Source organism: Canis lupus, chromosome 20 (assembly GCF_003254725.2).
Source record: "Canis lupus dingo isolate Sandy chromosome 20, ASM325472v2, whole genome shotgun sequence".
Lineage (NCBI taxonomy): Eukaryota > Metazoa > Chordata > Mammalia > Carnivora > Canidae > Canis > Canis lupus.
The window spans coordinates 58241939-58356038 of NC_064262.1; the positions used below are offsets into that span (position 1 = coordinate 58241939).

The 114100-nt window shown below is 68.7% G+C and overlaps 10 protein-coding genes and 3 long non-coding RNA genes across 19 annotated transcripts; 6 read left to right on the top strand and 7 right to left on the bottom strand.

Moving 5' to 3' along the window:
* The first annotated feature begins 2305 nt into the window (after positions 1-2305).
* PRSS57 (serine protease 57) lies at positions 2306-6306 on the top strand. Its single transcript, XM_035703288.2, has 6 exons — positions 2306-2698; positions 2990-3263; positions 3517-3670; positions 3960-4104; positions 5276-5539; positions 5960-6306. The coding sequence occupies exons 1-6, from the start codon at positions 2306-2308 to the stop codon at positions 6182-6184; spliced, it is 1455 nt and encodes a 484-aa protein (XP_035559181.2). The 3' UTR covers positions 6185-6306.
* Positions 6307-7038: 732 nt separating this feature from the next.
* On the bottom strand, positions 7039-12593 carry FSTL3 (follistatin like 3). 2 transcript variants are annotated; one of them, XM_025456635.3, is made up of 5 exons: positions 12461-12593; positions 10998-11183; positions 9073-9288; positions 8287-8514; positions 7039-8199 (listed from the first exon to the last, which is right to left on the bottom strand). In XM_025456635.3, exons 1-5 carry the CDS (start codon positions 12561-12563, stop codon positions 8138-8140), a joined length of 795 nt encoding a protein of 264 aa, XP_025312420.1. In that variant the 5' UTR covers positions 12564-12593; the 3' UTR covers positions 7039-8137. The 2 variants fall into 2 exon arrangements, with proteins under 2 accessions (XP_025312420.1, XP_025312421.1); XM_025456636.3 differs by lacking the exon at positions 12461-12593 and adding an exon at positions 11454-11589.
* A 245-nt stretch (positions 12594-12838) lies between these two features.
* Positions 12839-14855, top strand: LOC112666154 (uncharacterized). Its single transcript, XR_003140762.3, has 3 exons — positions 12839-13109; positions 13183-14178; positions 14691-14855. It is a non-coding gene; the product is annotated as an uncharacterized LOC112666154 (long non-coding RNA).
* Positions 14856-20330: 5475 nt separating this feature from the next.
* On the top strand, positions 20331-28056 carry RNF126 (ring finger protein 126). 2 transcript variants are annotated; one of them, XM_035703291.2, is made up of 9 exons: positions 20331-20497; positions 25008-25066; positions 25203-25266; positions 25569-25732; positions 26274-26342; positions 26417-26486; positions 26904-26997; positions 27138-27253; positions 27331-28056. In XM_035703291.2, the coding sequence occupies exons 1-9, from the start codon at positions 20423-20425 to the stop codon at positions 27478-27480; spliced, it is 861 nt and encodes a 286-aa protein (XP_035559184.1). In that variant the 5' UTR covers positions 20331-20422; the 3' UTR covers positions 27481-28056. The 2 variants fall into 2 exon arrangements, with proteins under 2 accessions (XP_035559184.1, XP_025312415.1); XM_025456630.3 differs by having other exon boundaries at positions 20332-20497; positions 25569-25813.
* Positions 28050-31754, bottom strand: FGF22 (fibroblast growth factor 22). 2 transcript variants are annotated; one of them, XM_025456632.3, is made up of 3 exons: positions 31540-31754; positions 29396-29499; positions 28050-29279 (listed from the first exon to the last, which is right to left on the bottom strand). In XM_025456632.3, the coding sequence occupies exons 1-3, from the start codon at positions 31751-31753 to the stop codon at positions 29079-29081; spliced, it is 519 nt and encodes a 172-aa protein (XP_025312417.1). In that variant the 5' UTR covers position 31754; the 3' UTR covers positions 28050-29078. The 2 variants fall into 2 exon arrangements, with proteins under 2 accessions (XP_025312417.1, XP_025312418.1); XM_025456633.3 differs by having other exon boundaries at positions 28050-29302.
* Positions 31755-37047: 5293 nt separating this feature from the next.
* Positions 37048-48756, top strand: POLRMT (RNA polymerase mitochondrial). 2 transcript variants are annotated; one of them, XM_025456628.3, is made up of 21 exons: positions 37048-37194; positions 37534-37632; positions 39427-40016; positions 42246-42376; positions 42487-42679; positions 43352-43501; positions 43645-43809; positions 43880-44050; positions 44223-44447; positions 44635-45423; positions 45728-45850; positions 46125-46247; positions 46504-46683; positions 46806-46892; positions 46973-47086; positions 47176-47228; positions 47341-47439; positions 48091-48163; positions 48288-48379; positions 48467-48537; positions 48619-48756. In XM_025456628.3, exons 1-21 carry the CDS (start codon positions 37107-37109, stop codon positions 48666-48668), a joined length of 3666 nt encoding a protein of 1221 aa, XP_025312413.3. In that variant the 5' UTR covers positions 37048-37106; the 3' UTR covers positions 48669-48756. The 2 variants fall into 2 exon arrangements, with proteins under 2 accessions (XP_025312413.3, XP_048953630.1); XM_049097673.1 differs by lacking the exon at positions 37534-37632 and having other exon boundaries at positions 37055-37194.
* Positions 48757-48826: 70 nt separating this feature from the next.
* On the bottom strand, positions 48827-67414 carry HCN2 (hyperpolarization activated cyclic nucleotide gated potassium and sodium channel 2). The gene is made up of 8 exons (XM_025456629.3): positions 66768-67414; positions 58489-58912; positions 57420-57581; positions 56422-56640; positions 55207-55353; positions 52149-52389; positions 51825-51989; positions 48827-50163 (listed from the first exon to the last, which is right to left on the bottom strand). Exons 1-8 carry the CDS (start codon positions 67412-67414, stop codon positions 49478-49480), a joined length of 2691 nt encoding a protein of 896 aa, XP_025312414.3. The 3' UTR covers positions 48827-49477.
* On the top strand, positions 58907-60285 carry LOC125753099 (uncharacterized). Its single transcript, XR_007404119.1, has 2 exons — positions 58907-59043; positions 59905-60285. It is a non-coding gene; the product is annotated as an uncharacterized LOC125753099 (long non-coding RNA).
* A 4242-nt stretch (positions 67415-71656) lies between the features above and the next one.
* Positions 71657-80108, bottom strand: BSG (basigin (Ok blood group)). 3 transcript variants are annotated; one of them, XM_049097674.1, is made up of 8 exons: positions 79949-80108; positions 74456-74612; positions 73709-73791; positions 73473-73609; positions 73124-73400; positions 72724-72815; positions 72522-72583; positions 71657-72444 (listed from the first exon to the last, which is right to left on the bottom strand). In XM_049097674.1, exons 1-8 carry the CDS (start codon positions 80013-80015, stop codon positions 72300-72302), a joined length of 1020 nt encoding a protein of 339 aa, XP_048953631.1. In that variant the 5' UTR covers positions 80016-80108; the 3' UTR covers positions 71657-72299. The 3 variants fall into 3 exon arrangements, with proteins under 3 accessions (XP_048953631.1, XP_048953632.1, XP_025312411.1); XM_025456626.3 differs by having other exon boundaries at positions 72274-72444; positions 72724-72748; XM_049097675.1 differs by lacking the exon at positions 72724-72815 and having other exon boundaries at positions 73098-73400.
* A 9262-nt stretch (positions 80109-89370) lies between these two features.
* CDC34 (cell division cycle 34, ubiqiutin conjugating enzyme) lies at positions 89371-96259 on the bottom strand. Its single transcript, XM_025456624.3, has 5 exons — positions 96050-96259; positions 93777-93863; positions 93574-93671; positions 92663-92797; positions 89371-89946 (listed from the first exon to the last, which is right to left on the bottom strand). Exons 1-5 carry the CDS (start codon positions 96224-96226, stop codon positions 89733-89735), a joined length of 711 nt encoding a protein of 236 aa, XP_025312409.1. The 5' UTR covers positions 96227-96259; the 3' UTR covers positions 89371-89732.
* A 4096-nt stretch (positions 96260-100355) lies between these two features.
* On the bottom strand, positions 100356-106532 carry TPGS1 (tubulin polyglutamylase complex subunit 1). Its single transcript, XM_025456622.3, has 2 exons — positions 106057-106532; positions 100356-101132 (listed from the first exon to the last, which is right to left on the bottom strand). The coding sequence occupies exons 1-2, from the start codon at positions 106392-106394 to the stop codon at positions 100595-100597; spliced, it is 876 nt and encodes a 291-aa protein (XP_025312407.3). The 5' UTR covers positions 106395-106532; the 3' UTR covers positions 100356-100594.
* On the top strand, positions 103574-105803 carry LOC125753091 (uncharacterized). Its single transcript, XR_007404096.1, has 3 exons — positions 103574-103753; positions 104246-104563; positions 104817-105803. It is a non-coding gene; the product is annotated as an uncharacterized LOC125753091 (long non-coding RNA).
* Positions 106533-107101: 569 nt separating the features above from the next.
* Positions 107102-110946, bottom strand: MADCAM1 (mucosal vascular addressin cell adhesion molecule 1). The gene is made up of 5 exons (XM_025456621.3): positions 110797-110946; positions 110181-110453; positions 109523-109840; positions 107826-108200; positions 107102-107367 (listed from the first exon to the last, which is right to left on the bottom strand). The coding sequence occupies exons 1-5, from the start codon at positions 110855-110857 to the stop codon at positions 107258-107260; spliced, it is 1137 nt and encodes a 378-aa protein (XP_025312406.1). The 5' UTR covers positions 110858-110946; the 3' UTR covers positions 107102-107257.
* Between the last annotated feature and the right edge of the window lie 3154 nt (positions 110947-114100).

Here is a 114100-nt window from a genome sequence, read left to right on the forward strand (position 1 = left end):
GCAGAGGCCTCAGTTTACCTCCCTCAGTGTTGCCCACGTGCGAGGCACCCACCCCCCACATCCCTTCCTCGCTCTCTGCCTGGCCTTCGGGTGTGGGGCCAGGAGCACGTCCGGGAGAGGCAGCGAGCGCTTGGCAGCCCCACACTCCCCACGGGCCGCGCAGAGGGGCGCTCGAGGGCTGCAGGGGACCCAGGGGCCTGCGTCTCCTGCTTGGGTCGCCCATGGTGGCCTCAGGAAACGGGCCGAGCTCCTGGACTGCTCATCAAATTCAGCGAGAGAACCGGAGCGTGTGGGTTAAAGGAAGTGGCGGGCGATGCCAGCGGCGGGAGCACCTCCCCACCCCGGCCCCCCTCCCTCCTCCCTCCTCTCTTCTCCCGCGGGGCGAGGGGTGAGGGGGGTGAGGCTCTGAGCGCAGGCGTGGGCAGGGGCAGCGGGGTGCAGGGCTCCAGGCCTGTCTGCATCCCGTGGGACGCTCAGGGGCTTTCCGCACACGTGCAGCTGCCCTCGCTGCTTGACCCTCTCCTGCCCCTCCGCTGTGCACCTACTGAGCTCCGACTGCATACCCCTCGGGGTGAGTGATGGACGTGCACCGCCCCAGGGAGGTCACCGCACTCCGCTGTGCCTCAGTGTCTCCACTTGTCGGGACGGACCCCGCGGTGAAGCGTGTCAGGGTCAGGGAGCGAATGAGAGCCGACGGTGATGATGGGGTGGCTGCTGCTGAGCCGCGCCTGGAGCCCCCGCCCACCGCTGGCCTCTGCACCCACCGGGCAGCCCCTCAGGAACTCTTGGTGCCACGAGCTCCCTAAAGGAGCCGGGAAGGGGTGAGCCAGATGCCGCGGGCTCCAGAGCACCCCAAACCGACAGGCCCGGCTGGGGGGGGGTGCTGCACGGGGCAGGAGGCGGAGCCACGACCCCCGGGAGCCCCAGCCTCCACAGGTTAGGGACCCGGGACCAGCCGGCTGGGTCCTGTCTGCACGGCGTCGTCAGCATCCAAACGCACTTCCGTGGAGGCCATGGCCTCTGCCCCTGACGGTTGCTCAGGAAAAGAAACTCAGCTGACCCTGAGTTCATCTCCTCAATGTATAAAGAGCTCCGACAAATCAATAACAAGAGCAAGCGTCCCGTCCAAGGAGCCATTGCCATCGTTGTTGCCATCACGGCCGCCGCCACTGCGGCCGCGGCTGCTGGAGTGGGAGAGCCACCCGGATCCTCCGCAGGGGACCCTGCACGGACTGAAGCCCACAGTCCGGGGGCTCACACCCTCTGCTGTGCAGCCACACAAGTCAGGGGCCTCAGTTCGGGGAATGAAGGGCTGGTCCCCGGCCCGCTCCTCGGGGCCTCGCGAGCCGGGCGGTTGGAGCCGAGGCAGGACAGTTATTGATTTCACAATCTCCCGCCCCGACGGGGAGGAAATGGGCGGCTGTGGGGACCGGCCTGCGGCCACGGCCACCTCAGGGCCCCATCAGTCCCTCGCTGCGGGACCCTGCCTGAGCCCAGAGCCGGCCCCCGCCGCCACCGTGCATCAGTTTCTCCGGGGGTCTCGGGGAAGAAAGTGCCGACCAGGAGGGGGCCCCAGCAGCCCCACAGGGGGTAGGCGAGGCCTGGGGGTGGACGGAGCCCCACACGGCCCCAGGAAACATCCGCCGCTACCTGCGGCTGGGCCCGGGTGGCCACAGTGTCGGCTGTCGCGCAGATAACGGCCACACCCACCCCGTGGTCCCTTCCCGAGGGTCCCCAGCCTCTGGCCCGCCCACTGCTCTGACGTGTCCCTGCAGCCGCAGCAGCTTGGAAGGACATTCGCTGCTCGGTGGGCCTCACGGGGCCAAAGTCGGGAGCGGGCATGCCTGCCGGGCCACTCCCCCCGGGGCCAGCCGGTTACACCCCCTGCTGCTGCTTTGGAGGCTCTAGGCCTCGGCTGTAAAATGGGGTGATGACACGCAGCCGTCTAGTCAGCGTGCGGGACCGTCGTGGGTTCCACTCGGCCCCAGAGGCGTCCCTGTCCTGGTCCCCGGAGCTGGGACGCGTGCCCTCCCGCAGCAGAGGGGACCTGGTCGAGGCCCGGTGGGGGGGGTGACCCTGCGTCCTCTCCAGGTCCCCTCGCCCAGGCTCGCCACATCCGGTGACTGCCGTTGTATGTGCGTGACACCAGAGGCCGTGAGGACCCCCAGCACCCCCGGGGGGCCCACACTCATCCAGTCTCCAGGCCCGGCCGCCCGCTGCGCCCCTGGCGAGGTGTCGTGGCGAGGGACGTGCTGGGCCCCTCCACGGGCACCAGGGCAGCCCCGGGCTCCAGGTGGGAACAACCATGGCCGGCGCCAGGCCCCACTTCCCCACCCAACCCCCAGACGCCCTCTCCTGCTGCGTCCTCCACGCTGCGCAGGGAGCCTGTCCACCTGGCGTGCACGCGGCGAGGACTCCGGGCTCAGCAGAGCCTCTGCAAGGGGACCCCTGTGTCCCAGAGGCGCCCCCAGGCCCTGCCGCTCGTGCCCCGCCCCCGTGCCCATGGAAGCCTCTGCCCGGCGGCCCCGAATCCATGCGCTCCGGTCACCAGGACTGTGGTTACTGTGACCCCGAATCGCCAGATCTAACCCCGCACCCCCCGGCCCATCGGAACATGAGCACCACGGCGTGGGGGCCTTTGTCCCCGTCACGCTCTCCCCTCCGGCTCCTGCCAGAAGCTGTATACAGCAGGCACTCGGTAAATGCAGCAAAGGCAGCAGCAAGCAGAGGGCTTCCGGGGCACAGGCCCACCCTGGGTCCTGACAGCCCCGAGGTCCGTGCCAGGGCGGCTTGACGTGGGACAGACCCGGTTCGGGTGGAGAGCCAGCGCCTGCCCCCCCAGGGCCGCCTGGGCACTGCGGGAAGCTCCCCGCACCTGCGCCGTGGGCAGAGGGTGGGTAAACCGAGGCACAGGGCCGGCAGGTGGCCCCAGGCGGGCCCCTTGAGCCGCTCCTCCCCTCACCTCCCTGCTTCCTGGCCCCGGGTGCAGGGAGGACCACGGACAGCCCCGCGGCAGCAGTCACCCCACTTCCCCGACTTCCCCGAAGCCGCGGTGCAGAACTGGGCGTTGCCGTGGGGCCTGGCCGACCTCCGGCCACAGGCCACAGCCAGTTTCCCCCTTCCTGGCCGTTGGGGGGGGCCTGTCCTGCTGAGCTGTGGAGGGAGCCGCCCGCCTGCCACCGCCATGGGGCCCGGGGCAGGGGCCCTGGGCCGCCTGCTGCTCACCGTGCCTCTGGCCCTCGCGCTGTCCACGGGGCCCCCGGGTGAGACCCCCGACCTGTGCGGCCGCTCGGCCCTCTGGGTCACTCTCTGCCCCTCTCGTCGTGGGGACTGGGGACGGGGCCAGGCTCCAGGGGTCCAGACCCTTCTCCCGCACTCGGGGACCCCCTCTGGGCCCCTGGCTCCAGCCGCTCTCTGCCCGCGCCCCCCGCCCCCGCCCCCACCCCAAGGGCTCCAGCCGACCCCTCCCAGTGCCTTTTTCCTGCCCGATCCTGATGCGCTCCTGCCCGCCTGCAGGCTCCTGGGGCGCCCGGATCATCGGGGGCCACGAGGTGACGCCCCACTCCCGGCCCTACATGGTGTCTGTGAAGTTTGGCGGCCAGCACCAGTGTGGGGGCTTCCTGCTGCGGGCCCGCTGGGTGGTCTCGGCCGCCCACTGCTTCAGCGACAGGTGGGTGCACCCGGGGCCGCGCCGCCGCTGCCTCCTCTGCCGGGGCGGTTGGGGGGGCAAGACAAGCGCGCGGGCAGCGACGAGGGCCCACGTCCACCCTGAGGATGCCGCAGAGTAGCTGCGGGCGAGAGCAGGGGACGCGTTGGCGGCCACCTTGTCCCTGAGGCGTGAGGCAGGACCAACCTACGCATCACGTCGTGCCCAGAACCTCCGTTAACGTGAACATCGGGCCATAGGCCGCAGGCGGAGATGGAGGCCCGGGCTCGCTCTCAAGCCCCTCCCCTTGCAGGGACCCCCGCATGGGCCTGGTGGTGCTGGGGGCTCACGTCCTGCGCACCTGGGAGCCGACGCAGCAGGTGTTCGGCATCTCGGCCGTCATCAGGCACCCGGACTACCAGCCGGCCACCCACGCCAATGACATCTGTCTGCTGCAGGTGAGCCGGGGGCGGGCGTGTGTTTTAGGAACAGCTGCAGGGACCCTGCGAGCTCCCAAGTCAGGTCAGCTCTGACCTCTGCCCTCCGTGCCCCCCACGCTCTCCCCGCAGCCCCGCAGGCTCGCACCCCCGCCCCCCTCCAGGGCAGCTCCCCGCAGACACCGCCCGTCCCTCCGTCCACCTGTCCAATGTCCAGCACCACTGACGACTGCGTGCTGCCTCCTCCGGGAGGACAGGGACTGCCACCCCCGCGCACATGCAGACCCAGGGTTCAGAACACGGGAGCTCCGGGCCCCGCAGAGGCCTCTGCGGGGCCCCCGGGCAGGAAGCAGCTCCCCCCGTAAGCCGGGCGTCCTCCTGCCCACACAGGGTGCATCCCTCCTGGTGGAGGCCGCCTCCACACTCCCGCTCAGGCCCGGGCCCCCTGGGACCTCCGTTTTGAGGAGAAAACACCTCAGACCTGCTCTCCAAATGCGGAGAAAACAGGGAATGGAACCCCAACGTGGTGGGAACAGGCCCCTGCGCACGGGGCGGCGAGGGTGTCGCGTTCTCTCTGCGAAATGAAAAGGGGGCAGCAAGTGCCCAGGCCGGCCTGCAGATTCTGCTGGAAAACCGGGAAGCTCTGGCCCTCCCATCCGCTGATGCAGCCGGGGAAACCGAGGCCGGGGGGAGCCTGAGAACCAACACCAGGGCCCGAGTTGCACATCCCATGAGCACTGATGGAGCGCCCGCTGTGTGCTGGGCACTGGGGGCACAGACACGAACAAACAGCCCTGGAGGGTGCCCTTAGAGCCGCCCGTCCCTGCTGGGTCGACGGGCCCTGACGGGGGCACACTAGAGCCCAGAGGAGGCTCCTGTTGCGCCGCGGGAGGAGTCTAGGAGGGCTCCCCGGGGGAGGTGACATCTAAGCCGAGACCTCAGGGCTGGATGGGAAAGGGGTTCCAGCGGGAGGGCGGGGGCACCGGGGAATGACGGTAAATTCACTCTGGCCGTGAGCCCGGATGCATTGACCCAGGACAGTGGGGAGCCCCGGAGGGCTCACAGGCAAGGGCGAGGCTGAGCGGGCAGGGAACACAAGGCCAAGAGAGGCCCGGGTGTCGTGATGGGTAAACCGAGGCAGGAAGCCCGGGGGCGGCTGGGGGCAAGCCCTGAACCGGCGCTCTCCCTGCAGCTGAACGGCTCTGCCACCCTGGGTCCGGCCGTGGGGCTGCTGCCGCTGCCTCGCAGGGACGCCAGGCCCCTCAAGGTGGGGGCGCGGTGCCGGGTGGCCGGCTGGGGCTCCGTATCCGACTTCGAGGACCTGCCGCCAGGGCTGATGGAGGCTGAGGTCCGCGTGCTGGGCCTGGACGCCTGCAACGGCTCCTGGAGGGGCCAGCTCAGCCCGGCCATGCTCTGCACGCGCAGCGGGGACCGCCGGCGCCGCGGCTTCTGCTCGGTAAGACGCCGCCTCGGCCCGGCCTGCGGGGCTACGAGGAGACCGCGGCCAGGGAGGGCCGGGGCCGGGCCGGGGCCTGGGAACGCAGCCCAGCTCCCCCGTGACCAGGTGAGGCCCCCTCGGCGCACACAGCCCCGCAGACGTGTGCATGCACACTGGAAGCGCTGAGTGGGGGCCGTAACAGGTCCCAGGACGTGGAAAAGCCCGAGACCAGAGCCGTCTCGGTTCAACTTCCAGAACAACCCGGAAGGCCCTGGGCTCACAAGCAAGGGCAAGGAGGGCAGACCGGAGGGTGGGAGCCACAGGCTCGCGGCCCCTGAAGGGTTTTGCGGCGGGGAGGGTCCTGGCCATACGGGCACCTTCCGGGAACGAGGCCCAGACGTGCGGCCGTGACCTTGCCTTCCCCCCCCCGACCCCCAGGCAGACTCCGGGGGGCCCCTGGTGTGCAGGAACCGGGCCCACGGCCTCGTGTCCTTCTCCGGACTCTGGTGCGGCGACCCCAGGACCCCCGATGTGTACACGCAGGTGTCTGCCTTCGTGAGCTGGATATGGGATGTGGTTCGAGGGCCCAGCGGCCCCCCTCCCCAGGCCCCGGGGTCCCTGCGGGAGCTCCCTGACCCACAGCGGGCCTGGCTACAGAAGTGAGATGGCCAAGGAGCCCCGGGGAGGCCCGGCGTGTACGGGGCGGGGGCTGCGGTAGGAGAGGGCTCGGCTTCCAAACACAAAGGGTCAAAACGACTAAATAAAACATTAACTGAATAACCAGACACGACGGTTCACCTCCGGGGTCCGTCCACGGCCCTTTGAGCTGCTCTTTCCACTCAGCGTGGCCGAGGGTCTGCTTGGCCGCTGCCTCCCTGCATGACCAGGAGCCACTTGCTCAGGTTCGTCATCTGGCCCGTTGGCTTCAGGCCCCAGGCCCCCTCACCTCCGTCCCGACACTGACCCTTCTGGGCCTACCCACCCCGACCCCCAGCCTGCGGTCAGGGCCCCCTGGGCACGCCACTCCTCCAGCCTCCAGCTCATCACAACCACGTACAGATGGGGAGGCCAAGGCGGGACGGGGTCTCAGGGTGGCCTGGCTCCACGCGAAGTCCCTTCTCGACCCCAAAAAGTGCTTGGAACAAACTGCCCGGCAAGCAGCAAGTGGGGGGGGGGTGAGTGCCAGCTGCTGATCGTTGCCTTATTATTACTAATTGTATCATTTCTGTTATCACACCCTCAACCCTCCGGGCCAGTCCTCCGTGTCTGCAGCCTAAACTGGGGGAAGCCCTGGAGGGGCCCTAAGCTATCCCAACTCCCTCTTCCATCTCCTGCCCTAGAAAGGCTTCCTCTCCCAACCCCCACCCCGCTCCACACATCACCTTCCTCAGCCGTCTCCCCGGCTGCTGCCCGCTGCCCAGAGGTGGACACCGAGGCCCAGAGCCGGAGGGGGTCTCCCTCCGCTCACCGCAGCCCCCCAGGAGGGGAGCAGAGTCCCAGAGAGAGAGAGGCAAACCCAGGCTCGGACACTCCAGAGTGGAGTCTTTATTTCTTTGGTGAGGCAGGACCCCAGGGTGGGGAGGGGGCCTTGTCGGGGGCTCCGGGGAGCCCATTAATTACTCAAGGGCACTTTTCGGGGAGTCACAGGTAAGGCACTTCTGAGGGGCGAGGATAAGATGAGCACCACTGGCCCCTGCGCGGCTCACCCGGACTCGGGCAGCCGGGCTCCTGCCCGTGGGGCCCCCACGCGTGGCCTGGGCCTTCGGTGTGCGTGCAGACATGGGGAGGTGACACCTGCCAACACCCCACACGAGGCCCAGGGCCATCACCCGCCTGGCGTCAAGCCTCCTGAGCTGGCAGGTGGGTGAGGAGGGTCCAGGCGGGGGCTGAGCTTAGGGGCTCGGCCATGGCGAGTCTTGTGGGACTGAGGGTTCTGGTCTGGACCTCACCTGTGGACGGGCAGCAAGCAGGAGGGCTGGCGCCTGGACACGCGGCTCCAGGAGGCAGGGGGGCGGTGGGCGCATACACCCTGCACGAGCCAGGGGGTGGGCAGGGGCTGGTGGCCCCGCAGGGTCCCGCCCTAACTGCTTGGGGCACCACTGGACATAATGCCCTGCTCCGGGCTGATGCTGGCTGGACGCCGTGTCAGGGGACACGGAGAGTGTCCCTCCCCTCAACCGGCCCCAAGAACACGCTGGGCGCACCTGGGACACTGAGGCCACGGGGAAGTCCTTGTCGACCGGGGCCTGGGTGGGTTCTGAGGCTCATACACGGGGCTGCGGACCCCTCCTCGCCCCATCTGTGGCCTAGAGGGCTGCAGGGCTGCTTCAGCCACTGCTGGCCGGGGGACCCCCACCCTCTCTGCGGTGATGATAACTAAGTTACCCCCCAGGGCAGATGCAGGGGGTCCTCCTGGGCAGCACCCCACCCCCAGCCACACCCGCAGGCCTCCTTCCCCCAATCCTTCCAGGATATTGTCTGGGGGCTCCCGGACCCCCCCTGGCTGGTCCCGGTCCAGGCTCTGGGGAGCGTCTGTGGGACATAAATTAGACTCGGCTGCGGCAATAAATAAAACGGGGAGGCCTTGAACGCCAGGCCCAAGCCGGCCCCACAGGCTCACACGAAGTTCTCCTCCTCCTCCGACTCTGCATCCTCTGCATCCGACGGCTCAGGGGCGCCTGCAGAGTGGAAGGGAGCAGAGGAGAAATGGGGGCGCGCGGAGGGGCGGGACGCCGGACCCCGCTGCTCCCCGCTCCGCGCCGCACCTGCACAGCTGCCCGGGTGGCGCACTCCGATGGAGCGGCCCAGGAAGCAGGTGGCCTGGCGGAGGTGGCACGAGGACATGTAGGTGACGTTGTTGTTGCCGCAGAGCTCCTGGCCGGGGCTGGAGGGCGCGGGACAGGGCGCCGCGCGACACACCACGCAGTGGGCGCTGCCGGTCTGGTCCACCACGCACGACTGCGGCCGCGGGCACAGGACGTGGGTGCACGACTCTGCGAGCGGGGCGCGGGAGCCGGTCAGGGGCCGGCGCAGGCCCCGCCCTCGCAGGCCCCGCCCCCGCAGGCCCCGCCCCTTAGGTTCGCCCCGCGGGTTTTCCCTTAGGCCCCGCCCCCGGCCCTCAGGCCCCGCCCCTCAGGCCCCGCCCCGCGGTCCCCCCCCGCAGGCCCCGACTCCCGCCCCCCGCCCCTCAGGTCCCCCCCCGCGGGTTCTCCCTTAGGCCCCGCCCCCGGCCCTCAGGCCCCGCCCCCAGGCCCCGCCCCGCGGTCCCCCCCGCAGGCCCCGCCTCCCGCCCCTCAGGTCCCCCCCGCGGGTTCTCCCTTAGGCCCCGCCCCCAGCCCTCAGGCCCCGCCCCCGTAGGCTCCACCCCGCGGGGGTCCCCCCCGCAGGCCCCGCCCCGCAGGTAGCCACGCCCCTTCCGCGCCGCGCCCGCCCCGGGTCACGCACCCCTGCCTCCCGCCCCACGTGAGCCCCGGCCCTGCCTCCCCGCAGCCCCACCCCGCTCTTCCTCGCCCCGACCCCGCCGCGCGGTCTCCGCCCCCCGCCCCACGTACTGCGGCAGCGGCCCGGGTACATGACGCGCAGGTCCGGGTGGCCGCGGCAGCGCGCGGCGCGCAGCTCGCACTCGTCGCGGTAGGTGGCGCCGTCCGAGCCGCAGACCTGCAGGCGCGCCGGGAGCCCCGCGCAGTCGGGCGCGCACTCGCAGCGCGGGCGGCCCCCCTGCATGCGGCACGCCTTGCCGGGGCCGCACTCCACGCCCTCGCACGAATCTGCGGACACAGGGCGCGCGTCGGGGCGGGTCCGCGGAGCCCGCGGCGCCCCCGGGTCGGGCGCACGGTTCCCGCGGGGGCGGGGGCGGGGGCGGGGTCTCCGCCTGGAATCCGGGGGCGCGGGGACGAGCTCCAGCGTCCGGTCCCGCTCGCCGGCGTCTGTTCCCGGATTGACGCCCGGTTATGGGGAGGCGGCGGGGAGGGGAGGGGGCTGCACCAGCGGTCCCTGCGCGGGCCCGGGGTCGGGGTCACCAACCCGCCCAACCCCAGGACGCGCTTGGCGCTCACTTCCTGGGGAGGGGGCTCCCCCCTGCCTACTTTCTCGGGCAGGTTAACAGGTCTGGGCAGGGCAAGCCTCCCCGTGGGGTCTCCGCCGCCCCCCCCACCCCGGGCCCCCGGACCCACTAATGGGCCGCCCATCTCACAGCCCCCCCCAGGTGATGCCACGGTCAGCATTTTACCAAAAGGAGAAACCGAGGCCCCGTCACAGCTGTGAGCGGAGGATGAAAACTCCAGGCCCCAGATGGACGCCCCCCTCCCTTCTGTTGCTGTGGACCTGGAGGCCCGACCCAGCTCTTGAGTTCAGCCTCAGTTTCCCTGTGTGTAAAGTGAGGCTGACTGGGGGAGCACGAGCGTAATGCGCCTGTGCGGATGCCCCCAGGTCACCCCTGCCAGGGCATGTGGGCTGCACCTGGGCACCTCCCACGCTGCTGCCCACACACATCTGGAAACGCTCCCCCTGGGTGGCTTCACAGGCGGAGCGGAAGTGGGAGAACTGAGTTGCCTTTCCCAAGGCCAGATGGGGGGTGACCTGGACCTCGTCTTGCCCGGCCCAGGCATTCTGTGAAGTCTGTCCTCCCAGAACCCCGGGGGTGGGGGGGCGGGTGGGGGGTGGAGGGAGCCAGGGCACACAGCAGTGAGTCCAAGACCACCCAGCCAGGCCGATCAGGGATTAATCACATCCCAGTGGCCAGCTGGGCCCTCAGCTGCAGCCTCCTCCCTGCCCCGGCCCCACCCACCAGGGCCGGATCCCATACTTTCTCCAGCTGGCACCCAGCACCCTAATGCCCACCTCCTTCAAGCCATGCCCTCACACCACCTCTGGGCCCCTGCAGCTTCGGCCGTGACCTGAGGGGCCTGGGAGGGTCCCTGTCCCCTTCTCCAGGGCAGAGAATACGTCTTGGCTTATTACTTCGTTCACTCTGCCCTCAAAGAGCTCCTAATCTGAAGGAGGCAGCTGAGAGCAGGGTCCAGAGGCACATGCTCGCTAAACATGCGTGTGTGGTCCCCCCACGGGTCCCTGAAATCTGTGGAGTTGTGGGCACAGTAAGTGTTCGGGAACGCTGACTGTGGGGTCACAAGCCCAAGCGGCCAGTTGGGAACCCCCCCCTCCAGGAGGTAGGTGTGAGTCGCGTGTCCTCCTCCCAGGTGGGGCGCAGGTGGGAAGTCACCCAGGCAGAGCCCTCGGCGTGAGCAGGGGCCTGGAGGCTGGAAACCAGGCCGGGGGGTCCTCAGCATCTTCCTGACTCCTCAGCTGAGGGAGGCTGAGGCCCGGGCTCCTGCAGTCCCCAGCCCCTCTCTGACCCCGGATGCGCTGCACAGACGCTCCTCCCGGCAGCCTCGACCTCCTCTGCCTACCCCCGAGGGGGGAGAGCCTTCTCACTTGTCCCACGGGGCCCCCGGCCTGCTGCTGACGCCCACGGGCTCACCTTTGCAGGGGAGGCAGTGGACGAGGCCCAGGAAGCCCAGAAGGCTGATCTTGTTCCCCGGGTGAGTGAAGTTGGACCAGGCGGTGTCGATGTTGCTGGAGGCGCAACACTCCGCTTGGCTCACGTCAGTCTTGAGCACCAGGCTGCAGGTGGCCTCTCGGCCCTGCTGGAGCCAGCACACGCCACCTGTGGACGCGGAGGACAGTTACTAGGCACTAGAGGTGCCCCCGTGTGGCACTCCCGGCTCCCAGGCCCTGACCTTCCACCCCACTCCCCGCCCTTGGGGTGTATACAGTTGGTGCTCCGTCATGACAGCAGGGATGATGTGCTCCCGAGATCTGCGCGGGTGACCTGCGCGGGTGCTCGCGTCCCAGGTCAGCCCAGGTCCTGGCGACCCTTCTGGGATTCCGCCTCTCTGAGCCACAACCCCCACTCGTGGTGGGAAGCGCTCCCCACCTTCCTGCTTCCAGGCCCCCAGGCCCAGGCCTGGCATCCTGCCCGACCAGTCAAACACCCAGAGCTGGACGTGTCAGGGTCAGCGGGCCCCGGGGCGCCTCTCCGCCTCTGCCCTCTGTCTAGACAGCGCCCGAGGGCACGCAGAGCCCCCCTCGCCTGGCAGCCCCCCCTTGCCTGGCCCGCCTCTTACTCACTCCAACTTGGGAACATTCCCCTTGCATGAGCTCACCATCTCCCTGGGGACACGGCCTTCGGGGAGGGGGCTCGGCTCTCCCCCTCGAGCGGGGCTGGGGTGGGGCTGCGGGTGGGGCGGGGAGGCAGATGGCCCTCGGTTCCTTCACCCTTACACGGGGGCCGGAGTGGCCGTGGCCCCCCTGCCAGAGGGCTCCCTGGTTCCCGGCACCAGCTCGGAACTCAGCACCTTGGCACTCCTCTTACACACCGAGAAACTGAGGCGGGAGGGAGTGGGGGACAGATGCGTCGCCTGGCGTCTCCCGACAAGTGGGAGGCGTGGGATTCCCACAGCCCCGGTGCCTCAGCAAACCGGGGGAGGATCTGAGACCTCGGGTGGGGGTCCCGGGTCCAGCCACTCCGCCCTGCCTGTCTGCGGCTTGAGGGCTTCAGGGCTCACGTGCTGCAAGCCCGAATCCTGACTTTGCCACTCACAAGCTGTGTGACCCTGTGCCTCGGTTTCCCCATCTGTTAAATGGGCGTGATGAGAGCGCACACCCGTCGCTGGGCTGGGCCGTTCCGCGCTTTCAAGGGGGAGGAGGTAGACAGTCAGCGCTCAATGCATGCAGCGGCGTTGTGCCTCCTACTCCGGACAGTTGTGAAAGAGCCACATCTGCCTGCTGACCCGCGGGTGACCCTCCTCGGGCTGGGGGAGGGGAGCCCCGGCCGCCCGCCGCGCCCCCGCGCCCCCGCGCCCCCGACAGCGCCGCGCGCGCATTCCGGGCAGCCCACGTGGGTGGCCCACCCCGCCCGCCCCTTCCGGCCGCCCCACTCACCGGGCGCGGGGTCCCCCGAGCCCACGGAGCCCACGAAGCCCACGGCCCAAGCCAGGGCCCCCCAGGGCAGCGGCCACAGCGGGCCCGGCGCCCCGGGACGCATGGCGGACGCAGAGACGGCGGCGGCCCCGGCGGGACGCGCGGGCGGCGGGCAGGGCGCGGCGGCACCGACTTCCCAGCGCGGCGGCGGGCGCTCCCTATAAAGTCCCGCTGGCCGCGGGCGGGGCGGGGCCGGGCCGGGGCGGGGCGCGGGGCGGGTGGCGCCCGGTGTGTGCAGGCGCGGCCCGGGCGCCCCGAGGGCAGCTGCGGCGGGGCCTGGGCCGCGGGGAGGCTCCCCGGGACCCGGACGCCCACACCCCCGGGGGCGGGGACCGCGGTGACCCCCCCCACCCGCCCCGGACGCCCGGGCTTTGCGCCTGCAGGACGGTGACGTCGGGCACCCGCGCCCCCGGGAGACCCGCGTCCCGGAGGCCACAGCGGGGCCCTGTGCACGTGCTGCCCTCGGGGGTCCAGGGAGCCACCAGGGGCTGGCGCAGGCTGGCAGTACCCGGCAGCCGCAGAAACCACACACACAGGTGGACAAAGGAACGTGTCACTTCAAGGAACGGCTGATGCTTTCCGGAAAATAAAAAATATTGGGAGCAACGAGGTATGGCGGGGCGACGATGGTCCCAGGTCACCCCCCTCCGTATTCCCCGTATTCCTCCCCCTGCCCCCCACAGGTGTGGAAGCCAGAGCTCCTCGCGGCCACAGACCCCACAGACCTAATGCAGGAGAGCCGCCCCCAGAAGATGCCAAGCGCCCTCCTCCGTCTCAGCCGCTCGGCCTGACCCCCACGTCCCCGTGGCCAGGGGCCAGGTTCCTGCCTGGTGGCCCCGGGGGAGGACGCCCAGCTGTCTTGGCCTGTCCTTGGTCTCTGACCGTGGAGGGGATCCTCACTGCCTGGGGACTGAGGCAGGGATGGGACCCAAGTTCTCAGCGAGGGTGTGCAAGAGCTGGACGTTGTGACCTTGGCCGAGACCTGACCCTGCCGCGGCCCCGCCGCCCCAGCCTGGGCTCTGCAAACCAAAGGGTTATTGTCAGCCGGGCGTGGGTTCGAAACTGAGGATGGTTGCCAGCAGCCTCTGCCCCCAGCCTGGCACGTCACACCCCCCCTCCCCCCAGAGGCCATGTGCTGGGCGACCTAGAGCAAGGCACTGGCCCTCTCTGGGGAGCCCTCTTTCCATGCCCCCCTCTCCACCCTGGACTGGCCTCAGCCTCACCCCCTGCAGCCTACTTCCCACCTTGCTCCTCCCCAGCTCAGACATTCACCATGACTCCCCAGGGCCCCAGGCTTCACTCCTCCAGACCCCCCAGAAAGCAGTCCCTCATGGGGACCAATCAGCGTCCTGATGGAGGATGCCATACCCAGGGCAGAGGGGGGAGGTCGAGGCCGACTTCTCAGGGAAGGAGCTCGGACATTCACCGTGACATTTAAATGTCACATTGGACCGAGCAATGGTGGGGCAGGGGGTGTGGGAACAGAAGCAGTAGGATGTTTGGGCCGCAGGTAAGAGAGAGCCCACCTGGAAGGTTTGGATGGGCAGGTGGCCCCGGACGACGCAGGTGGAATCAGAGGAGCGCCGCGCAGAGAGCGTTTCCCTCCGCGACCCGGGAGATGTCCGTGACCCGCCGTCGCCGGGTGTGAAGGTAGAGGAAGGGGCCTCGAGCCAGAGAATGTGAGTAACCTCCAGAGGCTGGAAAAGCTTAAGTCAGAGAAAGACAAATGCCATAGGGCGTCACTCGTCTGTGGAATTTAAGAAACAAAACAGACGGACATAGGGGAAGGGAAAAAAGAGAGAGGGATGCAAACCATAAAAGACTTTTTTTAAGAAGGCTCCGTGCCCAACGTGGGGCTTGAACTCCAACCCGAGACCAGGAGTCGCGTGCTCTTCTGACTGAGCCCGCCGGCGCCCCAACGGACTCTTAACTCGGGGAGTAGTTGGTGGAGGGAGGTGGTGGGTGACGGGCATGACGGAGGGCACTTGCTGGGGCGCCGGGGGGGGGTCAGCGGGTGAAGCAGCTGACTTGGGCTCAGGTCATGAACCCAAGGACCTGGGATCCAGTCCCGGGTTGGGCTCCGCAGGGAGGGGGCTTGGGATCCTCTCTCTGCTTTTCCCCCCAACGCGTACACTTATTTTCTCTCTCTCAAATAAAGAAATAAAATCTTCCAAAAAATTTTTTTAAATAGAAGCTGGAAAAGCAAGGAATAGACCCCCCTCCCCGACCCCCGAGACACCAAAAGGAAGGCAACTGCACCGATACATTTAGTTCAGAGACCCATGTTGGACTTCTGATCTCTAGGACTAGAGAAGAACAATCTGTTGTTTTTTTGTATTAAAGATTTTATTGAAAAAAAAAAGATGTTATTTATTTATTCACGAGAGAGGCAGAGACACAGGGAGAAGCAGGCTCCTCGCAGGGAGCCCGATGTGGGACTCGATCCCGGGACTCCGGGATCACGCCCTGGGCTGAAGGTGGCGCTAAGCCGCTGAGCCCCCCCCCCCCCCCCCCCGGGCATCCCCAATTTGTGTTGTTTTAAGCCACTGAGTTTGGGGCAATCTGTCACAAGAGTGCTAGGCAGACCCTGCAAGTTGGGTTTGGTGCCACAGTGACGCGGGCCCCGTGGGCTGGACGCAAACAAGGGAGTGAACACAAGCGTGAAGGTGGGCGGCAGTACGAGGCCCTGGGAGCAGGAAGCTTGGGGGGCCTCCAAGGAGGTGACCCTGAGGCCTGGAGAGAGAGGGAGCCCGCCGGTGGAAGCCCGCTGCAGGATGTGCCACCTGGGCGAGGCCACGCGCGACCTCTCCCTGCCCCGTTTTCTCATCCACAAAATGGGCAGAGGTCCCAGTACTGCAGATCCCAGCCAGGATGCCAGGGCCGGCGCCCGATGCGCGGCAGGGCACGCGTACAGCGAGTCTTACTCACCAGCAGATAGGCGTCTGGCCCGGGGAGGTGCATCACGAGTCTTCCTTGCCCCTCGCCACGATGCCGTGAGACGGGCACCCATTTTACGGAGGGTGAGGAAGGAAGTGACTTTCCGGCAGCCACAAAGCCCCACAGTGTTGGGACTGGCATCAGCACCAGAGAGGCAGGATTCCAGCCCCCGTGGGCTGAGCGGCGGGGTGGGCCCTCCCGTTCTGGGTTGGACAGTGAGGGCCAGCCCCCGGATTGTGGCTGGCATCCCCCTCCTTCCGGTCGCCGCACCAGATTTTCCTTTGGGAAATCACCTCCCGTGCTCCCAGCCCAAATGATCCCAGGAGCGGGCACCAGCCCAGGCTCAACCAATTAGGATCATCTGGCGAACAGCAGACCCTGAGGGTTTTTTTCTGGGAAAGAGACTCCCTTCCTGCCAGAGCTGGAGGGATGTGAGCCTAGAGCTGCCGGTGGCTCGTACCCATGGCCGGGGAGAAGCCAGTCCAGCAGGCCTTGGAGCCGAGAGCGGCGGCAGAAACTCCCTGTACGGTGATTGGAAGTCCTGGATCCTGCTGTGCCTGAACTCCTCCACCCCATAAGATGAAGTCCATTTAAGCTGAGTTTGTTGCTTGCACTGTACAAAGCCAGCTTTCAGTAAGCCTGTGGCCATTTTACTCAAGTGGAGCCTTTAGGACCTGCAGGGGCTCTGGGAGTGACACGGCCTGAGGTGCCAACCTGTGCCTCCAGGATACAACCCCAGGGCGCTCAGGATCACCCCCCCCCCCCCGCCACGCTCCTCCAGCGGGAAGCCTCCACACCAGCCCACTGCCTGCAGCGCTTGCACTGGGTCCCGAAGCCTTCGGGGCTCTGGGTCCTCGAACCGGGCACGTGACGCCGAACCCAGGGCCGCCACCGAAGACTCCAGATCACAGCTGGGCGTTGCCCTCCCCTCTCACACCAGCCCCGGCTCCCAGCGGCCCCAGACACAGTCCAGGCCCTGAAGCCTGGCTTCTAGGCCCTTCCTGCTCAATCCGAGCCCCTTCCCGCCGCCGCCACTGCTCCACCCCCAGGGGTCCCCGCCCACCCCCTTCCCTGCAAAGGGAGCTGATTTCGTGCAGAAAGCAGGTAGCATTACTTGCACCCCCAGCCCAGAGGCGAATGCTGATAGGCCAAGCCGGATGACGGAATGTCGGCCCCGCCTCTTGCTAGCCATTGGCTTAGTCACAGCCATGTGACCCAGCTCTGGCCAATGGTGGGGGGGGAGAGCCTGCCGGGGCGGGGCCGGGGCGGGGCCTGGGCGGGGCTGGCCGAGTGTGCGCGTGACCCGGGAGCCGGAGGTATGCGGCAGTGGTTTGCTGCTGTAACAACCAAATGCAAAAAAAAAAAAAAAAAAAAAAAAAAAAACAAGTGCAAGTGCACCGCTCGGGGTGCGGAGACGCCAAGCCCGGGGTGTCGGGTCCACGCAGCAAGGTCCGCAGGCTCCGGGCTCCGGGCTCCGCGCACCACGCCCGCCCCCCACCCACCGCCGGGCCGCGCTCGCCCGGACTCCGCGTGCGCTCCGGGGACCCGACTGTGATGGGGCGAGGAGGTCGCGCCCTCCCCGAGCCGGTGCGGCCAGGTCCCCGCCAGCGGTGTCCCGGGAGTGTCCCGGGTGCGGGAGCCGAGCCGCGCCGCGGCGCCGAGCACGTGGTAGAGGCCCACGGGGTGGAGGGCCGTGGTTTGGGTAAACCAGTAGCCCGCCTCTGCGGAGGCCCCTGGGTGCGGAGGCATGGAATGAAGACGCACAAATAAAAAACATCAACAAATGTTAATAAAAAGGGAAAAAAAGACATAACTCAAAATATACAAATAAAAGGTTAAAAAAATGAAAGAAGGGATCCCAAGGTGGCGCAGCGGTTTGGCACCTGCCTTTGGCCCAGGGCGCGATCCCGGAGACCCGGGATCGAATCCCACGTCGGGCTCCCGGTGCATGGAGCCTGCTTCTCCCTCTGCCTGTGTCTCTGCCTCTCTCTCTCACTGTGTGCCTATCATAAATAAATAAAAAAATTAAAACAAATTAAAAAAAATTTTTTTTTTTAATTTTAAAAAATGAAAGAAAAAGTGCACAAGTGCACAAGCAGACAGTTGCTCCATAGGAATGTTGCCCGGTGAAGACCTGGGCCCCGACGGGCCACCTAAGGCTACGGGCTCGCTGACATAAGTGCAGTTCCCGCCATAATTTCTATGTGACTGTCCTACCTGCCACATGGGCCACTCACCTGGAAAAGCAAGTGAGCTTTGAATGTGGTCACACGCCCCAAATTGAGATCGAAGCACATGGCAAAGCCACAGAAAAAGGCTGAACCCAGCGGAGGCTGAGGAGAGGAAGGACCCCTGCCCCTCTAGGCGCTTGACCTCCTGAGACCCCCCACGTCAAGGATGAAGCCACCGCGGTGTCCCTGGATGACAGGAGGGGAAACCTAGCAAGAGCAAGAGTCACCTGCCCCGGGGGAACTCAGACGGGTGCAGACTGTCAGGACAACTTCCCCTCTGCCCACGAGGCTCCTGACTCAGCGCGGTGGCAGCGGAAGGAAAGGATGCTCTCGGCTGGGGACACGGAGGCCTGGTGACCAGAGAGAGTTGGGAAACCAGGGTCGCGGCCGCCGGAGGCGGGGGGAGCCCCGTGCTGCAGATGGGAGCTGGCTGGCCTTGTCCTGTAGGGTCAAGAGGCAAGGACACGCGTTGTGGGAAGTCTGGGGGGGAGGCATGGCCCTGCGGGGGGCGGGGCGGGGGATCTCTAGGGCTCAGGCGCCCCCCTGCCTCCATAATCCACTGCCAAAGCCTTTCCAGGGAGATACCGGGAGTCCTGGCCCTGCTGCACCACCTTGTTTGCACCCTCCGTCTCCCCGGCTCTAAAACGGGGTCCCGGTCGTGGCGCTTGCAGGAAGATTAAACTTCAGGCCTGGCACACACTGAGCTCGTGGTCTTATGACACGCAAAACCCTGGCTCCGTGTTCCCCTGCGTTCCCGGGTCCCGGCCTGGAGCCGTCACCCAGCAGGGACCCGCTGATTATTCATGTGCCCGGGAACCCGCGGGCACCGGCTCTGTGCTGAGCACTGCCCTCTGCGATGCTGCCGACAGCCCGGAGCCGGGGGCGGCTGCAGAAGGAAAGAGGGTGCTGGGCCGTGGGGTGCTGTATGGGCTGGGACTCCCTCACAAAGGGTTAGACAAGCAGGGAGAGAGAAGGGACGGTGGGGAGGGCCCGAGCGGACCAGGGCCCCGGGGTGGGAGGCGGCTTGGCCCACCCAAGGGAGCCAGTGATGATGAGCTCGGGGCGGCAGCAGGGCCCGCTGAGGACGGAGGAGGTGCCGTGGGTGCCCGTGCGTGCGCCAAGCTTCATCCAGTCCCGGAACCCCGGGCGGAGGTTCTGCAATGTGTACGGAGAACTTATTTTTATTTTATTTCATTTTTAGATTTTATTTTTTTTATTTATTCATGAGAGACACAGAGACAGAGGCGGAGATACAGGCAGAGGGAGAAGCAGGCTCCCTGCGGGGACCCTGTGTCCAGAGAAGCGAAGTGACCTACCCAGGGTCTCACAGGCAGCGGGGCCGGCTGCTTCTGGGGCCGCTGGGGCGACACCTCATGAACTTGTGCAGGCTGGATGGGTGGAAGCGTTTGTGGTGTCAACGAGCTAGGGGCTGGGCGTGGAAGGCACAGGTTTCCTGGATTCCCAGAGGCGGGACCAGGGTGCTCTCCAGGGGTCAGAGCAGGAATGGCTTGGAGTCACCTGTGAACCTCGACGGGGACAAGACTGGCTGGCACCCGAGTCCCTGGCCCCCCGACATCCAACAGCCTTTGCACACAGGCTCCAGGGTTAATTCCTTGACACTCCGCTTGCACTGCCCGCTTCTGCGGGCAGCCCAGCGCCAGCCTACTCCCGTCCAGTCCTCAAGGCCCTGGCTCAGATGCCCCCTCCCCCAGGAAGCCCGTCTGCCCCCCCAGGCAGGGCCAGCCCCAGGGACCCATTCTTGGCTCAGTGTCACGGGGCTGGCGTCTGCATCCAGCCCTATGGCCCCGTTTTCACGGCCTGCTGAGTGCTTCTCCACGCGTGTCCCTGCGTGCAGCAGGTGCTCAATGAGCGTGTGATAGAGGCGTAAATAGATGCACGGTCAGGCTGGAATTGGCCTTAGGAACCATCCCGGCCTGTGCCTGGTGCTCATCAAAGTTCTGCGGGTTAGTTTGTGGGGTGGGGGGAGGAGGTCAGGTTTCCTTCGCTCTCGAAAACCAGGCCACACGCGGCAGCCTCAGGCCGTGCTCCACGGGTCACGCTGTGCGCAGCCGGCCTGGGTCTCCCCTCCGCAGGCAGCGGGCCCGGGCCTGCGGGACACCTGGGGACCTCAATGGGGCCCGGGCGCGCAGGCTCCCGCCGGGACGAGCTCCCGGCAGCCCGCCGTCCGCAGCGAGCGCGGCCGAGGAGCATCTCAGACCTCAGGAAAGGGAGGGGGAAAGGCACGCAGGTGTCGTGCAAAGGCCCGGGGGCCAGGGCGCGCCGGGGGCACCAACGCGGGGGCAGATCGGTGGCACGCGGGGTGGGGGGGCGGAGGAGGGAGGTCGGGGAAGAGGGGGGCTCCCAGCCCCAGCAGGCCGCGCCCCTCCAGCCTCCCAGCGGGGCTCGCCCCCAGCCACACCCCCCGCTCCCCGCCCGGGTCGCCGGGGAGACTCGGCTCCGCCCCCTGCCCGGAGCCCCGCCCCCGCCAGAAGCCCCGCCCCCCGCCCGCAGCTCCGCGCGAGAGGCGCCCGGCCGAGTTTGTCCCTCGGCGACCACCGTCGCCCGGACGGCGCCCGCCGCGCGCGCCGCCCGCCTGGCTCCCGCGCGCTCCTCCGCCCCACGCCGTGCGTGCCGTGCGTGCCGTGCGTGAGCGTGCGTGAGCGTGCGCGGGCGCGTCGGCCGGCAAGGGAGCAGCAAACGGCCGGCGGCGGGCGCCGCGCGGGGGGCGGGCGGCGCGGAGGAGGCGGCAGTGGCCATGGCCGAGGCGTCGCCGCAGCCCGGACGGTACTTCTGCCACTGCTGCTCCGTCGAGATCGTGCCGCGCCTGCCGGTGAGGCCCGGGCCGGCGGCGGCGGGAGCGCTCCCTCGGCCTGAGGCGGGCCGGCCCCGCCGGGGAAACTGAGGCCGCAGCGGCCGCGTGACCGGCGGCGGCGGCGGCGGCGGGGGCGGGGGCGGGGGCGGGGGAGGGGCGGGGCGGGGGCCTGGCTGCCGCGGCCTGGGGGCCCCGGGGCGGGCGCGGCGGCGACCTGTGGAGCGGCGCGCCCGGGCTCGGCCTGCGTCCCCGCGTCCCCGCGGGCTGGCGGCGGCGGCGGGCGCTGCTCGTGCCGGGCCGGGGTCCAGGGGCCGGGGTCCAGGTGCGCCGCACCTGCCGGGCCGCCCGACGTGCCCCGCGGCTCCCGGAAGCCCTGCGCCGCCGCTTCCGGCTGCTGCGCCCCGAGCCCGGCCCCGGCCCCCGGCGCCCCGACCCCCGGGCGCTGCGCGGCCACTTCCGGGTCGGCGGCCTGAGCCGCGGCCCCGACCTTTGTCCTCGGAGCCCCAGCCTCGGGGACCGCGACGGGACCGCGACGGAGCAGCGGCGGGGAGCGCCGTCGGCCAGGAGCGCGCGCGGTTCGCGGGGAGGCGGCCGACCCCGTGCCTGCCGTCGCGGCTTCCCCGCCGTGGCGCGCCGCTGCCGCCCGCGGGATGGGCCTGGGGAGCCCGCCCGGGGCCAGGCTGGCGGCCTCGCGGGAGCCGGGCGTGTGGGAGCAGGAGCCAGGCAGGCGGCCGGTCGGAGCCCGCGGGCAGCCGCACACGCCCAGACTCATCCTCCCCGGGACGCAGCGGGGGCGCCTCCCCGCCCGCCGTCGCTGCCCCTAGAGGCGCCGCGAGACGCCCTCAGCCCTCCCCGCGGGGCACCCCGGGGCGCCCCCTGCGCCCTGCCCCACGCTGAGCCGTCCGTTTGCAGCTGGAGAGGTGAAGCGCGCGGCGGCCCCCCCCCCCCGGGTCCCTGGAAGCGCAGAGCGCCGAGCTGAGCCGGGGCTCCGCGGATGCCCCCACCCCGCGCCTCCCCCGGGTGCTCGGGGAGGGCCGCTGCGTGCTCAGGGTCTGACGTCAGCGGGGATGGAAGCGGCTGAGCCCAAAGAGGTGGCTGGGTGCCGGGCAGACCACGCGCTGGGGCGCCCACCTGAGCCACGTGGAACCGCTGGAGGCTGCCGTGAGCGGAGCCCCCAGCACGGGGGACACGCGTGCTGTCAGGGGGTCCGGTCCCCAGCAGCGGCGTCAGAAGCACCCTGGGAAGACCAAGGAAGGTGGGCCCGGGGGGCCCTGGGCGGGAAGGCCGCACACCCTGCCGGGTCCTGCCGTGGCCCCGCACCCGGCATCCAGCAGCGGGCGTGATGCTCACGGGCGCTCGGGGGACAGATGGGGTGTGAACGTGGGAAGTGGTGGCAGCTGCGGAGGCCACAGGAAGAACGTGCGAGCGGGTGGGGAGTGGCGAGGGCGGGGCCGGCGTTCCCGTGGGCGCCGGCGGGTCCCTCTGCGCAGTGGCAGCTGAGGCGGGCTGTGGGCAGCAGGTGCGCTCCTGGGGTCCGGGGCTGGTGGGGCCGGGGAGTCCCACCACGTCTGTGTGGCCCTGAGCCCGAGTCCCTCTGCACCTGCACCTGCCCTGGGTCCTCCCTGGGTCTGCGCTGCTCTTGGAGTTCTGGCCCCTTGGGGGGCCCCTAGGGCCAACCTCACCCAGGGCAGACGATCTCGGGGGGCCAGCCGCCGCTGTGACTCCGCCAGGGGGTCCCCCGTTTACCCGTACCTGCCTGACCTGGGCGGGTCGCTCCCTTGTCTGCACCCCGTGTGCTCCCTGTCACTCAGGACGGGTTATTGCACCTCATAGGCGCGTCACGGGGTGGGGTCATCCCCTCGCCTCCCCCTGTCCTCCTCTTAGGGGAGAGGTAAGCGGTTCACAGTGAGGAGCCGTTGGTTAGACACAGGTGCTCACGAGTTAGGGCGGGTGAGCACGGGCTGCCCCCACCTGGACGCAGGCTCGGGACCCGCTCCATCGAGGGTCTCCTCACTTGGCTGCTTGGGTTAACCAAAGCCTTTGGGGCATGCAGAGCGCGGGGACACCCCCGGATCTGGTCCCTTCCCCGCTGCCTGCGAGCAGAGGCTGGAGCCTGCCTGAAATCCTGCGCCGGGTGGTCCACGGCTCAGACGGGCACACCTGGGTTCAGCGCGTGGGGCTTGCTCGGGGTAGAGAGCACGGAGGCCGGGCCCTGCCCACGGCCAGCAGACGAGCCACAGCCCTCTGGTCCTCGGTGGCCGCGGACTCCAGGGCCCTAGGCTTGAGGCCGTCCTCCGTTTACAGGTGGGGAGACCGAGGCTCGCAGCCAGGAGGTGACGTTTGAGCAGAGACCCAGCTTTGGAGAGGGGGCGAGCCAGGTAGCTATCTGGGGGAGAACGCTCCGCAGAAGGCCTGGTGCGCAGGCCCTGAGAAGAGGGCAGGGGAGCGGGAGCAGCCGGCTGGGGTGCCCACAGGGCAGAGCAGAGAGCGGGACCAGGGGCTCGTGCGCCGGGGGATGCTCAGGAGCCGCCGCGAGCCCCGGCAGCTCCGCTCCGGCCACGCAGCCTTGCCCAGGTGGCATGGGGCTGGGGACAGGCGGCGTGCTCGGGGGACAGAGGGGCCGCTGCTCACGGAGGCCCCCGGCTGACAGGCAGGTGTGGGCAGGTGGGCTCCGGGAGGAAACGGGGAGAGCCCGCGCCTTCCCACCAGCCCTGGACCTGAGGTCCCCAAGTGTCCCGCAGCAGAGCTGCCCCCACGGCCCCACTTAGAGGGGCGCAGGTCACTGTCCTCGCTGCTCCTCACAGCCTTGTTGAGACACCGCCCACCTGTGCACAGGGTGCGCTTCCGTGCTTTCTGTACACGCAGGAGTCGTGCACCCAACGGCCTATCCAGTTCCAGAATATTCCATCACCCCAAGGGCACCCCATCCCCATCAGTCATCCCTTGGCCCCCCCAGCCCCCTCCCCGTGTGTGGACGAGCCCATCCTGGACGTGTCACACACATGGACTCGCACCCCGTGGGGCCTCCTGTGTCTGGTTCCCTCCCGGAGCGTCGGGGGCTCGGGGTCCGTCCCCGGGGCGGCGTCTGGGGGGGGCCTCGCTCCCGCTGGCGACCGAGTGACGCTCCCGCACGTGGCTGGGTCACATCCCCCGTGGACGTGCGATGGGTTTTGTGTGACGTGCGTCTTCGTTGCCCCCCGGGCGCGTGCGCAGCCGCGGAACTGCAGGGTCAGCCGATGACTGCGTGCAGCTCTTCCAGGGACTGCGGGGCCGTGTCCGAAGCGGCTGCCCTGGGTCACGGCCCCCGGCCTGGTGGGGTTCTGATGGCTCCGCGTCCTCGCGTCCTCGCCGCCACTTGTCATCATGTGTTGCGGGCAGGCCGCGTGTCCCGGGTATCTGGGGTGCGGTGCCTGGGCCCAGGGCGCTGGGCGGCCTCCATCGTGTCTTTGGAGACCTGCCTGTTGGTTCTTGAGCCGTTTTTAGTTGGCTTGTTTGTACCTCGGTCGACGAATTACCAGGGTTGTGTGTGTATCTGGGATTCAGTTCCCACGACCTATGCAGCTCTTGCTACCCTCCCCCCCGGGCTTGGGCCCCTTTGGGGGCCCCTTTGCCTTTGGCAGCTCGGGGAGCGCAGGGGTCGCGGCCTGTGCTGCGGTGGCGCCCGCTGCCCCGATGGAGGTGCCTGGTGCTCCTGGATGTCAGCAGGGAAGGGCCAGGCCAAGCCGCGGTGTTGCTACCCCCGGGGGACGGTCACAGCCCCCTGTGCCCGTGGCCCCCCTGGGACGGTCAGCGCCCCCTTCTCTCCCACCGGGGGCAGCGCCTCTGAAAGTCCCTGAAGGTAGAGCTGAGCTGTCTTCCCCACCCTGCGGCTCCAGGACCCTCATGGGTGTGGGCTTGGGCTTGGGCTTATTTCTGGGAACCGGAGGCGGGGTCTGGTGTTTCCCACGCTGCCCCTGGGCCGGCCCCCCAGCCTCCAGTTAGGACATCTCGGTCTCCCCCATCTGACCCGTGGGGGGTGGGGAGCCAGGAAGGGGCGTGGCCAGTGGGGATGGGGTCACAGGCTCTGTGCTGGGGCTGCCGGAATGTTCCAGAAGTGCTGCCATGGGACGCCCACAGGCCGGTCCCTTTGCCTGGGTGGCACTTCCAGCCTCCGTGGTCATCTTCCTGGGACATGAACTCCTGGGGCCCCAAGGTCAGTCGTGCGACCCTCCCAGGAGCTTGGGGCGGGTGCTTCTGTGTGCACGTGGGGGCTGCTCCGTGGACCCCGTTTGGTACAGGCCTTGTCAGAGCCTTTGGCAGCTGGTGCGGTGGACTGTGGCGGGGTCCCCTGCAGCAGGGGCGGGTCCGGGGGCTCCAGGCCTGGAGATGCAGCGGCCGTTGCCCCGGGTGATGGGCGCCTGTGTCCCGCCCAGGCCGCCCCGTGAGTCTGACCCTGGCCTTGAGTGGTTTCCCAGGTGCTTGTGGAGCGTGTCCTGTGCTGAGTCCGCGGCCCCCCTGGCCCGGCGCTCACCCGCCCTCTCCTCTGCAGGATTACATCTGCCCCAGATGCGAGTCTGGTTTTATTGAGGAGCTTCCAGAAGAGACCAGGTAACGCGGCCCAGGTGCACGCGGCCCGACCCAGGCCCCTGGGGTGGTTCAGGTCTGTGGGCAGAGCCCGGATGGGCCACGTGGGGGGGCAGCCCGAGGCCGGGGGACCCCCTGCTGACTTGCACCGTCCTCCCAGGAGCACAGAGAACGGGTCTGCACCCTCCACGGCCCCCACGGACCAGAGCAGGCCGCCGTTCGAGGTGAGTCGGCCCCAGACCGCAGACCGCAGGCTTCCCTTCAGGCAGCTGCCCTCCCCTGTGCCCCCTGCCCTCCTCTACCCCCTTCCCCCATCAGGCTGTCCCTTGGGCCTGACCCTTGACCATTGACCCTTGACCCCCGGGGCCTCTCCTCCCTCTGTCCCGCACATACCGAGGCTCCCCTGGTGCGTCCCCCTCCCTCCGAGCCCCGAGCCTGGGACCGCGCCCCGTGGCGCCCGGAGGAGACGTGGGGTCCGGGCGAGGGCCTGCTGCTCTGCCCGTGATCACGGCCCTCCTCCCCACAGAACGTGGATCAGCACCTGTTCACGCTGCCGCAGGGCTACGGGCAGTTTGCTTTCGGCATCTTTGACGACAGCTTCGAGATCCCCACGTTCCCCCCTGGGGTGCAGGCCGAAGAGGGCAGGGACCCCGAAAGCCGGCGGGAGAGAGAGCAACACTCCCGACACCGGTATGGCGCCCGGCAGCCCCGCGCTCGCCTCACCGCACGGCGGGCCACCGGCCGGCACGAAGGCGTCCCCACGCTGGAAGGGTGAGGGCACGAGGGGGCCGCCCGCGGGGGCGCTCCTGGGAGTCTGGCGGCCTGCCCCATCCCGACTCGGCGGACTGGCCGTGTGCCCTTCCGAGGGTCCTGGGGGCCCCGGGGCGGGCCCTGAGCGAGGGCCCTCGTCCTGCCGTGCCCCGTCCTTCTGGGCTGGCCCTGCCCGTCCCCGTCCCGCTCCCCCTCTCCCATGCTATGGCTGAGACTTGGCCGCTCACATCTGGGTCCTGGTGTCCCAGCAGCGGGCGAGCAGGGTGGTGCTGGCGTTTGCTCCGCGGCCCGAGCTCCCTCCGTGTTGCGGGCTTGTTCCGTGTAGGCCCCACCCCCAGCGGGGACGGCCCGGCCGCCAGCGTCCTCACAGGTGCAGCCTGGCCTGTCACCGTGGGCTCAGACGCACGGGGCCCTGCCCGGGAGAGCGCTGACCACAGGCCCGGCCCCCGCTCTGTTCCAGGATCATCCAGCAGCTGGTCAACGGCATCATCACTCCCGCCAGCATCCCCAGCCTGGGCCTGGGCCCCTGGTGAGTAGGGGGGCGGGTCCCCTGGCGCCCTCCCCGGCCTCTCCGCCACTTGAACCCCAGACCTCTCTGCCCAGGGGTGTCCTGCACTCAAACCCGATGGACTATGCCTGGGGGGCCAACGGCCTGGATGCCATCATCACACAGGTACAGGGTGGCCGCCCCGTGGTGCGCACCGGGGAGTCGCCATCTCCCTCTGCTGAGGACGAGATGCGGGACGGGCCATGCTCCAGGGGACGAGGGTCCCCAGGGTGGGTGCCCTGCCCCAGCCGCCCTGGGGTGCCCGTGAACCTCCACATCCTGAGCCGTCCCGGGGAGCGGGGGGCGGCTGGCTCTCGGTGCCGGGAGGGCTCGTGCTGTCCCCAGGGCCGCTGCCCCCTGGGTGCGAGGTGGCCCTGACGGGACAAGCAGAAGCGCGGGTAGGAGCGCGGGGCTCGGCCTCGGGGGTCTGAGGACCAGCCTTGGTGCTTTTGCAGGTAACCCGGCCTTGATTTCAGAGCCCTGCGGGGCGAGGGGCCGCACCTGCCTGCCGAGCTCCCGGCACTCTGGCCTCTTGTCTTTCAGCTCCTCAATCAGTTTGAAAACACAGGCCCCCCGCCTGCAGACAAAGAGAAAATCCAGGCCCTCCCCACCGTCCCCGTCACCGAGGAACACGTAGGTGTGTGGCTCTCGGCCGCGGGGCCGCAGTCCCTGTCCCGATACCGTCCCCTCCCCAGGACACAGGGCTCGGGAGTCCACCCTGCGTGCCCCAGGGCTGCCCCGCGGGTCTCGGGCTGTCACAGGCTCCCCGCCCCGCAGGCTCCGGGCTGGAGTGCCCCGTGTGCAAGGACGACTACGGGCTGGGGGAGCGTGTACGGCAGCTGCCCTGCAGCCACCTCTTCCATGACGGCTGCATCGTGCCCTGGCTGCAGCAGGTGAGCCCCTGGGCCGCGGCCTCTGGGCCCCCACCCCGCGCTCAGCCTCTGAACCGCCTCCCTCTGTCCTCACAAAGCACGACAGCTGCCCCGTGTGCCGGAAAAGCCTCACGGGACAGAACACAGCCACCAACCCCCCGGGCCTGACCGGCGTGAGCTTCTCGTCCTCCTCATCGTCGTCCTCCTCCAGCTCGCCGAGCAACGAAAACCCAGCCGGCAACTCCTGAGCCCCTCGCCCCGCCCCCCTCCGGCCGCCCCCGGTGAGCACAGGACCTCGCGCCCCAGGCCCTGCGGGGCGGTGGGGGGCACCGCGGAGCTGGAGCCTGGAGGTGCCCCCACCCGCCTCGGCGCCCACACCACCCCCGCTGCAGGCAGAGACTCGGAGGACCGCCGCCTCCAGGCTGGAGAGAGCTCAGGCCTCCCTGAGGGGCGTCAGGCGCAGGGGCCTGGGCACACGGCGCCCCCGGGCGCCCCCGGCTCCCCCACCCGTTTGTCTCTAACCTCACCCTCCACACAGTCAACGGCGGAAAGGTTTTTATAATTTTAAATTATTACTGCTTTGAAATAAATGGACGTTTTAGCTCACGTGCGGCCCTGCATGATCTGTGGAAAGACTGGGTGGAGCCGCTAGGCCGGGGTCTCCGCGATGCCCGGACAGGCCACCAGGCCCCAAGCCAAGCGCAGGGGGCTCGGGACCACAGTACGACCAGCAACACAACAAAACTGCTCCGACAGACATTTTTTAAAGGAAAAAAATATGTGTATCTTGAAAGCTATTTAAAAATACACCTACTTAGAAACAAGCGGGTGCTCGGTGTTTTCCTTCTGTGCAGCACTGGGGGGGCTGAGCTGTGCGGCCCCGAGGTCGCGCCTTCACCAGCTCTGTGGCTGCGGACCCGCCCGGGAGCCGCCCCGCGACAGCCGCCGAAGTCGCAGAGCTTCACTGAGGGCCACGGCCCCACCCAGCGCCCCTCCAGCACGTGCTCCCCGACCTCATCCTCCAGGTGCAGGGCGGCTGCTGGGGGTGGGAGCCCCCAGGACCGTCGCCCTCCCCGTGCGGCGTCCCCCCGGCCCACGATGGCAGGGCTCGGGGTGCTGGGAGGGAGCAGCCCCGGAGCCCCTTGGCCTGCACGGGTCCCCCTGCCCCCACCCACCCTGCCCACCCCATGGTCACCACCGGAGCTGCTAGAGACCTGCGTGCACGTGTGTGTGCACGTGTGTGCTCCGGTGGGATGCCACCGCTCACGCGGGTGCTCTGATGGCCTCAGAAGTCCTAAAACCCAGGGGTACGCAGGACTGGTCACCCCCAGGGAGACCCCCCTGCCCCCCACCTTCCAGGGGTGCCCCCTCCCCGGCCCGTGGCCCCTCCTCACCGCCAGCAGTGCGGGGTCTGCCCGTGTCTGGGGCTCCCCCCCTGCCTCTTGGGGGGACCCCCAGGACCCCAGGTCACCCTCACCTCCCGGAGCCAGGGTGGAGACCTGTCACCCCGTGGCACGTCCGTGCTGCCCCTCCCCCAGCCTCCAACACCCCAACGGGTTCCCACCTCCCAGCCACCTCGGCCGCGTCCCAGCCCTCCTGGGGACCGACCCCTGGCCACATCCTTCAGGCTCTGGCCCGGGTGGAGCGTTTCTGGGGCGTCCGTGCCCCCCACTTGTGACTGGACACCTGTGGCCTCTGCTCAGCTCGGCGTCCGCCTGTTCCCAGACTCAGGAGCTCCCGGGGCTCAGGCAGGCAGGTGCCCGGCCCCGCACGCGGCGGATGCCCCGGGAGTGCTTGGAAACGGGGAGTGACCCGACGTGCTGGGCCGCGCCCCGGGCCACACGGCTCAGACCCCTCGTGGAAGCCCTGGCGGCCTCAGGAGACCAGGACGGGCAGGAAGTGGGTGGACAGGTGGTGCCGCTGTGTCCGGCCACCACGCCGCGGGGCCCCCTGCCCGTCCAGCGCCAGGAACATGGGCCGACCGCGGTGGCGCCAGCGGAGCGAGGCGTACGTGTTGTAGCCGTTCTCCTCGATGCGCTCCTGGAACCTGCAGTGGGCAGTGTAGACCCGCTTCGGGGGGTCGGGCGTGTGAGGCGGGCCACGGGCACCCCGCCCCCCGGCAGACACCCGGCCGCCCGCCAGCCCCGCGCGCGCGGCACTCACCGACCCGTACGGGTGCCCCCCGCGGTTCATGGCCACGTAGAAGCCGGTGTGCACAGCCTTGAGGGCCACGACGCCCACGCGGATGGAGCGGATCTCGATGATGCCTGGGGGGAGGCTGGGGGTCAGCCAGGGCCTGTCCACCCCCCCCCCCCGGCCCTGGCGCTCCTGTTGGCTCATGGGTCATCCAGGCGTCTGGGGGCTGGGCCCCGAGCACGGACACGGGGGAGCCACAGGCCCTGCCAGGAGGGGCCGGGAGCACCCGGGGGCGCGGGGGCAGGAAGGTGGGAGGACGTCAGCGGGGAGGGGTCCGAGGGCCCGGGAGCCACAGCCCCGTGTGGGGCAGGGAGGGCTTTGGGGTGGGGGGCGCCTGGAGCTCCGCTGTCACAACAGGTGACAAGCAGGACGGGCAGGATGGGTGTAGGCCACCCGGTACCGGCCACACTGGCAGTTCGCAGCCTCCTGCCCTGGCCATCCCGGCTGGGGACACGGAGCTCCAGATGGTGGGGGACACGGGGTGCTCAGGGAGCCCCAAGCGCACCCCATAACCCCGGTGGGGGGTGCTGACCGTGCCCACTCCCCAGAGAGGGAAACTGAGGCCTGGGACGTGTCAGAGCCAGTGTGGGGCCCCATCTGCAGGCGGGGGAGCCCCTGAGGAGCCTTCCCCGTGGCTCCCCCCGTCCCTGCTGCCCAGCGTGCGGACCTGAGGAGTGAGGAGTCTCCCACACCTGGGCCCCGCCGTGTACCAGGGGTTAATAATCTGGAGTCGAGGCTTTGCCCTCCGGTCTGCAGCCTGGACTTGGATGCCTCAGGCCATGGGGAGCTCACCCCACACAGCATGGGGCTTCTGTACCTGCGACCTCCCCCGTCAGGCACCCGGCTCCTCTCGCACAGTCAGCTTCTGTCTGCAGGGCCTGTCCCACCCAGTCCCACCTCCTCGGGGGGCCCCAGGCCTCTCAGATTAAGCTGCACCGGGACCTCACCCTATTTTCATTTGACTCTCACCCTATGTGGCCTCCTTGAAATGACCCTATTAGCTGATCGTGTGTGTAACCGCTTTGCCCTCTGCCGGGGGAGCCTCATGAGGGCGGGCTGGTCACGGCGACCTCCCTGCGCCCACTGCAGCACACAGGAGCCACCCAGTCAATGACCGCAGAAGTAGGGAAGGAGAGGAGGGCTCCACACACCCACCCCACAGAGCCGTCCCGTGAGTCACCAGCACTGCTGCCCAGATGGGGAACCCGAGGCTCCGAGAGACGCAGTGCCCATCCCGAGTCACCCGGAGGCCCGGGCCCCACAGCCGGCCTGGAGCCACCTGCCGGCCAGTGCCCACCAGCGATGCACCGGCCCAGCCAGTCCCCTCGTCATCGCCCCTGTCCGGTGCGCCTAATGAGAGCCCTGGGAGCCCGATGAAAGCAGCTGCAAGGGCAGGGGGTGATTATCTGCCCTAATGGTGGTGATTCAGGCAGTGGCCATGATTACACCCCCCGCCCCGCTGCCCAGCCCGGCCCCGGAGCTCCCCGCAGACGGGCCACAGGGGCACTGCCCGCCGCAGGTGCCCGGGCTCCTCCGCCCCCTCTGCTCGTGCCTCCTCGCCTGCATACATTCCACAAACACTTATTGAGTGCCTCCTGTTTGCTGGGCAGGGCGTCAGCGCGGTGACTCCAACGCGACAAGGTTCTGGGCGTTAAGGAGCGCCAGCAACACCCCGACGCCCACGCCAGCCGGGTGACCCTGGGGCCGCGGTCTGCCCTCTCTGGGCCTCGGCCACCTAGAGGGTGTGTGGGAACAAACAGAGGGGCCCGCACCCGGGCGGGTTCTGAGCTTGGGCGCGGCGCGGACCCCAGCTCTGCTCCCACCTCCCCTGTCACCGGGACCTGGGGGCGGCTTCGCTCGGCCCACGCGCCCAGGGGCCCTGCCTCACCTATTCCGCAAACCCCTTTCTCCGCTGCTGGAGCCAGGCCCGGAGCTGGGAGCGTTCCCTCCACTGTCCAACCCTCCAGCGCCTGCGCCGGGCCCATTTCACAGCTGGGGAAACCGAGGCCCCAGCGGGAGCGGCTTGGCCGACAGCGACACACCCCGCGGGACGACGACCGGCGGGTCCCCACCGCGGCTGCCGCCCCGCCCGCCCGCCGCCCCGAACTCACTGTCCGCGCCGTGGCGCCAGCGGGTGCCCTGCACGCGGCCGCCGGGGTCCACGCGCAGGAAGAAGCGGGTGGACGAGAAGAGGCGCCGCCAGCGCACGTCGCCCTCCAGGTGCGGGTAGCTGCGCGGCCTCCGCGGGCCGCCCGGGGTCCCCGCGGCGCCCGGCGCCCGAGCCAGCAGCAGCCACGCCAGCCCCAGCCACAGGCGGCCGCGCATCGCCCCGCGCCCCGCGCCCCGCTCGCCGCCCGCTCTCGCCGCCCCCCGCGCGTCCGCGGCTCGGCCATCGCCGGGGGGGCGGGGCCACGCGGGGCCGGCCGGCGCGGGCCAATAGGGAGGCAGGAGCGGGGCCGGAGCCAGGGGGCGGGGCGGGGCCACGGTCGGGAGCTGGGGGTGGGCGGGGCCTGCGCCAGGGGCGGGGCGGCCCCGCGGTCGGGAGCTGGGGGTGGGCGGGGCCTGCGCCCAGGGGGCGGGGCGGGGCCACGGTCGGGAGCTGGGGGGTGGGCGGGGCCTGAGCCAGGGGGCGGGGCGGGGCCACGGTCGGGAGCCGGCGGTGGGCGGGGCCTGCGCCCAGGGGGGCGGGGCGGCCCCGCGGTCGGGAGCTGGGGGTGGGCGGGGCCTGAGCCAGGGGGCGGGGCGGGGCCACGGTCGGGAGCCGGCGGTGGGCGGGGCCTGCGACAGGGGGGCGGGGCGGCCCCGCGATCGGGAGCTGGGTGTGGGCGGGGCCTGCGCCAGGGGGGCGGGGCGGCCCCGCGGTCTGGAGCTGGGGGTGGGCGGGGCCACGGTCCGGATCCGGCCGTGGGCGTGGCCTGCGCCCAGGGGGCGGGGCGAGGGGCGGGGCCACTCGGGGACTGTCTTGCCTCCCCGCGTGTTTGTCTTGCGGGGCGGGGAGGCCAGTGCGTGTCCGTGAGTCACCGGCTTAGCCTGCAGGGGCTGCGGGGGCGTGGGTGTGAGACAGGCGGGCCCGCAGGGACACGGAGGGACACAGGGACACAGCGCCGGGGGAGCCCGAGACCCGGGAGGGGCGGAGCTGCCAGGGGTCGTGCCCGGTGGACTCGCCTGGCCCCAGGCTGGAGCCCCCTAGAGCCAGGCCCAGGGACCGCCGGGCGCACCGGGGTTGGGCGGGGGCCGGGAGCGGTGCCGCGCTCGCGAGTCTGTGGCCGGCTGACCCGGGCGCGGATGATGGCTGGGGCGGCCCCGTCCCCAGCGTCCAGAGCTGCATGGCCCGGGAGGGATCGACAGCCATCCCCGCTCATGACTAGACACACCCAGGCCCGCTGGGAGCCACCCTGCGGCCCGGATCCTGCGAGGGGCGCACTGAGCCTCCCCAGACAGAGCCCCGCGATGTCGTTGACAGGTGGGGACACGGGGGTGGGTGGGTCAGCAGCTGCCCCAGGCCGCACACAGGACACACCCCAGGGCTCCGCTGCTCCTCTGCTCCACAGGCCCAGGTGGCACCGCAAGCAGCACCCGGGTGAAGCCGAGGGGACAGGCCTGGCCCGGTGCAGTGCTGGAGGGCGGAGCCGGCCGCCTGGCAGCCGGGAAGCCTTGGCCCGCTCTGGGGACTCCCTGACCCTCCTTCCTGGGCGCAGGCGGGCCTCCTACCGGCTGTGCCCAAGCCCCGGGGCCTGGGCACGGAGATGGGAGCGCATGTCCCCCCCACCCCACCCCGAGCCTCGTGCTGCCTCTGGAAGGTGGGCCGGAGGATGGAGGGCGGCGACGCACCAGCTCGCTGGGCACAGACTCGTAACATCCTGATTCCCAGCAGCCAGAAACTCCCCTTCCTGGAGTGTCCCCACCCTGCCCCCAGGACGACAGTGCTGGGGGCTCTGTGAGGTGGGGGTGGACCCACGCCCAGGAAGCTGTCCTGCCCCGGGTGCTGTTGGAGCTTAATAACAGCTTCATTGAAATATAATTCACGTACCTCACAGTGCGCCCAGGTAAGCCTGCAACTCCGTGTTTTCAAGGGAGCGTCGTCAGCCATCACCTCTATCCAGTTCCAGAACATTCCATCGCCCCAAAAGGAAGTCCTGTCGCCATCCGCCCTCATCCCCATCCGCACCTCCAGCCCCTCCCCCCGGCCCCAACTCCCACCCCTACCTCCATGAGCCCCCTCCCCGTCCTGCACGTGTCACACACGTGGACTCCCAGCCCGTGGGGCCTCCTGTGTCTGGTTCCCTCCCTGAGCGTGTGGGCTCGGGTCCGTCCCCGGGGCACGTGGGGGCCTCGCTCCTGCTCGGGGTCCAGGGACTGTATCATTTATCCATTGACACTTGGTCATTTCTATCTTCTGGCTGCTGTGGATTGTGTTGCCGTGGACGTGGGCGTACGGGTTTCTACGTGGACGCGGTTTTGTTTGTCCTGCGTGTAGGTAGAGTAGACCTGCTGGGTCAGGTGGACCTCTGAGCCGCCAGCCCGCCTCCCGACCACCCGCCGCGCCGCAGCCCACGTGGGCACATCCTGCAGCCCGTCTTCACGGGGCAGAGCGGAGAGATGGTGCGCGTCCTCGGGAGACGCGACACCTATGGAGTGGGTGCGAGGACAGTGCTGTGAGCATCGCTGCCACGCGGCCCCTGACGCGCCACTGTCTCTCGGCTCCGCAGCAGGTTCCCCGGGGAATAAACACGACACTGCGCGAACCACTGTGTGGTGGGAGGCGCCAGGGCGGGGGTGTTGGCCGTGGGCGGCGGTGCCAGGGGCTCGGGGGACACGGACACCCGAGCTGAATTCTTGACATGCGCCCTCGTGACATCTCACCTCAGGAAACACGCACTGGGACCTTTCTACGTAGCGGATGCGTGAGAGTAGGCCCGCAGGGATGGTTCCGCCCCACCTCGGGGCACAGGCCGCGTCTGCTGCAGGCAAGGTCGTCTGGGGTTTTTTAAAGATTTTATTTATTCATGAGAGACCCAGGCAGAGGGAGAAGCAGGCTCCCCGCAGGGGGCCCAACGTGGGACTGGATCCTGGGACCCCGGGGTCACGGCCTGAGCCAAGGCAGGCGCCCCCCCCCCCCCCCAGCCTACCACAGCCTTGCTTCTTGGTCGCAAACCCAGTGTCATCTCTGATGAGCTGAACGACAGCCCCTTTCAAAGATGCGACCATATTCTCATCCCAGGAAACTGGGAGTTTTACCTTATTTGGAAAGAGCCTTGGCAGATAAAGATACTAATAAATTAAGATGCTCAGGACGCCTGGTGGCTCTGGTGGAGCATCTGCCTTGGGCCCAGGGCGTGATCCTGGGGTCCTGGGATCAAGTCCCACATCGGGCTCCCTGCATGGAGCCTGCTTCTCCCTCTGCCTGGTTCTCTGCTGCTCTCTGTGTCTCTCAGGAATAAAGTCTTAAAAAAAAAAAAAAATTAGGGATCCCTGGGTGGCACAGCGGTTTAGCGCCTGCCTTTGGCCCAGGGCGCGATCCTGGAGACCCAGGATCAAATCCCACGTCGGGCTCCCGGTGCATGGAGCCTGCTTCTCCCTCTGCCTGTGTCTCTGCCTCTCTCTCTGTGACTATCATAAGTAAATAAATAAAAATTAAAAAAAAAAAATTAAGATGAGCAGATGAGGAAAGCACCCTAAGCAGACCCCAAGTGTCCTTATGAGAGAAACGTGGGAAGATCTGACACAGACACAGAGGAGGCCACGCGACCACGGAGGTGGAGAGCTGAGGGGTGCAGCCACAGGCCGCGGGACCTGGCGCCCCCAGAAGCTGCCCGAGGCAGCAAGGACCCCCGCCTGGAGCTCCCAGTGTGAGCGCGGCCCCGCCAGCCCTTGGTTCCAGCCCACGGGTGCTGATGCTGCGCGTCGGGTGGGTCTCCAGGAATGTGAGAATGCGCTTCTGTCGTCCAGGGCACTGGGTGTGTGGTAATTCATTTACTTTTTTAACGATCTATTTATTTTGAGAGAGAGACAGAGACAGAGAGAGCGCAGAGGGAGAGGGAGAAGCAGACACCCCGCTAAACAGAGCCTGCCATGGGGCTCGATCCCATGACCCTGGGCTCATGGGACCCCGAGACCACGATCGGAGCCCAAACCAAGAGTCAGACGCTCAAGCCACTGAGCCCGCAGGCGCCCCCGCTCGTGGCAACTCCCTACAGGCAGCGCCGGGATCCGGCCTCCTCTCCATCTGCAGACCCTTGCCTTTCTCTGCCTTATTTTTTTTTAAGTGTTTTTTCTATTTTTTTTTAATTTAAAGATTCTATTTATTAATTCACGAAAGACACAGGCAGACAGAGAGAGGCAGAGACCCAGGGCGAGGGAGAAGCAGGCTCCGTGCAGGGAGCCCGACGCGGGACTCGAACCCGGGACCCCGGGGCCACTTCAATTATCGTTCACCTTTTTCCTAAGTTTTACAAGGAAACTCGGTGTCACCGTCAGGAGCGGGGAGCCCCGCGGGGACTCGCCGGCGATGAGCCGTGTTAGGAGGGGACCGTGCGGCCGGGCCTGGGGCGCGGGGCGGCGGGCGGGCAGCGTCCCGGGCTCCAGGGGAGCAGGGGTCCCGGGCGTCTAGGCCTCGGGGGGCCCAGGGCCGAGGGCGCTCCCAGCAGTGAGTCAGACCCGAGGTCAAGGCCCCGGGCGCCTGCAGAGGCCGCGGCTGGCACATTCCCCGCCGCTGGGATCATGAGGCCCAGCCCCGCGTGGGCAGCCGCGTCTGGAATGTGCTGTGGAGGGACCGCGCGGCCCAGGGACTGGCCCTTCCACCCCGGGCGACCGGGGCCCACGCCTGCGGACGCGGGTCGCCGCCCCGGGCTCCGCCCCCGCCGCCCCGGGGTCCTCCACCACCTCCCGGGCCCCGCCGCCCCGGCTCCGCCCCTGGGCTCTGCCCCCACCTCCCGGGCCCCGCCCATTGCCGCCTCCCGGGCCCCGCCCCCCACCTCCAGGCCCCGCCCATTGCCGCCTCCCGGGCCCCGCCCCCGCCCCAGGCTCCGCCCCCCGCCGCCTCAGCCAGGCACCCCGGGCGCGCCTCGGGGCCTCTGCACCCGCCTCGGAGCTGCCGGCGCGGCCACTGCACACGCGCCTCCGCCGCCCGCCCGCGCCGGAGCGGGGTCACGCCGGGGGCCGCGCTGGGAGCCTCCGGGCGCCGGGTCGTCCGGTCCGTCCGTCCTCGCGTCCGTCCAGGCGGCCGGTGTGCGGGCGGGGCGCGCGACGGAGACGCCCAGCCGGCCCGGCTCGGGTCCGCAGCTGCCCACGCCGGCCTCCCCCGCGGTACGTGGCTCGCGGCTCGCGCCCCAGAGTCGACGGCGGAGCCTGGAAATCGCGGACCGGAATCGCTCAACCGCACGGGCCCAAACAAACGTGGCTTCCGGGTCCTCCCGGAGCGGGCTTCCCGTCACGCGGTTACCCAAGCAACAGCTCTGTCCCGCCCCTCCGAGACAGACGGAAGAGCCAATCAGAGAGCTCCGCCGGCGCATGCCTCCGAGGCTCCGCGGCCCCGCTGCTCCCTGGGAATTGTGGTTCCGGCAGCCTCCTCCCGCTGCGTGGTCCCGTCACAGCCGCCGTAGGCCGCGGAACTACAACTCCCGGCAGGCGCGGGCGGCGCAGGCGCAGTGCGGGCGGCGCGGGCGGTGCGGCGGGCGGCATGTCGGCGCTGCGCTGGGGCCACGGTGCGTCCGGCCTCCGGAGGGCCCTGTGGCCCGCGGGCCGCCCCGGCCTCGCCGCCGAGGAAGGTAACGCGGGGAGCCCCGGGCGCGACGCCGCGGCCTTCGCCCCAGGCCCCGGGAGCCAGCGCCCACGCCTGCCCGGGGGCCCGGGGCCCTGTTCTGGGGAGCGCCCCCCCCCCCGACCGCGCCACGCCCCCGGGCCCCCGACGGGGCCGTTTGACGCCTGGAGCCGCCGACCCCGCCCTCGGGGCCCGGGGCGCTTGACCCCTGCGCCGCGCCTGCAGCCCGGGGGGCGCGAGCTCGGGGCCCCCGTGACCCTTGGCCTCCGGGCTTCTTCCCCGCGTGGGGCCGCGGACCCCTGACCTGCGAGGACCCGCCCCCGCAGCCTCCGCGTGTCGCCCGCAGGGACCCTCCGTGGCGTCGGGGGCCGCGGGGCGAGCTCGACCGCCAGCCCCCGCGAGCAGGACCGCCGGAAGGACTGGGGCCTCGCGGAGCTGCTGGAGGGTGAGCGCGACCCCCGGGGCCTCCTCGAGGGAGGCTGGGCCGCCAGGACCCGAACCCCGGACCGACCGTGCGCCCCGGCTGGCTCCTGGGCCGGGGCTCCTGCAGGGGCGGGGCGGGGGGGGTGGGGGGGTCCTCCCGTCTTCCTGACCTGGAAGCCCCGGGCAGCCCTGGCGCCTCCAGAGGAGGCGGGGGCCTGTGTCTCCCAGACCCGGCCCAGCCCGGCCCAGCCAGGCCTGGGGTGGAGGCGCCTCTAAAACGAGAACCGCGGCTTCAGGAGAGTCCAGACGTGCAGAAGCAGAGTGACACCCTCCCCGGTCAGCGGCCTTTCCTCCCTCACCTGCTCCCTGATGTCCTTAAAGCAAAGACTAGGCCATGTGTCGTTCACCCGTAGGAAGGTTCTGGAAGTCTGAATCTGGGAGTCCTGTTAGTTTGCAGCACCCCCCCCACCGCCAACCCCCCAGGACCGAGGTCCCTGTGGCCTGTGCCACGGCCCTGCTCCAGCCTGTGGCCTCAGCACACGTGTCCCGGGTGCTGGCACGCGTGCGGAGGGCCAAGGTCACCCTGACTTCCCACTCCGCTTCGGCAAATCTTTGCTGAGCCCCTGCTCGGTGAGCGAGACCGGCTCCCCGGTCGGCTGCAGTCCCGTGGGAGAGGCACGGTGGGTCCTTGAGAGCGGTCGCAGAGTTCACACACGGCCCTGAAATCAGTATCGGGTGCCTTCGTGGTTCCTTGGGAGGCACGTGGTGTGACACGCCTTCCCCCTGCCGAGGGAGGCCCAGGTCGCACGCTGTCCTCTTGTTACCTCTCGTTTCACACGTACCGCAGACGGGCGCTCTCTCCAAGGTACGTTTAGTGCTGCCAGGTCGTTTTAACTTAAACGGTCTGTTCCTTGGAGGGAGAGCACAGGAGCGGTGGGGAGGGGCAGAGGGAGAGGGAGTCTCAAGCAGACTCCTCGCCGAGCGCGGAGCTGACATGGGGTCCGATCTCACAACCCTCAGGTTACCACCTGAGCCGAAATCAAGGGTCGGACTCTCAGCAGGCTAAGCTACCCAGGCGCCCTGTTTTTGCATTTTTGCACTTTTGTTGGTGATTTTGGTGTTCGGAGCGGCCCCTAAGCACAGCGGTGCTTTGTGGTGTTCTGCGCTCAGGAAGGCAGTGAGGTGCCTCCGGGAGAAAATAGGTGTTTGTGCGGGAGTGAGCTGCAGTGCTGTTGGCTGTGGCTTCAGCGGTCGCGAATTAACAGTATGTGTGAAGTGAGGCGTCTCCGACAGAAAGACCTAGAACGAGGCCCGGTGTTGATGCGCTTGGGACTCCCACCAGCTATACAGTGGCTGTGCCAAGGGCCAGCACCGGAACCTTTGCCCAACCACGTGTAGCCATCAGGCACAGCACGTGCAAAGGCCCTGAGGCCACTGGGGCTGCAGCAGAGTGCACCACGAGGGTTCCAGGCACCTGGATGGATTTGAAAGCAGAGGTGCACCCCCGAGGGCGTGCTGACAGGCTGGATGTGGACGGAGAGAGGCCGGGACGACCCTGGGTTTCTGGCTGAGCACCTGCGGGGACGGCCCTGCCGGGGAGGGAGAGGTGGAGGAGTGGGCTTTGGGGGGACACCAGCAGCTTGTTGGGGAGTTGGGCTGGAGAGGCTCAGGCGGACAGGGGCTGAGTGGGTGCGTGTGCCTGAACATCGGGACGCCCGAGGCAGTTGTCACCAGAGTCGTGGAGCCAAAGCCTCAGGAGCAGGGGCCGCGCCCCTCGGGCAGACGCCCCTGACGCCCCTGCCCTTTGCTCCCACAGTGCTCGAGGCGCGGGTGCGGCAGCTGCAGGCCGAGTGCGTGTCCGAGGTGACGGTGAAGAGGGTCGGCGTGGCCCGGCTGCGGGCCCCCGGGAAGACCCAGCGCAGGGCCGAGGGCGCGGCCGGGCGGACAAGCGGCCGCTGGGCCCAGAAACTGGACGAGGAGAAGTGGACGCTGCAGAAGCGCAAGCAGCGGCTGGATGTGAAGCTGCAGGGGCACGCGCAGCCGGAGGCGTGTGAGCGCGCCCTGCGGGTGCTGCCCCGCCTGCTGGACGCCAGGCTGGCCTGCCACCTGGAGCTCGGGGAGCCCCGGGAGCCCCACAGCCGCTGGGAGGAGAAGCTGGCGCGCCTGCTGCACAAGACCCCGCGCGAGCCGAGCCGCAAGGCCGAGCAGGCCCCCCAGGCCGGGGCCGCCTTGGCGCGCCTGGAGGTCCAGCAGCACCGGCTCCTGGCCTTCCTGGACTGCTGCCTTCGCACTGGCCACCTGCCGCTCGCCCACCACGTGCTGGTCACGCACCACAGCCGGGCCCGGCAGCAGCAGCAGCTCACGCTGGCCATGTACAACGTCGTCCTGCTGGGCTGGGCCCGCAAGGTGAGCAGGGCCCGGGGGGTGTCGGCGGGGCTTCCATCCCCTCTACTGTGGCGGCGCCACTGGGTCCCCGCAGCCCGCGTCCGAGCGCTGCTCTGGCCGCCGTGGCCGCCTTGATGGTTCTCGGGCGCAGCGGGCGTGGCCCTTGGGGGAAGTGCCAACGGCCAAGGGAAGGAAGAAATCTCCGGTTCTGGCATTTTCCTCCTGGCGCCAGGGCTGCCGGACCCTGGAGGCCTCCCCCCTCCCTCCGCACGGCGACTCCGGAGGGCAGGGCGGGTCTTTCCGTCAGGACGCTTCCTTTCCTCTTGCACATGGGCACGTGGGCGCTGGTGGCTGCGCGCTTCCCTCCGGGCTCTGCTCCCACGCGCCGTGTCCCTGCGAGCACCCCTGACCTCTCCTGTGTGCTCGGGACAGTGTTGCGTCCAGGGGGCCCCTCCTCCGTGCTGTGCGCCGGCAGCCCTGCTCTCAGGCCCGTGAAGGAGGCAGTGGTGAGGACGTGGGTGCGGGCACAGGAGGGTGGGCTCCCTGGACACCGCGCTGCACCCTCATGGCCCGGGCGGCAGGCCCAGGAGCTACCGAGACTCCCACGTCTGCATCAGACTCCGATGGGCCGCGATGGGCCGCGGAGATGCCCAGTGTCCACGACTGCCTGTCACAGGCGGTTTCTGGCCCACACTTGTCTCTGGGGGTGCACAGAGGGGTCGTGCCCTCCGTGCAAGGTCACAGCCGTCCAGGTCCCCCAGGAAGGAGCCCTGTTTTAGTGGGACGTTCCTGCCAAGAGCCCCTGCGAGAGCTTCCTGCGGCCCCTGCCACAAGTGACCATGGTCTGGGTGGTTGCAGGCACTGGAGATTCCTTGTTTTTTCTTTCTCACGTATATGTTCTACGTATTTATTCCTGAGAGACAAAGACAGGGACAGAGGCACAGGCAGAGGGAGAACCAGGCTCCTTGTGGGGAGCCAGATGCAGGACTCGATCCCAGGACCCCAGGGTCACGCCCTCAGCTGAAGGCAGACGCCCCACCGCTGAGCCACCCTCCACGGAGGGTCCTTCCTGCTCCTCCCACTCCTGGAGGTGTGGCCACGTCCCTCCAGGTCTGTGTCTGAGGTCATGTGGCCACCTCGCCACGTGCACGCGGCCTCTTCCTCACTGGTTATGGCAACAAAGACCCTGTTTCCAGCAGAGCCTCTGTCCTGAACTTGGGGGTGTCACTAGTCCACCTGCTCCAGCCCCCCCCAATAGGCACGGACTTCACAGCCATCGTTGGCTCTGTGACTCCTTGTTTCTGGGCGGCCCAAGTGTGTGATGGGCTTGGCTGTCCCCAGACCCCGGTGTGAGTCCTGTCTGTGCCGCGTGTCCCCTGTTGGCCTGCAGCACTCTCGCCTCCCGAGTTTCCCATCTGTAAAGTATGGAACCTACTGGATTCTCGGGGAGACTGACGGAGCTGATTTAGGGCTCTGACCACACGTGTTGAGGACCCGGGCGAGAGGGCACGCGAACTTCAGAAGGGTGTGTCCTCGTGTCGGTGGCCTTATTTCATGAACGTGGGATTGACAGCGGCGCCCGGTAGAACCCCGACCCTTGTAAACGCTCCTCATGCACACCAGCCGCGCATGGCCCCTGGGCCCCGGCAGAGCTGGAGACCCCGGAGTGGCCGTGCGTGCTGGTGACTGCAGCCCATCCAGGGTGGCCGGGACAAGCCCCTCAGAACCCGGTTGCTGGCGCCGTGGTCTCTGGTGGTGGCACCTCTGAGATGTGGGCGGCGGGACCGGGGGTGGGATGCGGCACTTCATGGTCTCCAGAGGCCCTGGGGCGGCACTGCTAGGCCCCATGTGTGCGGGGGTGTTGGCCGCTCCCCGGACACGGCTGCCGACGTGCACGCCGCTCACACGAGGCAGGGGTCTTGGGGGAATGGATGGCCCAGGTGCTGGCGTGACGGGACCGCGGATCAGAGACCGACATGCACGGGGTTCTCTGCGGAGCGCTGGGGAGCCTCTCGCAGCGGGGCTGACGTCGTGCGTGTTCTCGTCCACGAGAGCAAGGTGTTAACATGGTCCCCTCGGAAGCCAGCCCCCCGCCCCTGCCGCCGTGTCCCTGCGGGCAGCACCGCCCTCGGAGGGCGCTCGGGGCGCTGTCTGGCTAGCTCGTGTTCCTGCCTGATTTGTTGGCCGTGGAGAGAGGTCCCGAGGGGGCAGGCCGGCCCCCCAGGCCCTCACCCAGCCTGGTCTCCCCAGGGTTCCTACAAAGAGCTGCTGTACGTGTTCTTCATGGTGAAAGACGCGGGCCTCACCCCAGACCTGTTGTCCTACGCGGCTGCCCTGCAGTGCATGGGACGCCTGGACCAGAGCACCGCCACCATCCAGAGGTGGGTGGGCACCAGGGCCGACCCGCAGCGACGGGGGAAGCGTCCAGCCTGGACCTGCCGGGGGCCCGCCCCCCACCCCCCACGGCCACCTGGCATTGGGTCCCCCGCAGGTGCCTGAACCAGATGGGCCAGGACGGGCTGAAGCTGCAGGAGCTGTTCACCTCCGTGCCGCTGTGCCAGGAGGAGCGGGCCCTGGTTCTGAGGGCGGTGCGCAAGGTGCAGCCCACCTTCAGGCCCCCGCCGCCACCCCAGTGCCCGCCCCAGGTCAACACCTCGCCGCTGCTCCGGGAGATCTACGCCACGGTGAGCAGGCCCAGTGGGGTCTTTGGGGGCCTGGGCCCATCCCTGTCCTCCTCTCAGAGCCCCTGCCTCTCGGGGGCGCCCTCCCTGCTCCTTAGAGGCCGGCCCAGCCAGACTGGGCGCATCCGGGTGCCCAGCGGGGCCCTGACCCTCTGGACGCCGGGAGGGGCACAGCTGTGCTGCTCCAGGCAGAGCCGGTGGCCAGGGCCCGAGCCTGCGTGGCCTGGAGCCCCAGGTGGGCACACGCCGCCCCGCAGGCCCTCTTCAGGGTTCTCGTGTCGGTCGTGCTGTTTTTTTTTTTTTAATTTTTATTTACTTATGATAGAGAGAGAGGCAGAAACACAGGCAGAGGGAGAAGCAGGCTCCATGCAGGGAGCCCGATGTGGGACTCGATCCCGGGTCTCCAGGATCACGCCCTGGGCCCAAGGCAGGCGCCAAACCGCTGCGCCACCCAGGGATCCCCAGATCGTGCTGTTTTTAATCGATCTGTTGTTGGGTGGGTCACGTGTTCACACGGTCCCGAGTTTGAAAAGAAAATACCAGCATCCAGGGACTTGAACTGTCTCCGGGCTGCCCGGGGAGGCCAGGCCAGTGCTGGGGCAGGCGGGTGGGGGGCACGGAAGGTGGGACGAGCAGCAGCTCTCAGCCTCACCGCCTGCCTGTCGGCGCCCGCAGAGCGAACCCGTGTCGTACCCGAAGCTGCACCTGCCCCTGGAGAAGCTGCAGAGCCTCTTCCAAGAGCAGCTGCGCGTGGAGATGGCCACCACCGTGCCTGTGGAGTCCGTGGAGAAGGCCCGGGTGCTGACCAAGGAGGTCCTGCAGGCGGTGAGGCCCTGGCTGGGGTAGGCTGCGTGCCCACCTGGCCCCGCGGCTCAGGGTGCCCCTTCCAGGGTGCCTGTAAGCTCGGGTCCCTGCCCCTGGGGGCCTAGAGCGCGTGTGGTGGTGACTCCTGCATCCGTCCCCCGCAGCGGGAGACCCTGAAGCAGCTGCGCACCGAGTGGGCACAGGCGCTGTGCCTGGGGCTGCAGGACATGAAGGCCAGTGAGGCCCGCGCCGCCCGCACGGGCCGCCCCTCGCTCTTCCCGTTCCTGTGCGTGCTGACCGAGGAGGAGATGGCCGAGCTGCTGCTGCAGGTGGGGCCCCGGGGCTGTTGGGGTTGTGGGGGGCGGGGGGCGGGGCTGGGGCTCACGGTGCCGCCCCCAGACCTTGCAGGTGCTGCCCCCGCAGGGAGAGTCGCTCCTCTCCCTGGCACAGCAGCTGGGCATGCGCGTCTTCAACCGGCACATGGTGCAGAGGAAGCAGCTCAGCAGCCAGGTGCAGGCTCTGCAGCAGCGCTACTACCGCTACCTGCACCTGCTGGCCTCAGACACCCAGGTGAGGCCCGGCACCCGGGCGTCCCTGCTCCCCTCCCTCCCTGGGGCAGCTGGGTCTGCCCCCGGGCCCTGCCCTCTTGCGCCGGGATGGCTGTCGCCCTGCCCTCGGGGGTGGCCAGGGGCAGTAAGCTCTGGGCCCAGCCCCCCAGGGCTTGACCCACTGTCCCCCCCAGGTGGCGGCACCCCACCTGCCCCGGCAGTACTGGGAGGCGCTGGGGCCACCTGAGGCCCCCCACGAGCAGCCCTGGCCCTTGCCGGTGCTGGTGGAGCTGGGCAAGAGGCTGGCCGAGCTGCTGGTGGAGACCGTGCGGATACCGGGCAGCCTGGCCGCCCCACAGGGCGCCTGCACGCTCATCCCCGTGCTGTACCACGTGTACTCCTTCCGCAGCTTCCGCCAGGTAGGCTGCTTCAGGGTGCGTCGGGGACCGGAGAGGAGGCTGGGGACCCCTGGGCCACGGCGGGGCCTGTTGAAATCACGGCCTCGGGGCTGGGGTGCCCGACGGGACGCTGGGCGGTGTCCACTCGCTGTGCATCCTTGGGCACGACCGGGCCCTGGAGCCACGTTTGCCTCTGCCTCGCCCCCAGATCGGGATCCTGAAGCCACACCCCGCCTTCACAGAGCTGCTGGCCGCCGCCGCAGAGCACACGCTGATCTTCGAGGCGGCCGAGGTGCCCATGCTGTGCCCGCCGCTGCCCTGGACGTCGCCGCACACGGGCGCCTTCCTGCTCAGCCCCACCAAGCTCATGCGCTCGTTGGAGGGCACCATGCAGCACCAGCGCCTGCTGGACAGCTGCCCGCCCGCCGAGCTGCACGGCGCGCTGGACGCCCTCACGCAGCTGGGCAACTGCGCCTGGCGCGTTAACGGCCGCGTGCTGGACCTGGTCCTGGAGCTCTTCGCCGCCAAGGGCTGCCCCCGCCTGGGCGTGCCGGCCCCGCCCTCTGAGGCGCCCCGGCCGCCAGAGGGCCGCCTGCCCCCCGACGCTTCGCCCGCGCAGAAGGCCGAGGTGCGGCGGGAGCTGGCCCGCTGCCTGAAGGTGGCCCGGGAGATGCACAGCCTGCGCTCCGACGCGCTCTACCGCCTGTCGCTGGCCCAGCACCTGCGGCACCGCGTCTTCTGGCTGCCGCACAACATGGACTTCCGCGGCCGCACCTACCCCTGCCCGCCGCACTTCAACCACCTGGGCAGTGACCTGGCACGCGCCCTGCTGGAGTTTGCCCAGGGCCGCCCGCTCGGCCCCCACGGCCTCGACTGGCTCAAGATCCACCTGGTGAACCTCACGGGGCTCAAGAAGCACGAGCCGCTGCAGGCACGCCTGGTCTTCGCCGACGAGGTGATGGACGACATCCTGGACTCTGCCGACCGGCCCATGACGGTAGGGGCGGGGAGGGGGCGGCCGGGGCCCTGTGCCCTCCTGACACCCCGAGCCATGCCTGGAGCAGGCAGCCCTCCCCTCCCCCCCCCCCCCCCCCCGCAGCCCCCCGTCGGCTGGCCCTGGGCTCCTGGCCTTGTCCTTCCTTTCGGTCATCCTGGGTCCCCTTCCCAGGCCCTTCCCCATCCCCTGGCCACTCTCTGGGGACTGCTCCCATCTCCCTGTCGCCCCCCGCCGCCCCGGGGGCTCTGTCCTAGGCCCCCGGCCCCAGCTGGGCCGGCCCGAGCCCCACTGTGCCCTCCCTCAGGGCCGGAAGTGGTGGATGGAGGTGGACGAGCCCTGGCAAGCCCTGGCTTGCTGCATGGAGATCGCTCGGGCCGTGCGCTCCCCCGACCCCACGGCCTTCGTGTCTCATTTCCCGGTTCACCAGGTGAGCGGCTGGGTACCCTGGTGTGGCGGGCTCGGCTAGAGGAGCTGTGCGTGTGTGGCTCCTGCAGACCCCACCTTGTGTCTCCTGGTGTCCCCGTGAGGGGCCCGGCCAGCCTTGCCGCGTGGCCTCATTCAGGCGCACTGTCCTGCCTCTCGGCTTTCGGGTCCGGCGTCGGGTGGCGCGTGCTGCGCCCTGGGGAGCCCTGGAGCTGTGGCTCGTTCCCGGGGTCCCTGTCACCAGCCCTGCCCGGGCCCCTCCCTCTCCCGTCGGCCAGGACGGCTCCTGTAACGGCCTGCAGCACTACGCCGCCCTGGGCCGCGACAGCATCGGCGCAGCCTCGGTCAACCTGCTGCCCTCGGACTTTCCGCAGGACGTGTACAGCGGGGTGGCTGCACAGGTGGGCGCCACGTCCCCCACCTCCGTCCGCAGAGCCCACTGGCGTCTCCGTCCTCCGACCGCCTGCGTTGGCGGAGCCCGTGGTCTCTTTCCCCCCGTCATGGGGCCGGGTGGTCAGGGTGGGCTTCCCTGAGCGAGGTGTCATAGGAGGGAACCTGGAGCCCTTGGGAAGAAGAGGGGCCTCGCAGGGGAGCTGCTGGGCGGGAGGGAGACGCCGGGTCTGCACACCTGCCTGCTGACCCCAGACGCCCGCCCAGGTCGAGGTGTTCCGCAGGCAGGACGCCCAGCGGGGCGTGCGGGTCGCCCAGGTGCTCGAGGGCTTCATCAGCCGCAAGGTGGTCAAGCAGACGGTGATGACCGTGGTGTACGGGGTCACCCGCTACGGGGGCCGCCTGCAGATCGAGAGGCGCCTGCGGGAGCTCAGCAACTTCCCCCAGGTGCGCCCGCTGCCCCTTGCCCCCGGCCCCTGGCGGCGGGGCAGCAGGTGGCCCGAGGTGGGGTGGGGAGGCCGTCCTGGCTCTGCCCCCCAGTGCCCGGCTGACCACCCTGCTCCCTCCAGGAGTTCGTGTGGGAGGCTTCCCACTACCTGGTGCGCCAGGTGTTCAACAGCCTCCAGGAGATGTTCTCGGGTACCCGGGCCATCCAGGTGTGTCCTCCTGTCCCCTCCCTGGGCCCACCAGGCCGCCCGACTGGGCCCTGCCCTGAGCCCCTGCCCTGCGTCCACAGCACTGGCTGACCGAGAGCGCCCGGCTCATCGCGCAGACGGGCTCGGCCGTGGAGTGGGTGACACCCCTGGGCATCCCCATCATCCAGCCCTATCACCGGGACTCCAAAGTGATGGTACGTCCACCCTCGCCGCCCCACCCCTGTGCTTGTCGGGTGGGACTCACGACCCTCCCCTCCCTGACCCTCCCCTCCCGACCCTGCAGATCGGTGGTGGCATCCAGAGCCTCACGTTCAGCAATAGTGGGGACACGACCCAGTGAGTGCTGGGGGGTGCCGGGGGGGGGGGTTGCCAGCCAGGGGGCGGCGAGCCTGGCCAAGGGACTGCCCCAGGTCGGCCCCCCAGACCCCTGAGTGTCCTGTGTCCCCAGGAAGCCTAACACGCTGAAGCAGAAGAACGGCTTCCCCCCGAACTTCATCCACTCGCTGGACTCCTCGCACATGATGCTCACAGCCTTGCACTGCTACAGGTGGGCCTTGATTCTGGCGGGCCTCGCAGGCCGTGTGCCCCCCGCACCTGTTTGTCAGCTGCTGCGTGCGGGCCCTGGTCTGGGTGTTGGGGACACAGTGGGGGCCCGTGGAGTGACGGGAGGTTGTGAGGCCAGGTCGGACAGGGTTAGGACCCTAACTGTGTGAGGTGTTGGACCTGGTGCCCAGAAAGGGGATTGTGTGAGCCAGTGCAAAGGCCCTGCGGCGGTGAGGTGTGAAGGGGGGGGAGTGGGCTGGGCCTGGAGGGAGGGTGCAGGTGCTCTCAGTGACCCTTGCCTAGGTCCCACCCAGGTGAGTGCTGGCTGTGGACAGCTCTGACAACTGGGGGGCGCCCTTGTAAGGGGAGGCATAGGCATCCGGGTTTGTCCTGAGCCCCTCGGGGGCAGCCAGCAGGGCAGTAGAGAGGCCTGGGGTTTGGGGTCGCGTCCGTCTGTCAGTTCCCTGTGGGTGCCCAGGGCCCGGGGGGGGTGCCCATGGCAGCAGGGGTGGGGGCAACGCATGGCCCCAGTGTTCTTCCTAAGGGAACTTTGCACCTACACCTACGTGCTGAGCCCAAGAGCAGTGAGGACACGGGGGGTGGGGGGAGCGGGGGTGCGGCCCTCCCCTCACAGGAGACCCTGACGCTGCTGTAGGAAGGGCCTGACTTTCGTGTCCGTGCACGACTGCTTCTGGACCCACGCGGCTGATGTGGCGGTCATGAACCAGGTGAGCCCCGGTGGCCGCAGGCACCTGTCGGCCTCCAACCTGCCACCACGGCAGGGCTGGGCAGGGGGCGTGACCCCACCTGACCTCGGAGGCCCAGGCCCAGTCCCACCGTCCCCTCCCCCAGGTGTGCCGCGAGCAGTTTGTCCACCTGCACAGCCAGCCCATCCTGCACAACCTGTCCAGGTTCCTGGTGGAGCGATTCTGTTGCAGCTCCAGGTGAAGTACCCCCCACCCTGACCCTGCCCCGGCCCCCACCCGCCCCACCCGCCCCCTGGGCCTCACGCCCACCTGGCCTTGCTCCAGGTCCCTGAAGCACCCTAAGGACTCGTGGATTAGCAAGCTGCAGGACACGCTGAAGGCGGTGCCGGAGACAGGTGAGTGTGGCCCGGGAGTGCACGCCGGGGTGCCCCTGCCCACGGCCTCCCGCGACACCCGGTGTGCGCTCTGCTCCGCAGGGGCCTTCGACCTGGAGCAGGTGAAGCACTCCACTTACTTCTTCAGCTGACGCAGCCCACGGCGGTCCCCAGGCAGGCGCCGCGCGGGAGCCCGCCCTGTACCATAGTGTAAATAAAGCTCTGTTGCCACCCGTGGGACCGAGTGTCTTCTGTCGCTCTTGGGGCACCTGCGCGCCCGGACGGCGCCGAGAATCAGAGGCCGGCAGGCTGGACGCCAATGCTGTCGTTTATTGCGTGGAATGGGGGCGTGGGGTTAGGGGCGTGGGGCGCGGCGGGCGCTGCTGCCTCGGCTCGTCAGTACATTCATCTCGACGGTGGCCCGGCCTCGCCCCGCGCCCCGGCGCCACGGGGCCTGCCGGGCCCTGGACGCCGGGCTCGGAGGGGCTGGGTGTGCCCGCCCCGGGGAGGTCAGCACGGACGCGCGCGGACGGGCCGGGCCGGTTATTGCGTGAGCGATGGGGGCAGCAGGAAGCCGGCGGCCGAGTATTGCACTTAAAAAACAGAATCCTCCGGGGGCGGGCGGGCCACCTACGGGGCGGGCGGCGGGGTCCACAGCCTCCTCCTCCGGCCGCGGCCGCCCCGTCCCCTTTCACAGTTGGGGGAACTGAGGCACCGCGGTGAAGGCAGCCCCCGCGCTCGCACACGCAGGCGAGGCCGCCGGGAGGGGGGCGAGGACGAGGTGGGGGGCGCAGGGCTGGGGCTCGCGGGGGTGGGGGTGCCCCGCCCGCCCGCCGACTACTACTGCCTGGGCTCCTCTATGGCTTCTGGGGCGGGCGGCCGGGCAGCGCGATGCCATGGCTTTGGTGTGGGTGACGGCCCGCCCCCGGCCCGCCCGGGCCCGCGGGGCGGCGCGCGAAGGTCACAAGTTGGACGAGAGGCGCGAGCGCGCGGAGTCCAGCGGGTCGAGGCCGCCTGGGGCGGGGGGCGCGGCGGGCGAGGCCGAGTCCCTGCGGTCCGGGCTGCGCGGGGCGGCCCTGGCGGCGGGCGCGGGCCCCAGGCGCGGCGTGGAGCTGCTGGCGGGGCGCGCGGAGGCCGCGGGGCCGGGCGCGGGCGCGCCGTGGGGCAGCGAGGGCTGCGAGGCCGACAGCGGGCGCGAGGCGCGGCTCAGGCGGCGGGCGGGCAGCGCGGGCCCGGCGCGGGGGGCGGCGGGGGAGCCGGGCGCGCCGCCGTAGGGCGAGGGCGAGGTCCGCGGCGCCCGGGGGCTGGCGGGCGCGCCCGGGGGGCTGGCGGCGGCGGCGGGCGCGGGCCCCGGGGGCGGGCGGCGCACGAGGCGCGGAGAGCCGAGCGCCAGCGGCCCCACGAGCGGCCGCGCCACCTGCGGGCAGAAGCTCATGGCCACGGCCTGCTGCAGCGTGGCGATGGCCGAGGTGACCTGCGGCGGCGGCGGCGGCGGGAAGAGGCCTGCGCGCTGGCCCAGCTCCGCCTGCTGCACCATCTCGCGGTCGTACTTGACGATCTCCTGGATGATCGCGTTCTCCTGGTTGTTGAACACGCCCGAGTTCAGGTCGTGCTGCACCTTGTGCAGCAGAATCGAGTTCTTCTTGCCTGGGGGCGGGGCGGGGCGGGGTGTCAGCGTGGGCGGGCGCGGGCGGGGGAGGGCTCCCCCGGCAGCTGCATGCATGCGGCGCCTCCTGCACGCACCCAGCGGGCGCGGCATCCGGGCGCCTAGGGCTGCGCGCCGGGCCCAGCGCGCCCGGCACACCCGCGAGGCACGGCCGCACGCACAGTGCCCCCTGCACCGAGGCAGCACCAGGCACCTGCTGGCGCCACACGCACACCTGCTGTCGACAAGCACTCATGGAGCACCTGCTGTGTACAGCAAGCTCGTGGACAGCACACGCGTGCACAGCAAGCAGGTGTCGGGCGCTCCGTCTGGGCCGCGGCGCACACAGCACTCCCCATGCACGGAGCCCCTGCCCACAGCAGATACCACCTGTCTGCCACGGATAGCAAGCAGAACTGAGCACCTACTGTATGCCGTAAGTACGCACAACCTGCCGCCCCATATAGCAAGCAGGTATCAAGTACCTGCTGTATACAAGCATTAACCGAGGACTTGTGAGTAGGAAGCACATTGAGCACCTACTGCGTAGGCAAAGCTGGCGTGAGACACCTACTGTATACCGCCAGCGTGCTTGGGACACAAGCACGGCTTTTTGTATACAGTAAACATGTATTGCGCTCCCACAGTATACAGCAAGCACATGAGGTGCCTGCTGTGTACACGAAGCGGGTATCATGCTAAAGCAAGCGTGCATTGTACCTCCTGTGTACAGTAATCCATGTATTGAGCACCTGCAGTGTACAGCAACACACGGAGAACACTTGCCTGTACACAGCCGGAGCGCTCCATGCCCGCCACATGCATAGCAAGCATATGTGGACAGCCTTCTGTATACAGCAAACATATCTAAGCACCTCCCAAATATGTTGAGCACCTACTGTAAGAGCAAATGGTTGAGTGCCTGTTGTATATAAATGTGAATTGAATGCCTTTTGTGTACCGGGAAGTCTTTGCTCTAACACCTCTGCACTCCGCCCAGGCCTTTCCAGTTGTCTTTTTTCCCCCAAATAGCAGCGAGGGCCACGGTCGGCCTGACTCCCGTAGCTAGTCGTCAGCCAGTCCTGAGGGCTCTCACGTCACCCCCTGCCTCTCTCTGCACCCAAGGCCACCTCGCTCATGGCCAGGCCCCGTCTCCCTCCTGTGTACTACTCACCTGTCCCATGCCAGTCCCGTCAGGTCCTCCCCGGCCTACTCGGCCCCGTGCACCTGCTCCCTGCCTCCTCTCCCCCCCCTCCCCCCCAGCTTCTCCAGGTGCCTGGACTCCAGGCCTTTGCACATGCCGTGTCCCTGTCTGCCTGGCAACAGCTACTCATCCTGGCCTCCACCCAGCCTCACAAGGCATTCCCGCCACCCCCACACCCCCTCCTCTGACATCAGCCTGCGGGGGGCCTGCGACACAGCCTCTTGGCCCACCATCCACACCTCCTGGCACTCAGGTGCTCAGCAAACATCTGCCACGTGAACTGAAGTTCTGCACAACTGGGAACTCCCCCACGCTTCCTCTTCCTCGGGAAACCAGGGCCACGTTTGGCCAAGGGACAGAGCAGGTCAGACTGGTCTGGGGACTCGTGGGGGCCCGGAGGCCCAGCTGGGCCGCACCGCCTCATCTCGGGTTGATGCCCCCCAAGACCGGCCTACTCACCAATGCGGTCCAGGCGGTCGATGGCGACAGTTTCGAAGGCCCGCCGCATCATGGGATACTCCTCCAGCACCTCGTTGAAGTTGTCCACGCTCAGGGAGTAGAGGCGGCAGTAGGTGTCCGCACGCACGCTGGCCGTGCGCCGGCCCCGCGTCAGCAGGCAGATCTCTGCGTGTGGCCAAGGGCGCCGGCCTCAGCCCGCCAGGTCCTAGCCGCCGGCTACACCCACCTGCCCCACCCACCCGGGCCTCCCACCGACCAGGCGTGCGCTCCAGCCTCCTGGCCTCCGCCTGCCCTGCACCCACCCCCGTCCCCACAGACGCTCACCCCCAAAATAGGAGCCGTCGGACAGCTTCATCTCCTTGTTGCCTTTGGTGAGCACGCTGACCACGCCGTGCTGGATGAAATACATCTTCTTGCCGATGGTGCCCTCGCGGATGATGTAGTCACCCGGCTGGAAGACCTCGAATTTGAGTTTGGTCAGCATGGCTGTGACAAAGTTGGGGTCGGCGTTGGCAAACAGCGGCATCGAGGCCACCAGCTTCCGGCAGTTGAAGTTGACGATCTCCTGCGGGGGCAGGACGCAGGGGTGACGCGGGGCACCGTCCTGTGTCCATCGGGCCCTCGCCTTGGGCCCATCTCCTCCCTCAGATCCCGCAGCTTCTTCATCTACCAACGGAGTTTGGCACTTGAGCCTGAGAGCCGGCATCTTACGAGGCGGAGCCCGAGCTTTTACCGCCAAAGACCGGAGCAAGAAAAGGTGTGTGTGTGTGAGCAACGCCGGCCTGTGCGGTCAGGCAGGAAAAGGCCATCAGAGGCACGAGAACCGGGAAGGACAAAGTGACGCTAAAGCTCTTTACGATCGTTCTTTTAACACGGTGATCTGGGAAACCCAAAAGAACCCACGGAAACTGAAACAGTAAGAGGAGGGCAGCCCAGTGGCCCAGAGGTTTGGCACCACCTAAAGCCCGGGGTGTGATCCTGGAGACCCAGGATCGAGTCCCACATCGGGCTCCCTGCATGGAGCCTGCTTCTCCCTCTGCCTCTCTCTGTCATGAATAAATAAATAAAATTTTTAAAAAATAAGTAAATGAAATAAAACAGTGAGAGGAGTCAAGTCGAGACGGCCAGTGCGAAGATGAAAAAGGCAGCATCAGAACCCAGGGCCTGTAAAGGACTCCTCAGGGTGAGCGCGGAAACGTCCCAGGCTCGGCCTGCCCTGCGCAGCGGCCAGGTGAGGGTGTCGCGCTCACCCCCCGCCCCCCAGCGCGGCCCGCAGTACGACACTGCAACAAAGGGGGAGCTTAGCCTTGGAAAGAAACCCAGCAGCCTTTCTGCACAGACAAGACCCCTCGGAAGAGGCCGCGGCTTGGGGAGACCCCACCTGCGCCGGCGGACGGCCAGGAAAGGCAGCCCGGCCCGGGCTGGAGAAGCGCCGGCGCCTGTCTGGGGAGGACGCGGAGCCACCCCCGGCGGCGCGGTCGGACGCCGGAACACCTCGCCGCCACAAAGACGGAAGACGTCCGCTGTCCCCGTTCACTCACACGTGTGGCGGGATCGCAGAGGACATGCCATCGGGTTTGCTTTTGAGCTGCTGAAGGCCGGCAACGTCGTTCAGCAAGAACAGCAGGAAAGCCTGCTAGTCCGGAAGGAGAGCGGAGGGGGGACGGCCCCACACCGCGCGCCTGCCCCACGGCCTGCACGGCCTCCGCGGGTGTGGGCGTGGGGGGCCGGATGCAAGCCCAGAGACCCCCCCCCCCCCCCCCGCGCACGGCGGCCGCTGGGGGCGCCCCACAAGCCACCCAGCGAAACCAGCCGCGGCCACCGGGTAGCGGGAGACGGACCCGGATCGCTTCCCCACACGGCCTCTCAGGCTCGTTCCAAGGGGACCCACATGTGGAAAACCAAACCAGAGAAGTCTGCGCTGTGCACCTGCTGTATACAGGTGCAGGTATGGGGGCCTCCTACAGCACGTGTGTACGGGGCACCTGCTGTATACAGAGAGTAGGTGTGGAACACGGAACACCCACTCGGTACAGCAAGCACGTATTTAGTACCTGCTGCATACAGCAAGCGCTCGTGCAGCATGAAAATCCCATATGGCAAAGAAAAACCCACAGTAAGCAAAGTTAAAGGACAAACAGCCATTGGGGTGGAAGTTTGTGTCACATAAAGTCCCCCAAACATAAAGGACAAAAGAGCAGCGACAGTTGTGGCCGGTTCTCGGAGAAACACAAGTGAAACAGCCCATCGTCACGTGGGAAGATGCTCAGCATCGCTCAGAAGAAGAGAAACGCAGCTGAGGCCTCCCCACAGGCTCCTCTCACCTGGGCTTTGGGGTGTGCGTCCCTCGTGCTCGCTCCCAGAGGGCCCGGACCCTACCCTCGGCCCTCACCCCGCCGACGGTGGAGGTGCCCGCAGAGCTCAGGGAAGGAGGGCAGGGCCCGGGGCCTCAGTCTGCGGGGCCCCCAGCGGGCAGCGTCCAGCACGGGGGCTGGGAGAGGCCGCACACCTCTGCTTGGGGACAGAACAGGTCACGGGGGATGCCCTCCGGGGACCCAGGGCTGCGGCCGGTGGTAGTGGCTGTGCCGCTGATCCGGGGCACTGGGCGGCTCCGTGCGCGGAGCCTGTGGCTCTTGATCTCAGAGTCATGAGTTCGAGCCCCACGTGGGGTGTGGAGATGATTTTAAATACACAAATATTTCTAAAAGCCCCACAAACTACTGGGCCGTGTGCCTTTTCTGATCTGTGGGGTCTGTGTCTATGAATGAATGAATGAATGAATGATCCAGTACAATTAAAGGTTTTCAGTGAGTGCCCACCTCCTGGGGGCAATGTCCCCACCCCCCGAAGGAATTCCCCCCCGGCCTCCCTCCCCCTCCCCCGGTCCTCGGTTCCCTCCCCGGGGCTGTGCCCTCCACCTGGGGGCCTGCAGGCTCCCCGGCCTCCCCGAGGGTGCAGGGCGGGCCTCACAGCAGGTGCCCAAGAACGGCCGGCTGAGGCCTGCGGGCTAAGCCGTGTCCCCCGAATCCTGTGTTCAAGTCCTGACCGCCGGTGCCTGTGAACAGGACCTGACTCGGAAACAGGGTCTCGCAGGTGTGGTCCCGGGCTGTGGAGGCCCCGGAGCCAGCGACAGGTGCCCTTACACGCAGGGGGACGCGGCACTTGGGCCCGAGGCGGGGTCGGGGTCGGGGTTGGGGAGGCAGCCGCAGGGCCTGCCAGCCACGCCGGGGTCTCCGGTCTCGGGCCCAGGACGCGCAGGCCACGTCCCCGCTGCTGTCAGTGGCCGGGTGGGTGGGCTCGGCGGGCCGGGGTCCCTGAGGCCGCGAGGGGTGGCGCTGGGTCGGGGGTGACCCCGGGCCCGCCCTCCCCCGCCCCGCCTCACCTCCCGCAGCGGCCCGTTGAGCTCGCCCAGGATGCTGTCCTCGTCGAACATCTTGCCCTGGTAGCGGTGCTCGTAGTAGTCGTGGATCTTCTGGCGGAAGTCGGCGGGCAGCTTGTGGAAGGACATGTACTGCTCCACCTGCTTGTACTGCACAACGGGGCGGGGGCCCGGGTCAGCGGCGACCACGACAACAGACTCGGGGTGCCCCGTTCACTCTGAGTTGCGGGTGAACAGCAAGACGCGTTAGGAGCTTCTGGGTGGCATTTGGGGGCAGCGTATATGAGGGCAGGATTTCCCTGCCTCCCGGGAAACGGCTGGACGGCGGGACTGCGGGCCCTTATCGGAGGTGGACAGACCCCCGGGCCCCAGATCCCAGACCCCGTCCCGGAGGCGCCCAGCCCTGCCGCTGGCTCTGGCTCCCCTCCCCAGAGATCTTTCCAGAAACTGGCTCAGCCCCTCCTGGGCAGGGTGGGGGTGTGGGCAGCAGGCCGGGGTGCCAGGCCCTGCTGTCCCCAGGACGGTGCCCCCAGGGGTCTCCCAGCCCATTTCCGCCCCGGCTCCGCCCGCACACAGCTGCCCTGAGCTCAGCGGAACCCGTGACGCCGGGCGGGTGGCAGCACCAGCTCATGTTTGGGTGTGAGGCCCGTGGCTTCCGGACAGCCGGGGGCTCTGGCTCCAGGCCCAGCTGACCCGGCTGACCCGGCTGGCACCGCAGGGGGCGGGGGGGGGGGCCGCCACTAGGGAGCAGCGCGGGGCGTGGGCGGCGTCTAGGAGGCAGCTTGGCCGCCGCCCACCCGGACCCAGGCCTGACCCTGCAGACCCTGCCCCCGCCCAGGGCCCCAGAGGCCTCTGAGGGCCGCAGTGCGTGTCCTCGCACGACCCCAGGGCTCGCAGACTCTGCCCCACGTGTCTCCTGCCCCAGTCCCTCCCAAGCTGGTCTGGAGATCCTGGGGTGAGCCCGCCTCCGAGACAACCCCCCCACCCCCAGCCCGTTTGGACCCCTGGCTCCCACTGCTCGGCTTGCGTCCCCCCCAGGCCCCAGACTCCGCTCCCTCTGTCACCGCCTCGGGGCCCTTCCAGCTCCTGCTCATCACAGCACCGGCCCCTCCAGGTGCCCAGCCCCCGCCCCCACCGGCCCCCCGCAAACACAGCACAGGAGGCCGGGGGACAGTGCAGGGGCCCCCAGACCTCCAGAGGGTGCCGTCCCCCTCAGACCTTCTCCTGGTACTGGCGCCGCGAGGAGTCCAGGGACTGGATGAGGGCAGTGGCGTGGCCAATGAACATGGCGTAGCAGGTGGCGCCCACGATCATGCTCAGCATCGTCAGCCAGATGTCCGTCATGCTCTCCGGGGCCTGCCGCCCGTAGCCGATGCACAGCATGTGGCTCATGGCCTTGAAGAGCGCGAAGGAGTACAGCTCACTCCAGGAGTGGTTCTGCAAGGCCATGGGGGGCGGTGGGAGGGCGCTCGCGGCCCCGGGCGCTCTGTCAAGGCCATGGGGGGCGGGGGTGCTCGTGGCCCCGGGGGGTCGGTCAAGGCCATGGGGGAGCTGGGGGGGCTCGCGACCCTGGGGGGTCGGTCAAGGCCATGGGGGGGCTGGGGGGGCTTGCGGCCCTGGGGGGTCGGTCAAGGCCATGGGGGGCAGGGGGTGCTCGTGCCCCGGGGGGTCAGTCAAGGTCATGGGGGGTTGGGGGGGCTCGCGGCCCTGGGCGCTCGGTCAAGGCCATGGTAGGTAGGGGGGCTCATGGCCCCCGGTGGTCAGTCAAGGCCATGGGGGACAGGGGGGCTCATGGCCCCCGGGGGTCGGTCAAGGCCATGGGGGGCGGGGGGAGGGCGCTCCCAGCCCCCGGGCAGGCTCATCACCCTAGGCTGCTGTCTGGCACCCGGGGCGCCCTGTACACAGTCGGGGTGTCAGCCGGGCACCAGCAGGTGCTTGGGCCCCCCCACCGTGCTTTCTGTTCTTACGGCCCGTGACCCTGCCTTCCCCTTTCAGGGTCCCGATAAATAAAGCTGCCTTTTAAGTACATGTGTGTCACCGAGAATAGAATCAGTCGGAAGAAAACTGCGAGCCGATGACATCATCTCTGGTGACAGACGAGGTCATTGTGCCTCTCGCGGGGTCTGGGAGCCGCCTGGGTGGTCGGGCCTCGGGGCCCGCAAGCCCGGGGGAAGCCGGGGGAGCCCCCCAGCGCCCGGCCGAGCCCCGCCGCTCACCACCATGCCGTTGATGGAGACCCAGCAGTTGCGCGGGAAGTCCTGCAGCATGGGCACCAGGAACTGCAGGCAGCCGTCCCAGTGGCACAGCAGCAGCATCATGCTGATGAGGTTGCAGATGCGCATGACCGCGCTCGCCAGGTCGTAGGTCATGTGGAAGATCTGCGGGGCGCGCGGGTCAGGGTCCCGCCTGAGGGTCCCCGCCTCCCCTCCCCACTGCCCCCTGTGACCGCGTGTGGCCCCGCCCGAGGCCTCGTCCCCAGAGCCCCCAGACCCTCCCCTTCAAGCCTGGTGACGGCCGGGAAGGGGGAGGGGACATCGCCAGCGCGGGGGAGGGGGGTGGAGGGCGTGGGAGCAGGGGTCGGTGACCCCAGAAGAGGCCCGACTTGGGGCGGCAGGAGGGGGGCGGGCGTAATCTCGCGTGATCTGGCCCCTCTGAGCCGCTGGGCTCCTGCCAAGGGGGCCGTGGGCTCCTCCTCTTACAGCGCCCGGGAAGGGAGGTCGCCTGCGCCGGTCCGTGCTCACCGGGCCGCCCGGGACCCCCACGACTTCCCCGTACTGTGGCTCCACCCAGGCCCTTGCAGCACCCCCGGCGGCCCCCGCCCCCCACCTGCTTGCACCTGGAGGCCCCCCCGCAGCTGACACCCTCCGCCCCGCCACCTGCCTGCACCCAGAGCTCCCCACTCCCCCCACCTGCCCGCACCCGGCGCCCCCTGCCCGTACCTGACACCCTCTGCTCCCTGCCCACCCACACCAGGCGCCCCCCTCCGACCTGCCTGCACCCGGCGCCCCCCACCCACAGCTGACACCTCCACCCATGCCCACCCACACCAGGCACCCGCCCCACCTGCTTGCACCCAGCACCCCCCGGCTGCACCCAGAGGCCCCTGCACCCAGCGCCCCCCGCCCACACCTGACACCCTCCGACCCCACCTGCTCGCACCCAGAGCCCCCAGCCCCCTGCCCGCACCTGACACCCTCCACCCCCCTGCCCGCCCACACCCAGCGCCCCCTGCCCCCCCACCGGCCCGCCCCCGCCCGCCCCCCCACGCCGCCCGCGCGGGCTCACCTCCTCCCACTGGTGGATGTAGCGGATGAGGCGCGAAAGGCGCAGCAGCCGCAGGAGGCTGAGGATCTTGGTGAAGCGCACGATGCGCAGCGCACGCGCCGTCTTGTAGACCTCGGAGTCAATGCCCTTCTCCACGATAAGGAAGATGTAGTCCACGGGGATGGAGGACACGAAGTCCACCACGAACCACGTGCGCAGGTACTTCTTCTTGATCTTCTCGGGGTCCAGGATGATCTCCGTGTTGTCCTCGATCACGATGCCCGTGCGGAAGTTCAGCACCAGGTCCATGAGGAAGAACGTGTCCGAGACCACGTTGAACACGATCCACGGGGCCGTGGTCTCGTCTTTGAAGAAGGTGATGCCCACAGGGATGATGATGAGATTTCCCACCATGAAGAGCAGCATGGTGAAGTCCCAGTAGAACCTGGGGGCGAGGCACCGCTGTCACCCCAGCCTCCGCCCCTGCGTGCCCTGCAGGGGCCTGACGTCCCCACCGAGGACCGGCCCGGATCTCGCCTCCTCCAGTGGAGCCAGGACTTTGGTCTTGACTCCCAGGTACTGTGTACCCCGCCTCCGGGAAGCCCTCCCACGCCTAGCCAGCACCCCACTGCCCGCTGGGCTCCCCCCCAGCCTGGGTCCCTCCAACCTGACCTCCTGGAAGAAGCAGGAGGCCCGACAGAGCCCAAGAGGTGGCCCCAGACTGCCTAAGCGTGCCCCATGACCCCAGAGGTCCAAATGTGAGACGCAGGGTGAGCGTCCAGGAAACCAGTCTGGGTGAGAAAGGAGAGGGGAGACCAGCAAGGAGGAGGGAGGAGGGGAGGGCGGGCTGGGGGCAGCACCCCAGTGTCCGGAGCAGCTGGGCTCCCGCAGACGGGGTACGGGCACCCCAGGGGGCAGAGGCAGCGAGGTAGGGACCGAGGAAGGGACCGAGGCCTGCAGGGGGGCGGATGGCGGGAGGAGCCGAGAGGCCGGACAGCGGCAAATGCTCCTGAGGATGTGGGGACTGGTTGATCCCACTGCCAGGACCCCCGGGGCAGACGCAAGCCCCCAGGTGCATTCAGCGGCCCCCGGGGAGGCCCCCGGGAAAGGCCCAGGCTGCGCATCGAGCTGTGAATACAGTGTGAGGACGGTCAGGCCGTCCGGGACGTGCATCACAAGCACCCCGGGACCACCGTGCCGTTGGCTCCCCAAGACTGTAGCCTGGGGGGTGCCCAGGGGGCTCCGTCGGTGAAGCCTTCGGCTCAGGTCCTGATCCCGGGTCCGGGGGTCCAGTCCTGCTCGCCGCGGGGAGCCCGCTTCTCCCTCCGCCCCTCCCTGCCTCCCACGCGCTCGCTCTCACTCTCTCAGATAAATACATAAAATCTTTTTTAAAAAAGTAAACAGAATTTCCGTCTGACGCAGCAATTCCACCGCTAGGTGTGAACCCCAAGAACTCAAACAGATGACCTCACAGGACATTCCCAGGACCATGGTTCAAACAGACAATGGTGGAAGCTTCCGGGCTCCCTCACCCGCCCCGGGGACGGACCCCGGCCCACGACGCTCAGGGAGGGAACCAGACACAGGAGGCCCCGCGGGGTGGAGTCCACGCGTGTGACACGTGCAGGACGGGCTTGCCCACGCACGGGGAAGGGGGCTGGGGGGGTCCGGGGGGGAGGACATGGTGGGGCAGGGAGTTTTGTTTGGGAGGATGAGAAAGTCCTGACGTGGGTGGTGGTGATGATCGCACAACATTGTCACTGTACCTAATGCCATATTAATGCACATTTGTAAACAATTAAATGCCAAATTCTGTTACACATGCGTCGACATCACGCTCTGAGACCGTGGGGTGGGGGTCTCAGGGGAGCACATGCCCTAGATCTGGGGCCGGAGCCCACACAGCCCGCCTAGGTTCAGGTAAAGGAGGGTCTCGAATTCTGATCGTGTATTTTAGTTCTCCCGTGACGCCGCAGGGAGCGACCCCCGGTGAGCCCGCTAGCTGTCCAGGTGTTCCCCCCCCAGGCAGGTGCGTGCGGGGCTCTCCCCGTCGTGGCCCGGGGCTCACGAGCACTTAGAGGAGGCTCGACCCTGCTTGGGCAGGACGGGCCCGGCTCCCTGGCTCCTCCTCCCGCATGGATGGAAGCGCGGGCCCGGAGCCCGGGGCTGGGGTTCGCCAACATGAGCCCAAAGAAATAAAAAGCCGTAAGATGCAGCCTGGCCTGGCCCCGGTGAGCTCCCGTTCTGGGAGCCACGGAAGTAGGCACCCTCTGGCCAGCGCTGCAAGGGGGGGCGCTAACACCGCCCGCGGGGCGACCCGGGCTTCCACTTCGGGGAAGCGATCCCAAGGAAGCTGTCCAAGAGGAAGAGAAAAAAATTAAAAACCAATTTGTACCAAGATGTTCACAGCAGCTCAGTCTTAGAGAGCCAGAGGCTGGAAGGCACCCAACGGCTCACACTTGGGCGGCAACAGCCAGACCGGGCTGACACCCAGTTCTCCCGCCTGCTGGCAGGTGCGGCCGCGGGCAAGTCCACGGCCCGGGCCCAGGGAGGAGCTGGGGGTGGGAGCCCCTCGGCTGACGGGCAGAGCCTCCCCAGTGCAAGAGGACCGCGGCAGGGGTGGGGGGGCGGGCGGGGCGGGGGTGGGGGGCCCACGGGAGTACCCGGGGCGGGACGGACACTTGGACGGGGCGAAAGGGACTGACGACGTGGGGTCGTATTAAGGGCAAAATCCAGTAACCGCTCAAAATTTAAGGACTTCCTTTGGCTGAATGCAGCCTGGCTCTGGGATCCGGGATGGAGGGGCCCCACCTGCCTGCTGCCCTGCTCCCCCCTCCCAGCCCCCAGCGCTTCCACGGCGTGAGGCTTCTGATCCCACTCACCCTCCCTGAACAGGGCCTGCCCTGGGACAAAGTAGGAAAGAGTCACTGAGGAGGCCAGAGGCCTACAAACGGGTTGGGTGGGGGGCTAGAAACCGCCAGGGGGCCTAGAAACCATGGGGGGGGGGGCTAGAAACCCCTAGGGGGCCTAGAAACCATGGGGAGGGGCTAGAAACCCCCAGGGGGCCTAGAAACCATGGGGGGGGGCTAGAAACCCCTAGGGGGCCTAGAAACCATGGGGGGGGGCTAGAAACCCCCAGGGGGCCTAGAAACCATGGAGGGGGGCTTGAAACCCCCAGGAGGAGCCTAGAAACAATCTGCAGGGCTGGCGTGTGGGGGCCTCCTGGGCGGGGGGGTCGGGCAGGCATCCGACACAGATGTGGCCCAGCCAGGGAGTCCCCAGCCTGCGCTCCCAGAACCTGTCCTCTGTCTACACTGCACCTGTCTAGGCTCAGGGTCAGGGTCAGGGTCAACCCTCGTTCGACCTGGGGCCGCGTCCACAGCCCTGGCCCCTGGAGTGGCCCCCGGCCCTGGCCCTCGGTACTGCTTGTCTTCCTGGGGCAGGGGGTCCTCTGGGTGTACGAAGAGGCGGAGCGGGGCTGAGGAGACAGAGGGCTCTGGGGCAGCTCCGGGCCATCACTAGGGTGACCCACTGCTCTAAGCAGGATGCCCCGTATGTGCCCAGAGCCGTGACCCTTGCCCTCTCACGCCCTCTGGTCCCCCCGACAGACACCGCACCTACCGAGGGGAACCAAAGGTCTGGCACAAAGGACCCAGCTGGGGGACAGGGAGCACAGGTCTGCTCGGCCTGACCCCGACCCCGACCCCGCTCCTGGGCTGTGCGGCCTGGGACTCCCCGCCGTCCTCCCTCCCACATCGGCCCCCCCAGGACGGGTGCGGGGTGTGCAGGGGCAGCCAGCAGGGCCCAGGGCTGCGCCTTCAAGGACTATAATTAAATCCCGTAGTTTAAATCGCCCCAGTGGGGCCCCCACCCCAAGGAACCCCAGGTCCCCAGTGCTGTGTACTGCGCCCTGCCCCCGGGAGGGCAGCGGCCTGTCCACTGGGGAGGTCAGGGCTCGGGGCCCCGGCCCCCCATCACCCCACTCGCCGCACGGACACCGGCCTTCCGTGGGGGCCCAGCCCCGCCACCCCTCGGCCCGGGGCTCAGATGGAGAAACTGAGGCAGGCTGAGTGCTGAGTGACAGGACCAGGCCAGATGTGGGACCCGGGGGGACGGGGCAGATACAGGCGGGGAGGCGCCCCAGGATCCGGGCACTGAGAACCCCGCGGGAAACAGGCGGGATTTAGCGATCGGGCAAATCTGAAGGGATTAGGGCTGAGCTTGGGGATCAGGAGCGAGCAGGGGACGGGGATCAGGGCCTGAGCAGCCCGTGCGGGTACAGCCCCCGGGCGGTGTCAGGGATTAGGACGGGAAGCCGCGCCATCCCGGTGAGCCCTGCGGCCCGAAGGGAGGATACCCTGTGCCCGCGCAGACCAGCTCCGTCCCGCTCCCTCACCCGTGGGACCCGCACTCCACACGTGGTTGGGGGCGCCCCAGAGGGTCCCTCTGGCCAGAGCGGGAGGGTGTCTCGGAGGGCGTGGCGGGCGGGCAAGGGGGAGAAGCAGCCGTTGGGGAGAGCCCGGGGACAGCGCGCCCAGGCCGAGGAGCAGCGCGGGCCAAGGTCCTGCGGCTGCGGTGAGACGTCCCCTGTCACGGCCGGCCGGGTGGTCTGGGGCTGGAGCACGGATGCGAGGACTTGGGTGAGGGTGGGAGGCAGGGTCTGCAGCCTGGGGAGGTGCCCGGGGAGCTGCCCAGGGAGGGGTCGACGGACACATGCACACCTCGGGAAGCCTGCGCTGGCCAAGGGAGGGTCAGGAGGGGGCGGGAGGGGGCGGGAGGGAGACGGGGTGGCCTGCGCTGCGTGGGTCTGGGGCAGGCACGGGGCACCCACCTGAGCATCGCCCTGGCCCTGCCCGGTCCCCGTCACGGTGAGGCCAGGGCCTTGGACATGCGACATGCTTAAGGCGGGGACCCCAACTCCCAAGCTCTGGCAGGAGGGCCCCGGAGAGAGGAGGGGGCCTCGGCCTCCCCGGCCCCTCGCCCGGCCCTGCCCTCCGCATGGCCCACGGAGTCCCCTTCCCCGCCCCCCGACAGGAGGACAGGCCTCCCTGTCCCTATGGCGCCCCGGTGCCCGTGAGCTGGGTCTGCAGCGGGAGAGCCTCGGCCCTGACCCCCCCGCCTCCGTGCCCCCCCCCCCCGGATAATACAGGATTTATTCCCACGAGCTAATGCAGGGATTTGCTGAGAGCGCGGTGCACTGATCTCCCACAGCTCCGCCAGGCCATCTGGGCCGAGAGACCTCAGGGCCATTGGGTTCCGCACGCCGCCCCCCCAGGCCCCTTGGGGACCCCAGAGGGCGTGACACAGACCCGGGTCAGCGTCCACTGGTCCTGGGCTCGTCTAGATGCCTCTGAGGGGCAGGAGAGGGACTGGCTCTTCTCCTTCCCGTCACACAGGCCTCTGGGCGGCCCAGGATCAGGGACTACGGGACCCAAGTCACAGTGGCAGGGGAGACTCAGATCAGACCTGGGAGGCACTTATAGGCTTGGGGAGGCCTGGCAGCGTCGCCCAAGCTCTCCCAGGGCAGTGAGGACTGTGCCGCCAGGCCCTCCGGCCCCACAGCCCAGGGCTGCGTGTGTCACTGTCTGGGAGGTGGCGTCAAGTGGCGGAGAGTAGGACGGGTGGTCCCAGCAGGTCCCCGCAGGCCCCACGCCTGCCCACCATTTCCCCCTAGGTTGGGGCTGGTCCAGGGGAAGGGAACAGGAATTAACTCCCCGCATCCCCAGAGAACCGGGCGGCATGGCTGGGGTAGTCCTCACAGCCCCGCCCCTCACAGTTAGGGGAAACCAAGGCAAGGAGGCCCAGCCACCGGCAGCACAGGGCAGGGGGGCTGGTGACTACCCCCAACACCCTGCACATTGGGCCTTTCCCCGGGGCTTGCTCTGCGCCCCAACACCTCCCTCCACCCACTCCCGTGAGTCTAGTCAGGGCAGCCGCGGCCCGGGGCACATGAGGCACAGCCAGGGTGGCTCCAGGTCACCAGACACGAACTGCCCTGCTCTCGATGCCAGGTGTGTGCCAGGCCGGGCGGCGTGGGGACGGCTTCCCAGACACGCAGCAAAGTCAGAGCTCGAGGAAGTGGCGACCCCATGGCCTTGGGCAGGGAGCCTGGGGCCGCCCTCCAAAATCTCTTTTGCTTTCAAATCCTGCACAGTGCGAGGGTGCAGGCGCCAGAGAGGATGGCATCCGTGCAACCGGGTCAGATGTGAAAGAGGCAAGTGTGGAAACGGGGCCCAGAGGGGCCCCTGCCCGGCGCTCTGCCAACTGCTTTCAAACGCTCAGGCCCGCAGCCCAGGCCCAGGTGCCCCCGATCTCTACAACCCCCAGAAGACCTTTCTCCTCCCGGGTCCTCCTGGCCTGGATGGGCCAGAGCTGGGGCCACAGCCAGGACCGGGGGGCCGTCAGCCCAGGCATCAACCCCCCGTTTGCCCCTGACGAGTTGTGTGACTTTGGGCAAGCAGCTGTACGTCCGTGCTCCCTTCCTGTGACCAGCGGCCGCATCCACCTCGCGGCCCACACGGGACCTGAATCCGTATGAGTAAGGTGTCCCCGCAGCACCTGACCCAGGAGGACCTCAGGAGGCTTGCGGTTCGGGATTGGAGGGGCCGACGATCCCAGAACACGGGGTCCGGAGGCCCCGCCGCATCCCAGTGTGGGGGTATCATAAGCGTTCGGTCCGACGGCGTGTCCCCTCGTCCCGACCACAGGACACGCTCACCACGTCTTAGGGTTTATCTGCTCAGCCCGCACCACGTGGACTGCCCGGAGCCTCACAGGTGACCACGCTCAGAAGGGCACGAGGACCAGCAAGCCCCACTCCTCCCGCCCGCCCTCGCCGCCCCCGGTCACCAGGCTGCAAACTGCCCCTCCTGTGGCCCCAGGACGCCGGGGCCACCCACTGCTGGCGGGGGAGGGGCAGCTGCTGCAGGCAGACGTGCTGGAGAAGCCCCGGAGCAATGGCTACTTTCTGCGGCCCCCTCCCCCTGCCCGCTGTGTGCCCGATGTCGCTCCCCGGCCCGCCGGCCAGATCACGGGATCACGAGTGCAGACACCGAGCTCTCCCGCCCGCAGCCCCGCCGTGTGGACCCCCTTCCTCCCCGGGGAACTCAGGCCGCTGGGCAGGCTTCCTCCGCCTCCCGGGGCAGGTCTGCAGGGTGAGGAGCCGGCGTCCACCTCTGTCCCGGGCCTGTGCGCCCCTTGGCGCCTGTTTCCTGAGCTATGAAGCGGGGCCAGGACAGGGGAGCCCCGTCCCCCCTGCGGACGCCGGCTCGGCGGGGCTCGGCGGGCCGCTGTCCGTGGTGCTGAAGCCGCGCGCGCCCGGCTGGACCCTCCGCGCCCGACCGGCCGCGTCCCTCACGGCTCCAAACTTCCCAGGCGGCGCACACCGTGCACACCCCCTGCACACACCGTGCACACCCCCTGCACACTCCCTGCACACACCGTGCACACACCGTGCACACCCCCTGCACACCCCCTGCACACAGCTCAGCTCGCCCGGCCGCCCGCACGCAGCCCCTCTCCGGGCACACCTACCACGCGGACACACCCCTAGGGCCCCCGGGTCACTCTGCCCATGGCCCCGGGCCCACGCCCCCTGCAGTCACATGCTCGTGATCACACACACGGCCCGCAGTGACACGCACGCTTCGCACCCGCAGGCCACGGGGCACGCGCCAGGGAGCACGAACCACAGACATCCTCGGCCTGACCCTGGGCCGGGCCGGCTCTGAGCCTTTCCACGCATCCGCCGCCTTGATCCACACCGACGTCTACACACCCACTGACACGCGGACACGCCGCCCCGCGGCTCCTGCCGCTGCGGACCCGGAGGCAGCTCGGGGACCCCGCGCGCCCGGCGCCCTCCCCGCGGCCCCGGCCGGGACCCTGCAGGCGCCTCCCTGGGGCGCGCGGCGCGGGCGGAGCCGCTGGACGAGGGCCCCGCGCCCTTCACCCCGCGCCGCCGGCCTCTCCGGGACGCGTCCTTCCCGAGCGCCCTTCCTTCCGCCTTCCTTCCGCGCCGCCGCCTCCCGGCGCCCACGTTCCCCTCTATTCGTCCTCCCGGCCCGGCCGCGCTCAGACCCCGGCCCGCGGGCGCGGGAGGGCGGTGCGTGGGAGGGGGCGCGCCGGGGGCTCGGCCGGGCCTGCGCGCTTCCCGCGCCCCTCCGAGGGCGGGGCCTCGCGGGGCGGGTCCCGGGCGCGCCGGGGGTCGGCGAGGGGCCCGAGGTCACCCCCGGGGCGCGCGGCCCCGCCCTCCCGCCGCGCGTCCGTCCCCGAGCCCCGGCGCCGCGGCCGCGCGGTACCTGAAGTCGCTGTACGGGTGGATGATCCAGGCCCCCGCCGACTTGACGCGCTCCTGCTCGCGCTCCACGGCCTTCTGGCTGCCGAACATCCGCAGCGAGAACTTGTTGACGCCCGGCTGCAGGAGCGCGCCGAACTGGCGCTGCATGAAGCTGGCCTGGCTGCCGCGCGGCTCCCCCGCCGGGCCCGCCTCCTCGCTGCCCGCCTCGTCCGCCGGCCCCGGCCCCGGCCCCGGCCCCGGCCCCGGCCCCGGCCCCGCGGCCCCGCGGCAGGAGAACGACACCTTGGCGCCGCGCGCCGGGCCCTCCGGCCCCGCGGGGCTGCACTGCGGCTCGCCGCGCCCGCACTCGCCGTTCGGGCTGCCCTTGGCCGTGCTCGCCGCGCCCGGGGTGGCCGGCCGCCCGCTCGAGCTGTCGCGGCTGCGGAGCCGGGCCCGCGGGCCGCCCTCGTCCGTCGCCTCCGGCGGAGCCGCCTCGGCCCGGGGCGCCGGCGGCGGGGGGGGCGCGGGCCCGGGGCCCGGGGGGGGCGCGGGCGGCGGCGGCGGCGGCTGCGGCTGGGGGGGCGCGGGCGGCGGCGGCGGCGGCGGCCCCGGCGCGGGGGTCGCGCCCGGACTGTCCCCGGGCCGCCCGCCGCCCCCGCGCGCGTCCATGGCGAGGCGGCGCCGGGCAGTGCGGAGCGGAGCCGCCGCCGCCGCCGCCGGCCCGAGCCCGAGGGAGGGGGGAGGCGGGGCCGGGGCCGGGGCGGAGCCGCGGGGGGCGGGGCCGCGGGGGCGGGGCGGGGCGGGGCGGGGCGGGGCGGCCCCCTCGGCCGGAGCCCCCTCCCCGCGCGCCGCGCCCGGGCCCCGCGCCGGGGAAACTGAGGCCGCGGAGGCGGGGACGGCCCAAGGTCGCGCGGCCGGAGGCCCGGGCGACGCGCTCAGACCTCGTCGCAGAAGGGAAACTGAGGCCCGCGGGAGGAAGGACGCGCCCAAGGTCACCGGGCTCGGCCGCGCCTCAGCCACGGCCTCCCCGCGCTGGGGCCGTCCCCGGGGCCGCGCCGGCCTCCCGCCTCCGTGGGCTCGAGAGTTTCCGTAATAAAAGGAGGGTTTTAAAGGTCAGAAGGGCCGGTGCTCTGCGGCGCGAAGGCCCGGGCGGGCGCGGACGCGGGGACGTGCGAGCGCGGGGGTCGCACCGCCACCCCCGCCCCCGCCCCCGCCCCCGCCCGCAAGGGAGGAACCGGGGCCACGGGGGGCGCCCCCCGGCGGCGCTGATGCGGCCCCCAAACAGCGCCCTGAGGGTCCGCGGCGGCTCATCTCCCGGGCGCTGGTGGGCTTTCAAACGGGGACGTGCCCAGGGGCCCGGGGCGGCCGCGGACTCGCACCCGAGGGCCCCACTGCCCTGGCCCCGGGGCTCAGGCCCTGCTGGCCACTCGGCCCCGCGCTCTGGGAGGATGCCTGAGGCTCCGTGTCCCGGGCTGGAATCAGGTTGGGGGGCTGTCTGGTGCTAGGGGACACGAGGGCACAGGCCCGGGACCGTCCCTAGCCGCCGGCCCCCATCCCAGCACAGCCAGAGGGGAGGAGGAGGTGTCCCAAGAGGCAAGTAGCGGGCAGAGACACAGGAGCGAGAAGGGACCTGGAGAACCCGGGAAGGAACGTTCCACCTTCATGCCTGCTCCCATGGGTGCATCCACCCGCCAGCGTGTCTCTGCACACAGCAGGTGCCCACGGGTGACAGGGGTGGACAGAGGCCTGGGTCTCCTGTGCTTCTACCCAGCAGGTCAGGCATCCAGGGGCCGCTCCCGCCCGCGGGCCAGACCTGCAGCCGGATGGGTGGGCGGCAGGGCTGCGCGTCCTGAGGCGGCGAGGGGAAGCTGGGCGGGCAGCAGGGTTGGCAGTGCCAGGCTGCAGCCCGCCCCGGGCAGATGTGTGTTCCAGCTGAAGGGGGATCTTTTATGCTCACCCTGGGAGCCTGTCAGTCTGGGCAGGCCGCCAGCGCCCCAGGGCTCCCGCACAGAGCGGGGAGGAGGCGGGCCCACCGAGCCTGGAGTGGGAGAGGCGGGCCTGGACTGGGAGTCACCTTGGGGGGGGTCTCAGCCCCTCCCTGGGCCCTGGGGACCCGGCCCCCAAGTCCTGACGACTCCTCCCCGTCCCACAGGCTCCATCCTGGACAGCCACCAGCCCCCCGGTCTCTCCCACCCCCTCTCCACACTCGGCCAGGGCGCAATGCCCTGCATTCGTTCAACAAACATTTATTCAGCACCAGTGGGCTGGGACCCGGGCCACGGGCACCCTGCTGCGAGGTGGGCGGAAGGACACTCACCATAGTAAACCTTACATTTAATAGATACGACAAATCCCTTGGAAGGTGGTTAAGCGCTACACAACTCAGAGCCAGAGAGGGAAGACAAAGGTGCTGGGGCTGAGGTCCCGAGGCCTCCCCGGGGGGAAGGTGATGTCTGAAGGGAGGGCTGGTGTCACGTGGACATTTGTGGGAAGAGCGTCTGGCAGGTGGCAAAGGCCCTGAGGCAGGAGGGTGACTGGCTTGTGGGACAACAAAGGCTGTTGAGGCTCCCGGGGTGGGTGGACGCTCAGACGGCGGAGGGTGCACGGCTGTGAGACCCCGAGTTCACAACAGTCTGCGGCCTGAAGCTGCCTTTGCTAAGAAGCCCCGATCCCATCAGCTGAGCATTACTGGGCCCCAGCACGGGCTCTGAGGGCACCTCCCGACCAACCCTGCGTCCTCTCTAGTCGGGGCAAGTCCAGGTGCAAAGGCCCGAGGCCCCGAGCTTGGGGACCCTCTGAGCATCAGGGGCCACCAGGAGAGCCCACCGCGGCTCAGGGACATGCTGTGTGATCAGCTGGCGGCAGGACCCCGGCTTCAGTCTGGGAGCCACCCGCGCCAGCACCTTGCCCAGGGCGGCCAGTGACGGCAGGCGGGGCATCCCACCACCTGGTTCCCAGTGTCACACGGCCCAGCTGGGGTCCCCGGGTCAGCCAAACGCAGATTCACCGGGACTCTCCTTTCCCTACAGAAACCGCACTCCCCAGCAAGTGGGAGGGCCAAACTGATGACCCCAACACCTCTGTCCCATCTTCTCTGCTGCCGGGTGAGGCCCCCAAATCGCTCCTTTGCTGCTGACCTGAGAGCCCTTGGGGGCCCCCACTGCAAGGGGCAGGGGTCTGGGACAAGTGTCCCCGTCTGTGGGCCCAGGGTCTGGGACAAGTGTCCCCGTCTGTGGGCCCAGGGACGCCGCGGGGCACATCGCTCGTGCCCTGCTCCTCTGCCCCCCGATCCTGTGCTGTCTCCATCCCACTGTGGGGGAACTGAGGCTGAGCCGGATGGATGGAGGCTTCAGGGCTCGGAGGGCGACCTCGTGGGGGCGTCTCCGCGGGTCAGGAGGCTGAGCCTCAGCCGCCTTGCCTCAACCCCCCACAGGTCCTGCTCCAGGAAACCCCTCTGGGACCCAAGGCTCTGCCCCCCCGCACTGGGCCCCGGGGCCCTGGCTTCCCAGAGGACACCCCCAGGAACCCCCGACTTCGGGGGAGCTTGGAGGTTGCCCCTGAGCCCTGGCAGCGCCCCCAGGGATGGGCCAGCTCATCAGGGCCCCCCGACCGCTGCCCGTCCACCAAGGACCCCAACCCCAGCTGTGCCGGGGCTGCTCAGTCAACGTCGCAGAGGGACCAGGAGGAAGGCGCATCCTCCACCCCCCGGTGTGCGCGGCTCGTGCCCCAGGGCGCCCTAGGGCTTAGGGAGGCTGGCCCAGGCCTGTCCAGCAGGGGGCAGCGGGGTCTACAGGGCCAGGCGGGTGCAACCCCAGAGGCCTTCTGTAAACGAGGGGCTCCCGTGGCCTCCAAACCCTGCTCAGTGGCAGGCGCGTAGCTCCCTCTGACGGCCAGCGGGAAGGGCCAGGCCCACAGCCCCCCAGGCCAAGGTGTGGGGCCCCATAAAGGACCCTGTTCCGGCCACAGAAGCCCAGGGGAACCACCTGCCGTTGCCTGGAGGCCCAAGCATGTGGCCAGCCGGGTGGACACGCTAGGCGGCCCGGGGCCTGAGAAAGCCACCCCCGGGGGCCGGGCCTCCCACCCGTGGCTCGTGGGCCGACCCCCTCTTCACACTGTTGTGCGGGATCTAACTTGCCAGCCTTGAAAAGGACCAATCTCCCCCCGAACCCTGATTTCTGGCCGCTCTGGGACCTCAGCTCTGGCCGGGCCAGAGGCCTGTGCCCAGGTCCACAGGGGAGGCGCTGGGTCAGCTCAGGCCCTAGGTGGGCAGCGGGGTCCCCTTCTCTGAGAAGCTTCCCCTCTGGTACCAGGCGGGGGCCTCAGTGGCAAGGCCCTGCCTCCTCCTGTTCCCAGAGCACCACCCAGCACCACCCAGTGTCCAGACTGTCCTTTCCCCCAGGAGTCAGGCTGGGCTCAGCCGAACAGGGACCCCTCGTCCTGGGGGCCAGTCTCAGAAGGGCCACCTCTGTCACCACGGGTGGCACTGCCCGTCCAGGCTGGGCCCACTAGTGGGGTCCTGGACACCCCCCGCTCCCCAGACACCACTCACACCACAGGGAACCTCTGGCCTGGGGCAGGCAGGTGCCAGGCAGCTGTGGGTCTGGGTCTGGGTCTGGTCCTGTCCGGGGGGACCCACCGGAAGGAGTCCCGGGCCCCGTGGACGTAGGAACCTAGCTCACACCCGCCACGGGGCCAAGTCCTTCTCTGAACACGCCCATGGCCCCCATGGTCCTCTGCCCCCCACATCCCATCCCTACCCTTAGCCTTCATCCTGGGAACAAAGCTCCTGGCCAGCCGGTCAGCCCCTCCCATGCACCCCAACTGCACCCCAGGACTCAGCACCAGGGGCACTCCCACCCCCACAAGCTCTCCAGAAGACGCAGGCGGTGTGCACAGGAGCCCGAGAACGAGACGGGTCAGGCTTTCTTTATTGGTGAGCAGGCAGGTGGCGGGCGAGTCGGGAGCTGGGGAGCAGCTGGGGAATAGCTGGGGAGGGGGTCCTGCAGCTGCCATAACAGCAGACCCGCAGCACTGGTGGCCAGGCAACTCCCCTGCAACCGGGTGGATGGCAGGAGCGGGGAGGGACGGGGAGGGACGGGGAGGGGCGGGCGGGGCCCGCCAGCAGCCACGTGGTCAGAGCCGTCCCACGCACAACACAGACCCGAGGCAACCCGCCAGCCAGGACTTGGGCAGGCAGGATGCTTGCACCTGCACCGTGCACGGCCTGTGACCCTGCACAGGGGTCCCAACAAGGCCCAGCAGCCCCAGGAGGTAGAGCCCCAGAGATGGGCCAGTCCGTCCTCCACGACCCCCACGAGGGGAGAGGAGGCTAGATGCCCAAGGGACGCCGAAGGACGGGTGGCTGGGCCCGGAGGGGCGGGCGGGAGGGCGGTGGGGGGCCGGCGAGGGGACAGCGGGCAGGGGTGGCCGAGCAGACGAGGGGAGGACAGGAGTCTCGCAGGAAGCTCACGGCTCCCCTGAGACACTCACAAAATGTTTAAAAAGGAAAAACCCCCTAAAGAATGGAATTCTATGTAGAAAACCCTAGTTTAGTTTAAAAAAGGAAAGAAAAGTGTGATCTGACCCACGGTGTGTGGTCTGCTTTCGTGGGGCGGGTCTCCTGTGAGAGGAAAGAACGTGGAATCTGCAGACACCAGCCGCTGAGCTGCTCGCGGCTGCTCCAGGCGGAGGCGGGAGGCCTGTGCAGGGCGGGACGGAGGCTCAGACCCCAGCCCGAGGCCCGGGGCCCCCACCCCCTGCACCCTCCACGCCTCACCTCAGTTGGCGTTCCGCTGGCGAACGTTCTTGCCTTTGTCGTTGACGTGCCCACTGCTCTTCCTGGGGAGAGGAAGGACGGCTCCCGAAGCTCAGGAGGGCAGGACGGCGGCCCCAGCCCCACCACGTGCCCACTGGAGGGCCAGCAGCCCCGCTAGCCCTGCCCAGGGGAGCCCGCCCGCCCGCCCGAGGCCACGACTTACAGAGGAGCAGAGCCCGTGTCCTCGTCTGTGTGGATGCGCAGCCACATGCAAGAAGAGGACAGGCCGTGAGGAGTGGTCCCCGGACAAGGCCCCTAGCAGGGTGACACGGGTCCTACAGGCCCCGCCCTCAGTGTCCCTTACTGTAAATCCAGGGGCCAGCCCTGCCCCCAGGACATGTACCCTCCAAATGAGCTGTCGGGGTCACGGCCCTCAGGCGCCAAGCCACTGCCACAGGCCTGGGCAGAGCAGCGGAGGGCACAGTGGGGCAGATGAGGCCTCAGGCCAGCAGCCCCCAGCTGGGGACCCTCAACCCCGCAGCACCCTCGTCTCCCGCGCTCCTGGACGGTGGCCCAGCCTCCCCCCAACAACCAAACAGCGCGTGAAGGGCGTGTGAGCTCACCATCCAGGACCTCATCCGGCTTCCGCCGCTTCTCATAGATGAAGATGACGGTGACCAGCACCAGGACTTCGGCCACGATGCCCAGGAAGGGCCAGAGGGCGGCGAAGCGGTTTCGCACGCGCAGCACGATGACGGCCTGGCTGGTGCCCTCTGAGTTCGTGCCGTTGCACACGTACTTGCCAGGATCGGTCTCCAAGTCCAGGTTGCTGATGCGCAGCTCCGTCTTTGTCTCCGAGGACACGACCAGGAACTTGCTCTGGGAGCTGTTGCTGATGACCTAGGGGCAGGCGGACCTTGTAGGGGCTGAGGCCAGCCTCACCCACCCGCCCCTGGCAGGCGCGGGTCTCACCTGGTCCCCAGAGCTTTCCACCTTGTACCACACCCAGTCGGTGACCGGGGGAAAGGAGTCCGACCTGCAGCCCAGCACGACCGTCTCCCGCTCGGTGGCATGCTCCGACTTTTTCACAGCCTTGATGTTGGGGAGCCCTGCAGGGGAGACCGAGCAAGGCGGGCACCTGAGCCCCCTCCCTGGGGGTTCCACTAGCCCCCGCCCCCCAGATGCGCCCGAAGGCCTGCCGAGCTCACCCCTCACTTCGATGCTGCTCTTGCCCAGAAGCTCTGGGAGGAAGATGCACGAGTACTCCCCCGAGCGCTCATCCGAGTCCACCCTGCAAGCAGACGCGTGGCCATGAGCGGGGCGCACAGCAGAAAACCATCCCGTCCTGAGTTAAGGCTGCAGGTGACTCCCACGGGAGCCAGAGCAAGGCCTGGTCAGGTGGTCCCAGGAGGGACGAGGAGGTGCGGGCACAGCACAGGGACCTGGTCCCACCCCACGACCCTCTGTGCCCAGCCACCAAGCCACCAGAAACAGGACTGAGCTTCTGGCTGGCTCGGGATCCAACTAAGATGAGGCTTCAGAGTGGGGCGAGCGGGGCGGCCTGGAGCGCCCGAGACCTGTGAGCCGGGGACTCAGGGGTTCCAGGCCAGGAAGAAGCCAGTCAGCCCACCCACCCCAGCCGGCACCGGAGAAATAAGGGAAGGGTCTCGAAGGCGGGTCCTATACTCAGCAGCCATCAGCCCCTCCCTGGACCCCCGGCCTTGGCCACCTCAGTGCCCAGGGTCGGAGCAGGGCTACTGTCCGACATCTGTCCAATGCAAGCCCACTGACCACAGCCTTCACCACGACTGACCAGAGGCCGTGGGCAGTAACAACACGTCAGAGCAAGCAGAGCGCAGGTAGGGGTCTGGGGTGACACCCGCAGGCTGAAATGGGGGGCCTGGTGTCTCCGTGGGCCCGGGGGCAGGCTGGGGCACTGTCTCAACCCCACTCACTCATACTCCGTCTTCGGGTCAGGGAACGTGTCTTCCTTGAGCACCCTGTCCCCCTTCACCCAGCGGTGGCCGGTGATCTCAGTGGTGCTGCGGTTCAAGGAACAGGTAAGGCGTATCTTGGAGCCAATGTCCTCCACAGAAGTCAAGATCTCGCTTCCTGGGGGTCACACGAGAGGACGTGAGCAAAGGGATCAGGGCAAGAAAGGACCCAAACCCAGAGCCCCACGCCACCTGCCCACGAGGCCTGAATCACACCCAGTGCTGCCCGCCGAGTGAGAGGGGCCCGGGGTCTGAAGAGCTATCGTGTCAGAACAGGGGCCTTGATGCAGGTCCCTGTCGGGAACAGGACCCGATGACCACCCTGGGTCCAGGGACAAGGACCGAGACCTCGACTGCTGGGTCCAGCCCCAGCACACACCTGAAATTCCTTTTTTAAAAGGTAAACCTGGGATCCCCGGGGGGCTCAGCGGTTGAGCATCTCCCCTCAGCTCAGGGAGTGACCCCGGGGTCCCAGGATCGAGTCCTGCACTAGGTTCCCTGCGGGAGCCTGCTTCTCCCTCTGCCGGTGTCTCTGCCACTCTCACGAATAAATAAAATGTTAAAAAAAAAGAAAAAAAAAAAGGTAAACCTAGGGGCGCCTGGGGGAGCTCAGTGGGTGAAGCCTCTGCCTTCAGCTCGGGTCGTGATCTTGGGGTCCTGGGGTCGAGCCCCATGTTGGGCTCCTGGCTCACCGGCCGTCTGTTTCTCCCTCTGCCCCAACTCTTGAATGAATGAGTGAATGAATGATAAGCCTACCCCTGCCCAGGCCACCATCCCCTTGCTGGACGCTCCTGCAGATCCCCCCACCAGAGCAAGGCATCTGAGGTGGGGGCAGGGGGCCTCTCCCGGACGGCACTCTCCTCCAGAGCATCAGGGACTCCACTCCCACTTGCCACTAAGCCACTAGAGATGGCCCAGATGTTGTGGGTGGCCCCGTGGCCCTTCCGTCCAATTTCCAGCTAGGCAAACTTCCCCACTGGTTCAAGATGTTCACTTTAGAAAGTGAAGTGTGGAAATCACCTAGAACAGACGGGGAGCGGCCTGCTGGGGCAGTAAAGCTTGACCATGGAGGGCCCTCTGCAGGGAGCAGCTCCCCACAGGGACCAGAGTCCCGGGAGGATGCAGCCGCGAGAATGGGCCAGGGGGAGGGCCCCTCACCTGGGTCCACATCAGAGCCCTATCCCAGGGCCTGCAGCACGGGCCTTGGGGACACCATCGTGCCCACCCTGTCCCCTGGCCGCCTCCTCCAGGAGCAGTCTCAGTGCAAGCGTTAGCATCCGTCACCCAAACTCAAGTGCCCCAGAGGCCTTCCTTCTAGAAGGTCAGAGAATGTGGGCACAGACAAGGCCACCCCAGGGCAGTTGGCAATAAGCCTTTTCCCACTTAGTTTACACCTACAGGTTAAAGTTGGGTGAAAACTCAGGAGATGGAAGTACCAACAAAAGACTGGCGCCCTCATCCACACAGACACCTGGTCATTAAGAAAACTCAACCTGAGGGGGCGCCTGGGGGGCTCAGGAGGTGAGGCCTCTGCCTGCAGCTCGGCTCGTGATCCCAGGGTCGAGCCCCATCGGGCTCCCAGCTCAGCGGGGCATCTGCTTCTCCCTCTCCCTCTGCCCCCCCCCCCGCCCCCGCTCATGCTCTCTTAAACAAATAAATTATTCAAAAAAAGAAAAAAAAAAAGAGAAAGAAAATTTAACCTGGAAACCCAAGGGCAGCAGCACTCTTTACCGGAGGGGGTCACAGCAGGGCCGCTTCCTAGAACGACTCACGGACGGAAAGCACGTCTCCCCCTCAGAGTCCCTGGCACGTGCATCCGCCGTGGGCTGACAGCTCCCCTCCCGACCCCCCATGAACCCGACCCGCGGGCTCTGGCTCCCCAAGATGCATTTCCAGTGTGTGTGTGGGGGGCGGTGGCCTCTCTGTGTGAAGCCTGGGACGGAGGCCAGTGGGGGACAGGACGCGAGGTCTCAGAACTGCAGGCAGGCAGGGGAAGAGCCAGACAGGAAGTGCACAGGCCCCCCTCCGGTGCCCCAGGCAGCCCCTCCTGCGCGCATGCTGGCCTACAGATGCACACGCGTGTGTGCAAACTCACACCCGTCACACACATGCACGTGCTCACAGCCGCATGGCCGGTAGCACAGGCTTTCTGCTCCGGGGCAAGGTGGGACGTGCCCCAGGGTCCTGGGGTAGATGGACCCTCATCCCCCGACCCGGGGTAGCCCAAAGGCCGCTTGCAGGACTCAGGACGGGCACAGCTACAACCAGACAGAGGCGTGAAGCCAGAAGAGGAGTGAAACCCTCCTGTGGCGGTGCCGTCTCTACACAAGGATCACCTCCCAGTAAGCCGCATTTCTCAGGAGTCACGATTTCCCAAGATTGCAAAACCAACCCCTCTGTGCAGAGCCGGGAGCGGTGAGTCAGGGCACGAAGCGAGGCCAGAGAGGGGCCTCCTCCCAGACAGACAGGGCCTCCTCTCCAGAGCCTCAGGACTCGCGTCTCTGCCGTGTCCCCTGACCCGGAGGCTGCTGGGAAGGTCGGATCTCGGCCCGGCTGCACCCCTGTCTCCCGGGAGAGAAAGTAGTGCCCAAGGCCACAGGCTTGAGGGCTACTTCCAGGAGGGGGCAGGGGCTGCAGGGGCTCAGAGAGGGGCCAAGGCAGGGCATCCCCATCCCGTCTCAGAGGAACCACAGGCTGACACCCCTGCCCTGACCGAGGCACCCCAGGAATTCACAGGGGCAGGAAGGAAACAGGGAGAGAGCCTGAAAAGCGAAGACTCTGTTTTGGCCCAAGTGACTGTGACCCACGTTCTCAAGTCAAGTCACCTTCATCTAAAAACAGCCACCCCTCCTCCACGCCCTGAGGCAGCCGGGCAGGGCACCCAGCCAGGCAGGCCTTATGGTAAACAGCCCAGGAGCTGGGAGGAGGCCCCAGCGCCCAGCCTCCTCCCACCCACCTCGGCAGGCAGCTCTGCTCAGGTAGGAGGAGCAAGAGAACATTTCTGGGATGCCAGCCATAGGCTCTGGGCCTCCCCCCTCCCCTCCATCTCACCAGGAGGCGGCTCCCGCTCCCTTCACCTGAGGCTCAGAGGCCAAATCCACCGCCTGCAGGACTCAGCTAGCAACCTGGGGCCCGCCTGTGCCCTCCCCAGCAGGCCTGCCAGGACGATGGGACCCTCGACAGTCCCAGTCCCTGTCCCTGTCCTGGGCCTTGGCCAACACGGGCGCCAACCTGCCAGGCATGTGCTGCGTGAGTTGAGGAAAGCCACTGCTGGCAGCGTCCCCTGAAGCAAGCGTCTGGGACACTGACCCAGACAGGAGAGGCGCACGCTGTCAATAATTCACCCGTCCCAGGGGAAAAAGGACCATGGCATTCCTGGGAGTTCCCGGGAAAGGTGGAACTATCAAAGGTGATACAAAACAGGGCCTGGGGGCGGGGGGGGGGGGGGGGGGGGGCCTCAGTGGGTGAGCGTCTCCTTTGGCTCCGCTCTGATCCCAGGGTCTGGAGGTCAAGCCCCATGACAGCAGGGAGCCTGCCTGTCCCTCTGTCTCTGCCCTCCACTCCCCACTCGTGCTCTGTCATATAAGTAAATAAATAAATAAAATACTTAAAAACAAACAAAGAGGGATCCCTGGGTGGCTCAGCAGTTGAGCATCTCCCTTCGGCTCAGGGTGTAACCCTGGGGTCCCGGGATGGAATCCCACATCAGGCTCCCTGCAGGGAGCCTGCTTCTCCCTCTGCCTGTGTCTCTGCCTAAAAAAAAACAAAAAACAAACAAAAAAAAACCACTAATGAAATACATGTCAAGATATTTCATTTAAAAAAAAAAAATTGGGATCCCTGGGTGGCGCAGCGGTTTGGCGCCTGCCTTTGGCCCAGGGCCCAATCCTGGAGACCCGGGATCGAATCCCACGTCGGGCTCCCGGTGCATGGAGCCTGCTTCTCCCTCTGCCTGTGTCTCTGCCTCTCTTTCTCTCTGTGTGACTATCATAAAAAAAATTAAATAAATAAATAAATAAATAAATAAATAAATAAATAAATAAATAAATAAATAAAAATTGAGGAAGAAGCAAGCACAGACACGGATCCCAGGTGGGCTCAGTGCAGAGACCGCCCACCCGCTACAGGCTGCGGGAGAGGGGGCAGGGGTCCTCCCGGCCTCCTGGCTGGAGCGCTGGTGACTGAAGCCAGGAATGAGGTAGAGACGCGCTTCCCCCTCTGACAGACGGGCGAACTCAGGAAAAGCACGAGTCCTCCTCCACGCCCCGCGGGCCGGGGCCACCAGCCACGCAGAGCGACTCCCCAAGGCTGGCGCTGCCAGAAACAGCAGCCTATTCTCCGCGTCCGGCGAGCCTGCGGGCTCCTGAGTCCGGCAGGGACCCGCTGGCAGTGGATAGTGGGCAGCGCGCCCGCCAGGGCCCAAGGCCCTCGCCCGGAGGCTCTCATAAACCGTCTGAGGAGGAGGAGGAGGACGGAGGCCAAGCGAGTCAAGTGGGTCAGGGGTAAGCGGGTGAAGCTCCGCGGGAGGCCCAGACCCTTCCTGCACTTTGTTCCCTACCTGCCATCCCTGGAAATCTTTAACCCAGAGCCACACGGGAAGTCTCAACCCCGGGAAGAACCCGTCCTGCTGTGTGTCCCCCGACACTCGGGCTCCCACCCAGCTTCTTTCTCCCCGTCGGTCCGACCCCCAAACGCTGCCCAGTCCCCAAGGCCTCCGCGGAACCGGACGCTGTGTGAGCTGAACACAAGGCTCTGCACGCTCCCTGCTCCTGCCCGGACCCGGGCTGCCCGGGCGACCTCGCGGCGACCTTGGGGCACCTCCCCTCCGCAGCCGGGCCTCAGTTTCCAGCCCCGGAAAAGGACAGGGTGGGCAGGACGCCACCTCCTCCCCCGGCTCTGCAGGCGGACGAGCCCGCCCGGCGCCCAAGGGCTCAGCGCGCCGCGCGACACCGGGGGCAGGAGCCTCCCGAGCAGCTCCGGGCCCGAAATCCTGCCAAGAATGACAATCCCTCCAGGCCCCGCAGGCTGCAGGCAACCCCCGCCCAGACCCCCGGGAGCCCCCGCGCCGACCCCCGGGAGCCCCCGCCCCGACTCCCGCGAGCCCCCGCGCCGACCCCCGCCCCCACTCCCAAGAGCCCCGCGCCGACCCTCGGGAACCCCCGCGCCGACCCCCGGGAGCCCCCGCCCCGACTCCCAAGAGCCCCCGCGCCGACCCCCGCGAGCCCCCGCGCCGACCCCCGCCCCCGCCCCGAGCCCCTGCGCCCCGCGCCGACCCCCACGAGCCCCCGCGCCGACCCCCGCCCCGACCCCCAGGAACCACCGCGCCGACCCCCGCCCCGACCCCCAGGAACCACCGCGCCGACCCCCAGGAGCCCCCGCGCCGACCCCCAGAAGCCCCCGCGCCCTCCCCGCGCCTCCCGCTCCGCCCCCGCCCGCGTCCGTCCCGACGCTCACCTGCCCCGGAGCCGCCCCCGGCGCCCAGCAGGGCCAGCGCCAGCACCACGAGCCCCCGAGCCGCCATGCCGCCGCCGTCCGTGCCGACCCCGCCGCCAACCGCCGCCCGCGGCGCTATAAGAACCTGAGGGGGGCCCGGGCGCGCGCGCGCAGGGCGACGCCGCGGGGCGGGGACGCGCACGGCACGCCGGTCGGCCCTCCTGCGCACGCGCGCGGAAGCACGTATACACGCGCTGGCCCGAGCGGGCGCGGGCGGACGCACCACGTGACCCCGGAGGCCCCGCCTCGCTGCCTGGGGGCGTGGCTGCGTTGCTAGGAAACGGGGGCGTGGCCTGCGCTGGGCCCCTCCTCCCTTTCTGCAGCCTCAGACTGTGACGTCAGAACTGGGGGGGAATCCTCCCAGGTGGTTGACAGCTCGCTTTATATCGTGTGTGTTTTATCCCAGTACGGAAGGGGAAAAAAGCATTAAGGGAGGGGGTTAGGGATCCCTGTGAGCAGGTGGGACGTCGCGCTGGGCTGGGGCGGGCTGGCGGATTTAGCAAATAAAAATACCTGGATGGCAGTTAAGTTTGAATTGCAGATGGAGAATGAGTAATTTCCTGGTACAAGGATCCCGGGCAGTATCTGGACGCAGTTATGCCAGGAAAAGCATTCGCCGTTTATCTGAAATTCAGATTAACTGGCTGTGCCGCATTTTGCCTGGAAAACCTACCGTGAGGTCCCTATGTTTTACAACAAATACATTTTATTTTTTTATTTTTTAAGATTTTACTTATTTTTTTATTTTTTAAGATTTTATTTTATTATCTTTTTAAAGATTTTATTTATATATTCATAAGAGACACACAGAGAGAGGCAGAGACACAGGCAGAGGGAGAAGCAGGCTCCATGCAGGGAGCCCGATGCGGGACTCGGTCTGGGGACTCTGGGGTCACGCCCTGAGCCCAAGGCAGACGCTTAACCACTGAGCCCCCCAGGTGCCCCTTTAAGGTTTTATTTTTAATAATAGTGGTATTCTCTACACCCGACGTGGGGCTCGAACTCGCAACCCTGCGATCAGAAGTCGCGTGCTCCGCCCAACCCACCCAGCCAGGCGCCCGTACCGCAAACACTTTTCGAAATGACAAAATGATTTCTTTTTTTTTTTTTTTTTTGACAAAATGATTTCAAACAAAAACCAGGTAGTGTCACCTTGACGACTTTGGCTCAGGCAGTGGTTTCTTATATACGACAGCAAAAGCATGAGCGACAATCAATATCTAAACAGAACTTCATCAGGATTAAACAGCTGGTGCTTCAAAGAACTGCAAGGAGGAAGTGAGGAAATGGCCCGCAGGCCGGGAGAAAGCACGGGTACATCACGTGTCCCAGGAGGGCCTTACATCTAGAAAATATAAAAAACACTTACAACTGGATTTAAAACACGGACAAATAATCCAATTAAAAACAGACAAAGGACCCGAATGCGACACTTGTCCAAAGAAGACATGCACGGGGGGCACTAACCATGAAGAGGTGCCGTCGTGAGCCATCAGGGAACGCAAATCACAGGCGGCCCTGCTGGAAGCAAGAAAATCACAAGCGTTGGCGGGCGAGGACCCAGAGCCCCCCATGCGGCTGAGAGGAAGGGACGGGGACACGGGTGCAGCCGCGGCGGGTCACGCCCCAGCAGTTCCCGCTCCACCCAGCGCCCCGACTGCTGTGTGTGCACCCCAGGGTGGGCAGCTGCACCCAGGCTCCCCGCATCCCCCGCAGCCCCGGTGCCTCTTCCCATTGTGTTCACCTGCTTGTGCTTTTCAAGACTGGCAGAGACCAGAGAAGCTCTGAAGAGGCGTCGACGTTCACGGGGAGACCTGTTCCTAAGGTGCCTCCCTCTGGGGACCAGGACGGGGATCCCCCGGTGTCCAGTGCAGTGGCCAAGGACTGGCGCATGCACCCTGCCCCGCCCGCTGTGCTCTCCCGGGCCGCCGCCCTGGGGACCCCCCCACCCCACACCCGCTCTTGGCCGCAACCTGCATGAGGGCGACGGCCGCCCCTCTGGGAGCCCCACCTGCTTTCTCCGCACGTCTCCCACGTGTCGTTAAGCTAAATGTTTGTTTCTCCCCCACTCGTGGGTGACGTCAGTTTAACCATTAGACCAGCGGGAGCACCCAGAAGGGAAGCAGGGGAGGTTTCCGCCCTCTGGGGGGAGCGGCCGTGAGCCGCGGAGCAGCAGCAGCCCCCGGAGGGGAGGGCAGCCTGGGAGAGCCCGGCAGTCACCCAGGAGGCGGCGCCCGAGGGGGAGGCTGAGCAGAGCCAGGGCCCAGGCCGACTAGAAAGTGCGATGGGAGAGAGGCCAGGACCTGCCTCAGCGCCGGGGAGCGGGAGCAGCGGCCGAGCAGAAGCCCTGGCCTGTGGGCCTCGGGCTGGACAAGGCCGCTGGGGGGGGGCGGGGGGGCGCAGAGCTACAGAGCTACGTGCAGAAGGAGCGGGAAGGCGGCCAGCTGGCTTCAAACTCCCTGGGCCCGGGTGGAATTCCGCGGCCCCCTCCCCTGCCCGCCCCGCGGGCTGAGGACAGATCTCGTGGGAAATATTAGGGCCGCCAGGCAGGCTCTGCTTTGTTTACAGATCGAGCTGTGCCTGGTCCCCTCCCCACCTGGTCCGCCCCCCAGACGCAAGAGCCCTTCTAGGGCCACTCCGGCAAGCACGGTGGCCAGATTTAGCAAATAAAAACGCAGGACGCCCAGTTATAGCTAATTTTCAGATTTAAAAAAAATTGATTTTCACAGCATAAGTCTGTGGCACGCGGTACCCGGGGGAAGACACCGGGTGTCCCGGCCTCTGCCCTGCTCCGAGGCAGCCCGGTTCCATCACCTGTGGTCGGCTCCCCCGCACACCGGCCACTCTGACCCGTGCGCAGCCCGAGCTCCCTGCCCGCCGGCAGTGCGCCGGGCCCTTCCTCGCTGCACCCCCGCCCCCGCGACCGAGGCCTGCACCCTCTCTGGGAGGGGCCTGCGCCCCAGGTCTGGACGTCTCCCTCAAACAGAACAGCCAGGATTGCAGGGCCCCTCCCCTGCCTGTCCTCCCTCGGGTCCAGCCGTCGGGTGGCAAAGCCCCGCGCGGCCCCGGCACCCCAGGCCCGTGTCCCCAGCCTCGCCGGCCGTGTGTCCCGCCGTGGTCCTGGCCGGCCGGGGATACCGCGGGCCGCTCAGGCAGAGGCCTGTCCCGCCCCGAAGCCCCGGACTGCATCCCCGCTGGGCACCGAGCGTTCCCTTGGGATCGCCGCCTCTCGAACTCAGAGCAGGGGCGGAGAACATCAGGTTTTCGTTGTGCGGCGCCCACCTGTCCGCTGCCGAGTCGTCTGGGCCCCGTGTTCCACGTGCGCCTCCCTGCACCGGCACAGCTCTAGCCCCAGCGCATCCAGGCCATGCGCAGGCTGGCGGGGGACCCTCCTCTTCGGGGTCAGGGAGCCCTGGGAGGGCGCGGGCCAGGGGGTTGTCATGCCAGGTCATGTCCATGTCATGTTATGTCATGTCCACGGGCTCTGGAAAGACGCCGGGCCCCAGGGGAGGGGGGCCTGGGAGGTCACCGGGAAAGGGGCGGGGGCCAGGGTGCAGGCCCGTGGGCGGGGTGCTGGGGCGGCACCCTGGGGGCGCCCGAGGGGTTCTCCTCCCCCCGCCTATGGCAACGAGCGGCAGGCGCCCACCTTTACGCTCAGGTGAGGGAGGAAGGGTCAAATGTGGGATCCACACTCCAGTCATGCCTCCGCGGGTGCGACCCCACCTGCAGGGCAGCGGCTGCTCCGGACCTGGACCCAGGGCGGTGCAGGCCCCACACCGCAGGCGGCCGTCCTGGGGCCCGTGGGCATCCCGGGGGCGGCCCAGGCTCCCCCCGCCCGTCCGCGTCCTGAGCTCACCACGCCCTGCCCCTCCCCGATGGGTGGCCTCGTCCCCGCCCGGCTCCCCTCCACGTGCCCATCACAGACCACGGGTGCTGACGGGTGTCCGTGTCTGTGCCAGGGTCTGTGGTGCCCCAGCCCACGGTCACGGGAGCCTCAGGAAAGGCCCTCATCTAGGCATAGGGCAGGGGTCACCAGGTGGAATGAGGTCACACTGGGTGGGGGGCTGTCCTGCAGCTGATGTCCTCACAGAAGGGGGGTCCTGACACAGAGCAGAGGCCACGGGACACAGAGGCAGACACAGGAGTGATCCGGGCACAAGCCAGAGGGACCGGGCCCCCGGGAGCTGGGGGAGCCGGGGTTGGGGGGGGACAGCCCAGCCTGACCTCCGGCCTCCGACTGTTTGACGCCTGCTCTCTGGCTTTGCCTTGGCCCCTGACGGCTCCTGCAGTGGCAGCGGCCCAGTGTCCTGTGGAAACGGCGGGGCCAGAGGCTGGAGCAGGAGCAGGGGCTGGGCCAGGGCCAGGGGTAGGGGCAGGGGCTGGGCCAGGGGCAGGGGCTGGGGTATCAGCTGGGGCAGGGGCAGGGGCGGGGGCAGGGGCAGGAACAGGGCTGGGGGCAGGGGCTGGGCCAGGGGCAGGGGTATCAGCTGGGGCAGAGCCAGGCCAGGGGCAGGGGCAGGGACTGAGGCAGGGCCAGGGGCAGGGGCAGGGACTGGGGCAGGGCCAGGGGCTGGGGTTGGGCCAGGGGCAGGGGCAGGGGTATCAGCTGGGGCAGAGCCAGGGGCTGGGGCAGGGGCTGGGCCAGGGGCAGGGGCAGGGACTGGGGCAGGGGCTGGGGCAGGAGCAGGGCCAGGGCCAGGGGTATCAGCTGGGGCAGGGGCAGGGACAGGGGCAGGGGCTGGGGCAGGGGCAGGAGCTGGGGCAAGGCCAGAGCCGGGGCCAGGGGTGGGGGCAGGGGCTGGGGCAGGAGCAGGGCCAGGGCCAGGGGTATCAGCTGGGGCAGGGGCAGGGACAGGGGCAGGGGCTGGGGCAGAGCCAGGGGCTGGGGCAGGAGCAGGGCCAGAGGCAGGGGCAGGGGCTGGGGCAGGGGCAGGGGCAGGGGCAGGGGCAGGGGCAGGAGCTGGGCCAGGGGCAGGAGCTGGGCCAGGGGCAGCTTCCTCCCCGGCGGGTGGGGCCCTTCTCCTTCCTCCGGGGCCTCCGGGCCTCCCTCCCGCTCACCTGGGGAGCAGTGGGGGGACCCCCGTGGGCCGGCAGGAACAGCTGGCGTGGGGAGATAAGCCGCCTGGTGCACGCCCTGCCCGGATGGCAGCCAGATGGAGGCCCCCAAGGCCGGGGCCGGGGAGGAAGCTGCTCCGGGCCTCCCTGCCTCTGAAGGGCCTCGTGGCCTTGGAGGCCGTCACAGAACAAAGGAGCCACAGCTCCCCGCGGGGCAAGGACGTGCTGGGGCCCTGGCACAGAGGCCGCGCTGGGCAGGACAGACAGGCCAGGACTGAAGCCTCCGCTGCTCACGGCCGCCAAACGCTGCCAAACAGCCCAGATGTCCGTGGGCAGGTGCAGGGAACACACGTGTGCGCCCCATGCGGGAGCCTGATCGGCCTCCGACGGGGGCGAGGCCCCCCCACGCCACCCCGGGGACGGACCCGAGCCCCCGACGCTCAGGGAGGGAACCGGACACAGGAGGCCCCACGGGGCGTGAGTCCATACGTGGACACGTGCCGGACGGGGAGGGGGCTCGGGGGGCCGGGGAGGGGGTGACGGAGTGGGGCGGGGGTGCCGTTGGGCTCACGGAAGGTTCTGGAGGTGCTGGGCGCACAGCCCTGTGAACATTCTCGCACCCAGGGAACGACGTGAATTGTGTCTCAATAAAGATGTGACGAAAAAATAAGAGACAGGAGTCGATCCTGGGATCTTTGTTGGGTGTCTCCCCGCCTGCCCCCCGCGCCCGCCCCCCAGCACCCCTGACACGGCCCGCCCCCCTCCCTGGCTGTGGCTCCAGTGCCGCCCCCAAGCCTGTCCCGGCAGAAGCTCTCGACCTCGCTGGTCTCCGGCGGGGGCGGAGTGCACCGGTGGGCCCCCCAGGCCAGCTGCCGGCCCTCGGCCCCTCCCATCCATCCTGGCGCCCGGCTATGCCAAGCTGGGGTGGGCGCCCCCGGGGTGTCAGGTCAGCGGGGGGGCACAGCGGCTGTGACGTGGCTGTCGGGGGCGGGGGGGGGCACAGCAGGGCCAGGAAGGTTTAGCCTTAGAGCTGCGGGGCGGGGTTGTGGCCGGTTCAGCCTGGCTGGACACCGGGCCCCTCGAGTCCCCCTGCTGGAGGCCACAGAGCACAGGTCACCCTGTGTGCCCGCAGGGGGGCCCAGACTCGGGGCACAGCCCAGCCCCCATGGCCACAGTTGCCTGTCCAGGACTCCCCGCAGCCTTCCTCCTGTTCTCCTGACGTGCTTTACCCCTCTTCCTGCCACCGGGCCTTTGCACATGCTGCGTTAGGCCTGGTCCTTGGTACCACCGCTGCCTGTGTGACCGTGGGCTGTCACTGACCCTCTCTGTGCATCACTCTCTGCAGTTGAGAAATGGGCTACTGCTGGGGTCAACCGCGGGCTTGTCGGGCGGCCCCCGCCTCGGCCGATGCCCTCGGGCCTCCCGCCCGGGGCTCCTGCCTGTGCTCGGGCCGGTTCTTGCAGCCGGCTGCCGGGCAGACCATGCAGGGAGCGATGTCGCAGGGCCAGCGTGACACTGGGCCAGGTCCTGAAGCGCCGTGGCCAGGGGACTGGGGCAGGTGAGTGGAGGGGGCGGGCAGGGGAGCAGGACGGGCCAGGCAGGTGGGGCCTGCGGGCCAGCCCCGAGTCCTCGCACCCGCCCCAGCTCACGTGTGGGCCCCGGGCGCAGGGCCAAGGTGGTGTTGGAGCGCGGGGGCCCCTGGGCAGAGGGGTCAGGGCGCGGGCGGTGGCCAGTGGGCAGCCGCCCAGGGCGAGGTTGGTGCCTCCTCACCTGGGACCCGTTCGGGGCTGGGCCCGGGACCCGACCCTCGCCAGTGCCCAGGCTACGGCACTCCAGGTGCCCCGCGTGAGCCTGTCTCCTGATCACGAGGCCGAGGGGCAGGCGGGCTCCGGAGGCCCCCACTGAGCGCCTGATCAAGCTGCGCCTGAAGCCCCCATCTCACAGGCTCATCAGGGACACGAGCACGGCTCCGAGCCTCCCTGGCCTCAGCGCCCCCCTGGCGGCCGATCTGGGACGGGTTTACCTGGTGGCGTCCTTGTGCATCAAGGCGTGGGTCCCCTTTGTGGGCCAGCGGGGCCCCTGGGCAGGTAGGGACGCATTCCTGCGGGGGTGTCCCTGATGCCGTGTCCCAGGGCCTCCCAGCCCCCCACCGTGAGGGCGCGGAGGGCGCGGAACAGGGCAGGCCCCCTAGGTCCTGGGCTCAGATGATGGGTCGGGCCGATCCCATCCAGCGCTGGTTCCCGGGGTTCCCCTGGGGTTCGGGGGTCAGCTCACTGAAGGCCGGGGTCTGGACCTCGTCCGCGGGGCTTTCACCCTGCTGGCCTGGGGGGCCCGGGGTGAGGGGAGCCCCCTGGGGTGAGCGGCCCTCCCAGGGGCTGAGCTGCGCAGGGCCGGCCCCCTGCAGGCTCCAGGGCACAACCCATTCCCTTGCCCCTGCGGCTTCCACAGACCCCAGAGGAGCGCACGGACATCTTTGGGGGTTACCTTGCTGACCACGGATCGGGGGACACAGAGTCTGGATGGGCCTGGATCCAGCTGTGCCTGAAACCCCTGTGGCCTTTCACTCACAGAAACCAATGAAATTCCTTTCTGCGCGTGTCGGTCTGAGATGGGGGTCTCGCCCTTCGCCGCTGGAGGGATCGCTGGGAAGGAGAGGCGGCCAGAGACGAAGGTCCCGACAGGCCGCTGAAGGCGCCCAGGAGCAGGGCTCGGGAGCGAGGCACCACCCACGTGCTCGTCTGACGGCGTCTGGCAGGCGAGGCCGGGCCCCGTCCTCACCCAGGGGGCTGTGTCGGGCCAGGGACAGCTTCGAGAAGAATCAGTATTTACAGAGTGTGTTATGCGTGCTTCCAGTTTACCCACGAGCGCCCGGCCCCGGGGAGGAGGCCCCGTCGGTGCCAGGGGTCCCACCCGGCAGACACGGGCTGCTGGGATCCCGGACACACGCAACACACTTCCTCAGTATTTTTAAGATTGTATTTATTTATTCCTGAGAGACCCAGGGGAGGCAGAGACCCAGGCAGGGGGAGACGCAGGCTCCATGCAGGGACCCTGATGCGGGACTCGATCCCAGGACCCGGGGACGCGCCCTGAGTCCAGGGCAGATGCTCACCGCTGAGTCCCCCAGGGGCCCTGTTTCCTTGGTGTTAAAGCAGCGCCCAAACATTGCACAGGACACACGCACTGCGCCGTCTGCATACAGCCACCGCGGTCTGACGTGTGCTACCCTCACCCCTCGGGCAGCCCCAGTCATGTCCCTTCAGGTCGCAGGACTGGCACTGAGTCGGGCCTGTGTGTGAGGCCTTCCCTGGCAGCTGAGTGGGGGGTGGTCTGCGGGGGACAGGACTCCTGTCAGCACCTGGGGTCCGGGTCCCCGCCTCAGGCCTGCGTCCAATCCTGTGCAGGGGTGGAGCGGGTGGAGGCGGCCTTGACGCCGGGCCCTCGTCCTGCAGCCCCTGCCGCCGTGCAGTGAGGAGGCCCAGGCACCCGTGGGCGCCCGTTCCGCGGAGCCGGGGGGAGGATGGGAGGATGCCCAAGATGCCTCCGGGCCCCCCAGACAGGGTGGAGGGGGGATGAGCCACCCCACCACAGCTGTCCCCGCAAACGCCTCCGGGCGGGAAGCAGGGGGGATGCCGCAGTGGCCTGGCTCCACACCTGCCGGGTGCCCCAGGCCTGACACTGGTGATGCCCGGCGAGGCCCCGAGGCCAGGAGGAGGGGAAGGGGTGTGGCAGCCGCAGGCAGACAGCTCCCGTCTCGTGGGCTGAGGGCGCCGCTGCCGGTCCCACAGGGGGCCTCGCAGGCCCTGCAGCCCCAGCCCTTCAGGTCTAAGCCAGAAACCAGACTGAGGGGTGAAACCTTCCACGCTTGACCGCAGGACAGTGTCGTGCTGTGGCGCGTTGGTGGGCACGGAGAAGCCCCAGGGTCTGACCCGCAGGGGTCTGTCCTGACGCTGCCATCTGACCCCAAATCCAGGCCACTGTGAGTGAAGCTGCGAGGCCTGGGTGACAGCTCGACGCAGGACCCGGCGGTGCTGTGGTCGCAGGGGGGCTGCACGGGGGCCGCCCGGGCCTGGTGGTCAGCCCACCCCGAGGTCCTGCGGGGTGGCCCCGGGCTGCCAACAGCTGTCCCGCCCCAGGCAGCAGTTAACCCAGCAGCTTCCTTGTGCCCGGACCCCAGATCCCTGCAGGGCCCCCCTCAATCTCCCCAGGCACTGGGGGTCACGGGTGCACGCCGCTGCAGGTGTCCCGGGGCCACGCCCCCCAGGGCCTGCTGGCACCCCGTTCTCCGCAGCCCTTCGGGGAGGCCAAGGACAGGCTGCTTCTCTAGCTTCTCATAAAGTCATTTTATTTAGATTCCAAACAAACCAAAGCAGAGAGAAGAGGTGACCACAAGTGAATCCGTCCACGCGCGAGCTGGGGGCCGTCTCTGGCTCCAGCCGCAGGGGCTGCAGACGGGCAGGGCCCAGGGCCCCCAGGCCCCGCCACCCCGCCTGGCGGGCTCCGAGGGACAGGACGAGGCAGGCGGCCCCTGGGAAGCAGAGGACCCAGGACACACGCGGGAAGGGAGGGCGACACCCGAAAGGAGACCCCCCAAGGGCCGGGCAGCGTCCCTCCCGCGCGGCAGTCTCGGCGCCACACAGTCCGGGCCTGCTGAGGTAAAATCTGTAAGTTTATTCTCGGGGTCGCGGTGTCAGGACTCCTCGTTGCCGGAGTCGTCCTCGTCATCCCCGAAGCAGCTGTCGGCCTCGGCCTCGGCCTCGCCGTCCTCGTAGTAGTCGTCGTAGAAGAGGTCCGAGCCCTCGTCGGGCGCGGGGGCCTTGGTCTTCACACAGTACTCGGCCAGCGTGGTGGGCACCTTCACGCCGTCCCGCTCCGCGTCCACCTTGGTCCCCAGGACCTGCTTCCTGCAGGAGACGCGCCAGCGGGTTAGGCTGTGCCCCACGGGCTCCTCCCCGGGAGCCCAGCCCGATGCCAAGGCAGGGGCCAGCAGGGCAGCACACAGGGCCACAGGGCCGTGGGCCCGGAGCACACGACACGCTTCTGCACGACGCTCAGTCGCCAGCCACAACACCCCACCTGAAGCGGCGCCAAGAGCTTGGTCACCGGGGCGATGGGATTAGGGCTTCAGCCTGAACTTCCTGCTCCTGTGTTCAGGGCCTGCCCCAGCGTAGCGCCCGCCACACAAGGACGGACGGAGGGACGGACGGACAGGTAGACGAGGTGTACAGACGGATAGGTGGACGGGGGGGGGGACAGGAAGAGAGGGTGGACGGACAGGTGGGTGGACAAGTAGACAGAGGAACAGGTGGAGGGATGGGTGGACAGGTGGACAGGGTGGACAGGTGGGCGGGGTGGCGCAGACCAGCAGCACCAACACGAGGAGAACGGGCCGGAGGACGCCGAGGCTCCCCCCACGCGCTGCTCTCCCGCGGACCCACCTGGTGCCGTCCCTACCTGGAGCCCAGCGGCCCCACGCAAATCGCCCCCGGGACAGATGCCCGGAACCGACGACCCACTGACAACGCACCCTCTCGATCCACGGGCCGGCCACGCGGGGGGCAGGCAGGAGCAGCCCCGCAGCCTCCCTCACGTGGGCGCCTGCGAGCTGGCCCACAGGGAGTCTTGAGGATAAAAACAGTCTGGTTTTAATTTTGGTGCCACGTGGGAGGTGGCTGGGAAAAGAACTGGGGCGAGGCGCGGGCCGCGTGGGCAGGACCCCCCAGGTGCCGTGACCCCACAGGTCCCACACGCAGCCCCCGAGGTTGCAGAGCTCCTCCCGGAGGGGGCCGGCACCCCGCAGCACCCGGCCCTGCCTTCCACACCCACACGCTGCGCCCGCCCAGCATCGGGGGCCAGCCTTCCTGGAACCAGGGGTGGGGGCGCACGGAACGTGGGAAGGGGCTGCCGGCATGTGCACGGATCACCCTGGGGCCGCATGTGTGTGGTTTGGGGGTGAAACACGCTCAGCTCACACGAGCAATACTGCAGAGATGGTTGACGAGACCCTGCTCACATCAAACACCCCTGAACCCACAAAAATGGGCCGGACCCATGGATGTGATTTCACTCTGACCAGAGAGAACAAAAACCAACAGAAAGGCAGACAGGAAGCCCCCCAACTGCACCCCGCGGGGCCCAGGGGCTCGGGAGGCCACAGGACGCCATCCCCAGGGAGCCCATGCGGCTCTGGACGGCGCCCAGTGACTGGAGGGGGGCCGTGTGTGAGGCCCGAGGGCAGCGTGGCAGCCGCGGAAGGCCCCGGGGATGTGGCGGGTGCTGCTGGGGGGGGCGGATCTGGAAGGCCACGCAGGACGGCACCCGGGGGGTGACCCAGTAAGATCACGGGGCTTCCTTGCCGTGACTCCTCGAACACATGTTTCTCTGTCACAAGCGCGTCACCTTCTCAGCCACGTGAGCTCCTGCAGCTCTACCTGCGTGAACCCTGCCCATCAGTGCACGCCGCGGTTCTGACCACGCGGGTCCCGTGGCTCCGCCCCCTTGTCCCAGAGGTGCTGCGCACGGACAGGCCGCGGCTCGCTCCCTCGGGCCTCCGGACGCACACCCGGGTTGTGGCCAGTGGTTGGCAAACCGAAGCTGTTCTGAACATTCACTTGGGTAGCGGTGTGGACGCTGCCCGTTTCTCTTGAGTAAATGCTGAGACCGCGATACGTGGGGTGGTAACGCAGGCGCAAGCACGCCTTACTCGTCTTCCTAGATAGAAGCTAAAGCAGGAACTGGAAGATTTTGTAAACGACCTCACGAAGGGTTAAGCCCGGCAGGAAAGAGTCCGTAAACCCGCTTCCGAGGTGACAATGGACAATGGACACAGGGCAGTCACACAACCCAGCAGCACGAGGGAGGGAGAGAATGAGGTCAAGCCGCCCTGGGGCCTACGCGGGCGGCTCACGCGTCCACCCGGGGCCAGCCGGGGCCTCACTGCGTTCCGACCCCGTCCAGACCCGCAGAGCGTTCGCTCCGTAAAGGGAGCTCTGGAGCTCTTCCTGGGGATGTTCGCCTCTTTGTTCCCGGGGGGTGGGGGGTGGGCGGGCACTGAACATGAGCAGGGGGCGGGGGGCATTAGCTCTGGCCAACCTACACCCCGCGCTGCTGCGGATACAGGAGCGCGCTCTGCTCTGAAGAGGGACTTCTACACACACGTGGAAAACGCCTCCCGCCCAGGAGAGCATGAGCACGACGCTGAGGACAGGAGCCAGTGCTGGGGGTGAGCAGTCACGGCCACACTCACGCAGGTGGCCTCGTGGCCGAGGGCCAGGGATGGAGGCGACCATGAGGACGGCCCCGTCTCGCTCCAGAGCCAAGGAGCCCCAGTAAGACCTGCTTCAAGCTCAGTGGTGGAGGCTCGGGGGCTCGTGTACGCGCCCGTCAGGCCCGCGTGTGGCGCAGACCACGTAGCTGTGCTTGCAGATACTGCGTCACACGTGGTGGACACATGGCCCCCGCGCCTGTGTGACGGGGGCTCCTGGCGACCTGAGACAGGTCACACCCGTTTCCTTAAGAAGAGTTGGGTGGGGGCCACAGAGACCAGGGGAAAGAGGAAGGACCCGTGCGTGGCTTGGGCCTGGCTGGCCGCTCCCTGGCACCGCCGTCCCCGTGCCTCACCTGATGATGTCCGTGTACTCCCGGTCCTTGCCTTTGCTCTCTTTCCATTTCCTGTACATCACAGAGGCGTCCACGTTGGCCGGGGAGAAGGTGTTCGGTTCGTTGAGGAGCGAGATGACGCTCAGGAGGATGGTCCTGGGGGCGTGGGGGGAACAGGTGCAGGGCGCTCTCTGGCCTGGCCACACACCTCGGGCCACGGCATTTGTGGGCACACCCGGAGCCCGACTCGCAAGCTACCCCCAGGCCCAAGCATCCCTGGTGAGCTCCCAGACACCCTGAAGCCAGCCCAGAGGCCCCTGACCCACAGCCCTGCAGGCGACATTTGCCTGGACTTCTCACTGCTACGGGCTTTTGTCTCAGGCCCCGAGGACAGCAGGGGCAGACGTGCGGGCAGCTGAAGCGAGGACCACCTGCGTCACCCACGTCCCCGCCCCCCAGACATCCTGAAGGCCAGTGGATCCCTCTGTGACAACAGTGTCTGTTACGGCTTGAGCTGGACCCAGACGTGCAGGCCGGGAAGCAGGGAGGCCGGGCCACTCAGTGAGCGGCTCAGCCCTGAGACACAGGGGACTGGGCTCCGTGGGGGACGGAGGGAGGAGACCCCCCCGGGGAAAGGTGGAGGGACCGAGGGAGCCAGAGCGGACTCGAGATTCCCAGCGACTGTTCCTGATGGTGGACGGGCCAGGGGGCTTCAGGAAATGAGGACAGGCCTGCGAGCTGGCCCAGGGGTCTTTGGGGCCCCCCGCATCCCGGCGGGAGGCCAGCCAGGGCAGATCGGACGGTACTGCAGGGAGTCGTGGCCCTGTCCTCCCGCGTCCGCGCCCCAGGGCTGGCCGGGCCTGAGGGAGCCCCACAGGGGCAGGGGTCCATCTGCTGAGCAGCCCCTCACACAGGGCCCGGTCCACTCTCACCTGACGTTCTGGGTGGGGTTCCACCGCTCTGAGGGCAGCTCCCCACTCTGGGGGTCATCGACTGGGGGGTGGAGAATGGAGATGCACACGTCCCCCGTCTGTGGGTACAGGACGGAGGGATCAGGGCCCACACCGCTCACCACTCGGCAGGCAGCGCAGCGTGTCCCCCGACAGGGAGGCTGCAGGGCACGCGGCGGACTCACCTCGTAGATGTTGGGGTGCCACATCTTGGTCAGGAACCGGAAAGCCGGCGGGGAGTAGGGATAGTCGATGGGGAACTTGAGGCGTGCCTGGGAGGGCAGAGCGCAGGAGCTCAGCCAGTGCCGCCCACGGCCCCCAGCCCAGGGCCGCAGACCAGGGTGTGAGCTGGGACAGACGCGCCCGCCCGGAGGCCGCCTGGACCCTGCCTGCCGCACGCACCGCCCGCAGGCCCCAGGACTACTCAGGGTCCCCCGAGCCGATCCGGGCCCCACCCCGCGGCTGGGAGCAGGTCTCAGGCCGTGCTCAGTCCAGGCCTGTGGGAGGGACGCGCAGCCAGGCCCCAGGGAGCGCGGCGGGCTCGGGCCGGCACATGGCTCCGGCTGGCAGGGCCCTGGGAGCTGTGCACCCCCGCACGGTGGTGGACTCCTCGGCCTCAGTTTCCAGGTTGTGGGGAAGATTAAAATAGACGTGTGTTCACTCAGCAATCACTCCCGACACCTCTGTGGGCCGGGCCCTGTGGGAGGAGATGAGTCAGCGCTGGACAGACGGGCTCTCTGCCCACAAGTGTCCATCACGGGGGGGCCAGGAAGGCAGACAGGAAGGTCACGGGGCAGACTGGGGAGGGCCACCTGCCCAGGTGACACACTGCTCAGGCCTCAGCAGGTAAAGAAGCTGTGTTGGCTTGTTTGAGCCCCAGGCCCAGACGTGGGGAGGCCTGGCCCCGGATCCTGGCGGAGCTCCAGGCCGGCAGGGGCGAGCCAGCGAGCTGGGAGACAAAGCTGGGCACGTGTGCGGCAACTCCCCCAGGCCCGAATTTGGAAAGTCTCCTTCCTGGGCAGGGGGCACTCGGGGCATTTGGGGGAAGTCCCTCTGCTCTGGGGTGACCATGCTGAGGCCCAGGAGGCAGGCAGCTGGCTGGCGACTGCAGAGCACTCCTGGAACTCAGAACCTGCCCTAAGAGTTTCCAGTGATGGCCCTCGGGGGCGGGGCGGGGGGGCTCCCTGGCACCAAGCACCCACCGAATCGAGCATCCCCCGGGGAGACCGCACCACTGAGCAAGCTCAGGCTCAGAGAAGGAAAGTCCCCTACTGAGGACGCCCGGCGATAAGCCGGGAGGAGGCCTCTGAACTGCCTGTCTCTGGCACCCCGTCTGGTCACGGAGGCTCGGGAGGCCGGGCTGGCCGCAGGGCGCTGGGGGAAGTGGCTGGAAGTGACGGTGGTACTTCCCTGCGCTTCCCCAGCTCCGCTCCCGCCCGTCGCACCTGCACGAGGACCACACTGGGTGTGGGGCCCAGGCCGGCCTCCTGCAGACAGGGCCTGTGGCATCTGGAAATCTGGCCGTGGCCCAGCTCCAGTCCCTTCTTCTCAAGTGGGATGACCCCTCCCCCCCAAAGCCATCCTGGAGGATCTACCCACAATCCCTTGCAACCAGTTAACCGGCAAAAATCAGAAGCCCAAAGCCTGTGCCCTTTCCCTCCAGCTCTGCAGCCTCACCCAGGGGCTCGGCCTGCCTGAGCGTCCCGGCTGCGAGAGCCGTCGCCCTTGCAGCCCGAAGCAGACACAGGAGGCTGGCGAGGGCCCTAGATGCGCTACTAGGTGGCCAACCCCAAATCCGTGCCCTGCGTGCCAGCGGGGGCCGGGCTCCCCGGCCATGCAGAAGCTAGCCCAGGGCTGTCCACGCTCACGCCCCCTCGTCCCACTGCAGCACCACGGTGGGGTGCTCGCAACTCGGGAGTCGCCCCAGCTGACCAGGCTGCTCCCTCACGCCCGCGGCCGAGCAGGCTCAGCTAAAACATCAGCTGAAAGTGCAAACACAGACATGTGCCCCGGGAGCAGCGGCCGCCCCTCCCCCACCGCCTGGCTTCTGCTCCCCACCCTGCCCGGGGCAGAGCCTGGCAGGGCCTGGCAGGGCCTGGCGGGGCCTGGCGGGGCCTGGCGGGGCGCGCAGGCTCCCGAGCAGGGAGGGTCCTGGGCCGGCCTGGGCCGAGGGCTCGCTCCCCACCGCTCGGCAGCGAGACCCCCTTGGCCCGCGCCTCTGGCTCGCGTGCACGGCCCGGCCCTGCAACCTGAGAAGCGTCCTCCGGCCCGACCGGGCTCCGGCGGCGAGGTCAGGAGGGCCGCCCGGGGCCTGGCTCCAGTCCTTTGTCACACCAGGGAAACGCGGCCAAGGCCGGGCGCGGCGGCCCTCCCGGCTCCAGGCAGCGCGGCGGGACGGCTCGGGGACCCCGCGGCCGGCGGGGGGCGCAGCGGGGCGAGCGGGGGCGCCGCGGCTCACCTTGAAGTAGCCGCCCTCGTAGTAGGTGTTGGGCGGCCCGAAGATGGCCACCTCCCAGTTGTACAGGTCGCCCTCGTCCACCAGGGTCACCCGGAAGCCCTCCACCGGCTCCTCCTGCAGCCCCTTGAGCTCCAGCAGCAGCGCCTTCTGCGAGCTGGGCACCAGCGGCCGGGCCATGGCGGCGGCGGCGGGGCCCGGGGTCGGGGGCGCGCGGGGCCGCGGGGCCGCCGCGGGGGCGCGGGACGGGCCGGGCCGCGCGCCGGCCGGGGGGACGCCGGGGCCGCCGCCGCCGCCTTCCTCCTCCTCCTCCTCGCCGCCGCCGCCGCCGCCGCCGCCGCCGCCGCCGCCCGGGACCCCGGGGCGCTCCACTCGCTCTGGCGCCGCCGCCCGCCCGGCGCTCGCCTCCGCCTGGCCCGCGCGCCCCGCCCCGCGCTGCGCGTGCGCGCCGCCTCCGGCCCCCCGACCGCGCCTGCGCGCCGCGGCGGGGCCCGCACTGAGCCTGCGCGCCCGCCCGCGGGGCACGCCGGGAAGTGGAGTCCCCGCCCCCGGCCCGCCGAGCGCGCAGGCGCGACCGCCGGGAGGGACCGGGGGGGGGGGGGAGGCCAAGCGCGCAGGCGCCTGGGCGCTTCCGACCCCCGGGAGGCCGCCGCCGCCGCCCGCCGCTCGGACGAGCACCCCGGACGTCTGTGCGCGGGGAGGCGGGCAGGGCTGGGCTGCGCCGGCCCGGCACGCGCCGCGGGGCTTTTGGGGTCTTTTCTATGACGTCCCAGCGCGGGGCGGGGCCGGGGCGGGGTCGCCTGGCCCGGGCGGGGCGGAGCAGGTGGCTTCGCGGAAGGGGAGGAGCGGCGGGCGGGGCCTCAGTTTCCCTTCGGGGGAGCGGAGCGCGGGGCCGAGCTGGGGGCGGGGTTAGTCCCCACCGCGCCGGGCGCACACCTGGACGCACACCTGGACGCACACCTGGACGCACACCTGCGCGCACACCTGGCCCCGGCCTCCATCCTCCACGCCCTCAGGGACCCAGAGGGTGGGCGTGGCGCTGTGCCCGCAGCCTCGCTGGCAGGTGTCCGGCAGGCCCCAGACCAGCACCTGTGCTGCGAGCCCCTCCTCCAGGTGCCCCAACACCTGCCCCCCCGCCCCCCGCTGCCGTCGCCCAGGTGAGGACACACAGGGAGCCTTGTCTGGCGCGAGGGAAGCAGCATTTCATCTAGAGGAGAGGGACAGGGGACCGGAGGAAGAGCCCCGGGCCCGGCAGCGGCTTCCGGCGGCTGCCCCAAGGCGGGGACCCTGACGTTCCCATCCGCAGAGTGGGCAGCCGCTGCCCCGCACCCCGGGCCACCTGGCTCCGTGCCCCTGGCCAGGGGTTCCCTGGCCCTCGTTCTGTGCCCGCGGCGCCCACGTCAGCAGCGGCATGGGGCAGCTTGCCAGTAAATAGTAATTAGAAGTAATCACGATTCTTGCAAATCCAGATCCCAGGATCTCCCGACGGAAGCCCCGCTCCCCCACGAAGCATGGGTGGGGGGGCTGGTTCTGCAGATGTAAAGGGACGTACTGGTTTGGGGCCGCTCCAGCAGGTGCCACGAGGGGCGTCACACACACACACACACACACACACACCCAGGGACGCCTGCTCCCGGCTCTGAGGCCTCCGGGGTTTGTGCCCACCGCACCTCGGTTTCCTGTGGGGGCGTCCCACTCTTCGTCTCTGAGGTTCCAATTGGACTGAGCCCCGGGCCCCGGCCGTAGGGACAGATCACCCAGGCAGAGCCGCGGCGGTGTGGTCCAGGAACAGCACGTGGCTCAGCCATCTGACGAGGGAGCTCTGGGGCTTCTGAGAAGGCCGCACCCCGTGGCTGAGCCGGGAGGACCTGGGCCTGGAGTCGGGGGGGGGGGGCACCTCGTCAGCACAAGCGCCACGCGCGCAGTTGGCACTCGGGGAGCCTGAGCCGATGGGCAAGGCAGTGCCAGTGACCCCGCGCATGCCCCCGAGGCAGGCCGGCTGACCTTCCCTGCACGCTCCACATGTGCAAGCTGATCAGTTCCTATTTTTTTTTTTTTTTAGTATTTTATTTATTTACTCCTGAGAGACACAGAGAGAGAGAAAGAGAGAGAGAGGCAGAGCCACAGGCAGAGAGAGAAGCAGGCTCCCTGCGGGGAGCCCGACGTGGGACTCGATTCCGGGACCCCGGGGTCATGGCCTGGGCGGACCCCACAACTGTCAGAGGATTGGCGTGAATGGTTTAAGGCTCTAAGTGTGTGGAGATTTGTCACAACAGCCGTAGGAATTGAACACGCATCTATGAGCTTCGGATTGTTCCACTGCAAAGCTGACTGACTCGCGACCTACGTGCTGAGGATACGGCAGTGACCAGAAGTGCCCACGCCTCCCCCTTGGGGAAGTGGGACAGAGGTCACAAACCAGCCGGTGGACACGCAGCAGCAGGGGCTGCGACAGCGCAAGGCGAGCGTTAGCAGTGCAGGCTTTACCCCGATGGTGTCAGGGGAGGGGAGCAAGGTGGGCCTTGAGGTCCCCAGGAGCGTGTGACGGACGGAGGGGGAGGTGCACAGAGGCCCTGACGTGGGGACGAGCTGCCGCAGTAGAGCCCGGCGTGCCCGGGGCAGAGCGAGGCCGTGCGAGGAGCAGGGGGGTCCCCGGGTCAGCCCAGCGTGGGCTCTGCGCTCAGGGCCTGTGACAGAACCGCTGCAGGCCAGGTCCTCCCGGCTCAGCCACCTCAGGAAAAACGTCCCCGGGCTGCATGTCATCGGCCACCGCCGGGTCACCTGCAGCTATCACCCCGAGGACGGGGCGGTGGGATGAAGCTGTGGACAGCAGCCAGCGGGACGGGGGGCATCCCCCCAACCCTCCGCCCTGGGAAGCCTGGGTGCTGCCCCAGGGGCCGCAAACTCCGGAGGTCGCAGGGGGTTGGTCCCGGCTATGGGGGGCCTGGGATGTGCTTGGGGTGTCCCCGGAAGACGCGGTAGGCGGCTGGCCCTCCAGGGCAGGGCCAGGGGCCCACGCTGTGAATTTGAGAATCCTGTGCGTCCAGGCAGTAATTGAAGCCGAGGAGGACGCACGGGGGGAGCCGGGAGGCCCCGGAGCCCAGGTGAGAGGAGGAGGCTTCAGGGCGGAGTTGGGGAGGGGGAGGTCCAGGCCAGGTAAGGAGGTCCTGTCTGCCCCAGGGACCCTCGGCTGGCAGAGGTCAAGCCAGGTCACGATGTACGGGGATGTCTGGACGGTGGTGCCCCCGGGAGGCCACGGTTCTGGCTCCCGCCTGAGGCAGGGGGCTGCCCTGTGCCCCCCGGGGCTCCTCGTCCAGCACCCGGGGCACCGGGATTGGCGGGCCCAGCGTGCAGGAGGCGAGGTGGGTGGGGACCCGCGACAGCTGACCTTCCAGGGACCTAACGCTGCACAGTAAACGGGCCAACGACTTTGTGGCTGAAAACAAGGATCGTGTAGCTCGTGAACCTGGTCACCGGGTCACAACACGGCTGCGGAGTGAGTCCGCGAGCACCGGGGGCGGGGCGGGGAGCAGGTGCCACCTCTGTGACCCGGCCGTGGAAATGACGTCGCATCACACAGCCACTGAAATTCACGCAGATGCCACCTCTTGATCTGCCTTCGGAGGGGGGCGGAAAGTTCTGGGCCAGCGTTTGGGAGCAGAAATGGTGCCGTTGGCATTTTTGGAAAACGCACAGTCAGCAGCCACAAGTCGCCGGTTCCCTGATGGGCTGCCCTGTGCCGGGAAGTGGGGACCCAGTGCTCCTGGCCCCCCGTGGCGCGCGGGAGGGCTTCAACTCTGCCCGAGGGGTCGCCCCCGGCAGAGCAGGGCTGTCCTGGTCCCTGAGCCTGATGTAATCAGGGGCTGGGAGTCTGACCCCAGCCGCCCTCCCTGCCCGTGGTTCCCTGCGCAGGAGCAGCCCCTGGGGTGGGGGGGGACGCCCAGTGGGCAGTGGGCTCTGGACGGGGCGGCGCAGGTGGGGGTGGCGCGTGGGTTCTGAGCAGGCCCTGCACCTCGACTTCCTCATCTGCAAAGCCTGGGTAGCCAGTCGCTTCCTCAGAGGGCAGGTGGCCCCGCAGGGCTTGCAGGTGCCCGCTGCTCCCCCGTCACCCCGCTGTCCTCCTCCTCCAACAGCTGGGAAGCTGAGGCCCGGGGTACCTCACCGGGCACCCAGGCGCCATCCGCTTCCACAAAGCCGAGTCTGGGGGCGCCCCGGCATGTGCAAGCTGCAAGCCCAGCCCCAGGCAGCACTGGGGCGAGCTGGACGGGCCAGGGTGGGGGTGAGGGGGGCACACACACTGCGCTCGGCCTCGGCCTGGGAACAGATTTTATTACCAGCGGGAGGAGGGGCCTTTGTGGGGGTGGGGGTGCCCACTTCCTGGGACCCGAGGCTCCCCGACGGGGCTGGGGCGCGATGTCAGGGTGGAGGGGGTGGGGGGCTCCCTGCCTGGCCCTTGCCCGCGGGCATACCCCAGTCCCAGACCCGCATCAGCGACCCGCGGCTGCGACCTCGCTGTGGGTGCGGGAGGGGGCGGTGAGGTGTGCGGGCTCAGGCCACGGGCTTGACCTTGGCGATGAAGAGGGCGGCGGCCTTCTCCAGGAACTCCTCCCGGGTCATCGGGGAGCTGGGCCGCCGGGCCACCAGGGCGCGGTCCATGGCCAGCGCCAGGCTGTCGGGGCCCAGGCGCGATCCAGCCTCCAGGTAGCGGGCAGGCACCGGGGCCCCGTCGCTGGCCTGCAGGGCCCCCTCCAGCGTGTCCAGCACGGCCTGGCCCACCCGGCGGTCAGCCACAGCCAGGGCCGGGTCCTCCAGCAGCTGGTACAGGGCGCTGGCCCGCGCCACGAACTCCAGGAGCACGAAGCAGGTGAGCATGCCGGCGCGGAAGACGTCCAGCGGCACGGCCTCATGGTCCCGGCACTGGATCTTGTGCAGCAGGGGGGCCACGACCTCCTCGGGAGCCTCCCCGTCCCGGCAGATGCGCTTGAGCAGCTCGCTGTAGGTGCGCCCGTCCAGCCCCGGCTTCTTCTTGCGCCCGCTGGCGCTCAGGCACTCGTAGGCCACGCTGACGTTGTTGTTGAAGGCTGTCCTGCGGGAGGGCGGGAGCGTTGGGCCAGCGGCGGGGCCCAGCGGCCCCTGGGCCCCTCGCCCGCCCGCCGCCCTGAGTCCTGTCCCCTTCTATCTCCCTCCGAGAACCGGGCGTGGTCAGGCCCCAGGGCCTTGGCACTGGCTGCGTCCTTTGCCCACAGCGCCCTCCCCCGGGTCTCCCTGCGGCTCCTGCAGCTCCTCTGAGTCCTTGCTCAGGGGTCGCCCTGCGGGGCCCCCACCCCTGCCTGATGACACAGTTTCATTTGTTTCCGGATGTCAGCCCAGGAGCCCACACTGGGGTGTACGGGTCGGCCCCCGCGGCCCCCAGCGCCCAGAACGCCGCCTGGTACACGGCAGGTGCTCCGTGCGCACCACCGAGGCCGCCCGCTGCCCCGCCCCGAGCCCCCGGCCCGCACCCCACGGAAATCGGGCCCAACAGTTTTATCAGCAGCTGCCCGCGACAGGCTGAGCCATGACACCGGCAGTACGACCTGTTGTCTGCTGACCTGAGGCCCCTCCACCCGCGCAGGCTGTGCCGGGAGCTTCGGGAGCTGCCCCCCGCTACCTGCACAGGCAGGTGGGGAGGCTCAGGGCCCGGCTGGCCTGGGGTCCCAGCGCCAGGGCTCCCAGCAGAGGCACGGGCGCCCTCAGCTCAGCCCCACAGGGAGGCATGTGTGGCTCCGTCCACCCCCTGCGCGACCCGCACAGCGTCTGGGCTCCCTGTGGGCAGCCCTGCTTGCACGGAGGCTGTGCGCCCCCAGGAGCCCTGAGGGTCAGAGCCCGTTACAGGGGGAAACCGAGGCCTGGCTGTACCGGAGCCTCGGGGGGCTCCTAGCTGGGGCTCTTCTCCGTCCGCGTGGCCACAGACCCTTTCCCCCTCGCTCACTGGCCCTGACACTGTGCCAGGCGCCTGCGAAGCATGAGGGTGGCACCCGACACGGTGTCCCAGTCCCACAGGCTCACCCTGCATCACGGGGGTGGCCGCCGCACCTCCTAGTGGCCCCGCAAGCCCCCAAGCCCCTGCGGCAGGAGCGGGAAGGACGATAACGTGGACGCAGTGCTCCCCCTGCTGTCACCGACCCGTGGCCACTGACAACGCAGGCCCCGCAGCCGGAAATGGCAGTGGTCACAGACTCTGGCTTCGGGGCCGAGGGCTTGGCAATGGCTCGGGGTCGGCCTGTGCCCTGGAGGCTCGCACACCTGGGCCTCCATCCTGCCTGGCATCCCAGGGCCACGGGCGCGCCCCCCACGGCGCTGCCCACCCGCCTGGCGTGGGGGCGACAGGTGAGCAGGACGTGAGGGGGCACCCACAGGTGGGGACGAGCCGGTGAACCGCTCCACCAAGACGCGGGACTGGAGGCCTCGTGTGCGCCCTGCCGAGGCCAGCGTGGGAGCCCGAGCAGCGTGGTCCGCGCCCCGGTGCCAGGCCCAGGTCAACCCGCGGCCTGTCGGGGCCGCTGAGGTCTCAGAGCTGTTTGTCGCTGCCCTGGTGCAGCTGTCCCAACGGGACGGTGGCCTGGGACCTGCCGCCCGCCTCCCCCCCCCAGCACCCGGGCCGCCTGCCGCCGGCTCTCCTGAGCCAGTCCTGGGGGCACCCAGCGCCCCCCATGAGCACCCGGCCCACCCGGACCTGCACCTGGGTCCTAGTTACCGTCCCCGGCTCTCGTCCTCATCCCTGCCTCGCGGGGTTCCCGTGAGGACAGGACGGAAGTCGTGCCCAGGACTTATGACGGTGCCTGGCCCGGGGGGTGTCCCCGTGACCAGGGCTGGAGGACCCCGCAGGCGTAGTCCCACCCCGGGTGGGCGCGGGATCCTGAGGGTGACACCAGCCTCCAGCCCCCGCTGCCCAGCTGCACCTCCTCGCGGCCACCAGGGGGCGCCCACTCTGCGGGACGCGGGCTCCGGGACCAGGCTTCCCGGAGAGGCAGGGCCGGGCGAGCCCCCACAGGTCAGCCTTTGCTTAAATGACACGTGTGCGAGCACGTGTGGAACGTTCCACGGGGACACACGGAGCCTCTTCGCTGTAGGCCGGGGGCTCCCGGGGGGTGACTGACCCAGGGCCGCCTGGGGACATCTGGGGACACGTCTGGTTGGCAACACCGGGCGGATGGAGGCCGGGGGTGTGGGTCAGCACCCCGCAGCGTCCAGGACAGCCAGGCCCGGAGACCAAGCGAAGGCAGCTGGACGTGCTGGGGCCCTTCGCCAGGTTCCCGGGTCACGGGGCCCGCGGAGCAGCTCAGAGGCCCCGGGAGGGGGCCACCCCGTCCAGATCCGCCCCCACCCTGCCTGCCTGGCACGCGGCCCACAGCCAGTCATGTGAACACCGTTCTCATGCCCTTGGGGCCTGGAGGCTGGCAGGGGGTGGCCGAGGGGCCCCTGGAGGCTGGCGCTTCTGCTCTGGCGCCACACAGGAAGGGGGTTTGGGGAGTTCTCCCCAGGTCTCTCGTGCCGAGGGGCCCTCAAGGACGGCCCCGCTCACCACCGGGGCAGCTGCCCAGCCTCAGGGGGAGGGGACGGGCCTGGCCTGGCTTCTGCCTTTGGCCCGTCGGGCTGGGCTCAGGGGCTCCTGACAGTGACCTGGTCTTCCGAGTTAGCCACTGGCTCTGTCTCCAGGGAGACCAGGTGAGCCTAGGGGCTCAGGCGGTCTGCCTCCAGCGCTGGCCACTCCCCACGTCCACCCCCGCCCCCGCCCGCCGTGCCCCTGCAGCCCCGAGGTGCCCCCAGCGGCTCCAACACCCCTGCAGGGTAGTGCACAGAGGCCCCCGCGATGCACGTCTATCTGGAACCTGCGAGGGCCACCGTATTTGGAAACAGGGTCTTGGCAGATGCAGTCAGTTCACGACCTGGACGTGAGATGCGGTGGCGCTCAATTCAATTGTGCTTAGGAGAGAAAGAGACCGGAGACTCAGAGGAGGACACGGACAGGCACTGGCGGGATGTGGCCACAAGCCAAGGATAACTGGGGCCCAGGAGCTGGAACAGGCAGGAGGACCCCCGCCCCCCGAGCCTCCGGGGGGAGCGCAGCCCTGATGCTGACCCTTGATCTCAGACTTCCGGCCTCCAGGACTGTGAGAGAATAAGTTTATGTGTTTTTTTTTTTTGTTTTGTTTTTAGATTTTATTAAACCACCTCTACACCCAATGTGGGGCTTAAACGTACAACCCTGAGATCAAGAGTCACAGGATCTACTGACTGAGCCGGTCGGGCACCTCAAGTTTCTGTTGTTTTAAGCCACCAAGTTCGTGGTGGTTTGTTAGGGCAGCCACAGGACACGAATACAGCTCTCCTGGCCCTAAACCCAAGGTACTCCTCAGCCCTCGGACGTGGGCCACTGGACACGGGAATGCCGTCAGCCCACCAGGTGCCTCTGCGGGACTTAGGGAAACCCTCAGGAAGCCTCCACAGGAGTACCCTTGTTGGGACTGGCTACAGGTGAGTGACTCGTGCAGTGCTTCACCAGCACAACGGTACGTGGCGGCCCTACCGCGGATGACTTTTCCCCTTTGTAAGATGTCCCGGGATGCCATTGTCTGCTGGTTCCCCCTTCCCATCCGGTTGGCCTGATCATGATTTTCTGTGGGTTTTCCGAGGCTGGGACTCCTCAGGGTTGGGTCCTGGGCTCCTGTCCGTTCTCCTGAGGGTTCCATGACCCCTCCCAGCTGACAACCTGCTGTCCATCCCCCAGCCGCCCGACTTGAGTCCCCGAGCAACCCTGAGAACGTCCCCCAACCAGTGGCCTCCCCTCTCCGTGGACGGCCCCGCGGACTACCTAGGAGTGCTCTGCACACCTCCTTCCCACCGTCGCCCCTGCAAGCCTCAGATGGCCTGCAGAGCGCGTGGGTGCTCTGCTCAGACTCCCACCCTCCGCCCCCCTTCCCACACGGGATCACTCCCCAACGTCTCTGGTCGTGCCTCTCACAGGTAGGCAGGCGCCGAAGCACGAGGGAACCCCCTGCCGGCCAGGTTTCCTCTCCCTTCCTGGGTGCTCCTGGGGGCGCACGTGACTGCCTGCCTCGGGTTCTGCTTCTAGGGACCCCAGCCCCCCAGCCAAGGCCCAGCCCACCCGCACTGTCACGACCTCACCTGGCGGATGCTGCAAGCCGAAAGCTTCCCCTCAACCACCTGATGGGGGCCGTCCGCTCAACACCTATTCCTCAAGCACGTTCCATGGGCTCAGAACTGCTGGGCGGGAGGGTGGCGGTGCCATCCCCTCCCGGGCACCATGCTTCAGCCACGGGGAGGCTGGGCAGCCTGGGGGCCCCGCGCACCTGCCCGCTCCTCTCCCTGCGCCTGAAGCACCGGCCCTGCCCGCTGGGAGCTGCCTCCGGGGGCCTGGGGGTCCCGGCTGTTCAGTATCCACTGCCCCGCCCTGGAAACATCCACTTTCTGGCTTAATGGACGGGGACGCCATGACGCTAGTAAGAAGGCATCTAGGAGGAACCCCGTGTGGGAGGCCTCGCTCCGCTCCGAGGCTTTGGATCCTCTCCGGGCCGGTGGTTTCTAGGAGTGGTGGGGGCGGCAAGGGGGAACTGCGCCTGCGAAGGGCGTCTCGGAGACCAGCGGCCAGAGCTCCGGGCGCCGCCCCCACGCGCCCCCGCCCCGCAGTCCGCGTCCAGCGCCCGCGGGAGCCCAGCGCACCAGTGTCCAGCGTGCAGCTCGGGGGCGGGGGCTCCGCGTCCGCAGTCCCCAGCGCCCCGCCCCGGCCCCGCCCCCAGCGCCCCGGCCCCGCCCCCAGCGCCCCGCCCGGCCCCGCCCCCAGCGCCTAGGCCCCGCCCCTGCCCCGCTCAGCGCCCCAGTCACGACCCGGCCCCGCCCCCAGCACTCCGGGCCTGCCCCCCCGCCCCGCCCTCCAGGCCCCAGCGCCCCGCCCCGGCCCCGCCCCCCGCCCCGCCCCGGGCCGCAGCGGCCCCGGCCCCGCCCCGCACCTCTGGGAGTGGTGAGCCAGGCGGAGGTGCCACAGCGCGCGGCCCAGGCGCTGCTGCTGCAGCAGGAGCTGACCCGGGGGCTCCCCGGCGCCGCCGTTTGCAGGCGAGCGCAGGCCCATGTTCTCGAAGTAGTGCGCCAGGAAGGCGATCGGCTCCTCGGGCCGCGCCTCCAGCACCTTCAGCAGGGCCGCGCGCAGCATCTCCGTCACGCCGACCTGCCGCAGGAAGTCCTCCTCGCTGTCGGCCGGTGCCGCTGTTCGGGACACCGCCGGCCGGCCGCTGTCCGTGAAACTGGCCGCCGGAGCCACCGCCGGCCGCCGCTTCTCCACCGCCGCCATCTTCGCTGAGGGCAGCGGGACCGGAAGTGCCGTTGTAGCTTACAGTGCGTGGCGCCTCGCGGCGGCCATCTTGGTTGAGGGCAGAGGGCCCCCGGATCGGGCTGGAAGACTGGCAAATAACTAGACCGTGCCTCTTACCACCGCCCGCCCCCTACGCCCCCAAGTTCTGATCAGCCGTCTTCTTCCGGGGTCCTCCGCGTGTGCTGCTTAGCCTGCCAGGCCTGGGCCCGGAACCGGAATTTTGCCAGACTCCAAAATGGCTCTCTAGGAAGGGCACGGTTTCTGGCCTGAAGCCGCGTTGCTCGCCATCTTGGTAGCGGGCGAGTCCTTCATTAGCATGGTCCCCTAGCAACCAGTCTCCTTGGTTGTCAGGGACGCCCCGCGGATGGTGCCAGCGGCGCACTGAGCGTCGGCCCAGCGCGGACTCCGGTCAGCCTGGTCCGGTCTCCGTCTGAGCGTCTGCACCCCCAGCCCTCGGTGGGCCGCCGGATTCCCGGCCTCTGCCCCGCCCGCCCGACCCCAGGCCGCCCCGACAGGGAGAAGGTTCCCTTTAGCGGGCACCTGCGTGGCGTCAGGCCCCGGCGTGCCAGCCCCGGGCCGAGGCATGGCGCCCCCCCACCCCCCCAGGCGGAGCCCCTGCCCCGTCCCATCCTCGGGTGCAGGGCGCGGCATCCCATCCCGGTAACGCACAGAAGCACTGAGGCCGGAGCGCGTGTTCTTTATTCTCCAGCTCTGCACCCCTGGGAGCGGGCCGGCGGGTTGGGGCCTGGCGGGCTCCCTGCCGCGGGGCCCCAGCCCTGCCCTCTGGGCACCGGGGGTCGGGGAGCGGGCGGTTCCGAGGGCGCAGTCGGGCGGGGCGGTGGTCACCGGGCGGGCCTGCAGCGCTTCCGCAGGCGGTAGGCGAGGAGCGCCAGGAGGAGCAGCCCCAGCACCAAGCTGCCCGTCCACAGGGCTGGGGGCGCTGGCGGGGAGCCTGGGGAAGGAAGCGGGGGCCCTGAGCACCTCTTTGCAGGGAGGGGGGCGGGGAGACCTCAGCAGCCTCTGCTGGGGGCTCCCGCATTTGCTGAGCTCCTGAGGTTTTAGGAAGGACCTTTGAGGGGTGCAAACCCGCGGGGATGGCAAAGGACCTGGGGGCGAAAGGTGCAGAGGGCCTCACGTTTTGGAGACTGGGCGGGGGGAGAAAGAACGTAAATGTAAACTGTCTCCTTCTTATTAACAAACGTGGCTACTAGAACTCTTGAAGCCGCCCGAGGGGCTGTGTCCTACTTGTACTCCGGGGGCCTTTGTAGGCTGTAAAGCTGTCGGGGTGCTGGGAAACCCAGGGCCCCCGAGATGCGCAACCCTCGCAGCGCCCCCTGGACGGGACAGGGGACCAAGGCTGGGCAGGCCCCTTCCTTGAGGCTCCCACCCACCCCACCCCCCGGAACTCACAGACTTCCGCGACCAGGTACAGGCTGGCCATCTGTCCCCCTGGGTCCAGGCGACACTGGAACCAGCCTTCAGGGCCGCACCCTGCCCGGGGCACGCTCAGCCAAGCCCGGGCCCCGGCCTCCCGCCTCTGGTAGGCCTCCAGCCCCCCGGGCGCCTGCGTCCAGCCCACGGCCACCCCGGGGCCGCAGGCCGCCTCACACAGCAGCTCCAGACCCCCTGCTGCGGGTGACTGGTGGATTTTGGGGCGGCAGGGCCTGGCGGAGCTGTTCCCGGCCGGGGGTGCAGGACTCTCGGAGCTGCGGGTGGAGCTCAGCTCTGGGGTGGCCTCGGGGGAGGTCGTGCCGGGGGGCTCCCGGGAGGTCAGGCTGCGCAGGACTGGAAAACAGAGCGCATCCTACCATGAAAGATCTTTCAAACCCGGTGGCCTCTCCGCGTGCCCTCCCGCCGCACCTCTCGGCCCCCCACCCCCTCCCAGCACCCTGGGAGCTCCCTCGCTCCATCTGCACCCCCGTCAGCCCCCGGTGCGTTAACGGGGGCTTCAGGGTGCCCGGGAAGAGGCTGCCGGAGGCTCCATGACGTGGACAAGGCCCGTCCCACGTTAGACACGTTTGCTAAGTTAGTAGCGTCTGACGGGAACTGGCCACCTACTGTGTTCTCGGCCCCACGTGAAGGGTTTTCATCCGTCTATTCAGCAAGTATTTATTGTGCGCCTACTATGTGCTGGGCACCGTGGTTCCACCCGCCCACCCAGAACGAACACCTACTACGTGCCGGGCACTGTTTAAGCCACTGGGGGAACACAGCCGTGAACAAGACATACTCCTTTCGCAGTGAAGCCAGCAGTAGGGGATACAGACGATGGAAAAAAGGGAGGAGGAGGGGCCCCTGGGGGCTCAGCGGTGGAGCGTCTGCCTCTGGCCCAGGGTGTGACCCCGGGGTTCCGGGATCAAGTCCCGCATTGGGCTCCCTACGGGGAGCCTGCTTCTCCCTCTGCCTGTGTCTCTGCCTCTCCATGTGTTTCTCACGGATAAATAAATAAAATCTTTGAAAAAAAAAAGCGGGAAATGCAGGATGCCGGATATTGAAAAAAGGTGTTAAAAAACATACAGTAGGAGAAAGTGCTCATGTGCGCGTATGCACGTGTGTGTACACACACACGTGGAAGCGGCAGGAAGGATACTTTGGCCCTTTAGATAGGTCAGGAGAAGCCTCACTGGGAGGGTGACCTGAGGAAGGTGAGTGAGGGAGCAAAGCAGAGAGCTGGGGACGAGCATTCCCGGTGGAGGGTGGAGCATGGGTAAAGGTCCTGGGGCAGGACCACGCCTGGCCCGTTGGAGCAGCAGCTGGGAGGCCATGTGTCTAGAGAAGAGTGATGGGCGGAGAGGGAGGAGGTGAGGGCAGGTGGTTCAGGGCTCCGTGGACTTAGGAGGAGGGAGGTAGGAGCCTTGGAGGCCTGTGGGCAAAGCAGGAGGGGGTCTGTCCCAGCAGACAGCAGGGACAGACCTGTCCCAGGGTCGTGCTCGGTAAATCTGTGACGAGCATCACCCTGGAGGCGGGAGGACTGTGGTCCATCCACGGAGGGGCCAGGGGCGAGGGGTGGAGCCAGCAGTCCAGGGGGACCCCTGGACACCGCCGATCAAGGCTCGGAGGAGCTGAGGGACACTGGCTGCAGGCTGCCCGGAACCGCAAAGACTCACCTGGAATGGCCCGCTGGTGACTCAGCTGCACGCCGGGCAGCGTCATGGTTGCCCGGCAGTGGAGGGCGGGCGGGGTGGGGGTGTCCAGGGAGGGCAGCAGCCAGCGCCCCGTCACCTGGAACAGCAGGTCCTCGCCCTGCTGCGGCTCCTCCTCTACCTCCCGGCTCAGGGCCTCCCCCAGCTCCCGGTCCCCCAGGAGCAGAGACAAGGAGAGGGCCTCGGGGCTGGCAGGTGTGACGTTGTGGGCCGTGCAGGCCACCTCCCGGTCCTGCTTGGCCACCAGGGCCACTGGGGACACAGTCAGCTGGTCTGGGAATGCTGTGGACAAAGGGTTGGAGGCGGGTGGGCTGAGCCCCCAGGGTCAGCAGTGGGCCCTGAGGAGGGGGCTTGCAGGTGGGGCCCAGGCGAGAGCAGGGGCCTGAGGTCGGGAGAGGACCCAGTGGCCACAGCTTGTGTGTCTAGGAGGTCAAGGGCCCGAGGGGGCCGGAGCAGAAAGCGGGGGGGTGGCTCAGGTGGCTGGAGGGGCTGAGGGCAGCAGGGAATGGATGCGGCTCTGGGGCTGGGGCACAGGGTGGGCAATCTGGGAAGACTCCCAGGAAGAGGCGGTATTGGGACCGAGGTAGGCAGGGCTGCCGGCGGCGAGCGGGGGGGAGCGCACCGAACACCAGCAGCTGCACGGTCCGCTGGAGGGTGAGGTTCCCGCAGGAGCCCACGCACACGTGAGTGCCGGCCGCCGACAGGGACGCGTTGTGCACGGAGAGGACGCTGCTGCCTGCATCCGACCGCACGGCGCCCAGGCTGGTGTCCAGGCCCCGCCACTGCACCGACGGGGCCCTGTGGTCAGCGCACGACAACCGGCAGGTGAGCTGCCGCGAGCCGCCCATGGACACGGCCACCACGGAGTCTGGGGGCTCCACCTCCAGCGGCCCACCTGCCGGCAGACACGTGCTCAGCCCCGCCCTCCCACCAGCCTCGGACCCCCCTCGGACCCCTGCTGCAGACCCCGGGCTGCAGACCCCTGCTACCCCGACTTGGGATCCCCGACCTTGGACCCTCAACCTTGATGCCCAGCCTCGGACCCCCACCCTGGACCCCCAGACCCAGACGCCCCCCACTCCCTGACCCTGGACCCCCAGCCAAGGCCCCCCAACTGCAGACCTGCACCTCGGACCCGCCCGAGTGCTTCCCCGCTGTTGCCTGCATCTCCTGAGGCCCCCCGGGCCCCCTCCACCCTGAGGCTCGCCCTGCCCAGCGGAGCCCCCAGCCCCGCTCACCCCGGCCTCGCTGAAGGAGCCCCAGGAAGACAGGCAGCAGGAGGGCGAGGCCCCGCTCCATGCTCGGCGCTCTGTCCTCCGCCCGCCCGACGACGACCCGCCTTAAATAGTGGTGCCCCCCCCACTGCTCCCCGGGGCTTTCCCGAGGGGTTTTCCCGCCCTCACCCCGACCCCCCCTGGCGACTGAGAGGCAGGGGCTGGGGACCCGAGCTGGCGGGGACCCTGCGCAGAGGTCAGGACAGACGGGGCGGGAAGGAATGCGCAGACGCACAGACAGGAAGACTGGAAGATGGGGGGGTGAGGGGGACGTGGGGAGGCAGGTCCACGCCTCGGGGAAATCAACAGCAGGCCTGGGGCTGGCGCCACCTGCACCTCCCACCCCCTGACGGCTCCTCCTGGCGGTCCTGAGCGGCTGGGGGGCAGGTTCTCCTGGGCTGGGCCTCCCCCCCGTGAGGGTCCCTGGGGGTGTCACCCGTGGGTGAGGGTCCCTGGGAGTGGGAACCTCGGGGTGAGGGCCTTGTGGGGATGGTGGGGGTCTTTCTGTTAGAGGTGAGGGTCTCCTGGGTGACGGAGATGAGACGCTTCACCCCCTTGTCTGAGCCTGTCTGTCCTCCGGGGCGCAGGACGGGGAGCGGGAACGGGGAGGGGGCCGTTGCCCTCAGGGGAGGTCTGGGAGGGATCTGGCCACGCGGCCACCCGGAGTGCTGAGGAGCCCCCACCTCCTCCTCCGACCCCCGCCCCTCAGCCCGGCTCTCCGTCCTCCAGGGTTTTAGAGACGGTTCCGAGCTGCTGGGTCGGTTGGGCCCTGGCACGGCCGTGCCCTCACCCTGTTCTGCCCCGGAGCCGCCGCCGCCTCCAGGGAGTCCTCCCCAGCCACCTCCCCCCACCTCCCTTTCTCTCACCGCATTTTCCCCCGCGGCTCTTAATGAAGACGGAGCTAGAAGCACATTTCCCGTTTGCCGGAGGCGGATCCTGTCTGCTGCGGCCTCCGGGGACCCAGGCCCCACGCGCAGCTCGGACACAGGGGGAAAGGAATGGGGGGGTCCTGGTTTGCTTCATGTTGACCTCAGGATGGGGCCTGTGCCTCAGTTTCCCTGGCGTGGGGATGAGGAAGGGGCGGCCGGGCCACGAGGCGTCGAGGCCCCACCAGCTCTGTGCCTGGATCTCCTCAGCGTCCAGATCGCCAGGGGTGGAAACTGAGGCGCCCAAGAGGTGTGACTGGGGCAGAGAGAGAAACTGAGGTCTCGGCGAGGCGAGGGTCCCGGTGCCTGAACTCAGAGTCCGTTTCCCGCGCTCCCATCCCCCCTTGAGCCTGTGCCGGGAAAGGCGGCACAGGAAGGTGGACTCCAAGGTGCGGCCCTCCCCGGGCCGGAGGTGTGGGCCTTTCTCGGGAAGCTGGGCTCTTAACCCGGGCAGGGGGCAGTGGGCCTGGTGAATGGGCCTCTTCCCAGCCCCTGACCCCGCTTCCTGCCTCCCGCCCCCCCCGAGGCCCCTCGGAGGGCGGGCCGCAGCCCTGCCTGCCCCATCCATCAGCGCCGTCCATCCGGCGTCTGCAGCCCTCCAGGAGCTCGGTGCTCGGCGCTTGGCGCTGAGTGCTTGGTGCTCAGTGCTAAGTGCTTGGTGCTCGGTGCTTGCAGCAAGCTCCAAACGCTCTACCTGTGCGGACGCAGACCTCCGGGCTCAGAGAGAGTGGTGGTGGGCAGAGGGAAGGACGAGCTGCACCTACGCTGGGGGGGGAGTGGGCAGAGGGAGGGGCAGGGGCCTGGAGGGAGGGTCCCTGGGGTCAGGGGACAGGGGCCCAGGCCCAGCACTAGCGAGGACCGAACCGCATTTCCTGCCTGCGTCTGGGACATTTGGTCTCGTCCTGGGGACATTGAGCCCACCCAGTCCGCCCCCGGGTGGGGACGGAGGTCATGCCTCTACATCCCCAGCCCCCCCACCTGAGCTTCCTGCGGTGCCTGCCCGCCTGCAGGTCCCCTCCCCCTTCCTGGCATTGTCCCCATCCAGGAGGAAGTCCTCGGTGGCCTTGGCGGGAAGCCTCCTTCCCAGGAGGGTCCCAGTCCCCCCAAGACCTGTCATCCTGGCCTCAACCTTCCCACATCAGCCGCGGTGCTCCGAGGGGGCATGGCCCGCCCCGAGGGTGTCCAGGAGAGGCCAGCTGGCCCCAGCCCCCCGGAGATGCCCGTGCCCTCCAGGGACACCCTCTCACCTGGGCTGGGCCAGCTCCACTCGTTGGCACCGCTGGGCAGCTCGGGGCTCACAGCTCGCTCTTTGCGGTGGGTGGGAGCCGGGGTGGCAGGGTCTCTGGTGTGGAGGACCCCGTGCCGACGACATGCCCCCCTCCCGTCCCCCTGGGGCTACTCCCTGCTCCTGTGGGCCCCGGGAAGGGAGAGGGAGGAAGGACACGGAAGCCCACACAGAAGGCTCTAGAAGGCTGGAGAAATTGCCCTGGAGTCGCGTGGCTGAGCTAGACCAAGGGGGCACGTGGGAGGGGTGGCGCCCGGGCACCAGGGGTGGGAGCCAGACCCCGGAGGAAAGAAGTAGCTCTGAACGCCCGTGAAGGCGACTTCTGTGTCTGGAGCTGAGCCGCACGCCGCGGTGGCCGGGAGCTGTCCCTGGCCGTCAGGGCCTGCCGCCGCCCCTCGAGGCCTGTCCCAGGGCCTGAGGTTTCAGTTGTCATGAGAAGCAAGGGGACGCAGGCTTTCTGCCTTCGGATGGACTGGATGGAGGCCCCCGGGGTGGGGTGGGGTCGGGGTGGCCCTCAGAGGCCCTGCCGTAGCCGAGCGTCCCTGGAGACTGGGGCTCGTCCCCTACCGGGGCGGGCGGGGGGGAGGGCTCGCTGGGGTAGCGCCTCCCTCAGGAGCTGGACAGCCAAGGGGGGCTCGGCTGCCCCGAGAGGCAGGAAGGCACATCTTGGTGAGAGCTGATTTTGGGGTGCTTGTCCACCACCCCACGGCCAGGGCAGGGCTCCCCGAGGTGTAGCCGCTGACCTGCGGCCCTGTTGCTAACTCCGGCCGTGCTGCCCTCCGGCGGGGCTCCTGGCTGATGGGCCCCGGGCTGCGGGGCCGGCGACTGGGCTGCGGGTGGGGTCAAAAGGGTGACAGGGAGCCGGAGAATGGGGCAGTGCCACTGGGGAAGGGTGGCCCGGGAGGGTGGTCCAGCTGTCCCTGGAGGCAGCGGGGGGACAGTGGGACAGGGTGGCCGAGGTGCGACCTCGTCCGAAGGGTTCGCCGCTGACCGCAGAGCCCCGGGCACTTTGGCTCTGCTCCAGGCGGACCAGATAGAGGACAGGGCTGTGAGGCGG

Excerpts from the sequence above, each read along its gene's own strand:
- PRSS57 (XM_035703288.2), top strand. The coding sequence starts at position 2,306 with ATGGCCGGCGCCAGGCCCCACTTCCCCACCCAACCCCCAGACGCCCTC. Across the intron at positions 2,699-2,989 it reads CTGTATACAGCAGGCACTCG|GGAGGACCACGGACAGCCCC; the intron begins GTAAATGCAGCA and ends CCCCGGGTGCAG. Across the intron at positions 5,540-5,959 it reads GGCGCCGCGGCTTCTGCTCG|GCAGACTCCGGGGGGCCCCT; the intron begins GTAAGACGCCGC and ends CCCGACCCCCAG.
- FSTL3 (XM_025456635.3), bottom strand. The coding sequence starts at position 12,563 with ATGCGTCCCGGGGCGCCGGGCCCGCTGTGGCCGCTGCCCTGGGGGGCC. Across the intron at positions 11,184-12,460 it reads CTCGGGGGACCCCGCGCCCG|GTGGCGTGTGCTGGCTCCAG; the intron begins GTGAGTGGGGCG and ends CCGCGTCCACAG. Across the intron at positions 8,200-8,286 it reads CCACCCGGGCAGCTGTGCAG|GCGCCCCTGAGCCGTCGGAT; the intron begins GTGCGGCGCGGA and ends TCCACTCTGCAG.
- RNF126 (XM_025456630.3), top strand. The coding sequence starts at position 20,423 with ATGGCCGAGGCGTCGCCGCAGCCCGGACGGTACTTCTGCCACTGCTGC. Across the intron at positions 25,814-26,273 it reads GGCGTCCCCACGCTGGAAGG|GATCATCCAGCAGCTGGTCA; the intron begins GTGAGGGCACGA and ends GCTCTGTTCCAG. Across the intron at positions 26,343-26,416 it reads AGCCTGGGCCTGGGCCCCTG|GGGTGTCCTGCACTCAAACC; the intron begins GTGAGTAGGGGG and ends CTCTCTGCCCAG.
- FGF22 (XM_025456632.3), bottom strand. The coding sequence starts at position 31,753 with ATGCGCGGCCGCCTGTGGCTGGGGCTGGCGTGGCTGCTGCTGGCTCGG. Across the intron at positions 29,500-31,539 it reads CTGGCGCCACGGCGCGGACA|GCATCATCGAGATCCGCTCC; the intron begins GTGAGTTCGGGG and ends GCCTCCCCCCAG. Across the intron at positions 29,280-29,395 it reads GGGGGCACCCGTACGGGTCG|GTTCCAGGAGCGCATCGAGG; the intron begins GTGAGTGCCGCG and ends TGCCCACTGCAG.
- POLRMT (XM_025456628.3), top strand. The coding sequence starts at position 37,107 with ATGTCGGCGCTGCGCTGGGGCCACGGTGCGTCCGGCCTCCGGAGGGCC. Across the intron at positions 46,248-46,503 it reads ACAGCGGGGTGGCTGCACAG|GTCGAGGTGTTCCGCAGGCA; the intron begins GTGGGCGCCACG and ends ACGCCCGCCCAG. Across the intron at positions 48,380-48,466 it reads CGATTCTGTTGCAGCTCCAG|GTCCCTGAAGCACCCTAAGG; the intron begins GTGAAGTACCCC and ends GCCTTGCTCCAG.
- HCN2 (XM_025456629.3), bottom strand. The coding sequence starts at position 67,414 with ATGGACGCGCGCGGGGGCGGCGGGCGGCCCGGGGACAGTCCGGGCGCG. Across the intron at positions 58,913-66,767 it reads CACCCGTACAGCGACTTCAG|GTTCTACTGGGACTTCACCA; the intron begins GTACCGCGCGGC and ends CCTCGCCCCCAG. Across the intron at positions 51,990-52,148 it reads CGACGGCTCCTATTTTGGGG|AGATCTGCCTGCTGACGCGG; the intron begins GTGAGCGTCTGT and ends GGCCACACGCAG.
- BSG (XM_049097674.1), bottom strand. The coding sequence starts at position 80,015 with ATGGCGGCTCGGGGGCTCGTGGTGCTGGCGCTGGCCCTGCTGGGCGCC. Across the intron at positions 73,792-74,455 it reads GACCCGAAGACGGAGTATGA|GGTGGACTCGGATGAGCGCT; the intron begins GTGAGTGGGGTT and ends GTCTGCTTGCAG. Across the intron at positions 72,445-72,521 it reads CCAGCGGAACGCCAACTGAG|GCCTCCCGCCTCCGCCTGGA; the intron begins GTGAGGCGTGGA and ends CGCCCTGCACAG.
- CDC34 (XM_025456624.3), bottom strand. The coding sequence starts at position 96,226 with ATGGCCCGGCCGCTGGTGCCCAGCTCGCAGAAGGCGCTGCTGCTGGAG. Across the intron at positions 93,672-93,776 it reads GGCACCCCAACATCTACGAG|ACGGGGGACGTGTGCATCTC; the intron begins GTGAGTCCGCCG and ends CTGTACCCACAG. Across the intron at positions 89,947-92,662 it reads GAGTACACGGACATCATCAG|GAAGCAGGTCCTGGGGACCA; the intron begins GTGAGGCACGGG and ends CGTCTCCTGCAG.
- TPGS1 (XM_025456622.3), bottom strand. The coding sequence starts at position 106,394 with ATGGCGGCGGTGGAGAAGCGGCGGCCGGCGGTGGCTCCGGCGGCCAGT. Across the intron at positions 101,133-106,056 it reads CTGGCTCACCACTCCCAGAG|GACAGCCTTCAACAACAACG; the intron begins GTGCGGGGCGGG and ends GCCCTCCCGCAG.
- MADCAM1 (XM_025456621.3), bottom strand. The coding sequence starts at position 110,857 with ATGGAGCGGGGCCTCGCCCTCCTGCTGCCTGTCTTCCTGGGGCTCCTT. Across the intron at positions 110,454-110,796 it reads GCTCCTTCAGCGAGGCCGGG|GTGGGCCGCTGGAGGTGGAG; the intron begins GTGAGCGGGGCT and ends GTCTGCCGGCAG. Across the intron at positions 107,368-107,825 it reads GTACCTGGTCGCGGAAGTCT|GCTCCCCGCCAGCGCCCCCA; the intron begins GTGAGTTCCGGG and ends TTCCTTCCCCAG.